General features: G+C 40.6%; 1 protein-coding gene, 1 non-coding gene and 1 pseudogene across 2 annotated transcripts; 1 reads left to right on the top strand and 2 right to left on the bottom strand.

Moving 5' to 3' along the window:
- The first annotated feature begins 27,298 nt into the window (after positions 1 to 27,298).
- On the top strand, positions 27,299 to 27,934 carry LOC131226976 (FACT complex subunit SPT16-like; annotated as a pseudogene).
- Positions 27,935 to 41,554: 13,620 nt separating this feature from the next.
- LOC131226708 (non-functional NADPH-dependent codeinone reductase 2-like) lies at positions 41,555 to 109,910 on the bottom strand. Its single transcript, XM_058222346.1, has 4 exons — positions 109,459 to 109,910; positions 82,588 to 82,831; positions 82,025 to 82,204; positions 41,555 to 42,089 (listed from the first exon to the last, which is right to left on the bottom strand). The coding sequence occupies exons 1-4, from the start codon at positions 109,761 to 109,763 to the stop codon at positions 41,865 to 41,867; spliced, it is 954 nt and encodes a 317-aa protein (XP_058078329.1). The 5' UTR covers positions 109,764 to 109,910; the 3' UTR covers positions 41,555 to 41,864.
- Positions 67,414 to 67,520, bottom strand: LOC131228316 (small nucleolar RNA R71). Its single transcript, XR_009162825.1, has one exon. It is a non-coding gene; the product is annotated as a small nucleolar RNA R71 (small nucleolar RNA).
- Positions 109,911 to 126,192: the final 16,282 nt, after the last annotated feature.

The raw sequence follows: 126,192 nt of genomic DNA, 5'->3' as shown, positions 1-126,192 counted from the left end.
ATGCACGACATCCACTAGCAGACCCGCGCCAACAGAGCAACGATTGAGGTGGGCTTCCCATCGAAACGAGATGCGTTTCTAGACTTCTAGACCTCCCACAGTAGAAATCCAGTGGCCAGATTATGGACCTGGGAAACCTTGCTGCTGACAAAATGTGCACCCCACCACTGCGATAGCTTGGCTTCCACAGACAGCGCTAGCATCACGCTGATCCCAAATAGAGCACCCAAGAAATTTCAAGCCTTACCAGCCAACTTGCTATCCAGCAGCAGAAGATGAATGGTTTCAACTGAATATCTCTCTTCTGAGTTGTTCTTGCAACATTCGCACTTCAAAGCAAGCTAAACTCCCTGGGCCTGGACCGTAGCATCTACCAGAATGACCCTATGCAAAACTCTCTAAAGAAAAAGTGAGATCCTAGGGGGAATCTTCTCATGCTAAACCTATCTCGCCCAGCCTTTATGCGTAAGATTTTCTCTGCAAACCGACAAAGCTGAGCTAACAGAAAAATTGTTTGACGGGGTGAGGGGCCAAAAAGGGGAGTCAGGGCCATCTGAGAGGCAGAAATCCTCCCGGAAAATGAAATCAATCACTTCCTGAAGAAGGAATTCAAAGACCGTTGATGGAGGATGGGGGCCATACGTGCCAAGGAATTGCTACACCTACAAGGAGCGTAAAGTGGGCAGAATTGGAGCCACCATCAGGCGCTGGAGGGGGCCCAAGCCCGTCCAGTTGGAGCTCTAGAGATTACAAATTCCACTTGCTAGCCTCCACTGAACATTGGACTCAAGAAGAGGAAACAAGGAATAAATTTTCTTCCACAGTAGGGAGGGAAAAGGGGACGGCCGAGGTGGGTCTTGAGTGAATAGATCGCTGGCGTATTTAGAGGATATAAACAAACCTCACAAGCTCCCATCTTCTCTGAATCTAATGGCCCATGCCATCTTAACTCGGAAGGCTTTCATAGTCTCCGATAGCTTCCTGATGCCGAGACCACCTTCTTCTTTAGAAAGGGCCACTGATTTCCAGCTCCTCCAATGCATCTTCTTCTTACCATCAGCCCAACCCCAGAAGAAATCAGCGAAGCATTTTTTCTAGCGATGCCAGAACCTAGGTCGGGAGGTGGGTAGTTGCCAATGTATGAACTGGGATGATACCGAAAACATGCCTGACCAACACTGCTCTACCAGCCTGCAAGAGACACCTCACTTGCCACCCGCGAATACGACCATCAACTTTTTCAATCAGAGGCTGAAAGTTGCTGGCTTTCACTCTGCTTGCTGCCATAGGGACACCTAGGTACACTAAGGAGGCCGACAACTTGGAGATGCTCAAGAACCTCTCGATGGACCGAACTCTGGACACAGGGAGTTTACTGGAACTATAGAAAGAACTCTTGCGGAGGTTTATAGATTGGCCCGAGGCCGCTGGATAGTCATCTAGATTGGCTTTCATCGCTCGAAAGTGACGCCTTGCCCCCATTCAAGAAGAGAAGGGTGTCGTCCACATATAGTAGGTGAGAGACCAGCGAACACCCATGGGTGAGCTTGAAGGGTTTGCAGAGGCCCTGCTCCACTAAGATGTTAAGGCCCCTACTCAGCACTTTACCAGAAATAATGAACAGACTGGGAGATAGGGGATCTCCTTGTCAAAGACCTTTGGAGGACTTAAAGAAGCCCGATGACACGCCATTAACTAGTACGGAGAACCAAACATTATCCCAGTAACCTTCGACCATATCTATCCAACTAGAGCTAAACCTGAAGCGAGAAAGGACTTGCTTAAGGGAACCCCACTCCACCCTATCGTAGGCTTTCTCCATGTCTAGCTTGAGCACTATGTTCCCGCCACAAATTTTTCTATTTATGTCTCTGAAAATCTCCTATGATAGAGCTATGCTTTCTGAAATCAATCTGCCTTGGATGAAAGCCCCCTATTCTAGCGAGATAATGGATGGAATGATCTGGCTCAGCCTAGCCACAATAAGTTTTGACAAGATCTTATAGAAACAGTTGCACAGACTAATCGGGCGAAAATCCGAAAACCTTGTGAGGGAGGCTGATTTGGGGAGTAAACGTATGAGGGACGTGGTGACTGCCCTGGGGAGTTTCCCGCCTTGGAATAGAAATACAGCAGCCTTGTGGAGGTCCGGCCCCACTATGTCCCACTAAGACGAGTAAAACGCCCTGGAAAATCCATCTGGCCTGGGGGCCCCGTCAGCAGGGATGGACTGAACCGCAACTTGGATCTCCAGTAGCGATTGGGGAGCCATTAACATAGCATTGACTTCTTGCGAAACTAGCGCTGGGATCGCGTTTAGGAGGTGGGAGCTATTGGCACACTCCACAACTGAGAACACCAATGCAAAGTTTGACACTGATTGTAATAAGCCTGTTGAAATATTTACTTTAGCCGAAAATGATTGAATTCCAAGTCTCGAATGGGCCACAAGCATAAAATCACATCCGAGCAAATAACCAATGATTTTTAATCATTGATCTACATGGATAGTGTTTTGATTGCACAGATCATTCTATTAAGGTAATTTGAATGATGCAGTTATTAATATGATTGTTTTGGGATATCATTAGTGGGCCACGTGCCCAATAAATTAGTAACCTAATGACACACATGTTACACATGTGACTCATGGGAGGATTTTAAATGTAATCCTAACTTTCTCCTTGGATTTCATAGCCCCTCAAAGAAGGGATTTGAAACTCCTAGTTACTTTATGGTGCCAAATAGACATTGGATTCGAAATGCCCTCAAATCCCCCCAAATCCATGGTGTTAAACAACCCCTTTTCTACATTTCTATTTATCAGATTGGATGAATAATATTTTTCAGTTCCAAAATGTCCTTGAACTTAATAAGGCTAATTGATTTTTTCCCATCATCATGTGATTTGATGAAACACTAATAACTCCCTTATTATAAATAAGATTAGGATATTTTTTAGTTCATCGAAAAGATAATTCAATGATATTTCAAGTAGAATTGGAATCATTTCATTTGGAGACCTTTCGATCTTTTGTAAAAACTATCTACTTAATTTGAAATTTGCATCGAAGTGCCTTTTCAAGATGTTAGCCATGTTAGGCCAATCTCTTAGCTATGACTAATGGATGAAGTTTGTAATTCAATTAAAATATTTAATTTATTTGATTCAATAACAATGGTTTGACTGATGATAATAAATTGATCACATTTTGATTTACTTCAAAGTCTTTGAGTTTTTTATTTCTGAATTTATTGTGTAGTACGTATACAATGAATGTTTTAATTTAACAATTGTTTATCTTGAATCAGAGTAGGATTCAATTTGTATAATGGATTGATCTATTGTCACATAAGGATGCTTTAGGCGCTTTTGATTTGCTGCAATTGAGATATGAGTGTTTCATGAGAGAATTGTTCAATTGAAATCATATTATAATGGTATTAATTAATGGTTTAATAGAATTATCTTCCGATTGTATTAGATAAGACATTAATTCCAATTGAGTTATACATTAAATCAATGAATGAGATATTGTAATTATTATAGGTGGATTCTTGAGTCATTAGTCTCTTATTTTTGTTATCGCTGAAATTTATTCAATCTTGTTCCGCCTCCTACGAGTCTCCGGGTATCTGCACTTTAATGGAGAACAAGAGGACATTGGGGGAGCCAGTTTTGGCTGGGGATCCTCCAATGCCTAAGTTAAGTAGATGAACATAGAGTAGCTATGGATAGAGTCAAGATTGTTATGCGTCTCTCCTCTTTAAGATGGGTGATGTATTCAAAGGTGTTATTAGGCAACTTGCATATCTGAGTAGATATTGTAAGATATGCTAGAGGGGCCCTTATTGAGTTGGAATCTCTTCTCAAGTATTTCTCTAATTATGCCTTGATTTACGTGATCTTCGGTTAGAATCTCGCTGGGCAGTCCTACTCATGAATGGCACGAGATTCTAACGAAATATTTCTATTCCAAGCTCGAGCTCAGCATCTATGGTTGAGGTAATTAAGGTTGGCATATATGGACAAGGTCTATTAATGATCCTTATCTCGAAGTCGAGTTAACTGTTTCAGCCTAGTTATTGATCCTCCGTGCTCAGCTCATTTTCTCCACTCCTTTGGTAGTTCAAAGAGTCTTTTTTGCTAGTTCTCTGCCACGTATCTTATATGTTAGGTCAATTCCATTTTCCCCATAACAACTTTTATTATTTAAAAACCTTAACTTCGTTAGATTAAAAACCCAAACGACCATTATCGCTAGACTAGTTCTGGGCTGTGTTCCCCATTCCTCGAGGATTTGACCTTGGTATCACTGAGTTATTACTGTATCCCACCCCTGCACTTGGGGTTGTCAATCCTTGGGTTTGATCAAACCTTATTAAGATTGTCACGGCCTACATTTTGGATATAAAGTGTGCACCTTAGACCCGAGTTACGGTCCATGACTCATACACTAGTGTACATAATTCCACTCATCAAGCAATGATTAAGAGGCATAATTTAATGTATTAAAACTTTTCACCAAGTTAACATTTATACATCCACTCAATCGCATATTTTTTTTCCAATACCAATTCCATCACATATACAACCACATAATAAAAGTCTAAAACTAAACTACGTCCACCCAGTTGGAACTTTATTTAATCATATCATTAATATTTCTCAACGAAATCACAGCTATAAACACTTTCAAACCTAACTTAAACATCAGTGACTATAAAGAATGGAAACTAATATCCTAACAATCAACGGTATAAGCAAATCATCCATCCAAAGTGGCAAGTTCATCTTTCGCCAAATATGGCCATTGGTCTCGTGTCTCATCTGTCAATCGGGCTTCATTATCCGGCACTTTATTCAGATTTCCTGTCTCGTTCACTTCATTACAATTGTCAATCCACAACGTTAGTTGGCCACGCTAGTGAATGAATCTATCATGGTTTATACACAACATAATATAAGATAGCACAAGCAGGAATGAATTTGTATGTATTCAGACATGAGTACATATTCTGAGATGTCATGAAATGCATGTTAAGTGGGATGATCATCTACTTATTTGGGTTGGATATCCATCAACCCGCATGTACACCTGATAGGCTACACATAGGCAAAGCCCACATCTACTCCATGAGTAGGATTCTACTAATGTGAGCATCTAATAATGAATCTACTAAGAGAATCATTCAGGAAGATCCCCCTGGAACCCAGGCATGAGGTGTGCATGCAGTCATTTAGAAAGTGCCTTTACGAATTAGCATAAGAACACTATGGATGCATATAATGCATGCTCAATGTCTATACATTTTCATATGTAGTCACCATATACATCTTTGGGAGATGAACAATGAATTCTTGATATAAACGTTTTGCATGTCCACATATTCAACTTACATTAATAATCATTTAGAACATGAATCATACAACAAGGATCATGCTAACACAACAACATAATAATTATATCAGGCATGGTAGTCACAGCGATCATCATAGTCATAACAATCACATAATCTATCTTAACTTACAGGTATGAGAAATGTTGGGCTTCACTCACCTATCCTTGGTAGAGTCGAACTTGTTGAATAGTCCTACGCTTTGGGATATAGAATCTAAATCCCTATCATGATGGTTTAACACATCACAAATTTAATTAAGCTATTCCATCACATGGGGTCCACCTTTGATCAAACCAAGATGACTAACTATTAATCCATTGTGAACTTATTACTCCATCAACCTAGTTTTGAAAATCAAACAAAGGATTATTGATCAATACAGTCAATTGATCGAGCTACATCGAAGGCCCTCGATTGATCTTCCAATCAATTGACTATGAATCGAATTTATTCAAAATTTAACTTCTTAAGTCTCTAGACACTTTTGGTCACTTTCAATCGATCGAACCTAACCATTGACCGATTAAAATGGTCAGATTAAATTCAATTTGCTCTCTAAAAAAATTTTGCTATACTCGATCGATACCCTTGATCTATCGAGATCGCTCAACGAAACCCTCGATTGATTGAACTGAGATTTCAATTAGTCAGACTATATTATGAATTTCAAACTCTGATCTCTAGAAAAAAATTGACCATCTCCGATCAATCGACGAAAGTCGGTTGCGTTTTGTAACATAATCTGATCTTTCGAAAACTTTAGGGTTTCCTCTCTAACCCTTGGCTTTTAGGGATTTAATCAATCCAAGGGTTTAGGTCTAATACCATCTGGTGGTTTCTACATCAACAAAACTTTATATATAGCTTGGATCCGAATTTATCCATGATCTATGGTTGAGGTCGTTATACAACATAGTCTATCATCATCAATACTTTCAATAGATCGTTGTGGATAATTTGGTAGCTAAATCACTCTAAAATTTGGGGCCATATCATGCTTTAGCCTAAGAAATCCATGATTCAAACTGATCTACACTGTCATGGCTAGATAGTCCATAACCAATCTCTGTAACAAGAGACTTCACGTAAAGCCTTCCTATTATTATCGAAACCTCCTACGGATCAATGCTACGAATGAGAGGTCGAGCTACCTCATTCATGGCATAGATTCGGGGATTATTAATCAAAACCACAAGAAAATGGTTTGAAACTTACCGGCGGAAGCTTTTTCTCTATAGGTCTCCCCCCTCTCTCTCTCTCTTTTTGCTATTTTTCCTTAGTGTTTTTGCCAAAGGATTCTCTTTATGATTCCCTTTTTATAGATAGAAAACCTTGGATCTAAAAAGTTCCTCTGGAAATTTGTAATTTTGTGCAAAAAGTTAAATATCACAGTGCTAAGAATCGATCCTCTAACCTTACCCTCCACCAAGAGTATCTCTACTAATGTGTTAGGTATTTTATTTTTGTCATTAATAAAAAAGTTAAGATTTTAATTCAATAAATATGGGATTTTATGTGGCTCAAAAATCAAGGGAATTACAAAGATAATCCTCCTAAGACAATCATGACCTGCTCCTTTAGATATCCTTATGTATATCAATGCCGAGAATCCTATTTGCAACCCCCAGATATTTCATCTGAAATTCTTAAGTAATGAGCCTTAAATAAATAAGGTGGGACTGGGGACTATTAGGCATGCATGCTTGTTCTTCTCTCACGTCTCCAACCTCTCACCCCAGATCCTCGGTCAGGTTTTCTTAGATAAGGTGGGGCTAGGGACCATTAAGAAATCCTACTAGGATTCCCTTGGTTTTTTCTTTTTTCTTTCTTTTCTTGGTGGGGATTTATGTTTTGTGATAGGCCTCCCCTTCGCCTTGATTGGGGGAGGCCTAAAATTGTCCAGGTTTTTGTAAAGCTTTTTACGTGAAATGAAAATCTGATTTACACTAATAAATTCCCTATCACTCAGTGCTCAGAAATAAACACGGTGATTGAATTCACTTCTAGTAAATCTCTAGCTCATCATGAAACAATCAAAGTTTTTGTAACACCGCCTAGGCGACTATTTCAGGTCGTATAATGACATCATCAACCTGCAAACCTTATTCTATGACTCCATGTATCTCGAACCATTCTGGTTGCTTTATGTAGATATGCTCTTTTAATTTACCATCTAGAAAAGCAGTCTTAACATCCAATAGTTTCAGCTTAAAATTGTATAGGGCAACCAGTGCTAATACAAATCTGATAGATACCTTCTGGATCACATGTGCAAAAATCTCACTTAAGTCGACTGTAAGACCCGTATCCCAACCCGTACCGTTCCGTAGACTTCCGCGATTTTCTCGGTCGAATTTCGGTAACCTTCGACCCTTAACCGGTATTTGCACGCGACCTTGAGTGTCATCCTGTAATTTCGAGTCGGCTTGGCCTAAGACCTATGTCATTGCGACCGCATCGTTGCTGCGGTTCCAACGCCGCATCTCATACGGCGTTCCGAGTTGTACATCAAAGGATATAGGTCGCGCTCTATTTGGACCATTGATTGTGTTTTGGTGGGGCCCACCTATCACATTGGCACTTTTTATTAGTTAATGTTAATTTTAACTGATTTTAAGAATAACACTTTGTTTGTCATATTTAGACCTTTACCACCATCAATCAACTACCAAATATTTTTCAATTGTTTTCCTATAGTAATAACTAGTTCCCTTGATTTTGGACCCCGATCATTAGGCATTGACCCTTAAATCAAGATCAACTTTGTTTTGGCATCCACTAAGCCAATTTTCAAGATCAACCAATCTTAGTTGTTTATCGTCAAGAAACTTATGTATCCCAACTCAACTTCTTAAGCTTAACATGATAAACATATTGGAATTGGAAAAAGATTGCTAAAACATCATGTTTTGGAGAAACCCAAGTCCAGTGGGAGTTATATATGCTCATACTCATATAAAGAAAGTGGCACGCAGTCTCTCTGCCACACCCTCTTGTGCATGCCCTCACCTACAATGTCCAACCCTAATAATGTGAGAAAAAGAGAGACTGAGAGAGAGAGAGAGTGGACATCCCCTCTAAAGATGCCCACCCTTTTTCTTCTTCCCTTCCTTCACATGTGTAGACGTTCTCCCTTGGTCGTGCCTTTCATTGTTGTTTGTGTAGAAGCCTTCTCCATCAAGAACAACCTAGGGTTTTTGTTTTAGTCCAAGGTGAGGAATCTCTTTAGGCTTACACACAATTCCAGTTAGGTTTTCTTACCATTCTACATATTAATTTTTTAAATCCTTTGATGGTTGTTTTAATTCATTAAAGCCTTATTAATTCTCTGTTTAAAATTTTTCTATTGCTATAAATTTGATGATGGATGATTGATTTCATGTTTGGATGAGGTTTGATGGAGAATTGAATCGTGTATGGACATAAACCCCAACTATATGATGTAGGTTTCATAAATTGTGTAATTGATGATGGAAACTCTACCTAGTTTTGATGTGGAACCTATTATGCCTAGATTGATGTTCCATTATGATGGATCTCATGGGAACATGTAGATCAGTGAGTTAACCCATTGAGACGAGCTAACACACCGAGTCTGCAAGGTGAGCCCACTAGGTTAGCCTATATGGACCCTATATGATGTAGATTGGTTTGGCCCATTAGTTGTGATGTTTGTGATTTGATTTAATGGTGTTTAATATGAGAAATATGTGATGTTATGTTGCTGATTTTTTTAACATGAGTATGTCACACGATTGGACATTTAAACATGGAATTATGGATGAAATCATGTATATATTGAAATTATGTAGAAACTATGCATGTTTCATGATGGAGATGCTATAATGATGGACATGGCACACCCATGTGATGTTGTAATGACGGGCATATGTGTTCTGAATGCCACATCAAAAGGAAGCCCCTCATCCCACGTGATTAGAAACATGTTTTGCAATTGTGGAAACTCATGTGATTATATTGGAGGGATATGGATATTCGTGTGCATGGAATTATGATGAATTATGCAAGATCTTATTGTTGGATTGTTTCTTATGGTGGATCCATGAGTGAATGGTGATGAATTAGAGGCATGTGTAGCATCACGATTATCTTAAGGTGTGGTGGACCATAGAATGGGGTGAGGTGGGGACTTATTGGGTGTGAGTATTATGAAACTGTTTGAATATTAAATTAGAATAATTAAAGGAAGGAACTAATCATGCATTCAGTTGGGCGTATATTGGAGAAAGTGTTGGAAGATATTGTTTCTTTAGTTGTGGATATTCTAGTAAAAGTGTTGAAAGATCATGTTTCATTAGTTAGATTATTAGTGTGTGGGAGTGTTGGAAGATCTCGTCCCACATCGGCTCAGTACCTCTAGTGACTGGTGGATAATGAGAGTGACGGAAGATCCTGCCACATTTACACAAGGGTCCCTTCACTTGAGCATGTATATCATGAATTACATTAATTAAGATTTGCTTATAGATGTTTTGCTTGTTATTTATGAATTGAATGTGCTATTATTATGATAATCTTAGGGGATGCCCTCATTTAGTTGAACCTAGGCAACACATTCCTCTTGATGGAAAAAAAAAAAAGAAGCATAAAATGTGTAGGTGACAATTCAAAGAATGAGGCAGAGATTCAAGGTAAAAATTATAAGGTTTGTGGTAATAAATGGTGAATGATGAAGCTGAAGCGACTTGAGAGAGAATTTGTTTTTTTTTTTTTTTTTTTTTTTTTTTAAAGATTTTTTTTTGTTTATTTTTAAAAATATAATAAGTCCCATGGAAGGACCGAGCATGTAATATATTAATATAGTGATAGTGAATGGGACATAAAGTAGTTATATGATGGAATGAGATTTAATTATTCCCATTATTTATGTTGTGATTGCCATGAAAATATGAATTAATATGATTGCATGGCATATGAGGAGCGTTTATACTCTGACATACTTAAATTATAACCTGGGAACTTGACTCATCATGCTATCCACAAGAGCCAAAATCTCCAGCAATTACATTTGCAAAGAATTAATCTCATCTTGTATCGCTGTCATCCAATTTTTTGCATATACATCATCAAGAACCTCTTAAAAAGTAGATGGGTCTCCCCCCATCAATAATGAGGGTGAATGGAAGATTTGTATCATGTCTATATCTTAATGGTAACCTATGATCTTGTGGTGGATTTTTCCTGACAGGTGGTGGCTCCACCTGCTCTTGTACCTCTTCTTGTGGTTCGGCTTCTTTTAGTATCTTACCCTCGTCAATTTCAACATCAAGCATCATTGATTTCTTTTTTCCCTTGTGTTCATCCTTATGGAACAAGGAACCCTAATCCAAATTGGCATCCTAGCTCATTGTGATTTTCCACGTGACCTGCTCATACAACTTGTATCCCTTCACACCATCATTATAGCCAACAAAGATACTCTTCTTCTTCTTCTTCTTTTTTTGCAAACGCGGCCAACCAACGGCCCTGGATCTATTCAATTCCAAAAGGAGGATTTACAATTCGGGGAGGCCCAGAAAAAAGGACTGGGCCCACCTATCATGAAGAACTGAACAGAAAGAAAATAAGAAAACTAACAGACTTGGCAGGCCTAACATGCAAGCCGCTAACGGCTGTGATCACGCCCCCTAATCGAACCTAACCCCACCTTATCGAGGAAAATCAACCTTCTAATCATGGGCGTGATATCAGCCTGGGAAGAGAAAAAATCGTGGATTTATAACTCACTGTCGTGTCGCGCCAGCGCATTGGCCGGAAAATTAGCTTCACGAAAAATATGTACATCACTAGTATTACCCTAGTCCATGAGGGATTTTATCCTGCAAAGCCAGAAACTCCATTTCCAGCCCGATTTCGCCTCTCCCCTGAGAACATCCACCACCAATTTCGAATCAGATTCTAAGATGACTTTAACAACACCCAGCCGACGGCACAAAGCTAGGCCATCATGGACAGCCCGAAGCTCAGCACCGGTGTTGGTACCCTGACCATATGGCAATGAAAAGGCGAACACCATGTCACCCATCTCATCTCTATAAATACTACCCCCACCTGATGGTCTCGGATTGCCGAGAGACGACCCATCCACATTTAACTTGAACCAAGAGCCGGTTGTCCTGTTTTAACGGACACAGGAAGGTGCAGGAGATGAAGATGCCGATCACGCTGACCCTGCCACAGATACCCTGATAGTCTGCTGATCAAAACGGGCATCCACAGATCGGACAAGAAGATAGAACCACCTGGAGACCTTGAAAATTTGTGCCGCACTGGAGCAGCGACGATTATCATGGACCACGCTGTTTCTGGCCTTCCAAAGTTCCCAGCAAATGATCAATGGGGCAAGCCTCATCTCAGTCGACTGAAGACCATAAGTAGTGAGGGCACTGCACCATTGGCATAGCCGAGATTCCACAGACTGGACTAACATCACGTTAATCTCAAAAGTCCTCCCTATCTGGTGTCAAGTGTCTGTCACCCACCTACTATCTAGAAATAAATGAAAAATAAATTCCATATTTTGTGGCCCGTCTATGCAGCACACGTAGGCTGATGCCATTTGGATACCCTTTGATTGAATTGCACCGACAACTGGGATCTCATTTTGTAGGAGTCTCTACATGAAGAGGAAAATTTTAGGTGGCAGCTTTGCAATCCAGATCCATTTCGTCCACGGTTGGGGTTGGTTATGGGCTCTGCAGACCTCCCAGGCCGAGCTAATCAAGAATTTACCTGAAGCAGTTTGGGGCCATATAAAGGAGTCTAGGCCCTCTGATGTGTAAAATCCTACTGAAAAATATAGTCTACCACCTATTGTGGCAGGAAACCGAATACAGAGGATGGAGGGTGAGGACCGAAAGGCCCCAAAAACTCCATAGCAGTCATACCTTCCAGTTGGATAGGAATCTGATGTAGAACGAGGTCCACGAGGGGGCCTAAACTTATCCAGTTTTCAGACCATAAGCTGCAATTTTCTACCGCAATCATTGTCTGCACTTGCGGTAACATAATTGGCATTTAGGCCACAATCCTCCTCCACAACTGAGATGCATAAGCCGCAGGCTAGTTTGCATTGGTCTCCCTATCATTACATCAGTATTTCGCTGACATAAAGGATGCCCATAAGTTGCCCTTATTGGCAAAAAACGCCGACCAGGCCATCTTGAGACGAAAAGATCTCATTACGTCCTTTAATCGACATCTGTCCAGCCCACCTTCCTCTCTAGGCGTCGCGATCAATTTCCAGTTCTTCCAATGGAATTTTCTCTGGCCCTCAGTCCACCCTTAGAAGAAGTTAGCAAAACTACCTTCTAAAGCGAAAAGAACTTTGACAGGGATGTGGGTAGCTGCAAGGGAGTGCACCGGAATGCTTCCCAGAACGTGCTTAATCAATACCATTCTCTCTGCCCGAGAAAGCACCTGAGCCTGCCAACCTATAATACAGCCTGCAATCTTAATCACTAGCGGTTGAAAAATGCTTAACACTGCTCTCCCTGCCATCATCGGAACCCCTAAATACGAAAAGGAAGAGGTGGCCTTAGAAATGTTAATAACTCTCTCAATCGCCCTCACTCTAGAAGGCTGAATCTTCAGGGAGCAAATAAATGAGCTTTTCTGGAGGTTTATGCTTTGACCAGAAGAATCCTGATAAGCTTCAAGGAATGCCTTAAGCGAACGCATCGAAGATAGCCCGCCATTGACGAATAACAGAGTGTCATCGGCATAGAGGAGGTGAGAAATCCTTGGATAGCCTCTTCATGTTTTGAACTGCTGACATCTACCCGAGTCCATTACCTGCTTGATCCCTCTGCTGAGAACCTCCGCTGACAATATAAAAAGGGTTGGTGAGAGTGGGTCTCCTTGCCTCAGCCCTCGACAAGATTTAAAGAAGTCTTATGCTTCGCCGTTGACGAGGACTGAAAACCAACTGTTACTCCAACACTTCCCTACCATGCTGATCCACAACGGGCTGAAACCGAACTGACCCAGGACCTACTTGAGGAATTCCCAGTTCACCTTGTTATTTTCGATATGGAGCGGCCTGGGGTGAATGCACCTTGTTCTGGAAAAATCAAGGAAGGAAGAAGAACACCCAACCTGGATGCAATTATTTCTGAGAGGATCTTATACAGACAGTTGCAGAGGCTAATATGATGAAAATCCATGAATTTTCCTTGACGAAGTGGATTTTCAGATCAGACAAATCAGAGAAGTAGTGATGGCTGTAAGGAGCTTACCCCCTGGAAGAAATAGACAATGGCTTGATGAATGTCACTACCAACTGTGTCCCAGCACGCCGTGTAAAACACCCCCGAGAAACCATCCGAGCCCGGAGCCCCCTCCGTTAGGATGGAAAGGACAGCCTGCTGCACTTCCCTAATCGACGGAATAGCCATCAGATTGCTGTTATCCGACTGGTATACAATCAGTGGGATAACATCCAACAAGCCATTATTAGTGGAAACATCAGCAGCCAGGAATTGGCACTGAAAAAAATCTGTTACTTCCCTCTTAATTGCCGCTGGATCGTCAATCCATGTCCTAGAATCAAGCTGCACCCTGCAAATAGTAGCTCTTCTCCGCTTCTCCGTGGCCGACGCATGAAAAAGACGTGTGTTTCCTATATCCAACAAAGATATACTTCTTCATCCTTTGGTCTAGCTTATCTCTCTCAACAGGAGTTATATGAACAAGCGACACAACTAAATACACATAACCTTGTATAGTCTACTTGCTGACCACTCTATACTTCTTTAAGAATTTTTCAATAAATAGTCATAGATGGGGACCAATTCACTTAATAGCAAGGCATCTTAATGACTTCAACCCATAGGTCTTTGCCCAATACAACATTATTCAAGATACTTTGGGTCATTTTCAAAAGAGTCTGATTCATACGTTCTGCCGAACTATTCCACTTTGATGTGTGCCTGACTATATTATGCTTCAAAATCCCCTCATCCTTACAAAACTAATTGAATTTCTTCATTGTGAATTCTCTACCATTGTCTGTCCTCAATACTTTCAACTGTCACCCTAATTATTTTTCAACCATTACCTTTTAAGACTTGAAAGTGGAAAAAACGTCGAATTTAATCTTCGTGATATAAATCAATACTTTTTTTAGAGAAATCATTAATGAAAGTTAAGAAGAATGATAACCATCCTCTATAAACCATAGGCGACGACCCCCACATATTAGAGTGAGTATTATCCAACAGTCCCTTACTACTATGTTTTCTAGTTTTAAATGATAATTTTAATTATTTACCATATATGCAATACTTACATATATGAATATATATATACAACCATAGTTTTTTTTATTTTTTATTTTTTTCTTATTTTTTTAATGCTTACATATATCCAAATCAAGAATTTTAAAAGCAGGAATTAAACCACGATCTAAGAGCACTTTCATACCACGCTCGGTGATGAGGCCTTGGTGCACATGCCTCATAGTGTTGACGTAGACTCTACTACAATTGTTATAACTCCACCTGATATATTATTCCAGATCAACTTGTAGAGATTGTCACTCCTCTGTGCTTTTATATTGGTGAGTGACCCATTTGAAACTTTTAGGCCATTATCATGGTTGACTAAGTTGCATCCTAATGCATCAAAATCATCTAGTGAAATCAGATTTTTCTTTAAATCTGGAACATGCTTTACATAGTCAGAGTACACTCCACCCAATCAAACATTTTGATGAAAATGGATCAAATTTCAATAATCTTATAGGCATGACCATTGCTCATAAAAGCAGACCACCATTATACTCATTGTATCTGGTAAACCAACTCTGATGAGGATACATGTGATACGATACTCCCGTGTCTAAAATCCACTCATTCTTACATTCATCGTATAAGTATCTGACCTTAGACACCAACAACACATCACAACCACTCAAACCTACATCGGATTCTGCTGAATTGGCCTCCCTTGTCGAATTATTTAAATACTTATCCTTTAGGGTTTTATGAGACTATCAGTCATTCTTCATATGTCCAGTCTTCCCACAATTCCAAAACTTCATCTTGCCCTTCCCCTTAGATTTGGAGCTTAATCACGAATTCTCTCTCTCTCGCTCAGAGGCTAAAGTTAAAGTTAATCCATTGAACTACCCTATTTCAGCACAGATTAAAGGCACTAATTTCAATATTAACCTCTTCATTAATTTCAATACAAACCTCTTCATAAGGTCCTAAGGTCCATCGTGAGGCCGATCAGCCTTTGGTTGTGGTTGGAGGTGCTTATATCTTTAGGGAGGTGCTTGGGTTTTTAGTTGGCTATGGGCACCATTTCAGGTATGATCGGATGTAGGCTGAGGAACATTCTTGATGTAGATGGAGTGTAGTGGTTGTCAGCATCTTGCCCGTGTGTAGGTGGAGTGCATTGGTTTAAGATGAGCCCAAGCATATTGGATTGGATTTGTAGGCTCCTAGCTTGGGTATTTTGCTCATTGCATTGGAGTTTCCTTAGTGTAGTGGCTAGTTGTGGAGGGGGATTCATTCTATAAGCATGGGCTAGATGTTGTTTTGTATCGCCCATAGCAAGCTTGCTTTGGTAGTAGAATCGGCTTAAGCTTCTTGCGGCCGGGCTCAAGAATTTATCGATGAATCAAGATAGTGGGTAGTTGCCATGGTTGGAGGTTGTTCATAGTTGGTTTGGATGGTTTGTGTGTTTCTCTTTATTTTTTGTTACTGTTTTGGGTTTATATGATATCTGAGGCCCGTTGGTTTTTTTGCGGAGCCCCCCTGAATGATCCTTTTGCACATCCTTTTATATCCATTTCAACAATGTTACAGTTGATGGTGCCCTCCCACCTTTATGGAAAAAATAAAAATAAAAAAAACAAAAAACAAAACCTCTCCATAAGGTCACACACTGACCTGGGTGTAGGGAAAACACAAATATCAGGTTGATTAGAGCCTTCTATAGCCTCAAGAAGTTTTTAGCAGTAAGCGTCCAATTCTCACTATTTCTTACAGTGTGGCCCACTTGAGCCTTGGATCTGCTTTGTTTTTTGTCTCCCGCCCTAAAATTATATGAAAAAAAAAGGATAGATGGTGTAGATTTAAAGCATACATCATGATGGACCACACGGAAGTTCCACATGTCAACACATGAATGGGTTGATTCCTTACCTCATTTTTTGGGAAATTTCGCTGGTGTTCACTCCCCAAGTATAGGGTTGTGATGTAGTAATAAACTCGGTAAGACCGAGGTCGAATCCACAGGGACTGATACCTGTACGTTTCCTGAAAACAGGTAGAAATAGAACTAGTCTAGGATGCGATCTAAACCAAATAGAATTTAAGAAATAATTGTGGAATAGTTATCTAAAACTTTAAGGAATTTAGAGGAAGGAAACTAGGGATTCAGAGGATCCACTTGTAGAGATCAGGGAGATCTTATGCCTGCATCAATGATTATGGAATTCAAACTGAACTTATTTGATCTGGTTTTCAAGAGATGAAAGGTATATGAATTAGAATGGATTCCATCATCTAACCATGCCCAGGAGACAAAGCAAACAATAGGATTAAACTAATTACCAACCAATCAACAATGTATGAGGCTCAGGAAGGGTACTGTCATCCTACCATGCCCATGAAGCAATGATGAACAACAGGGCTTCCTGACTTCATAAACATAAAAATAGAGAAAAAGAAATATTCAAAGCCATTGCAAACCCATTGTAATTTCAGTCACAACAGACCATTAAAGACTGAGAAAAGATTCCTTCAATAATCAACTTAAAACTAAGTTCAGTTCAGAAATTTAAATTAAATGCATGAAATAGTGTCGCCTATCTCGCTACAGGCTTCACCTCTTAGCCCTAGCTAAGAGGTTTAGCCACACATGACTGGGCTAAACAAAACAAGTGATAATAGAGAAAAGAAAGAAAAGAACAAGAGGGAAAGGAAAAAAACCAGCTTAAAAACTTCACGTCCTCCTTTCCCGTCTTCTCTATTTCTTCTCTGTTTCTTCTCTCAAACCCAACTCTTGCTCACATCCACCTGCCTCCTGACATGGGTCCCTGCCAAAACCGCTCCCTGTCCTTTCGTTTCTTCCTCCAAAACCGAGCCTTTTCCTTCAAATCGTGCAACCGTCCAAGCCGTAGCTGCCCTTGCTCCCTGTCTCTTTTCTTTCTTCTTTCAATCCCTCACGTGCAGCAGCAGCAACTCTATTCATGTCCTTCCTTCCCTTTTTTTCCAAAACTCCTCCCCCCTTCCTTCCTTTCCTTTTTTTCTCTTTATAGAGCTATCATCCGGGACAGATTTCCGCACTCCCTGCGGAAGTTTCACGAGAGGAAGACTCCTTACACGACAAGGCCGGTGCGTAGGCCTTTCCACAGCCAAGAAAATGGAAGAAAAACTTCCGCTTCCCTCACTTTCTTTCCAAATAAATAACGTCACTTGGGAAATATTTGGACGAGATACACGATGGACGGTTTGGATCATACCTCTGATCAACTATGGTGGGCCAGAACTGCACGAAAAACCTGGTTTTTCCGAACGCAAAAACAGAGGAGCGTCATTGACGCTGTGATGATGGTGGGGCCCCCTTCACTATTTTTCTGGGAAATCCAAGCCGTCCATTGGATTCAGGACGAAAAACTGTTCAGGAAAGGATAGTTTTGGTTAGATTTCAGTGTGGCCCACAAGCTAGTTCAGTCCACCGTTCATCTTCCGTTCGATCTTTTTTTTTACACGTGTGTGCATAATGGGACGAAAAGGACATCTAGGTAGGGATTACGCCCCACCTATTGATCGAATGGATGGTCCGGATTAACAGAATACCTGATGGGTGAGGCCCACTAGCCAAAAACGGCCAGCCCACGTCCGTCCACTGGACACTGGTGCGGAAGAAGATGGGTCAACCGTCTGCGGACTGATTTGGTCGTATGGTGCGGCCGCGTGCATGTACCCTATGTACACACGCTGTACATGCGAGATCATCTGTGATGTACATGTGGAATCCATTCCGTTCATTCCCTTCCTCATCCTATTTAACGCGTCGAGAACAAAATTGAAGCATATCCAGATATCAGGCGGGCCCCACATAATGATTAAAGGGGCTGATCTATCTGTTGGGCCACTTCTAGAGGATCCAATGGATGAAATTTTACGTGTGCGGTTAATTTTTGGTCCTCGAGCCATGAATAAAGTTTCGAGCTAAACGGATAGTGGGAACCCTGTGATCTTGCATTCTGGACCAATTTCGGGCCACTTAAGCTTCAGTTTCCCGATTTCCGCGGATCCCCGGCGTGTAGTTCCGTCGATCTTGGTCCCATGGAGTCCGTCCCTTGCCTTGGTGCATTCTGAACGTTAAATCCGTGCTTTTAGCATCCGATTCAGTCTCAGCTCACAATTTCACCTTGCAACATAAACATGATTAAAATGGGTTATTCAATGGTACCATGTTCATAAATCCAGGCAATAACTGGGTTTGATATGTAATATTTGACCCTCAACAGCTGGCAAGGAACAAGTCCAGGTTTGATGGGAGGCCGATAAATGGGAACCACACTATCTCTAGGTTGCTTTATTAGATTCACCTGATCATTAGCCCCTCGTTTCCCTATCTAAAATCTAATAGTCTTTTGCACCAAGTGGCACTTCAGGCACTGGGAATTAAATCAGGCCGCCAACATGGCAAGGGCCCATTGGGGGTTAGGTAGATTGAGCCTGGCGAGGGTTGGGTAAAGTTGAAGTCAATGGTTCAGCTCAAGGAAACCTCGGTCAGTCTATGGGTGAGAGAATTTTCAAAGGGAGTGGCAGGGAATTTCTCTTTGCCTTCTCTTTAGATTACTGGTTTGGCTCAAACTCTAGGGCCGAAGCTAGGGCAATGTTGGAGGGCCTTTCCATTGGCATGGCTAGAGGTTTCTAGACGATCATTATGCAGAATGATTCCAAGTTCTTGGTGGTGTTACTCAGCCAGGATACTGCCCCAGGGTGGGTTTTCTGGTATGTCTGGGGGTAGAGTTTCCTATTTTAGAAAAAAGTTTAGTTTGAAGATTTGTTTTTTTCCTAGAGAAGCAAATGGATCGGAAGATGGGATGGCCCAATTGGGAAGCAAGTCCCAGTAGTACCATCTTTTTCAATCTTCTTTTGAACTTCCTCTATCTATTCAGGGATCTCTCCTCTTAGATGGGGTGTGTCTGGGTATAGTCAAGATGGGTTGACTACTATTTTGTGCTTCCTACTATTGTTTGCACTTCTTTAATGCTATGGGTTGCTGTAAAAAAGGATATACATACCTTTATTAATAAATAAAATTATAGGTAGTGTGCTTGTAAAAAAAAAGTTTCACATGTCAACACTTTATGTTTTCTTTCCTTCTAAATAGGAATTTCAATGGGTCGGGCTTGGGCTTGACAAAATGAGAATTTGAATAGGCTCGACCCAACAGCTTGGCCCGAATTAGTTCAAAATCTACACCAAGACTAACCATAGGCCCAACCCATTGACAACCCCACTCCCAAATGTGTTGCACCACATATCAAGGAATGTAATTTCTTAATTTAGGTGGCCCCAACATGATGTATTTCTCATATCCATGTTGTCCTTCCATTTTTCAGATCATTCTAGTATATGAGACCCAAAATAAGGTAGATACAAAGCTCAAGTGGACCACGCCATAGGAAACAATAGGAATATGCTCCTACTATTGAAAACTTCTTGGGGCCATAGAAGGCCCTGGTTACGCTGATGTTTGTGTTTTCCCTTCATTAATGTCTATGCATGTGACATTATGAAGAGGTTAAATGGTAAATAAACCTCATGGTGGACCCTAGAAAGGTTTCAACAGTAGTCATTCAATCCCTAATGCTTTCTCTGGAGTGGTTCACTTGAGCTTTGGATGTGCCTCATGTCTTAGCTCATGTTCTAGAATGATCTGAAAAAATTGATGGATGGTATGGATCTAACACATAAATCATGGTGGGTCCACAAGAGTTACATGTGTTAAAAGTTGTATTGTGTAGTACACAATTTATTGGAGAGTAGAAATCGGCATGTTCTACAAGATGATGACATTGGCAGTGACGTGTATCAATGAGAAGCGACGGCACAAGAATTTCCTGTGCCTTCAACACAGACCACAATCCGTATTCCTAGTTTAATGATGGATAGTAAATATTGTTCCAATGGTTTAATTTTAGTGGACTTTTGGATACTATGGTTACATACGCAGCTTGATACACAGGCACTTAGAAGTCGCACATGTGGTATATGTTAAATCAAAGGAAATTTTATAAAATACTACCTTTTTTTAATAAAACTATTATTTCATTTAACCACGAAGATGTACAGAGGAATGAACATTCGGGCACCTATCATAAATGGAGCCCAGGAGGGCCAAAAAGGGAAAAAAGGAAAACAACCTAAGATCCTAGAGGGGAAGACCTGAGAGATCCAATCCCGACTTTGTCTAGAAAGAGCATCCCCCTCACCTCCATTGGGAGGTCTTTCACTTGGTTGTGATAGGAGAAGGCCTGACATTTTCTCCCCACCCGGGCCATCCCTTCGATTGGCCCATTGCCTTCTCTCTTAATAAGGTTGAAGGAGAATGATCCCTTATGCTTCAGTTTGGAGATCCTAGAGACCCAAGGTTTCCAGCGCCACGAGATAGTAGACTTCCCTAACAAGAGATCAATCGCCACCTTTGAAACTGATTCTACCTTGACTTCTTTCAACCCCATGACACATCATGAGGTCGTCATGAATCATGCGGAGTTCTATGTAGTTATTTGAGCCCACTCCATAACCAGTCGAGAAAGCAAAAATAAGGTTACCAATGTCCCTCTTGCAAACACTGCCACCACTTGACAAGCCTGAGTTACCTCTAGCTGACCCATCCAAATTGAGTTTGGCCCAGCCCCTAGGCGGTTTTGCCCACTTGATAATCTTAGCATGGTTACTCCAATGGGGAGGAAACAAGGTTCCCAGCCCAATCCAGATCTGAAGGCGTGGGGAAATGACCATAGACTTGATGGCGGACAGCATATTGATGCTCCCCTTGATTCGACCAATGGTGTTTGCTACTTGCATAGGTTTATAATCGAACCTTGTTGCATTCTTGGATCTCCACGTACGTTTTCCCTAGGATCAACATCAGAAGCAATTTGCGAATGCAAGGAGGAGCGTTGCCAGGGGGCCGCGGCACAACGCCATTGCGTCAATCTCACTTCCAGAGATTGTTGCTGAAAAAATGGGGATCCCAAACAAGGAGCTAAAGTGACGACAAATACTGGAAGCGTGCTGCCCATTCAAGAAGAGATGCGAGTGGGATTTGGGCTGAGAATGATCTGTGGGCCCTTCTTCACAACAGTTGCATTTGGGGGCTATCTGGACCCTTTTAGCTTGGATCCTGGAGTCCACTAGGATCGCACCTTGCACTAACTTCCACATGAAGATGGAGATCTTTGGATGTAGCGATTTGTGCCAAATCCATTTCGACCACATCAAGGCGGGGTGTTTATTTCTGAAAAGGTTCCAAGATGTTTTGACAGAGAACAAACTGAACCGATCGTGCAGCCAGAAGTAAGATGGATCTTCGTCCGACATGACGAACCCACCATTGAAGATGAAGTTTATAACTTACTGGGGTAAGAAGGTCAAAATAGAGGATGGGGGAAGCGAGCTAGTTGGTCCAAGGATCTCATTTACCTTGAGAGATAGAAAAATGTCCAGAATTGGGCGGACAACAAGATGTTGGAGAGGGCCGAGGCCTGTCCAGTTGGTTTGCCACAGATTCAGTTCATCGTTATCCACTTCCCATTAAGCGTGATCCGAAAGAGCCGGTATATGAATCCTAATTTTCTTCCATAGAAGAGAGGCATGATCAGATGTGTTACTCCCATTCACACCTCCCAGATTTGAATGGTGCCTCGCGCGCATCAGATTAACCCAAGGCCCAACATTCTTCCCGAATTTAACCGCCCACGCCAGCTTCATTCGGAGAGCCACCATAACATCTATCAGACTTCTAACGCCCAGCCCTCCTTCCTCAGAAGGGGAGGAGACCTTCCAAGCGATCAAGTGGAATTTGCTTTTGCCCTCGGCCATGCCCCAAAAGAATTGTGTAAATATCTTCTCTAGATTTTGTAATACTTGTCCAGAGACATGAGTTACTATGAGGATGTGGAGCAAGATGCTGCCAAGAACGTGTTTGATCAGCGTCACCTTGCTTGTCTGAGATATGAATCTGGCATTCCAGCTGCTAATCCTTCTCTCTATTTTATCAAAGAGGAACTGGAAATCAGCCTGTTTGACTTTTCCCTTGGATAACGGCACTCCCAAATATTAGACTCCTACTCAGGATTTGGCGATCCCTAGGACACGCTCAATGGATATGGTCCTCCCAACAGACAGCTTATCTGAGCAAAGGAAACAACTCTTACTATAGTTAATCTTTTGGCCCGACATATCTTGGAAGGATTTGAGGAATTTCTTGTTGGTGAGCAGTGAATTCTAGCTTCCGTTTAGAAATAACAACATATCATCCGCGAACAGGAGGTGCATGATCAATGGGCTGCCAACTTGGACTCTTGCTCTGGAACAGCGAATTCTGGTTTCCGTTCACAAAATACTACCTCATTATATGGTATTTACATCTAGCTCCTTTTTCAAAATAATTTTCAATTAACTGCATGTTAATTTGAGTATCATTCAAGTACCTTATAATTAGATTTCTGTGCTACCAACGGGTTCATAGCTTGGGTGGGCGCCACTATGATTTTTATGTGAAACCACCCCGACCACTAGGTGCATCACCTCATGCTAGGTCCATAGCTTTTTTTTTTCTTTTTTTTTTTTTAAAAAAAATTTTGTTAGGTCCACAGCTTAAAATCAGTCCTATCCATGATTCTAGTTGACCACATAACTGAGAATAATGTAGTGTATATGGCAATGCTCACCCTTTAAATTGTTTTCATTGGTGTGGCCTATTTAAATCATAGATAGGTACTATTTTTTTGCCATAAGGTTAAATTTTTACATGGCATATAATAGCTTAAGTGGATTTCAAATAATCATCACAATGTGCCCTGTAAAAATTAAGAGTGCGCATCTCTCTCCCAACAGTTTCTTTTGGCATGGCTCACATAATCCCAAGCCAGCCTGATTTTTTAGCCATTGTCCTAACATAGGACTAGACATCTAATGGATGGAGAGGATTAACACACACACACACACACACACACACACACACACACACCCTGAGATGCTTGTGAGATCCACTTCGACCATTAGATTTGTAATCCCAGGTTAGGCTAAGGGATAATAATCAGCCTGACATGTGATTTAGGTTGGCCATACCAAAGGAAATAGTTGGGAAGAGGTGTAGACCCTTGATTTTATAGAGCCCACCATGATTACTGCAAGAGATTCACTTAAACCATTACACTCCATACCCACTACGCCAAAATCGCTGATTTGCGACGGACCAAATCCGTCGTAAAACCAAATAAATGACGGACTTCGTCTATCGCTGTTTACTGGGTCGATTTTTTTTCAACAGATAAAATTCATCGTTTAATCTATGATGGATAAGGTCCATCACAACATAGCGACGGATAAAATTCATTGTAAAAAATAAAAAATCCATCGGTAAAATTCAAAAATTAGTTGGCACTAAAAACATTAGCGACGGATAAGGTCTGTCGCTAATATGAGTAAGCAACGGAGCTGAAATCCGTTACAACGTCAGAAATTAGTGACGGATAAGGTCCGTCGCTAATATGAGTAAGTGACGGATTTGAGTTAGAGACGGACCTCAAATCCGTCGATTTTCAATGTTCAGAAATTAGCAACGAATTTGGTCCGTCGCTAAAATATCTGTAAATAAAAAAAATATATCAATAATTTATTATTATTATTTTTTTAATCTTGCACCTGATAGTCATTCAAAAAATAATTCACACTATTTTTGATAAGAATCCTATTTAGAAAATTGGTAACAACTCAATTCAATAAAAGAGGAAATGACCCAAGTGGCCCACTCCAAAAATTGACTTTTAACCCTACCTAACTATACACTTCTTACCCGAACTTCAACTGTTGGCTATGCCTCGCCTTGAATTGGCTACTTAGTATCTTCTCTTGTTCAACCTTCTTTTGAGCCCTTCATATATTACAAACAACCAGATTCAATCTAAGAAAAGACTCATTTCGTCAACCCTCCATATATTACAAATAACCAGCTCAAATCCATGAAAAGTGAATAGTTTAATCAACTGAAACTAATTAACAAAATAAAAGATTAGAATTCATCCTAGCCATTAGAGGTTCAGGTAAGAGCATTTCTTAACTTCATAGCATTCACTGGGAGAGCATAATACAGTTTGAAAAGATCTTTAGATGTTGGAATCAATACACAACAGCGCAATGCAATCTGCATTTAATGCACTAGTGTCTAACAAAATGACCAAATGAAAGTGTAGGAACTACGAAATTCCTATTTCCGAACAAGATACACCTGCATAATGAGAAGATAGCAACAACTTGTCAGTGCTTGTAACTGCTTTCATTTATGAAACTGCATCTATTACCATTTGGTCCATGAAACCAGACCCAAAAAACATATCTTTGATTCCCCCATCCATCCATTCAACCATCATACAGTTATATTCATAAATACATACACATAAATGTATCATACGATTATATACATATGCAAGGATGGACTTGTTTCAGACCATTCATCCAATGCATTCTACCATTATTTGGCCACAAACCAAAAAAAAAATTGCCTTTTCTGGACAATCCTACCCATTCCCGACCGTCTTATCAATGAACTTTTCATTCAAGATTAGCCATTGCTAGCCTGTCTTTAGTGTCCATTTATACAAAACTGGTTAAACAGGATTGTCCAGCCACTGATCTTCTTTTTTTAGTGGTCCATTCCCAATTGGACCTGTTGTACATATGGTTAGGATATCATCTGCATATATGATGCATATGGTTAAGAAATAAAACTTTAGAGTGAGAATGGATCTGATGGAATAAAATATCAGAACAATAGAAAACAGATGCGTTGGAATTATGCTTCAGGAAGGGCTCCTTTCTTGGATGCCTAATTAGAATATAGTTCTAAACTCTGTGATTCAACTGAAACACCACTCAGTGAGACACAAAGTCAAGAGAAACTCGCTTACGATTGTGACTCGGTCCAGGTCGACAAGGCTCATACCCAAATGCTCATACCCAACCGGTTGGAAGATATTGAAAAGTTAACCGTCTGTATGTTTTTATGTCTGTACATATGTACATACATATTTATGTATGGTTGGATGATAGGCTACTATCTGCCGGCGGATATAACTTTCAAAATGCATTTGTGTGCAACATCCAACCTGTCTAATTGGTTAACCCCACTTTGAGGATCACCTTGTGTAAAATTCAGCCCCATCCACTCATCAAGTAGACAACACTTACTATTTTGTTATTTATCAGCAGATATACTTGAGGTTATCTGCTGGGTGGACAACAACGTATCGGCAAAGAGCAATTCTAGTGTAAATCTATATATGTATGTATGGAGTTTTGCTAAGCCCACGTGTCTGCAAGTCAGCTAATGCACCACCCACTGTATATGCTAGTATGGTAGGCCAGTGAAACATCCAAGCCATCCACTAGGTGGAGTTCACTGTGTAGAGCCCAAAGATAAAGGTGGTCCATTTAGTTGGTGTGCCATGATAGTAGAAATAAGCCAAGCAGATTAGAAAACTTTGGCTATTTTTTTTTCACAACCGTACATTCGTTCAGTTGATTGTGGCCCACCTGACTAGTGGACTGACCTGATTCTTGGGATAGGGAATCTCATCATGATGGATGGCTTGGACATTCCACTTGTTCGTCTTGCTAGAATATGTGGTGGCATGTGCATTAGCTGACTTGAACATGCATGTGGGCTTAGCGAAGCTTTGTATGCATCAGCCAGGGGCAATTTTTCCCATGCAAATAGTTTTCAGAGGATCATGAACTTTGGATTTTTCAACGAACATGGGGAGGAATTTGAAACAAACGTAACATGTATTTAGGTAATTTGGAGGCATACGCGTGTGTAGCAACCAACGTTTCAGATTGTACCTGTCAGCCCCATCAACAGTGTGGAGTTTACGTCCACTGGGAATAGGGGCATTTTTGCTGTTTTAAAATGTTGCTGCAATATGCGAGTAGCTTCTCCGACCTCCCTCGCAGCGTTAGAGGTCCCTATAACATGGATGCACTGGGTCTTGGGTCAATGAGAGAGATCTAATGTTCATCCAGATATGTCCTCTCCTGTCTGCTATGTTTTTCTTCCTTTTGTTGGGTGTCTTTTGTAAAGTTTGAGCGTATAGGATAGGTGGGTCATGTCCCTTTTTGTTGGGTCCCACCCGAAATGGCTGTACAGTTTTTGGTGATCAATGATATTTGTGGCATGAGCCCACTTTCTTTTTTATATAAAAAAAAAAATATGCAAGTAGCTTGTTGGCAGTCTTAATTGTGTAGTGTGGAATTATGTTTGGCATGTGAGTCAGTATCAATGTGAGCCTTTGCCATTTCCGGTTCCAAGACCTTGGTAAAGAGGAAGGTGAATGTCTAGTTGGCAGCCAATCATAATTTCTTTTTGCTAATCTACCATTTAAAGCCAACCCCAAATCGATGGAAGAAAGACTCAGATGATGATTGTATAACAGGAATTTGGAAACCAGGAATTGAAGTTTGGATCATGGGTTTATATATATATATATATATATATATATATATATATATATATATATATATATAATGAAAATGTTTTTTTTTTTTCTTTTCAAGCAGTAGTTTTCATTTTTTTTTTAAATAGTTCTAAATCCTTAAAAAAAACTGTAATTTGCAGATGAACTACATTCTGTTCGTGAAATAGAAGAGAAAGGAAAGAAGAGACATACCTTCTCTGAAATTTGTGGTTATCTCTGCATTTTTCTGTTTGGTTTGTTGCGGATTTCAGTTGTTCTAGATCCGACATAGCTTCAATGGCGGAACACCAAAATGGCAATGCAAAACCTTCTGACAAAAATGCCGCTAAGGCACCCAGTGCTTACACGATCAATCTTGATAACTTTCAGAAGCGGCTGAAAGTGTTCTATTCTCACTAGAAGGAACACAAAACTGAGTTCTGGGGTGCTTCTGATGTGCTTGTAATTGCTAGTCCCCCAGTGTCTGATGATCTACGTTATCTGAAATCTTCAATGTTGAATGTCTGGTTGCTCGGATATGAGTTCCCAGAAGCAATCATGGTCTTCATGGAGAAACAGATTCATTTCTTGTGTACTCAGAAGAAGGCTTCGTTGTTAGGAACCCTGAAGAAATCTGCCAGGGAGGCTATCAACCTTGAGATCGTGATACACGTCAAGGCAAAGAGTGATGATGGGAGTGCTTTAATGGATGAGATATTCCAGGCTGTCCACTCTCAGTCTGATAGTCCAATTGTCGGATACATTGCAAGAGAGGCCCCTGAGGGGAGGATTTAAGAGACCTAGGCTGAGAAGTTGAAGTCCTCCACATTCTAGCTAATTGATATAACAAATGGATTTTCCGAATGGCTAACCTATTCCGCATAAGGGAGACAGGTACAAACATTTGTGATTATCATATTCCTATTCCTCAAATGGTCACATTATCCCAAGCAACACTCGATAAAATGATTTAAATGAGAACTTTCCTGAATCTCTAACAACTAGCTGTCAAAATATAACCATTCCATAAGACTCAAGAACTTCCCATCTTCTCGTTGCTCAGTCCCCTTCCAAATGTCGGGCCCCATATCACTTGGTCACCAAGAACATTGCAGCACTAAGACACTAGAGCCTCTTTCTCCCTTGCCACTTGGAAATAACTAGTGTAGGCACCACAGAGGACTATCACCACACTAGACATATTCCCAAACCACACCATGGATACATCATCTAAACCAATGACAGTCCCTTCTTAAATTTGTTGTTCCCCACTAAACATCGCCTTCCATAGACCCAACTGTGTATTGAAACAAAGACTTGGTAAACCAAAACCTTAATGGACCCGATACTTATGTGCAATCACTTTTTGCCAAGGTTTAAAATGTAGTTTGAAGTATGCCATATCGTCGTAGTATTGCCATGTGAACTTACTGTAATGCATTTAGTATACTATGAGAGACATTCCAATATTATTGTCAACCCTACCTGCCATAGGTTACCCTCAGTCACAAATCTCAATAGCCAAACAGCAAGGCAGTGTTCATACTTTAAGGATGTCATTAACTCTGCACCTGCCTGATCTTTCGCCTTACAGATCTCTTCCCACTCTACTAAAAGATATTCTACATCTTTAGGCTCATTTTCTTAAAACAGCAAAATCCTTCACTACCAAGGTAAAGTGTTATCGTTCAGCACTCAACTACAGCATTCTATTGTTATTCAGGTGTCTCCACGTGTGACACACTATGCATGCAGGTTGAGGCATTTAGATGGTATTTGAATCAGTGATGAGGTGTAATAAGGTTTCCATTCTTGAGGGTAGGTCCTTCAAATGTCATTTTGGTGGGCGATATCTATGAAGGTTCCTCTGAGCATACAAAACTTACAGGGAAAATAAAAACCTGTTATAAAATAGAGATCACAAACACATCTAGCGAGTAGCTGAAACTTTGTAGATATGTTGGTTGTTCAAGGATTCAAGACAAATCAAAACAAATAGGGTCATATCCCGAAGGCAGCCCATAAGCCTTTGTATGGAGTTTCTTTTCATTTGTTTTGCCAATTCAACTCTCTTAAGATAATTACATAATAATGTGCATGGCATATTTGTCAAACAACCATTTACTCCAAAAGCTTAAGCTCAAGAAGGCTGCTTACAAACGTGAAGAAGGCTGGCAAGGATGGCACTGAGCTTTAAAACGCGAAGAAGGCTGCGTACTTAACTTCATCTGTGATGAAACATTTCGATGTCCCCAAGCTTGAGAAGATCATTGATGAGGAGAAGAAGGTTTCACATTCATCACTGATGGATGACACATAGAAGGCCATACTTGATCCAGCAAAAGTCAAAGTCAAACTAAAAGCGGAGAATGTTGACATCTGTTACCCCCCAATTTTTCAGAGTGGGGGTGAAGTTGATCTCAAGCCGAGTGCATCAAGCAATGATGAGGATCTCTACTATGACTTGACAAGTGTGATCATATGCACAATTGGATAGTGCTACAACGGCTACTGCTCAAACATTGCCAGAACATTTCTCATTGAAGCAAATGCAATGCAGAGTAAGGCTTATGGGGTTCTCCTCAAGGCCCATGAGGCAGCAATAGGTGCATTGAAGGCTGGGAATAAGGTTAGTGCTGTTTACCAAGCAGCAGTCTTGGTGGTAGAGAGGGATGCTCTAAATTTGCCTCTCATCAGCTGTGCCTCACCACCCCCTCGGCGCACGGTGAAGAGACCCTGGATCATCTCCTATGTTCCAGTTTGATAGCTACAAAGGTCTGTTTGTATTTCCATAGAATTTTTGACGTCCCTGTCATCGTAAATCAGACCATCCAACAGAAGATCTGCCTCTAGATGTCAAAGGCTTCTCCCTCTTCTCACCTTAAGTGATTGTTGGGTCTTGCCCTCGCTGTTATTTCCTGAGAAATTTGGTTGAGCCGTAACGCTTCGCGATTCAAGGGAATTCAAATGTCGGCTCTAAACATTATCTCCCGGATCTCCAGATGGATGCAGGAAATCGGCAATCCTCTGTCTGACAGCGCCCTCCTGTCTCTGAGGGACGGCGCCACCCTCCGGGCCCTTCATCTCTATTGCAGCAGAGTTTACGCAGGTATTAAGCTGGAGATCATGAAATGGACGAGACCTCCGCTTGGTTGGTTCAAACTGAACATCGATGGTTCTTCTCATTGGAATCCGGGTGAGAGTGGTGGAGGTGGCGTTGTTAGGGATGCCTTTGGTCGGGTGACTTTCGCTTTCCATAGGTATTATAGTATTGCCTCTAACACGGTAGTGGAGGCCCAGGCTATGCTTGATGGTATCACTCTCTGCAGCGAATTGGGTCTCTCTAACATTGTTGTGGAATCTGACTCCTCGGTGGTGGTGGAAGCGGCTAAGGACCCCAATGCCCATTGCCCTTAGAACATCTGGTATAGGTTGGGAGCCATCCATCTTTTCAACTGATCCCTCAACCTATCTTTTAGACACATTCTTTGCGAGGGAAACTCGGTGGCTGACGTGCTAGCTAGGATGGCAAGCGAAGGATGTGGCAATTCCTTTTATTGTTCTCGGTCGGACTTGCCAAGAAAGGTTAGGGGTCTTCTGGTTCTTGATATGGCGGGTCTGGGTTACTTGAGAACTCGACGCCTGCGTCTCCCTGCCCCTCCTTTTCTATCGATAGTTTAAGGGCCCATTTGTGCTTATTTGTGTAGGTCTTTTTGTTTGTTAGGCGTGATATACGATAGGCCTGACTCCTTTCCTTTTTGTTGGAGCCAGCCCGAAGGGCTGTACATTTGTTCCTGTTTTTAATAAATTGGGTGCTGTGAGTCCATCTTCCTTAAAAAAATAAAAATAAAATAAAAAAGCAGGAACGGGAATCGGTCTCGAGTTCCGTGAGTCGGGATTGAGCTTAAATGCTAGGAACGATCGGGTGTTGAAGCCTGGAATGGTTTTTAATGAATCTCTTGGGTTCTAGAACTTGCAATCAGAAACCAACAATCCAGAAAGATGTTCATATGCTGGAAAATCGTGTATTGCCCATAGTAAACTTGCCCTCATTGTGAACATATTCTTACTGTGCGAGTCATATGTCACAGATCCTTCCCACGATTCAAGCAACTCTGCAATCAACGGTTGCAAGTAAACGTCAATGTCATGTCCTGGACCTTTTTTTTTCGGGGATCAAAAGTGTTAACATGGTAAACTCCTTCTGCATGCATAAATGAGGCAGGAGATTATACGTAACAATCATAACAGGCCAGCAACTATATGAATTGCTCATATTCCCAAAAGGATTGAATCCATCCGTTGCAAGTCCCAAACGAACGTTACGTGACTCCGTAGCAAAATCAACATACTTTTCATCTACAATCTTCCACATAGACGAATCCACTGGATGACGCATGCAAATATCATCTTGAGCCGACTTTGAATGCCATATCATATTCTCTGCAATCTCTAGTATAGTGTAGAGTCTTTTTAACCTCGGCGTTAATGGGAAGTACCTTAGCACCTTACGAGGTACACGTGGGGCGGTTGACCTTACAACACTATTAAATTTTCATCTGCTTGCTCCACATTTTGGACAACACTGCTTATCAACATGGTCCTTCCAGTACAAAATACAATCATTAGGGCATGCATGTATTGTCTCATAGTTTATACCCAATGAACTGATCAACCTCTTTGCATTATAAGTACTATCTGGCAAAGAGTTCTCGTTGGGTAAAATTTTCTTGAGCAAATTTAACAACTCTGTAAAGCTATTGTCTGACCAACGAAACCTAGCCTTCATACTTAGCAACTCCATTGTCACAGACAACTTTGTATGCTCCAGTTTACAAGATGGATATAGGGGTTGTTTTGCATCCTCCATTAACTTCTTATACCGAGCCTCATCGCCTAAGTCATCATGAGGTTCAATATCATCTTCATTATTAACCTCACCCATACATGCATCTAACTCAATGGGTTGAAAACGACTGAAAGCATCATTTACCAAATCGACCATTCTGGGCAACACATCTTCATTACGATTATCGACAGACGTACTCGCACCTCTTTCAAGACGTTGTTCCCCGTGGAGAAACCACGTCATGTACATTTGATCTATGCCATTAAAAACCAAGTGTTCGGAAATGGTTTCTAATGTCATCTTCCGATGTATATTACAACACTTGGCACAAGGATAGTTGTACCAGTCTTCCCCATTTGAATTTTGTTTCGCGTACTTTAGAAATGTTGCAACACCTTCCATGTATTCAATAGTTAACCTTCCTGCCCTCATCCAGTTCTTACATGGTGTCATGGAAATCATCTCTGGTAATGCGTACATGATATGTTTAAGTTAGATTACGAATGAGTATGTCTATCTAACTGACTAAATCAGTCACCCATCCAAGGCCGAATGGATTGTAACGCTTTCATTTTCAAATTTAAATGCCTACACCGAAATTCCAACAGCATCTCCCCGTATCTCTCCAGATATATTGATCTTGTATTTGATTCCTACGTCAGGTATTAACACAAAGTAAGGATATTTGACAATGAAAATAAATGCAAGAAACATATCTAGAGAGAAAAAGAGAGATGATGCATAGAAAAGGCAAGTACATTTGAATTGCTAAAATAAAGGCATTACATTCTATCCGGTCTTGAACTGTCCAAACAGGGACAATTTAAGGATTTTTATGCACCAAGGAGCACACTGTATCTATGCCTGGCCACATAAAAACCCTTAAATGGGTAACTGATTGTCTTAATCTATATACAATCACATCAAAATTTTTAATCTAAATGAACATAATTCAAAATACAACTCATTTCTAAATGTAGAATCAAAGCAAAAGAACTGGTAACTTGAGCTGTTTTCTTGCAACCAGTCTCACCAAATAACAGCACCACCTGTTCTCCATACATAAACAGATAAACAAAACTCAGAGCATGACATTGAATAACAATGAATCCTCCTTTCACTAGTAGTAACAAAAAGAAAATGTTCAATACAAGTGTAACAGGTTTATCCTCCTTTCTTTTTATTAAGCATGGTGATGAGGATATTCTTTTCTAACAGATGGGTGTAATCTATTTAATCCCATACATTTTTTTCATGTAATTTTTTTTTCTAAAAACATAAAGTTTAGAAAGAAAATATGAAAATGGTTCCCATAGACAATTGATGTGTGGGGTCCACTACAACGCTTTGTGAATTAAGCTTAACCTACAACACGATGTGCGGATCTACTCTAATGTGTGCATGCCATCCAATCCATCCAGGATGAATGGACATGCCAAGAGATCAGGCCATTCCAAAACTCAAATGAGCTTAACCAAGTGGTTTTAGGCATGTAAATCGTTGCAATAGAATTTCAACCATTTTCTTAAATCTCTGAAAATAAGTAATCAGACTTGTGTAGTAATAGATCCAAGTAAAGCAAGAATAGTTGGTGGCCCACCTGAGTTATTGTACACATAAATATACTTATTAGATTAGAGAAGTTCATTAGATAATTTTCCAATAATATCATCATTTGGCATATTTCTTTCGATATCGTTGTGAGATTTTCAAAATCTCAACAATATCTCTCCTTGACTAAAAGTAACCAATTATAGCTTTAAACTAAAATTCAACCCTTAAAATAATTGAATTTTGGGATTGTTTGATTTTTCATTTCTTTTGTTAATACTATATAAAAGCTCATTATTAATTTTTAACCTTGTTTGAAATTTGATGAATGTTTCTGCCTTGAAAATTGGCATGAAAGGGATGACTTAAATTTGTAGGCCCCACTATGATATTTGTGACATATCCATGTCATCCATCTGTTTTACCGAAGCATTTTAGGGCATGATCCCAAAATTGAGGCAAATCCAAAGCTCAAGTGGCCCATACCATAGTAAATGGTAGCCTAAAATGTCTATTGTGGAAAGCTATTTCTTTTACCAGGCTCATGTTAACGTTTGTTTGTCATTCAACTTATTCATAAGCTCATACATACATAGATAAAGGGAAAACACAAATATCAGCTTGATCCAAAACTTTTGAAGGCCTAAGAAGGTTTTAAAGACAAGAATTGGATTTCAACTATTTCTAACTATGTAATCCACTTGAGCTTTGAATCTATCTCATGATGGACTCATGCCATAGAATCATATGGCATAATGGATGGATACCGTTTGTACATTCCGATGGGCTCTATATTTATTTTTCACCCCTCCATAGTCTTAACTTTCAAAAAGCTAGTTGTCAAAGGTATGCATGGGAATTGCCATGGTAATTACATAGGTAAATAATTATTACCTATTTTAAAAGTATTTACAAAGGAAATAAAAATCAAACATTTATTTGTAAAATCTTTCAAAATCAATAAAACATGGTTAACTACATAGATATAATAGAGCTTTTCGATAGTTTTCCAACAATATCTTACATACATGGTTTAATAAATAGCTGCAAGGTCATCATCATTGAAGTGACTTAAAGCAGGCATTAGGCAGTTTTTATCCCTAAGCCCATAATTATTTCTTTTGATCCGGGCCTTCCATAAGGTTGCCATTGCCCTATCCTACACTATCTTTGCTATAATAGCTGCTAGTGGTATGACCAGACCATGCCCAATTCTATTATTGTAATTCTTTTTCTAGTAAGTACATTAATGGTAGAAGGATAATTTTTTTTTCTAAAAATCCTTTCACTTGTAGGGACTGTTTGTTAGGTCCACTATTTCTAGGATCCCTGAAAAAATCACACCTGCCAGGTGATCCAAACCTTCCAGTCGGTTGCATACAAAATGGATGGTCAGATCACACATACAAGATAGGTTCGCTCACAGATGTTTAAGGCCATTCTTTTGCTGTAATGTTTCAACTGTTGTGAAAGAACAGTGAACTGACTTAATGGAAGGTATATATACATACAGGTGATGTAAATGACAACAAAACCCAAGCTCAGAATTCCACAAATACTAAGATCTCTGACAATACCAACAAAACCCATCACCCAAACACATGATCCAGAGGTACCCAAACATGAGTTTTTTTATTTGCACCCACTATTTTGATATACACATACACAAAGTGCATGCCTACATTGCAATGCCAATGAGTCCCCAAAGGGGGTGTATCTTCAAACCAATGGGTGTAAATATCAATTCCCAAACAAAGAACAGAAAACCCACATCTGACAAAAAGTGAATGATAACATTGCAATGACCAAGAGTCCACACAGAGGGTGTATCTATCAAAACCAAGGGGGTGTAAATATCATTTCCAAAACCAACTACATATAAACCCACATCTGACAAAACAAAGTGCATGGCAACATTACAATGACAATGAGTTCAAAAAGGGGGTTTATCTATCAAAACCAAGGGGCTGAAAATATCAATTCCCATAACAATTACACATAAACCCAAGACCCAAAAAAACAGGGGGTTTCCAATCATGGGGGTTCCGAATCTAGGGGGCTTCCAATCATGGCGCTGGGAGAGAGAGATTGAGAGATGAATGAAAAGGAAAAAAAAAAAAGAAGAAGAAGAAGATGAATGAACGTTCCAGCATTTTGATGGAAATGCATGCAAGAGATTTGGTAAGGATAGTAAGGAGAAGCAAAGGGGGAGATGGATTAGAGAAATCTGTTGTAATACAATTCGAGGGAGGGATGAAATAGGAAAGTAGAATATACCTCAGTGGAGGTGAAATGGAACGCAGGGCCTTCCGTTTAAAGGTGATGGTCAATGGACGATGACGCTCCAACGGCGTAGGGAGGATTTCTCGATGGAAGATGAGGGAAAAGTGGAAGATAGGGAAAAGAGGAGCGGGCGTAGGATGGTTGTCCTGTTGTAAATAAGATAAAAAATTTAAATCCACATATTTTGAGTTTACCATAATTTATAACACATACTCTATTAATGGTCATACATGCATGGGACTATTTTCTGCATGGTTAATATTTTTTGCATAATAAAATTCTAAATATTTACTATTTACACCTAGACTGATTATTTGGATGGTCTGGATAACTCCGTATCTCAGCCACTATTGTTATGGACAAGTCACCACTATTTTACAAAAAATAAAAGACTCACAATGCAAAATTGGATTCAAAATAGTAAGTTGACGTTTGGACCTCGCATCGCTCTATGGGCCCCACCATGATAGATTTGTTTCATCCACACTGTCCATCCATTTCACGACATCATTTTGTATAAGATCCCCAAAAACTAGATTGAAATAAACCTTGGGTTGACCACACAATCAGAAAATATTATTGGTTGGACATACATGGGTCCACTGGAGCTTTGGATTTAAATCTTGGGTGGACCACACAATCTTTGGATTTAACTCATTCTTTGGATATTGCCTTAAAATGATCTCTCCAAATGGATGGAAGGTGTGGATACAAAACGTACATCATGGTGGGGCCTACGGAGTTTGCTGACGTCACTTCAGTAGCTAGTACTCTCCAGACGCGGATTTCCCGTGAAAGCCTTTCGCAAGAACTTCCTGCGTAAGAATGCTAGGTGGGGCCATCGAGATATTTTGGAGAAATACACTCCGTTCATCCATTTTAGGAAATCATTTTAGGACATGTGACCAAAATTAGGTGGATCCAAAACTCCAGTGAGCCACAAGAGAGCAAACAATGGGGATTCGGTGAGCACCGTTGAAACATTCTTATGGACATGAAAGTTTTGTATTAGGAATTTTTTCGGTTCTTTCACTTTATCCTATTGACAGTGACCTTATAAGCAGTTTGGATGGCCCACAGACATCAGAATGGAGCCCAAGAAGGTTTCAACGGTAAAAATTTCTTTCCCTAATTTCCCCTCGTGTGTCTCAATTGAGTTGTGGATCCAACTCATTTTTTATCAGACATCGTACAATGAGCTGTAAAAACGTATAGGCGGGGTGGATTGATAAAAAACATCATGGTGGCCCCCACCCAGCATCTTTGCGCAGGAACTTGCTGCGAAAGGCTTTCGTAGGAAATCCGCATCCCTAGTCTCCCCAGCACCAGCTCCTTGGCTGGTGGTCGGTGCTCTGTGGGCCCCACCATAATGTATGTATTTCATCCATTACGTTCATCCATTTTAAATATCATTTTAGGAATTTATTCCATAAATGACAGGTATATAAATCTCAGGTGGACCACACCACATGAAAACAATAGTGATTGGATATCTATCATTAAAATCCTCCTAAGGCCCACTATACCGTTTATTTGACATCCAATCTATTTATTAGGTCATATAGGCCTAGATGAAGGGGAAAAACAAAAATCATCTAGATCTAAAACTTTTATGGCCCCCAAAATGTTTTTAATAGTTGACGTTCATTCAACACTGTTTCCTGTAATATGGTCCATTTCAGATTGGGATATACCTCATTTTTGGTCTCATGCCATAAGATGATCTTTAAAAATAGATGGACGGCATGGATGAAGCACATACATCATGGTGAGGCCCACAGAGCACCGACCACCAGCCATTGGCGGGTGCCAAGGGGAGTAGCCAATCTTTTTTTTTTTTTTTTTTTGAGTGGGAAACCTCAACTATTTCATTGATAACTAAAATTTACAGCCTTTCAGGAGGGTTCCAGCAAAAAAAGAGCTGACCAGGGGAGTAGCCAATCTGTTCCCCTTATTTGTAGCGTGGTCCATTTAGTCTTTGGATATGATTCATTTTTTGGATAATTCTCTAAAATGATCTCAAAAAATGGATGAACGATGTGGATTGATTCTAAATTTTCAGTAAATCCAAAACTCAAGTGGACCATGCCACATGGAACAGTGTGGAATAATGATTTCCACGTTGATACCTTCCTTGGGCCCACAGTAATGTTTATTTGCCATCCAACTTGTTCATAATATCAAAAATATATGAATGAAGATAAAACACAAACGTCAACTTGATCCAAAACTTCTATGGCCTCCAAGAATTTTTCAATGGTAAAGGTTCAATCACACTATTTCTTGTGGTTTGGTCCACTTGAGCTTTGAATATGCTTCCTTTTTGTTCTTTAGACCTCAAATTATCTGTTAACATGGATGAACAGAGTGGATAAAATAAATAAATAAATAACGGTACCCACAGAGTTTACTTTAGTAAGGGTAATGAGTAACTCACCTAAATATAGTAAAGAGGGGTTTCCTTGAAACATTCATAATCATATATTGGGCCTGCCTAAATGTGATTCACATATCCAACCCACTCATTATGTGTGTCCCACTTGGATGAGGGATCAGACCAAGTTTCAACCGCATCCAAAACTCATGTGGGCCCTACCAAGTGCTTTTATATTTTTTAGGATATCTTCACATGGTTTTAGATGGTATGGCCCACCTGAGTTTCATATACGGATGATTTTTGAGATATCTCATAACCTAAAGGGGACACATCAAATGCATGGTGTTGATGTTCGACACACATTATGATTGGGCCCACAAAACTTACTAACATCAATTTTTAGGTTCTCATAATGTTACTAAGTTGGGTCATAATTTTGACCAGAATATTTGGCCCATTATACATGTCGGGTCCATTCACTCTACTTTACTGATCAATACCGATAATTTGACTAGTTACTCGCCTCGATCAAGCTACATATGAGGAAGATATTGGGCATACAAGATTGATCAACAATTTAAGTGAAATTTGATTTTAACGTTTAAAAGTTCAATTAGTGGATGTACCTAATAATTTATTAACAAATATTTTTTATTTCACAGATAAATTTCAATTTCAATTTAAAAATAACATTTTTTTTTCAAAATGTATATTTTTTTATTCTTAATTTTTCTTTCAAAACTTTTAACAAAATATCATTTTTATTATAAAATATTTAAAAAAAAATTAAAATATAAATTCTGAATTTGTATTTTCAAAATCTTAAAAACTTTCCCAAATTTTATTTTTTTTCCCAAAAATTCCAAAATGCTGATTTTTTCCTTTAAAAGCATCATTTTGTTTTCAACTTTTCAATTTTCTTTTTAAATGATATATATTTTTTTCAAAATCTCATTGTTTTTATAAAATATTATGGTGGGGCCCACATTGTGAAAATTTTCACATTTTAAAAAATTTTTTATTTTATTTTTCAGGATATTATTTTTTTCTCAAAATCAAATGCTTTTTTTTTTTTTTTAAATTTATCAACTTTATTCAAAATTCTTTTTTTCCCACAAAATAGATTTTTATTAAATCACTATCGTTATTTCTTCAAATTTTATTTTTCTTCTCAAACATTGTTAAAATTTTTTAACTTCTCAATATTCTTTTTCATGTGATATTACAAATCATTTAAATATTAATTTTAAATTAAAAATAAAAATAAAAATTTCACTCATTTGATATAAAAACAAAATAAATTTTCTTTTTGCATTCAATCAATTGTTAAAAAAATAATCTTACATACAAATATGTACAATTAAATCACTGAAATTCTATTAAAAAAATAATTATTAGACTACAAAACAAAAAAAAAACAAAAAAAAAAAAAAAAAAAAAAAATTAATTTTCCACCATATTCCTATAAAAATGAAGAAAATTAATGTTAAGGCAAGTCCTTTTACGAAAGACATGATCCGTTGTAAAAGTCCTTTTACGACAGACCATGATCCATTGCAAAAGCAACTGAAAAGCATGCCATTTGGTGTTTTGGCCGGGAATATAAGACTGTCACAAAATCAAATTTTGCGACGGATTTCGTCCGTCGCCTACTAACGACAGACCAAAATTCGTTGTAAATATGTCGTAAATCAGATTTTAGCGATGGCGTTTGGTCCATCGCTAAATTCAGCGACGTTTAGACTACGAATTTTCGACAAACACGGGCTTAGTGACGGACTTTTTCCATTAGTGACGGATTAAATCCGTCGTTAAACCAAGAGATTTTAGCACGTTGCAAATTGCCGATTTTGGCGTAGTGACCAATGTCATGCTTAGGTCCTAAAAATTAGACCAGTTCTTGATTCATGTGGGCCACACTAAGGAAAATAGTTGGTGGGGAGGATCAATGCCATGCATGTATACTATTTTCAATCATGTAATCTACCTTTCTACATTTCTGTGGAGATTACTGCGGGGAGCCGTTCCTATGGAGGAGAGAATCCAAGCTAAAGGGATCTCATTGGTGTCTAGGTGCGTTTGCTATGAGGATGGCTTGAATCAGCGGCTTGCGATTGAATATCTGAAGCACCTTTTTCGCTACTGAAATCTGGTTGAGAAGATATGGACACATTTTGGAGCAATGTTTGGGATCACTCTCATGCAGGACCAGTCGATGGAAGGGAGGATGAGATAGTGGTGGCTAGCTGCATCGACTGGAGGTAGTTCTACCACTATTCACATGCTCGTTCCTAGCCTGGTTCTATGGGAAATATGGCTTGCCAGAAATGCAACCAGATTTGACTAGAAACCCATTTTAGTTGCAGCTACAGTTGCCCGAGTGAAGTGGTGATTAACGTGTTGTACGTTGGTAAGAAGAAGCTAGCCCAGTACCCGTCCCATGGCCAGCGTTTAGATTTTGAGAGGGCTGGGGTTATCGGCACCACCTCTGCGGAGGGAATGGATAGAGATAGTCAGGTGGGTTAAGTCGGCAAAGGAATGGGTGAAGTTGAACACTGATGGCTCAGCTAGAGGCAACCCGAGTCAATCAGGAGGAGGAGACATCTACAAAGGGGATAAGGTAATTTCGTGTTCGCATTTTTGACAAGGTATGGGTTGGGCTCTAATAACGAAGCTAAGCTCTATGCAGTTTATGATGGGCTTATTCTGTGCCTGAACATGGGGCTGGCAAAGATAAAGGTAGAATCAGATTCAAAATTCATGGTGTAGAACTCCCAACGGGGAAGACGCTCTCATCTTGGCAATAGAGGCCCTGGGTATCCAGGATACATAAGTTGAAGCAGAGAGGGCTGATAAACTTCAGGCATATCCAGAGGGAAGGGAATGGTCCGGCAGACGGGATGGCCCATGAGGGAAGTGAGCGCCAGATCTTCTCCTTGATCAACCAGTTGTTCGATCTCCCGCCTCTAGTTCGGGGTTTGATTTTCCTGGATAAAGTAGGGCTGGGTTCCATTAGGATATACAAGATGGGATCCTAAGGTGGGTCTTGTAGATAGTTGGTCGTTTATGTCTAGTTTTATGATAGGCACCCTCCAGGTTTTGCTAATGGGGGTAGCCCGAATTGTCCACAAGGCTGTATAGAAATATACATGAAATGGAAATTTTCTTTTGACCAAAAAAAAAAAACATGTAGTCTACCTGAATCATGGATTTGATAGAATTTTAGGCCCTATGCCCATAAGGTGAGCACCTGGTGGTCAAGGTGGATTTACATATATGTTCTTCTTCTAAAAATTGAGAGAACATCACCTATAACTTTGTTAAATAAAAAATAACTTTACAAACTTTCAGCTGCTAAAACAAAATATCATATAATATTGCCTTATTAAGCAAATGCATGATTTGGCCAATCCCATCTACACAAAAATAAAAGAATTTAACGGAGCCGAGAAATTAGTATAAACTGGGGATTAAAATCATTATATTTTGCCATCCATTTGTTTTATATATTGTCTCTTATGAGGTGTGCGATGGCAATTTTAGGCCATCAAATCTAAAAACGTTAATGAAAGCCCAGATCTTACACGTGTTCCATATCTGCACATATATGAGGATTTAGCAAACCGTTCCGTCATGACACACTGGGAGAAATAGATAGAGGTGTGTTATGCCTCCTCGTCCCACAGCTCCTCTATCGTTTTAAATGGCCCACCTGGTGAAACGAAGATTTCTCCCGAAAATCCCCTATGCTGTGGAATCTGACTGATTTCTTGCAAATCTTGCTCACTCAATGCCCAATCGAAGATCTGAAGGTTCTCTTTCATTCTCTCCTTGTTGAAGCTTTTCACCACCACACTCACTCCTTGCTCATACAACCACCTTAGAGAAACCTGTGTTACATGTGACATAGATATATGTCAAATACAACACGAGGAAGATGTTACAGTTTAGCCAAAAATGATAAGCGTCCATCTTTCATCGCCAAACGCGCTTGTTGGAAATAATGGTAATAAAAGCTCATTAGAAAGGAGATTCATTTCTTAATGGAAAGATAGCCGGCTGGCTTGAAAATGGTGTCGAGTAAATCTCTCGACGGCGCCATTTTCCTTAGAGATCTTTATATAGGTTCCTGCATGGAAAGATAACCGGCTTGCTTGTCACGTCACTGGCCATGAGTTGGGGATTATCTCGAGGCCTCTGCACAATAAAATTCTGGTGGTTTTGAAATGGGACAGGCCGGCGCTAGGTTGGCTTGAAGTTAACGTGGGCGGTTGGGCTGAGGGAACCAGGCCAATCTGGTGGTCGTGGTGTTTGTAGAGGGCTGGGTTCGAATTTTTGGACACAGTTTTGCGCCCTGGGTGATGGCCTCTTCATTTGTGTGGGCAGGGGTTTCTTTAAAGTGGTGCTTGAAAGTGATTCCAAGTTGATAGTGGAGATGATTAATAGGGGGCGTCCCACTTCATGGAATTTATGGTATTGGTGTGCACGCCTGGATTCTCTCATGAGAGAAGCAGATGTTTCCTTTGTTTATGCTCATAGGGAAGTTAATCGAGTACCGGATGGCCTCACAAGATTAGGCCGTGGGAAACATATTTACAGGATCTGCCTTTTTGTTAGCTCTTTTTCCAAAGGATAGGTGAGGCTTGAATTCTTTTGTGGTGCCCACCCGAATTGCTAGGCTGTGAAGTCTCTTTTGTCAACATATTCCAGGTGGGATCTCCACCTGTTTTTCTTTTTTTCTTTAAAAAAAAAAGTCCCGCGGTCCCATTTCGGGCTTCTATTTCTAGATAGGGTGGGTACCGGGAGTATTAGAGAAATCCCACCCTTGTATGAGTTTGTCGTTTTTCAGTTTTTGTATATGATAAGCGGGCTTAGGCGAATTTTTTGTGTGCCCTGGCCCACTCGAATGGTCTGTTTGGTTGCACTGTTCCTTTTGTGAATAAGATTTCCTCTTCTTGAAAGAAAATGTGCATTGGACTTTTTATTACATGCATATGGACAAGTTCTTTGGTGGGTCTTATGTGGATGGATCCTAGCTAGTCGAGCAATTGACCTCCCATGTCAGAATGTGATGTAGAACATGTTGCAAGTAACTTTATGGGCAATTAGGATTGAAATGAGTAGGGCTGGAAGGCTCAAATTAAGGCAAAAATAGCTTAAATGTGCACTATAGCTTGGGACAACCATGACTTTATGACCACCTATATTAAGCACACTTCACAAAATTCAAACGTTTTGGGGTAAATTTTAGGTTTCAAAGTCCAAACATACTAATTTTAGCAAGTTGCCTTCTTCTTTTTTCTTTTATTTATTTATTTATTTATTTATTTGTAGTTTTGGGGTTTTAAGTCTGATTTTAGTTGAGAGTCTTTATTTTAGCAAGTTGCCTTCTTGTTTTTTCTTAAGCACCTATATTAAGCACACTTCACAAAATTCAAACGTTTTGGGGTAAATTTTAGGTTTCAAGTCCAAACATACTAATTTTAGCAAGTTGCCTTCCTCTTTTCTCTTTTATTTATTTATTTATTTATTTTTTGTAGTTTTGGGGTTTTAAGTCTGATTTTAGTTGAGAGTCATTATTTTAGTCATTTATGAGTTGTTTTTGAGTTGGGCACAGTTAGATGTCTTTTATTATTTGACGCAATGATGGACGTGATGAGGTTGATCATCATCTTCTTCGGGGGGTAATTACTCCGAATCCACAAAGCTTCTCTGGACTCAAAGAGATTCCTCGAATCCACGAGGAAGAATAGAAAATAGAAATAAATTCTAATAAATTCAAAAATAATTTGATTGATGATAAAAACGAATTTACAATCATTTAAATAATGATATCTAACTTAGGAATATGTTTCATAATTAAACTCCTTAAAAAATGTGACTTACTATAAATTGTAAACTTACTATTTATTGACGGTGATGGATTCTACTAAACTTCATGGTTTTCGGCCAAAAATAGTAAGTGTCCAATTTGTCCTAACCATGTTATTCTTCTAATTTCTCTAAACCCTTTTCATGTTGGGCATGACTCCTAAAGTTTAAAGGATCAAGAGTTATGATCAAACTAAAACTTACTATAAATAGTAAAAATGAATTTAAAATGGACTTTTGACTGTCGATCTGATGGAATGTTACAAATCTGGTATGGTAACCTGATATTACCCAGTTGGTTGGCTAAATTAGCTTCTCCTACCCCAAAATCACATATGGTGCGTTGAATAATTCATTCCGGTTTGTGAGATACACCTTCTTTAGAGTTCTGATGGTCCTAATCACTTTCGCCTTTGATCGGGCCTTCTATGGTCCATCATGGCCATGAAAATGTCCGCAACCCACTCTACATCACTATTTTATGTAATTTTTACCATTTTAGAAAACTTTCCTAGTTTGAGCCAAAGGTGGGTTGCAACACCTCTCTATTTTATTTTTCATTTTAGATATTTTCTACTCTGCTTGTGAATTCAAGGTTTATCTTAGGGAAAAAAGTAGTTATCTCTTTATTTTAACCATGCACATGTTAAGACATAATATTAAGTGTTAAACATTTTAAATGGATGGAGTTTGCTTTTTTTTTTTTCTTTTTTTTTTTTTTTTTAACGCAAACACTCACGCACTCACACAACAACGGGATTTCACCACAATGAGTACTCAAACCCATGAGTTCGTGTTAAAACTCTTATAAGTCTACCCTGAAGGCTTGAGTAAGGACCCTTGCTTTTTTCTTTTTTCTTTTTTTTTTTTTTTAAATTTTAAACTCTAAGGATACCATTTTAAATTGTTAGATTTTGCTTCCTTGGTTAGTAGGAAATGTGTAATGAGTGCATTAATGTGCTAGCATCGTGATAAGGTTCATGTACGATCCAAGTGGACGAAGATTAGTTATTGAACTCAATGGTAGCAAGTCTCACTACTGAAGTGATGACACCACGTTCTTTGGGCCCCACCATGATTTATGTGTTGTATCCACACCATGCATCCATTTGGAGAGATCATTTTAGGGCATGAACCAAAGAATGAGGCAAATCCAAAGTTCAAGTGGACCCCACCATAGAATAATACTGGGGACAGTGACACCCACCTTTGAAACCTTCCTAGTGCCCACCATGATGTTTATTTGAGATCCAACCTCTTTATAAGTTAACAGAGACATGTAATAAGGGAAAACTCATATATTAGCTTGATCGAAAACTTTTGTGGCTCAAAGAAGTTTTTAATCGTAGGTGTTTAATCCCCACTATTTTCTGCGTATTTCCTGCGGTGCGTTCCACTTAAGCTTTGGATCTGCCTCATTATTTAGCTGAAGCCCTAAAATGATCTTTCCAAATGGATGGACAGTATGATACAAATCATGCATCATGGTGGGGCCCACATAACATAGTGACATCACTTCAGTAGCGGAACTCTTGACACAAGGAGAGACGTGATGAGGTCGATTACCATCTTCCCTAGGGAACTTCTCTATCACCCGAATTCAAAATCCACTCCTTGCTAAGATATCTGAATTTTGATGCAGTCAATACGTCGCAACCACCTACTTCCTCACTATGGAGGAACGAAAGCGAGTTAGGCATGGAGTGCTCGATCTGGAAGTCCGTGGAAGAGGGTTTCTTCCCAATATTCTCGGCCTTCAAAATCCACTTTCTCCGTCTTCGCAGCAAACCTAACTTTCGATACTATAGAGGACGATCTACTCCATATTTTCAGCCATTTTGGGAAAATATAGGATGTTTTCATTCCATGGAATCAACATCTAAACAGATCTCGTGGATTCGCGGTTATCCGTTTCTGTTATGAGCAGGATGCGCTCAATGCCATCCATTGTCTCCATGAATGGCGGATTGATGGCAGGATAGCTCATATAGCTTGGGTGAAAGGGCAATCAGTCAAAAGGGTTTCGGATACGAGGGTTTCAGACACTAGGGTTTCTATTCCCTCACACTCTATCCATCAACACCAGCAGAATTCCTCTGTTTTGGATTGAACGTTTGTGGATGTGGTTACCCGATCCAAGTCGAATTTACCTAAACTTACGGATGGTAGTTTGGGGCTTACTACCGTCACAAACTTGAGAGTTGTGGAGAATCGCCTTCACAGATTGAATCTGGCTATGCTGGGGACAGCAGTTGATCAGGAGGTACGCATTGACAGACTCTCAGGAACCATGAAAATTTTCAATCTGAAGCTCTCGAAGGTGGAGATTGTGTGGATCTCAACTGTGAAATTCCTGCTTATTTTCGAATCTAGGGCAAAGAGGGATGCCTTCAGTGGAAATGCAGCTTTGCATAAGGAAATGGGGCTCCAGTCGATTGATAAGTCGTCTATAGAGGAGGTAATTGGGGGCGATGGTATCTGGATCAGGCTGTTCAGTATTCCAATCCATGCCTGGAATGAGTCTGTTCTTCTTGATTTGGCTAGCTATTTCGGGAAGATCATTCAAATTGATTCAAATGCTAGATTCGGATTCTTCCAGGCATTTGCGCAGATTAAAATCCTTCCAAGACTGGGTGCTAGCTTCAACCAGGTTATGTGTTTAATGTTCCTCGGGAAGGAATATCCCATTATTGCCGAGATGGAACCGTTGTTCAAGTTCAGATGCTCTTCATCCATCCAACAAACTATGAAGGAGAGCACCAAGGAATGGGTTCTCAAAAGATTTCATGGTAATTCAGGGCCCACTTCAGCTGTTTGTGAAAATGCCTCAAAGAGGGTGGAAGATACTACCAAAGGAATTTCAAGAGATCCGTCTGTAGCTGGTCCAAATGGCACTGTGGGTAATAGCAATCCAATTAATTTGGTTGATGGTCAACTTGGGAATATAGAAGATGGGATTAATGCAAACTTGGGGCGTGGTGAAACTGTTATTGCTAGGGGAACAATGTCAACAGTTGTGTGTGGAGCGGTTAATGAAAAGGGTGCAACTACAACAACTATTTGTGAAGATGCCACTATCACTAATCTCGCTACTTCAGGTGTCGATGTCAGCACGGGTGGTAAGGCAGCTACGAAAGTTGGTGTTAATGTCTTAAATCGTCATGGGGGAGGAAGTGGCAATTCAGGTCAAGTCACTCAACTGGGCACACAGGTGCTTCTACCTCTTCTACCCAGTATAGAAGATCCCCATAGGCAGGAGGTAGAAACTAATGGGGATTTACGTGAGGAGTGTCATCTAAATGATACACACGGGTGTTTGTAGCCTTTTCCTAGTTATCAGAATTTGGACCAAGTTACTGTCAGTCAGGGTGAAGCAGATATGCTGGGAGGACTACAACTACGGAAGTTGGTGTTAATGTCTTAAATCGTCATGGGGGAGGAAGTGGCAATTCAGGTCAAGTCACTCAACTAGGCACACAGGTGCCTCTACCTCTTCTACCCAGTATGGAAGACCCCCATATGCAGGAAGTAGAAACTAATGGGGATTTACGTGAGGAGTGTCATCTAAATGATACACACGGGTGTTTGCAGCCTTTTCCTGGTTATCAGAATTCGGACCAAGTTACTGTCAGTCAGGGTGACGCAAATATGCTGGGAGGACTACAGCCATATGTTCAGCCTCTACAGAACATTATTCTCTCTGTAAGCCATTTGGATATGATTCACCCTGATGACTTCCAGGATAGAAAAGTTCCTACACCTCCAAGGAACACGAGGAACTCACAGCAATTACAGGTGCAAAGTCAAGAATTGAGGCATGGGTATGGAAAGGAGAATTTTCCACCTCAGCTGAGGGATGTTTCTACATGCATTTTAGTTGAGGGGATGGAGGACAGTGGAAACAGAAATTCAGTGCTAGTTCTTGGCGAGTGCAGTCCTAATTTAGGATGTGGCAGACATTCCTACCCAACTGTTCAGTCTGATCGAAGGAAAGCATTGCAGAGGAGAGTTGAACTCGAGGTGGATCTCTTGCCGTATTTTTCCTCTGTTATTAGACCATCTAGTGAATATGATGGAAACCTGGAAGAGGAGTATGACAGCCCACCTGCCAATCGAGGTGTGGGAAGGAATCAGGAGAAAGGACCTGAATTGGATCACAATTTTAACTGGGGTGTCTGGCACTAGGCTTGGGTAGAACATGGGCTGCATGAGGGTCAGCCTAAGCATCCCGTGGACAAAACTGCGACATTGTCAAGAAGGCATAAAATTCTCTACACTAAAGGAAACCGGAGTTCAAGGCTTCACAAGTTGAAGAGGAGGGCCATAATTACAAGATGTGTGACGAATGGATAAGATTTTGGTGTGGAATGTTTGTGGAATTGGCAACCAAAAAAATGTTAGGACTGCTAAAAGGCTTATTAGGATCCATGACCCCAGGATTGTAACTCTTCTTGAACCAATGCTTGGTGATGAGAAAAGGGTGGCCACAGGTCTTTCCTTGGGTTTTCACTCATCTCTCTCCAATTGTGATGAGGGAGGCAAGATTTGGTTATTTTTTAAGTCCCAAGTTGTTGCTACTTTTTTGTTTAAATCTAACCAATGTTTGTCGATTGTTGCAACAGTTCAGAACGGGCTTACTCCATTATATATAACCTTTGTTTATACTAAATGTGCTCATGTGTTGAGACGATCTCTCTGGGCGGACCTAGCTTCCCTCTCGTCTTCGATCCAAGGCCCATGGGCGGTCTGTGGGGATTTTAAGTCGCCGGGCTACAGACAGAGCTTCATCCTCTGAATTTGCTGATGCTATTAATTGCACGGGTCTTCTAGATGCGGGTTTTTCTGGCAATAGGTTCACTTAGAGTAATGATTAGGCGAGGAACTCTCATGTTTGGGCGAGGCTTGATCGGGTCCTTATTAATGCCAGGTGGTCCATGCTTTTCCCTTAATTTCAGGTATCCCACTTTCCTTACATTTATTCAGACCATGCTCCTCTCATCCTGAATTTCCCGACTCAGATGACCACCATTCTAAAACCTTTCCGCTTCCAACGAATGTGGACGAAACATAAAAATTTTATCAGTTTCGTCAAGGCAGCATGGAAAAAGGTGGAGTGAAGACATCCAATATACAATGTGATCTCTAAAATGAAGCAGGTTAAAAATGATCTAAAGATATGGAATAAAGAAGAGTTCGGGTACATCTTTGCGCAGATTAGGACGGCGGAGAAGCTTGTGGCCAACTTGGAGTTTCAGATTCAGGATTTTTCAGGCCTGTCAGATCAGCTTACCAGCATGCACCAGGAGCTAAGCACCAATAGAGCAAGGTTAGCATCTTTGGAGCTTATGTAGGAAATTTTTTGAAAATAGAAATCGTGGGTCGATTGGCTGATGGAGGGGGATAGAAAAACACAGTTTTTTCATGCTACTGTTATGGAAAAGAAGGGGCATGCTATCATCCGTCAGGTGGAGCTGAAATCCGAGCAAATTGCAGAACATCAGGCTGACTTAAAAGATGCGGCAGTGGCTCATTTTCGGCACATTTTCAGTGCTGAGCTGTTCCAGATTGATCATAACATCCTTCAAAGCATCCCCAAAACGGTAACGCATGCTCATAATGACAAGTTGATGCAGCTTCCTACAATGTTGAAAGTCCAATATGCGGTTCAATCCATCCCGACTGATAGTGTGGCAGGGCCAGATGGTTTTTTAGCAAGCTTTTTTCAGTCTTGCTGGGAGGTGGTTGGTTAGGATATTCACAGAACGGTCTCCTTCTTCTTCCAAGGTAAAAATCTTCTAAGGTCAATGACATCTTCGATTATCTATTTAATCCCGAAATCAACCTCTCCTAAACATTTCTCTGATTTTCGGCCAATCAGCTTGTGCAACTGTTTATACAAAATTTTTTCCAAGGTGGTTGCATCTAGACTTAGTCAGCTTCTTCCTTTGATTATTTCGCCGGAGCAGGGGGCTTTTGTACAGGGCTGATTGATAACTGAGAATATTGCCTTAGCGCAAGAATTGTTTAGCAAGTTGAATCGGCCAGTTCGCAGGGGAAACATTGTCTTGAGGTTAGATATGGATAAAGCATACAATAGGGTTAGTTGGAATTTTCTAATCCAGGTTCTAAGCCATTTTAGTTTCAGCAGGCATTGGATTGAGATGGTTGAAAAATGTTGGGTGAATAGTTGGTTCTCAATTCTTATAAATGGTGGAATGGCTGGTTTCTTCAAGTCTTCAAGGGGTTTAAGATAGGGAGACCTGATTTCTCCAACCTTGTTTATTATTTCAGCTGAGGTTCTTAGCAGGGGACTCAACAGCATGATAAACAGTCAGGCCAGCTGTCCTTTTGCTTCAGGTAGAGGATGCCCTCCTATTTCTCATCTTCTATTTGCCGACGATATGCTAATCTTTGCAAATGAAAGTAAAGTATCTCTACAAGCGATCAAGAATTTCCTGGATGCCTACCAAAGCTCATCGGGTCAAAGAATTAATCATAAAAAATGTTCCTTTTATTGCTCCAACAAGATGCCTCTTTCTCATCTTAGATCAATTAAGGTATTCTCGGTTTTAGCAAATCGTCTTCTGCGTTAAATTATTTGGGGGTTCTGATAGCGGAAGGGCATCTTAAAATAAGTGCCTTTAAGCCATTGGTGGATAAAGTTGTGGGGCGTATTAATGGGTGGAAGGCCCGTATCCTAACCCAGGCAGGGAGAGTGGTTCTCATAAAGCACATCCTCTCCAGTATTCTAGTTCACTATATGGCAGCAGTCCACATTCATGCTCAAGTGTTTAACTCTATGGAGAGGCATATGGCAAATTTCTTTTGGGGTTGGACTGAGGGAAAACAAAAGTTCCATTAGAAGGCTTGGAATTTGATAACTACGACTAAGGAGGAGGGGGGTATTGGTTTAAGGAAACTTGTAGACGTAATGAGAGCCTTTCACCTAAAAATGGCTTGGATTGTTAAATACGGGAAGGAGGGGAATGTTTAGAAATCATTTATGTCGGCCAAGCATCCTCTCAACGTGACGTCAGAAGGTTTAGAATCCTCATCCAGACTCGCTTCTCCCTTGTGGAAGAGAATTAGGAAACTTATTCCAATGGTGGAATCCCGTGTTCAATGGCAGATTGGTGAAGGTAAATGCAATTTCTGGAGGTCGAATTGGATTGGGCTGGGTCCTCTCCATCTTCTAGCTGAAGCACAAGTGCCGATCAGTTTGCAGGACGCCCAAGTATGTGACGTGGTGAGACCGCTTGGCCCCCTACCCCCCTCAGCTACGTATCTTCTCCTTCCTCAAGGGTCATTGATCACATTTTTCAGACAGGCTACTGTATCTCTGAGGAAGCAGATTTGCTTTCTGGCCATTCACGCCGTCAGGGATGTTTTCCGTCAAATCAGCTTGGACGATCTCCAGGGTCCCCCATCTGAGTCAGAGTTGGTCACGTTGGGTATGACATACGAAACTGCCCCCCAAAATTTCTCTGCTCGTCTGGAAAGTGCTTCAAAATGCAATCCCGGTGGATAGTGTGGTACAATCTCGAGGTGTGCAACTTGCATCTAGGTGTGTTTGTTGTAGTTCTCAGATCTCCCAACCCTTTGCCATCGAAACTCCTCTTCATATTTTTGTTAACAGTTATTTAGCACTGACAGTATGGTCGGCTATTTGATCTTAGATGGGGATCAGCGTCTTGCCTGCTTTATCCTTTGAAGCTAGGCTTCATCAATGGTGGGTGGCAGTTTCTTCCATGCAGTAAAGATCGGATAACAAAAACTTGATTCCCTGCATCATTATTTGGGAACTATGGAAAGCTCGTAGTGCTGCTATTTTTAATAGTAGACCAGTATCCGCGGTTCATCTGATATAAAAAATTAATGGGTGGAATGCCCTGCTCAATGGGTCTAACAGTGGTGGTTGTTCGTCCAGGAGGGGGGTTAGATGTAGGTGGCCGGGCAGTGGTGATAAAGTGGGAGAGACCGTTGAGCGGTTGGGTGAAAATTAACGTGGATGGATCAGCCAAAGGAAATTCAAGGAATTCAGGTAGGGGCGGCATTTGTAGAGGCGCAAGGGGTGATTTTGTTTTTACTTTTTCAGCTAGCTATGGTATTAGGTCAAACACGGCTACTAAATTGCGCGCGGTGCATGATGGCCCAGCATTCAGTCTTCAGAGAGGCTTTCATCACATTATTATTAAGTCTGATTCAAGGCTGGTTATAGACCTGATCAATGGTGATGCACAATCAGGTTGGAAATGGAAATTTTGGTTGATTAGAATCAATCATTTGAGAAGGAAAGGTACAACCAAAGTCATGCATGTCCTTAGGGAAGGAAACTATCCAGCAAATTTTATGGCTCGTTTAGGAAGTCTTCTCAGTCTACTATTTTTTTCGACAATCTTGCAGAGCTTCCTTGTTAGGTCCATGGTTTCATTTTTCTAGATAAAGTTGGTTTGGGATCTATTAAATTAGTGTGATTCTGTGGGTTTTTTTCCTCTAAGTATTTTGTTGTTTCTCTTGTTGGGTCTCCTGTTTTATGTAAAGGGGTTCCCTGTTGTACAAGAAGTTCTAGAATGAACATAGCAATTTTTTTGAAAAAAAAATCAAGGAATTTAATTCAAAAAAAAAACCACCTACTTCCTCACTGGATTTCACATCGTTGGCCTCCCTCAGTGAATCCTATGACACTTATGCTTTCTAGGTTTTGGGATTCCAACAATCATTCTTTATAAGTCATAACTTTCTATAACTTTAGTACTTCATCATCCTTTTGCCCTTAGACTTGGACATAGATCAAGGCTTTCCCTTTTCTTGCTCATACTATTTTCCTTGGATAAATAGTGCATCTGTAGGAATTGCGATAATCGCCCTCTGATCAAGTTCTTTCCACTCTTCATTATTCATAGTTACAGGATGCTTCACTATACTAAGGAGTGAATTTTGCAATCCTTGCTGAATTAAAAGGATTTTTATTTCCACCTTCCATAATTCAAAGTTATTTTTCCTATTGAACTTCTCTATCTCATACTCCACATTCGATCCCTTCGTCGTCATGTTTTATATTCAAACTTGAATCCCAACGTATAACTTGATATCACTTATTGGGAGCCATGGAAGCAAACCCTAAGTAGAATATTAAACAAGTGAAAGATAAATGCAAACAAAGCAACATCAAGAACACACAATTTTATGTGAAAAAACCCTTGCGGGAAAAACCATGGCTTAAAGCGACAAGCAATCTAATATGAAAATGAATTACAAGAGATAAAATCGACTTACATATGTGAAAACCCTTCTCAAAACCCTATCTCTCCATTAAAACAAGCCTCTCTACCACTTAAGATTACCCTAATTTTGCATTATGTTGATATATATAGTGTTACACTTGGAATAGGAAAGAAATTGCGTAATTACACAAAATGGGCCGTTAATTTAAGCTTCAATCAATTAATCGAGCCTTCGATCAATCAAGCATGTTAAAAAATGTTCAAAGAGTTAATTTACTTTTTTTAGAATTTTTCCGATCGATCGAACCTAGACGATCAATTGATCGAAACGACAAAAAATAAAAAAATAAAAAAATTCCAGCGGGTAAACTCATATATTCAGAGTATTATCTATCGATCAAATCAGACTTTTAATTAATCAAAATCTCCTATTCCAACATAGATTGGATATACCATTTTCAACACCTATTCTGTTGATCAGTGACAAGATGGCCTCGTTGGACTAGAAAAAGAACTCCAATTCCACTAGATCAGAACTTGCCAGCAACAGGCAACTTCTTTATGAAGTCTGCCTAGGATTTATATAGGCAGAGGTCCAATGGTAGGAGCTGGTTAAGATGGATCTGATAGGGGAAATTGCTGCCTAAGATTTCTATGTTCCTTTGGAGGCTGCTTTAGAGTACGGTGCCAGTGAACATCAGAATCCAAGCCAAAGGAATTCCTATAGTCTCCAAGTGCATCTAGTGTGAAGAGGGGCAAAATTCTCGGCTAGATTCTGAATCCATCAGCCATCTGTTTCTATATGGCGCCCTGGCTAGAAAAATCTAAGATCATTATGGAGGCATCTTCAGGATCCTTTTCCTGCGGGAGCAATCGGTGGAAGTCAAGATCAAGCAGTGGTGGATTGCGTCTGCTGTAGGAGGACACTCCACTCACATCTGCAAGGATCACTTCCAGCTTCATCCTTTGGGAGATCTAGTGAGCGAGAAATGTTGTAGCATGTATTACAAGAATTAACTAGTGGATCAAGTCCTTGGTCCAAAAGAATGAGCAGGCTTCCTCGCGGCTTCCGAGCAGGACTCAAGCATGAGACAATCTAGGATTTTCTTCCCCCTCTATTAGATGGGAGCGAGTGGAAATCATCAGATGGTCCAGACCAGCAAAAGATTGGGTAAAACTAAATGTTGATGGCTCTTCTAAAGGCAACCCAGGGCTGTCTGGTGGTGGTGGGATCGTCAAAGGTGAAAAAAGGGATTTTCTTTTAGCCTTTGGGGCTGGTTATGGGTCCGAGACCAATAATAGAGCGGAGCTGAGGGTGGTTCACGATGGGCTCCTACTATCTCTGAATAGAGGTTTCTTTAACATTGAGATTGAATCGAATTCGAAATTAGTGGTTGACAGTCTTTCGGGCAAGATGACTCTCCCTTGGCAGTGGCATCCTTGGGCATCCAAGATTACAAATCTCATGCGTAAAGGCAGGGTGACGATCCGACTCATCCACAGAGAGGGTAATAACCCGACTGATGGCCTAGCTTGCATGGGAAGTGACCGCAAATCGTCCTTCCTCTTCCTCCGGGAACAGGATCTCCCAGGTCAAATTTGGTGAATGGTTTTCTTAGATAAAGTGGGCCTTGGATCCATTAGAGTTTTCCCAGTGGGTCCCTAGGGAGGGTTTATTTTTTATAGGGGTGGCTAATTTGGGCTGCTATTAGATAGGAGCCCCTTTATTTTTATTGTTGTAGAGGGGTTCTCAAAGGTTTTCTATTAGGATTCAGTTACAATCTAGGCTCTTCGTCTTGAGATGACCATGGCCTGCCCGGGTAATATTCCCATTATTTTTAAATGGCATAGACCAAATTGGGGTCGTTTAAAGATAAATGTCGATGGATCTTTTCCAGGGAATCCGGGAGAGAGCGGAGGTGGGGAGGTATGCAGGGATGCCCACAGACAGCTAATATTTGCTTTTCATAGGTATTACGGGTTCGCTTCCAGCACTGTAATGGAGGCCCAAGCTATGCTTGATGGAATAATGTTATGTAAAAAGTTAGCCTTCTTGAATATTGACGTTGAATCTTACTCGAAGTTTGTGGTGGGGGCAGCTTCCGATCCTTCGGCTCATTGTCCATGGAGAGTGTGGTATAGAATTGGGGTCATCCAACGTTTCAGCCAATCCCTCAACATCTCTTTCAGCCATATATTTCATGAGGGCAATGCAGTGGCGGATGCTCTGGCAAGGATGGCCAGTGAAGGGTGTGCCAACAAGTTCTATAGATCCCGATCGGAGTTGCCGACAAGGATTAGGGGTGCCATGGTTCTTGACAAGGCAGGGTTGGGTAATTTGCAGGCTTGATTTTCTTTGGTTTTTTTTAGTGGGAGGGTGGGGGCGGCAGTAGAATTTCAAGGCTGTTCCTAGCTAGTGTCTATAGCGTTCTTGGTCTTTCTTCTGTTCTTAGTCGGGTATATGATAGGCGAGGTCCAGTCCTTTTTGTTGGGGCCCGCCCAACTGTACATCCTTGTTGAATTAATACAAGTTCAGTGGCCCTGTTCCACCTTTAAAAAATAAATAAACAAAGGTTTTCTGTTGGCTGTACAACATAGTTGCCATATATGAAATTTCTTTTGGTAAAAAATTAATTTTTAAAATTTAAATATATAAAAAAAAAGGCAAACCTACCCACCCCACTACACAAAAATCAGCTCACCTTATATGTGCAAGCGGTTGTCATCCATATACATACATTCTTTTTTCACTGTACAGTAATTCAGACTGGCCCACAAACAATTGGGATATGCCTATCATATGCATAGAGAAATAAACTCAACACCATAATTGACTACAATAACTAAACTTTAGTTAATGTCCTACAAACATCCGCCACACAACACTTGCAAGGCAATCCACAATTCCTTCTAAGACCACCGTAAGCTTCTCTAACACCCCCAAAACCAACAATATTTGAAGCTCCGACATACATCCAGAGAAGAATACTGCCAAATGTCACCTACCAAAGTACATGGTAGCTTACAACCAAGCTGCCCCACAAAGGAAGCCTTTAAGCAAAAGCAAAGATTGGGCCCCTCTTTTTGTTAAAGGACCCTCAAGCCTGAGCACCTAGGTGCAGACGCGGGTGCAGGTGTGGGTGTACTTGTGTGGGTGTGTGTGTGTGTGCATGAGTACTCGTGGGACTTTATTTGCGAGAGTGTACTCACACTTGCACCTTTTTGTTTTAAACCAGAGAGATGTGTCCGTTCGGTTGGTTGCACTTATTAGGTTTAAACCCAACGAACCTAAGCCTTTCAAAAGGGTGCTTAATGTACCACTTTGGAGTCTATATAAAGACTTCCAATTCATATTTGAATATATGAAAATCATTTTCTCTCTTATAAAACTCTCTCTGTATTCCGGTTTACAAATTTTTTATTGTTTAGTTCGTCGTTGAGTCAACTCAGCACTTTCGGGTTAAATTGCAAGTGGTTCAAGCCTGTGTACAATGAATGCATTGCTAGGACCTCGTCATAGTCATTGTATCCTACAGGTCGATTGCTCTAGAAACCTGTTGCACTTAGGATGCTGTCTAAGGGGAGCAAATTCGATTTCAAGCTGATTGACTCACATCATGCCTCGACGCAATTCAATAAGTCCTCTTTCTCAAAAAAAAATTTATTTGTTCTCGATTTTTGGTAGTCTATTTAATTCAACAAAATATTCCAACAATTTTGAAATCGAATTGTTGAATTAAATACACTGTGGCTACCATAACAGTAAATGTTTCAGCCGAGTTAGCTAGAATAGAACTGTTCGACGGACAATGCTTTAAATGGTGGAAACGAAAACTTATGTTTGCACAACCACCCTTAAAGTTTCATACATTTTGTCTGAATCATTTACTTTAGATCCGGCAAATGATGTGTATGCTTCTTACGAGTCTGTTAAAGATATATAGACTGCTTTGGAAAAGAAGTACATTTTGGAAGATGCGGGTGATAAGAAAGATGCAATTGCTAATTTCCTTTACTATGAAATGACAGATGATAAACCTGTCACAAATCAGATTCATGATTTTTAAGATCTAGTTCATGAACTATCGTCAAAAGGAATTAAGTTAGATGAAGTGTTTCTGTCAGGAACACTAATAGAAAAGTTATTACCCTCATGAAAAGAATATAAGAATAAAATGAAACATAAAAAAACAGTGTTTCATTAGAAACTACTATCGTATACATATGAATAGAGGAGGCCAATAGAAAAATTGACCAAAAAGAAAATGAAAATGAGATAGATTCAAAGGCGAATCTTGTGAAATCAAGTCAGAAAAATGATAAGAAGAAAAAAGCCAAAATGTTTTAACTGTGGCAAACATGGACATTATGCCAATGAATGCATGCTCAAAAAGAAAAATGCAAACAATCAATTCAAGAAAAAGAGAAATTGCTACAACTATGGAAAGCCTGAGCATCACATTAAAACCTGCAGGCTTAAGAAAAACAAAGATAAGTCGCAAGCTAATCTTACAGAAACATGTAATGAGTTTGACATAGTGGTAGTTGTGGTATTCGAAGTTTTTCTTATAAACAACTTGGAGTGGGTATTAGACACTGGTGCAACTCGGAATATGTGCAAGGAACGTAACATGTTTACCTCCTACCAAGTATCAGGAGATGATGAATATCTGTTCATGGGTAATGATAGAACATCTCCAGTTGTAGGAAAATGGAAAGTACTTCTGAAACTCACTTCTAGAAAGACTCTAATGTTAAACAATGTCCTACATGTGCCTGACATTAAAAGAAACTTGGTCTCTTATTCGCTTCTCAATAAGGCTGGTTTCAAGTTAGTATTTGATTCAGATAAACTTGTAATGACTAAGAATATAACTTTTGTTGGTAAGAGATACTATAGTGATGGTCTATTCATTATAAATGTATCCAATGATAATAATAAGAAGACATTAGTTTTGTTTATATCCTTGAACTCTTTTATCTATGACATAGTAGATTAGGTCATGTGAATGTAGTATCTTTGAAGAAAATAAAAATATTAGGTTTATTACCTAATATATCTAACGAAAAATTCGATAAATGTGAAACATTTGTAAAATCAAAATTTATTAGAAAACCATTCAAACGAATAGAACAGAGGATCCTTTATTCTATTAAAGTTGATACACAATGACTTAGTCACATGTCTAGACGTGGAAAAAGGTATTGCATAACTTTTATAGATGACTACTGTAGGTTCAGTAGAGTATATATCTATTAAGGAGCAAAGATGAAGCTTTAGATATTTTTTCTAAGTATAAAACTGTAGTTGAAAATTAGTTAAATATAAAGATTAAAAGACTTAGAATAGATAGATGAGATGAGTACGAATCTTCTCAATGTAGAGAATTATGTGAAAAGAGTGGAATAGTTCACGAAACTAGAATTCCTTATACACCAAAACTGAATGGAATAGAAGAACGTAAGAATAGAACTCTTAAAGAGATGATGAATGCTATGTTAAATAGTTCAGGCTTACCCTCAAATATGTGAGGAGAAGTAATTATGTCTGTTTGTTATTTCCTAAATAGGATTCCCTCTAAGTCTTCTGAACAAACATCTTACAAACTTTGAAAGAATCATATTCGTAGTTATAAACATATTAAAGTATAAGGGTGTCTTATTAAAGTAGGATTGCCTAAAACTAAGAAAAAAAAAGTTAGGCCCTAAAATGACTGACTGTGTATTTATAGGGTACACACAAAATAGTGTAGCCTATAAGTTTCTAGTTTTAAAGACTAAGGATAATATTCTAAATCCTGATATAATTACAAAAGCTAGGGATACAGAGTTCTTTGAGAACATATTCACTATGAAATCTAAATTTATAGGAATAGAGGAAGTTAATGAATTAGATATCGCATTTATAAGTAAAAGTGCTTACGGGAAAATAGTAGAAGATATACAACTAATAAAAAGTACTACATTTAGAAGAGAAACTAATCTAGGAGATGGTTTTTTTACCTTTCTAGTAAAAGATAATCTCATAACCTATATAGAAGCAATTAACTCTCAAGATATAACTTTTTAGAAGGAAGCAATAAATGATGAGTTGGAATCTATTATATCTAATAACACTTGAGAACCTATAGACCTACCACCTGGAAACAAACCAATAGGCTGTAAATGGGTATTTATAAAGAAACTAAAAGCAGATGGAACTATTGATAAGTTTAAGGCTAGGTTGGTGGCAAAAGGTTTTAAACAAAAGGAATGAATAGATTATTTTGATACATATTCTCCTGTAACTAGGATTACAACTAGCAGGGACTTTATAGCGATAGCCTTTATATATAAACTGATGGTACATCAGATGGACGTTAAAACAGCTTTCCTAAATGGAGATTTAGGAGAAGAAACATATATATAGCAATCTGAGAGTTATAAGATATCAGGTAAATAAAATAAAGTATGTATACTAATTAAATCACTATATGGTCTAAAACGGGCTCTTAAACAATTGCACAAAAAATTTGATGGCGTTTTAAAAATAAATGGTTATAATATAAATAATCTAGATAGATGTATATATCGTAAAATTTTTGAAAATAATTATGTTATTATATGCCTTTATATTGATAACATGCTTATTTTTGAAAATAATATTAAATTATTTACTGAGACTAAGAAATTCTTATCATCTAAATTTGACATGAAAGACTTGGGAGAGGCTAGTGTAATCTTGGGTATTGAAGTAACCAGGAAAGATGGTATTATTGTATTATCACAATCTCATTACATTGAGAAGTTACTGAGAAAGTTTATCCATTTGGACTATTTACCTGTCATTACACCTTATGATTAAAGTGTGACTCTCATGAAGAATATATATAGGTAGTATTATGTCTCAATTGGAGTATTCCATAATAATTGGTAGCCTTATATATCTAACAAACTACACTAGACCAGATATAGATTTCGCAATAGGAAGGCTAAGTAGATATACACATAACCCTGAAAAAGAGCATTGAAATGCCTTATCTAGGATTTTGAGATATCTAAAAGGTAGTATGGCCTATGGTTTATATATAATGGTTATCTTACTGTATTAGAAGGATACAGTAATGCTAACTGGATCATTGATTCAGATGAGACAAAATTCACTAGTGGTTATGTCTTCACCGTGGGTGGAAGACTCTTGGAAGTCTACCAAGCAGACATATATCACCCATTCAACTATGCAATTTGAGTTTATTGCCTTAAAAAAGGCTGGATCAGAAGTCGAGTGGCTTAGAAATTTCTTAACTGACGTACTATTGTGGTCAAAGCCTGTATTAATCATGTCTTTTTTTTTAAAAAAAAAAAAGAGGACTCTTGCCCCTTCAGCTTCATTGAACAAAAAAAAAAACTTTACAGTGATTCGAGTGGGCCCTGACAAAAGATTTGGACCTCACCTATCATATACCCGCAAATGTACAGAACCAAAGAAAGGAAGGCACTACCCTATTGGACAGACCGATCTAATCGCACTTAATTTGACTTGGTCTAAGAAAAGAAGACCGCGCACCTCATGGGGAAGATCATCCTGATGGTTAATGACTTAATCAACCTGGGAATTGCTACCGACTCAAGCCATCCAATTCACGGGGCTATTTGCTTCCCTTTGGATCTTTCTAAACACGACATTAACACCCTGAGTCATCCTATGGATGTGTAAGATCCAGGATTTCCACTGCCAAGAGGTGCTTGCCTTCCCTGTGAGAGTATCGATGGCTATAATGGAATCTAATTCAACCTCTATCCTGTCTTTCCCTTTCTCCAAACACAACCTGAGCCCATCATAAATAGCCTGAATTTCTACTTTATTGTTAGTTTCCTGCCCATATCTTAACATGAAGGTGAAGAAAAGATTTCCATTATCCCCTCTGTAAACACCTCCCCCACCCAACAGCCCCGAGTTCCCTTACTTACCTGTCCACATTCAATTTGACCCAACTGCAAGCAGGCCGTTTCCATTTTATGACCTCCGACCAAAATTTCCGTTTGGGCTGGGACACAGGGCTTGGGCTAACTATCTCATGAGTCGTCGACTTACCATAGCAGATGGTATTGGAACACCACTAGATATGGGCGATGGAAGACGTTGTTCTCATGGGGGTTTACTCGTATCTAGCCTCATTCCTAGAGTGCCAAACTCCGTGTCTATTCATTGTGATTGTCAAGCAGCTATTGCAAAAATAAAGAGTAAAATATATAATGGAAGAGCAGGCATATTAAACTCAGAGACAACATAGTGAAACACATGTTGTATGATGGAATCATATCTATTAACTTTTTGAGGTCAGAAAAGAATCCGACAGATCCTTTGACCAAAGGACTATCTAAAAGATTAGTCAATGATGCATCGAAGGGAATGGGGTTAAGCCTAAGATATGAGTTGTAAGACCCGTGTCCTAGTCCGTACCATTCCATAGGCTTTTATAGTTCTCCCGGTCGAATTCCGGTAACTCTCGACCCGTATCCGACATTTGCGTGTGATCTTAAGCCGGATTCGGCATACCGAAGTCGGCTAAATCCGAAACTTATACCCTAGCAACCGCACCATCGCCGCGGTTCCAATGTTGTGACTCACGCACCGATCCTATACCGGGGCTAGAAGTTGTGGGTCCGCGTTCATTCTGAAGAAACACCACGCATTACGAATTTCGAAGGAATTTATACGACATGTCCCATCAATCAATCAATCAATCAATGTCAAGTACACACCATACCCCAAGTACAACAACTATCCCTTCTTTTTTAAAAGTCAACCCTCTCTCTCCCCTCACCATTCCTCTTTTACCAAAAAATCAAACTCACCCATACCTCCCATCCCCTTGCTTACATCATCCCATCACCCCTTTTTCTCTCTCATTTCTCAAATCTCCCAAGCAACAAGCTCCACACGTCCAAGCCCTCTCTTCCCCAAAGCCAAGTGTGGCCCACTTTCCCTACCCTCTCATCTCTCATCCCTACCATCAAAACTCCATCAACCACCATTAAAAGTGAAGGTAAGGAGCATAGGAGTCTAAGGGGGCAAGAAGAAGGCCGATAGGTGGGTGATCGACCGTTAGACTTCATTTTATTTAGAGACCACTTGATGTGGGACTCATAATGATGCATGTAATGTAGTGAGGGGCCCATAGTGGCGAGGTCCCTCTATCTCACCAGTTCTCTCTCTCTCTCTCTCTTTCTTTGGTGAGATGTCTTGTGGCCACCATGTGCAAGATGATCTTGGCCGTCCGATCATGAGGCCCACCTTACAGCAGGTCTATTGGACGGTCAAGATGAAGGAAAAATACGAGTATCAAATTGGTTCCAATTAGGTGGGCCACGTTCATGTGGGACCCACCTTGATGTGTGAGCCACGTCCATGTGGGACCCACCACAATGATGTGTTTATCCATGACGTCCAGCGTCCTGGATGCTGGATAGGGTGTGGTGGCTAACATGGAGTGCGTGTACTGACATAGGTATGTACTAAAGGGCTATAAAAAAAAGAGATTTATATTCATTTGGGGTGGGCCACTCATGTAGGCCCCACCTTGATGTAAGTACTTAATCCAAGCCGTCCATCCTTTTCCTCAGATCATTTTAGTCGTTGAGCAAGAAAATGAACTTAATCTGATTTCCCTGGCGGGCCATAGCATAGAGAATAGTATTTTTGCCGTTGAAATACACCATGATGTTTCTATTTACCAAAACCCATTGAATATTAAGCTTGATGGGTTTGTATTAAGCCATAGAAATTAGTGGCTGGGTTGGATTTTCCTAAGGCGGGCCCCACCTGCGAAAAACCCTAGGAAAATGGTTTTTTTTTTAAAAATAAAACATGAGGTAGCAGCTAACACGAGGATGCCAGCGTCCAGCGCAGGACGCTGGCGTGCATGGGTGCGCAGGGACCCACGGCCCCAGCTATGGGCCCCACTGTGATGTGTGTTGAACATCAACACGGTGCGTTTGGTGGGCCCCCTCAAGGCAGCAGGCCGCCCCAAAAATCAACTGTATATCCGGCTTTCGTGGCTCACAGCACAGGAAATAGTGTGGGATTGAACGGCTGTCATTGAGACCGTTTTTTTGTATCAGAAGTTTTGGATCATTATAAAATTTGTTTTCTTCTTCATCCGATCCACGTGACCTTATCAACAGTTTGGATGGAAAATAGACATTATGGTGGGCCCCACATGGGACGCACTGATGTATGTATGGTATCCACTCTTCCAATAGTGTGAAACCCCACCATGAAGTATGTACTTAACTATGCCGTCCATCCCTATGGGACCCACCATGATGCACATGTTGCATCCAAACCGTCCAACTATTTTAAAAGATAATTTTAGGGCTTGAGACAAAAATTAAGATAGATCTAATATCAAGTGGACCACACTGCTAAAACAGTGGAATTGAATGCACACCATTGAAACCCCTTTTAGGTTATAGAAATTTTGAACCAACATGATAATTGTTTTCCTAACTGTTCAGGTCTTTATAAACTTATGAATAGTCTGGATGGGAAAAAAATGCTATGATGGCTCAATTTAATCGTGTTTGTGATGCAAGGTGTATTTAGAAACTTGGACTGAAAAAGGATACTAAAAGCATGGATTTGACAGTCTAAATTCACCAAGGCAAGGGACGGAGCCCAGGAGATCAAGATCGATAGATTTGCATGCCGGAGATTCAAGAAAATTGAGAAATTGAAGCTCAAGTGGTCCGAAATTGGCTCAAAATACAAGATCATAGGGTTCCAACCATCTGTTCAGTTCAAAACTTCATACAGAACCTGAAGACCATATATTAACCATACACGTCGATTTTCATCCAGTGAATCCCTCTGGAAGTGGCCCAACGGACAAATCAGACCATATATCAGTAAATTGGGGCCCACCTGAGATCTAGATATACTTCCAATTTGGTATCAACCCCTTAAATGAGGAGACAAAATGAATGGATGAATTGGATTTTGCAAAACCATCACGGTGGACCCCAATTGAGATAGTGTGTGTACCATGTACAGGGGTACTCGATGTGCACCGGACTAGCCCATTCGGTCCAAGTCAGTTTGACCGACCATAACCAGAAACGGAAATTTCTGTTTTCGTTGGTGTGAAACGGGGGCATCGTTTGATCATTAGTGGGCCTCCATTATGGCCCATACAAACGATCCAAGCCGTCCATAATGTAGAGGGTCTCGATATGGTCAAAACCATGCTGACCGTGGTCAGCCATACACGCGCACGTGCTGACCACAACAATCATAATAAGACTATTGTGCAATGTCCAAACCTATTGTTGCATGATTTCTTTCGTGGGTCACACCAAATCAGAGTAAAAAATGTTCCTACCTAGCCAAAATTTTGAGGATAATGCAATGGATGGTGTGGATTTCTCAACTGTCGATGATCATGGCCCCCACCAACATCACAGTGCAACAAGCCCTTTCGTAGGCCCTGTTTCAACGTCCGGACGTGCCCAAAAATTCTAGATGGCTGTGGCCCATCATCCTTGATTGGTTGAATGATCTGAACCATTCATGTGGAGCCCAGGCTAGCCAAGACCCTAGCCATGAAGAAATTCTGAAGCCAAGGGCATTCGCTGTCTCGAAAATTCGAGCCAAACGCGAGTTGCCTTGCGGTTTCGCTGCGTAACAGTAGGCTCCGCACGCTGCAGCGTAACATGGAGTCGGTTCTTCAGCAACCGACTCTCTGCTAACTCCATCGTCTTCCCTGCCTATAAGAAAGAGAGAGAGAGAGAGAGAGAGAGAGAGAGAGAGAGAGAGAGAGAGAGAATGTTGGGGGTGATCCAAAACTGGGAAGTTTCCAATGAGATAGAGAAGAAGGAGAGAGAGATTTATTTTATGTTTTTACTTGTTTGTTTTTCTGAATTTTTGGAGGATTAGCCGAATCATGTCAGGCTAAACCTCTTAGCTAGGGCTAAGAGGTGAAGCTTGTGGCGTGATGGGACTGATTCTATGACTTTAATTCAAGCCATGAACTATGTTGATTCTAGTTTTGAATGATAGGAATATTTTTAATTTTTAATGGTTTGTTGTGACTAAAATTACAATAGATCTACGATGGCTTTAAGTATTCCTGTTCTATTGTTGTGATTACGCAGTTAGGAAGTCCTATTGTTCACCATCGTCTCTTGGGCATGGTTAGATGACAGAACCCTTCCTACCGTCCATACATCTCTCAGATTGAAGTAGATCGGTTTAATTCTATTGTTTGCTTTGTCTCATGGGCATGGTTTTATGATAGAATCCATTCTAATTTACTTTGATCTTATCTCTCTAAAACTAGATCAAAAGATGTTCAGATTCGATTTTCAGGTTATATCTTCCAACTGGATGAAGATGGGACTCGAAGTCCAGTTGAGTTCGTGAATCAAGCATAGATCTCCTTAATCTCTACAAGTGGATCCTTGGCACCCTAGTTTCTTACCTTTGAATTCTACATATTTTAATTTACTATTTCACTATTATTCTTCAAATCCACCTGATTTAGATTTCATCTTTTTCTAGTTCTAGTTCTAGTTATTTTCAGATTACGTTCAAGGTTCAGTCCCTTGAGATTCGACCTCGGTCTCACTGAGTTTATTACTACATCACAACCCTATACTTAGGGAGTGAACAAGTTTTTGGCGCCGTTGCCGGGGATTGACGGTTACATTTTTCTAAGATTAACTAGTTTTAGGATTAGTTTAAGATTAGGATTTTCTAATTTTAGGTTAGAATTTTTTCTGTTTTTAGAAACTAATCTGTTTTCCTATTTTGTAGGATTTCAACCTAAACTTCTAATTTGGTAAACCCTTTCTAACTTCTCTACTTTTTCTATTTTTAGAATTAGGATTTTAGTTTTAGAAACTTTCTTATTCTAGGTTTCTTTTTTAGAAACTAACTTTCTATTTTTTTATTTTTTTTTAGAAATTTTCTATTTCTAGGCTTTCATTTATTTTAGAAAGTTTTTCCCTTTTTAGAAACTAACCCAACTTTCCCGTTTTGTAGGATTTTGAGATAGGTTTCTAAATTGGTAATTTCTTTCTTAATTTCTTCCTTGTTATTTCTAGATTAGGATTTGTTTTCTTTGTTTTTTTAGGAAGTTTCTAATTCTAATTCTTTTAGAATCTAACTTTGTTTCCTAATTTATTTTTAGAAATTTTCTACTTCTAAACTTTTTGTTTAGAAACTAACTTTCATATTTTGTAGGCTTTTAAGATAAAAATTTCTAATTCAGTAAGCTCTTTCTCTACTTTCTATTTTTCAGATCTCTTTTAGTAACTTACTTTCTACTTTAGGACTTTCCTAATTTATTTTAGAAATTTCCACTTTCTTTTAGGAATTTCTTCTTTTAGAAACTAGTTTACTTTTATCTTTCTTTTTAAGGATTTTCTAATTTTAAACCTTCTCTTTAGAAACTGACTTATTTTATTTTCTTTTGCAGGGTTTTAACTTAAGGACTCCAATTTGGTAACTTTTTTCCAACCCTCTCTTTCTTTCTAGATTTTCTTTTCCTTTCTTAGGATTAGGTTTCGAATTTGATTGGGGGCTGTGAGTGTTTCATGCCCAAGTAGGCCCATGACAACACTCGACATCTCTTGACTGAAGGAGGATTGGCTGAGGGATTAACTATCTATTGCAGGACTAGACACCACTCGTTGAAGTGATGGCTGAAAACCAACCTCCTCTACCCCAACCTAGGGTGGAGGACATTCAGGATGAGAATGAGGTGCATCAAGCACCCCCGCCTCGTACTTTACGAGATTATTTACAGCCAGCGGGGGTGAGTACGCCTTCATGCATGATTTTTCCTGAAAATACAAGACATATGGACATCAAGCCAGGGGTTATCCAACTCCTTCCTAAGTTTCATGAGCTTGAATCTGAAGAATCAATCTACATTTGAAAGAGTTTGATGAGATCATAGCCACTTTATATTTTCAAAATGTGTCCGAGGACACAGTCAGGCTGAAACTCTTTCCTTTTTCCTTGAAGGAGAAGGCTAAAACATGGTTACATTCACTGCGTCCTAGATCTATTGGCGCATGGAATGATATGCAAAGGGAATTTATAAAGAAATTTTTTCCATATTATAAAACGATTACCCTTAGAAAAGCAATCATGAACTTCACCCAAAAGGAGGATGAAACATTTTACCAATGTTGGGAAAGGTTCAAGGATTTGGTCAGTTCATGCCCACAACACGGCTTTGAAACATGGCGCATCACAAATTTTTTCTATGATGGACTGACATCTTCCATGCGCCAAATGGTCGAGACAATGTCTAATGGAGAATTGATTAATAAAAATGTCGACGAGGCATGGGATTACCTCGATAGTCTTGCTGAAAAAACACAATTATGAGACTATTACCTAAAATCGAACACCACGTCTAGGCCGACTCAATCTAAGGAGAAAGGTGGATTGTATCTCTTGAAAGAAGAGGATGATCTCAAGTATAAAGTGACTGCACTCATAAGAAAATTTGAGGCCATGAAAGGAAATAAGGATAAGGTTAATGAAAGTGTTTGCGGCATCTGTGATTGCAACATTCATACAACTAAAAATTGTCCTACAGTACCCGCCTTTCGAGAAGTGTTGAATGAACAATCCAGTGCCGTAAATACTTATCAAAGACCTTTCAATGGATCGACCTCTAATACGTACAATCCTGGTTGGAAAAATCATCCAAACTTCAGTTAGAGGAATGGACAAACCGCTACCCCTCAAGGTTTCTTCAATCAAAATCCAAATCAGGGGAAACCTCAAGAAGAACCGGTTTAAAATTTCATGCAAGAACTGACCCAGGCAATGCGAGATTTTATGCAAAAGATCGATTCACGTATGACAGTTATAGAAAAAGGGATGCTTCCTGCACAACCGCTCCCTAATCCTAAACCGCAATATGAGATAAGTAATCTCAGCTCTTCAAATCAAATGGAGCACGCTAAATCCATCACCACTCTTATAAGTGGGAAGATCATTGATAAAACCCTTTCGGTTAGGTCCGAAAAGCCTCATGAACCAGAAGAGAACAACAGTGATGGATCTAGTGATGCCCCACAAAAAATAGAACTGGAACTTCTAGAAAAGTCAGTTGCTCCATTTTCCCAACAGTTGGTCGCACCAAATCCTCTCTCTAACTCTCAGGATATTCTAGAGGTATTGAAACAAGTGAAAGTCAACATTCCTCTACTTGATGTCATAAAACAGATACATTTATATGCCAAATTCCTAAAAGACCTATGCACGACCAAGCGATGGCAGAGTATTCAAAAGAAGATCTTCTTGACTGAGAAAGTGAGTATCATCCTAAAGCAAGACGTGCCACAAAAATTCAAAGATCCTGGTAGCCCAACCATATCATGTGTAATCGGAGACTATCGAATTGATCACGGACTTCTTAACTTAGGAGCGAGCGTCAATCTGATTCCTTACTCGGTATACAAACAGTTAGGTTTTGGTGAATTAAAACCCACCCTAAACACACTACAACTTGCTGATCACTCTGTTCGTGTACCAAGAGAGATAATTGAGGATGTGTTGGTCCAAGTTGATAGATTTTATTACCCTGTAGATTTTATCATCCTGGACACCGAACCCATCAATAACATGAGCACTCAGATTTTCATCATTCTTGGACGTTCATTCCTTGCCACTTCAAACGTAATTATCAATTACAAGAATGGTGTCATGACTATGTCATTTTGGAATATGACATTGGAGTCAAACATCTTTTTTAATAACGGCAGAAACTTAAAGGATGATGACGATTTCAATGACATTAACATGATTGACTCTTTCATGGAAGATACGACACCTTTGACCTTATCCTCTGATCCTCTTGAGACGTGCCTGGCCCGCTCTCATGATTTTGATGATGACATGATTAGGGAGACATGTGCCTTGCTTAATACTGCACCAGTACTTGAAGTTAACCGGTGGAGGCCACATTTTGAAGAATTGCCACAAACCGATGTAGTGCCTCTACAATCTAACCTCAAGCCACCGAAGCTTGACCTAAAACATTTACCCTCTGATTTAAAATACGCATATTTAGGTCAAGATGAGACATACCCGGTGGTGATCTCTGCCCATTTGGAGAAAGAACAAGAGAGTATGCTCATATCTACTCTCATTGAGCATTAGGGAGCCCATGGATGGACAATAGCGGACCTCAAGGGAATCGACCCCTTGATTTGTACTCACCGCATATATCTTGAGGATAATGCGAAGACCGCTCGGCAATCACAACGTAGAATAAATCCAAATATAAGGGAAGTGGTTAAGGTCGAGGTTCTTAAACTATTGGATGTGGGTATCATATACCCCATATCCGATAGTCAATGGGTGAGTCCAACTCAGGTAGTTCCTAAGAAGTCTGGGATCACCATCGTAGCCACTGCCAATAATGAACTCGTGCCGACTAGAGTTACTACTGGTTAGAGAATGTACATTGACTACAGGAAATTGAATACCGTCACGAGGAAGGACCACTTTTCTTTGCCCTTCATTAATCAAATCTTGGAAAGGCTAGCTGGTCATTCCTATTACTGTTTCCTTGACGGGTATTCGGGCTACAATCAAATTGAAATCGCCCCTGAGGACCAGGAAAAGACCACATTTACATGTCCCTGCGGCACCTTTGCCTACAGAAGGATGCCATTCGGATTATGTAATGCCCCTGCCACCTTTCAACGATGCATGATGAGTATCTTTTCTGACATGGTGGGGAAATATCTAGAGGTCTTCATGGACGATTTCTTTGTTTTCGGTTCATCTTTCAGTGAGTGCTTAGAGAGTCTTAAAAGTGTGCTGAAAAGATGTGAAGAAAAGAACTTGGTACTTAATTAGGAGAAGCGTCATTTAATGGTTCATAAAGGAATTGTCCTTGGATATATTATCTCGTCCAAAGGAATCGAGGTGGATAAGGCAAAAATTGATCTTATCTCTAACCTACCTCCACCCAAGAACATACGAGATGTGCGATCCTTCTTAGGACACACTGGGTTTTATAAAACATTCATAAAGGACTTTAGTCTCATCTTTCATCCTTCATGTAATCTACTTCAATAGGATGCACCATACGAGTGGACTGAGCCATGTCAGGAAGCTTTCACTAAGCTTAAGGGCATGTTGACTAGTGCACCCATCATACAACCACCCGACTGGAGCCTTCCTTTTGAGCTTATATGCGACGCTTCTGATTATGCTCTTAGAGCGGTTCTAGGTTAGATAAAAGATAAGAGGCCTTACGTCATTCATTATGTAAATAAGACTCTAAATCCTACCCAAGTGAACTACTCGACTACGGAAAAGGAACTCTTAGCTGTAGTGTTCGCCTTGGACAAATTTAGGTCCTACCTGATCGGATCCAAGATCATTATCTACACAGATCATGCGGCACTCAAGTATCTTCTTTCTAAGAATGATTATAAGCCCCGCCTGATAAGATGGATCCTTCTACTCCAAGAATTTGATTTAGAAATTAAAGATAAAAAGGGAGTAGAGAATGTAGTGGCCGATCACCTTTCTCGCCTTAATACGGTGACCCATATCAATAATATGTTCCCTGATGAATAATTATGGACTGCACAAGATAAGAAGAAATTCTTTATCAAGGTACGTAACTTTTTCTGTGATGATCCATATTTGTTTAAATATTGGCCAGACCAAATCCTAAGGAGATGTGTGCCAGACGATGAGCATCAGAGTGTCATCTCCTTTTGTCACTCACAGGCCTGTGGTGGTCACTTTTCTGCTAAAAAGACCCTGTCCAAGATTTTACAATGTGACTTTCACTGGCCTACTATGTTCAGGGACACCATGAGTTTTGCAAAGGTTGTGAGCATTGTCAGAAATTGCGAGCGTTGTCCCGTCGAAATATGATGCCCTTGAATCCTATTCTTATCATCGAGGCATTTGATTGCTGAGGCATTGATTTCATGAGACCATTCCCCCAATCTTTTGAAAATCTATATATTTTGCTCGCTGTAGACTATGTCACTAAATGGGTTAAAGCGATTCCGTGTCGGAATAATGACCATCGCACAGTCATTAAATTCCTAAAAGAGAACATCCTTTCCCGATTCGAAATACCTCGAGCTATCATTAGTGATGGAGGCTCACACTTTTGTAATAGGCCATTCGAGAGTTTAATGAAGAAATACGGTATCTCTCATAAGGTGAGCACCTCATATCACCCACAAACAAGTGGACAAGTTGAGATTTTCAATAGGGAGATCAAACATATTTTGGAGAAAACGGTTAACCCTGACCGTAAGGATTGGTCAATCTGATTGACCGATGCCTTATGGGCTTACCGTACTGCATTAAAAACCTTATTGGAATGCCTCCCTTTAGACTTGTTTATGGGAAGGCCTGTCACTTACCTGTGGAGTTGGAACATAAAGCCTTCTGGGTGATCAAAAAATTGAATTTCAATCTTGACAACACTGGCTCACTACGCAAACTTTAGTTGAATGAACTCGAAGAAATCCGGAACGACGCATACGAGAACTCGAGAATTTACAAGGACAAGATGAAGGAGTTTCATGACCAACATATTCTACGGAAATCATTCATGCCTGGTCAGAAAGTCGTTTTGTATAATTCTCGATTACATCTCTTTCCAGGTAAGCTTCGATCTCGGTGGACCGACCCTTTTACCATTATCACTGCGTATCCTCATGGGGCCGTCGAGATAAGAGATCCTGACAATGGTAAGGAGTTTAAAGTAAATGGTCATCGACTAAAGCCATTTGTCAAGAAATTCGACGCCGAGGACATGTCCATGCCTCTGACTAATTCTGTTTAGTAGGATTGATCTCCTAGTCTGATGGAGGTATAGGTAGGTTTCCTGTTTTCATAGGACTAGAGTAGTTTGCTTTATGTTGTTCTAGTTTAATTTGTTTTCTACATTGTTTTAGGATAATTGCTTTTGCTGGTTTCTCTCTTATGCTGACTTGCTTTCATGTTGAGATCTTTGTGGAAAAGCTTCTTGATTCCTTCATCCGGGTATTATCTTCCCATCACTTCTCGTTTACTTTCATTATCCCATGTGCATTATTTACTCATATATCTTTTACATTGAGGACAATGTAGATTTTAGGTTGGGGGTGGGAGATTAGGTCTCCTAATCGGTGTTTTCTTGGTCTTAAGCGGGAAAATTGTGAAATTTTTTAAATTTTTCTGGAATTTTGTATGAATTCGAAGTGATTTTGATGGCCATCTTGGATTTAGAATTACAAGATAAGTGATGTTGAAAATTTATGACTCTTGGATTTAGCTATTTGTTAGATTTCACAGTTACGTTCGAACTATTAATCCATAATTAGAGGTTTTAAACATTGATTGAGTCATGATTTCACAAGACACATCTTGCTTGCACATTAAGGTTTCAGTTCAATATTGAAGTGTAACTTGGTGATCATTAAGCATGGAAGGAACCAACCTGGGAATTTGTCCATCATGTTCAATAAGAAGAATGAAAGAAAAAGAAGAAAATACCCAGCTACAAGATAGCTGCCTGCGGAAAGGGTTGGGCGAACGAACTTCACCATAGGTTTGCTCCCTATAGGTGTAGATTCGATTCCCCATGGTTGACATTTGGGAAAAGTCAGGCAACTAGTTTTCACCATAGGCTTGCTCCCTATAAGTGAGGATTTGATTCCCCTCCTTGGCATTACAGTTCATGGAAAAATCAAAGGCTGGTTGTCATGAATTCTTTTGTTAGTTACCAATGATATCATGAAATTGACGATTGGACCTCTTAACAGTGATAAGCTGAGATTACACTATACATTCATAGAACTCAATGTTTAGAATTGTTCTAATTAATGGATTAATATTTGAACTTGATTATGAAGTTTACTGTGAGCTTGATTCCAGGAGAAAGTAATGCCCAACATTCATAAATCTTAGAATTCTGGGATCTGGATAATTTTTTTTAAAAATCACTCGAGTTTATAGAAATTCTCTTAAAGTTCTTAACTTATTTTTCGCATACCTTGCTCGGGACTAGCAAGATGCTGGTTGGGGGTTGTGTTGAGGATCAAATATTGCATATTAGACCCCAGTTATTGCCTGGATTTACGAACATGGTACTGTTTAACGGCTCAATTTAATCGTGTTTGTAATGCAAGGTGTATTTAGGAACTTGGATTGAAAAAGGATACTAAAAGAATGGATTTGACAGTCTGAATTCACCAAGGCAAGGGACGGACCCCATGAGATCAAGATTGATAGATTTGCATGCCGGAGATTCAAGAAAATCGATAAACTGAAGCTCAAGTAGTCTGAAATTGGCTCAGAATACAAGATCACAGGGTTCCAACCATCCGTTCAGTTCAAAACTTCATATAGAACCTGAAGACCATATATTAACCATACACGTCGATTTTCATCTAGTGGATCCCTCTGGAAGTGGCCCAACAGACAGATCAGACCATAAATCAGTAAATTGGGGCCCACCTGAGATCTGGATATACTTCCAATTTGTTCTTAACCCCTTAAATGAGGAGACAAAATGAATGGATGAATTGGATTTCGCAAAACCATCACAGTGGACCCCAATTGGGATTGTGTGTACCATGTATAGGGGTACTCGATGTGCACCGGACCAGCCCATTCCGTGCAAGTTAGTTTGATCAACCATATCCAAAAATGAAAATTTTCGTTGGCATGAAACAGGGGCATTGTTTGATCGTTAGTGGGCCTCCATCATGGCCCATACAAACAATCCAAGCCATCCATAATGTAGAGGGTCTCGATATGGTCAAAACCATGCTAACCGTGGTCAACCATACACGCGCATGTGTTGGCCACAATAATCACAATAAGACTATTGTGCAACGTCCAAACCTATTGTCGCATGATTTCTTCCTTGGGTCACACCAAATTTGATTCAAAATCGTTCTTACCTAACCGAAATTTTGAGGATAATGCAATGGACGGTGTGGATTTCTCAACTATCGATGATCATGGCCCCCACCAACATCACGGTGCAACAAGCCCTTTCGCAAGCCCTGTTTGAGCGTCCGGACGCGCCCGAAAATTCCGGATGGTCATGGCCCATCATCCTTGATCGTTTAAATGATCTGAACCATTCATGTGGAGCCCAGGCCAGCCAAGACCCCAACCATGAAGAAATTTTGAAGCCAAGGGCATTTGTTGTCCCAAAAATCCGAGCCAAACGCAAGTTGCCTTGCTGTTTCACTGCGTAACAGTAGGCTCCGCACGCTGCAGCGTAACATGGAGTCGGTTCTTCAGCAACTGACTCTCTGCCAACTTCACCGTCTTCCCTGCCTATAAGAAAGAGAGAGAGAGAGAATGTTGGGGGGGATCCAAGCTGGGAAGTTTCCAACGAGATAGAGAAGAAGGAGAGAGAGATTTGTTTTATGTTTTTACTTATTTGTTTTTCTGAATTTTTGGAGGATTAGCCAAATCATGTCAGGTTAAACCTCTTAGCTAGGCCTAAGAGGTGAAGCTTGTGGTGTGATGGGACTGATTCTACAACTTTGATTCATGTCATGAACTATGTTGATTCTAGTTTTGAATGATAGGAATATTTCTAGTTTTTAATGGCTTGTTGTGACTAAAATTACAATAGATCTACGATGGCTTTAAGTATTCCTGTTCTATTGTTGTGATTACGTAGTTAGGAAGTCCCGTTGTTCACCATCGTCTCCTAGGCATGGTTAGATGACGGAACCCTTCCTACCGTCCATACATCTCTCAGATTGAAGTAGATCGGTTTAATTCTGTTATTTGCTTTGTCTCATGGGCATGGTTTTGTGATGGAATCCATTCTAATTTACTTCGATCTTATCTCTCTAAAACTAGATCAAAAGATGTTCAGATTTGATTTTCAGGTTATATCTTTCAACTGGATGAAGATGGGACTCGAAGTCCAGTTGAGTTCGTAAATCAAGCATAGATCTCCCTGATCTTTACAAGTGGATCCTTGGCACCCTAGTTTCCTACCTTTGAATTCTACATATTTTAGTTTACTATTTCACCATTATTCTTCAAATCCACCTGATTTAGATTTCATCTTTTTCTAGTTCTAGTTCTAGTTATTTTCAGATTACGTACAAGGTTCAGTCCCTTGAGATTCGACCGCGGTCTCATTGAGTTTATTACTACAGCACAACCCTATACTTGGAGAGTGAATATTTTCTTCACTGTTCGGGTCTTTATGACCTTATGAACAATCTAGATGGCAAATAAATGCTATGGTGGCCCCTATGAAATTTCTAACAATGAAAATCAATATCTCCGCTACTAATTATGATGTGGTCCAAATGATATGTCGATCATTATCACCAATGCTATTTGTGGCATGGTCCAGATGATTCTTAGGATATGAGTCATTTTTGGTACACTCTATAATGATCATGGATGAATGGTGTATTGGACTATTCAACTCGGCCCATTTGACTTGGTCATTTGATTCAGCCCATTTGACTAGGCTTGTTGTCGAGGCCCACCTGGATATATATGAGGCCCATGTGATATGGCCATCTGATAAATTTGAGGCCCATGGGCTGAGGCTCAATAGGATGTACATAAGGCCCATTGTAGTGTGACTCCACCATGGTATGTGTTGACATTTGTACTAGGCTATGCTTTGGGAGCAATGATGGTTTGATGTCCACATTGTAAAGATAATGTTGGTTAAATGTCCACATTATGACTTTCCCTAGGGCCCATTGATAGGCCCATACTTGTAGTGTGTAGTCCGTCGAGGCCCATCATCGTTATGAATAGAGGCCATCACCACATAACTTGTTTAGTATAGATCAATGATTCATGCTCATGCACATCATATGTATGCTTGATATGAGGAGTGACTGGTCATAGTATATGCCTTCGGGCAGATTGTTTATGGGCTCCCTGATAGGCAGAGTTGCCCTTCATGAGTGCGCGGTACGCGCAGGACTGTTGCATGACTGGTAGTGTGATTCATGCACTTCACATTTGAATGACATGATTTTATATGCCCTAGCGACATCAGGGTTATGATCTCCATGGACACATCGTGGATGGCAAGATCGAATACCGAAAATATTGTTACTAAGCATCGGGGCGCTATAGATGTCCCTGGGTGAAAATTCCTAAACCCGATGGTACCAGAGGATGACTCCAACGTCGAGACCGAGTGGATATATGAGCGCACGAGGGCCGAATACTAGGAGAGTGCATCTCTCACTATGTCGTGGTCGGTTGGAACGGGGTGTGGCCTTACTCGCCCAAGAGTAGGGGGCAATACTAGGCTGAGTTTGACCACCTCGTGAATGGGTCTGCTATTGACTTGCCGGATAGGTATTGACAGACTATTGGCTAGGCGGATAGTGAGGTTTCTTACGCTCACTTGGACCGTGTTGCTAGGAGAGCGGCAGTGCCATTTGGAGTATACTAAACCCCGATGATTATTCAAAATGAGAATCGTACTGATACATGATGAGGATTGGCATGCTTGAACTGCATCTCACATCGAATGGTCTTGACATGGTCAATAGCATTCATATCTTGCACCGCATAACCTTGGTACAACTGATTGCATTCATGTACTCATCAGTATGATTCCGCATTACTCTGACCTTACATTCTGAGCACGCTCATATTGCGCACACACTTACACCACCCTCTAAGCTTTCTATAAGCTTATGCATGATTGATGCGTGTAGGTGACGCCAGGACGCAGCCATAGTCTCGCCGCAGTTAGAGCGTATAGCCGATCTTCTGGAGTTTTTGTTACTTTCCTTATATTGTATTTCTCTTTCATACTCATTGTACTTAAAGTTTTTTATCATAGTCGATTTTGTGATGGTGTTCTTGTGGTTATTGTTCGTGGGTTATACTTGTGGTTATGCTCATTACGAATCAGATTGATGTTAAAAATCCTCCTTACAGGATCCCAGGATCCCAGGATCGGAACCTAGTGTATGGGTACCGAGGGCCGAGAATGGGGTACTGCGGAGGTTGTCGGTGCCAGATTCGGCAATCAAGAATTTTGCGAGCCCAGTTTTCGAGTTTGGGGCGTGACATGAGTTGCCAGTGTCGGTAACTCAACCCATATAAGTGAAGATCCCATGAGATACTTTCAATGGGTAAACAACAAAACACGAGTTAGACAATTGCACTGAAATATATCGATCCCCTTCTATGGTGTACAGTGTGACAGCAATGTAAAAGGATGAGTTTTTTAGAACTCTTAATGAATCTATAACCATATATTTAGTGGTGTATACAGTTATTACATACACTTGATGGAATTTACCTATATGGGTGTGGAGGTGGAGGCTGCTTCCTATGTGAATCTAGACGAATTTTCAGAGCACTCATGGAATTCAGGTAATGATGTATGGCTGAAAAACACCGAACCGTAAAATCACTTGTAGAGGAAGAGTTGTGTGAGTGGCATTGTAACACCCCGTACTTTTCAGTACTTGAGTGTCACCATTCAAATCAAATATAGCATGAACGCATGATAAAATGCACGTAACTTATGACTTACACCACACTCGATTACTCACAATCCACCCTTGGATGACCCCTACGTCTCAATGTAGGATTATGGCGACACTAACAAGTTGACCCACGATCCAAATCCTACTGTTGAGGCATGTGATGTCCACCTAAATGCCTCAAGATCAACTTATAAACTCAATTATGCATCAATCTAACCATCAAGAACATTTTCGCCCATTGATTGAACTATCTACTAGTTGATGTTAAGATGGACCATCACATCCTTAGAGAAATTTAATTCTAAGATCTCAATCACTTTGATAGACAGGTATAGCGACAATTTTCATAACAAATCATAACAAAATTTATAATCATGAAATGTGGCCCATTTATATAATAAGAATCCTAAAACTTAAGGTACCTACCAAGAAGTGTAGGTCCCACATATTAAATATACGGATAAATAATAATAATAAAGTAAAATAATTTATAACCAAGTAACGAAATTCTATACTAATTTAATAATACACTACGTTGAGGGATTCGTGGTTAAAACGTTCATAAGTTTCCCTTAGAGCTTTTTGACTGTCAATTCTCAGATTTGAACCGATCCAACCGTCGAATCGATGAAAATTGGTAGTTAATGGCCGTATTTCAGTAAATATGGTCCACCAGAGCACTAGATCCATTGCATATTTAGTAAGATGGCTCAGTTGGGCACACAAAGACTTATGAATGGAGTGGATTTCCCACAATCATCACCATGGGCCCCACGTGGGTGTGCATGTACACTAGTGTAAAAGCACCCGCGATGCACTGGAAGCACAGTCAAACGGGTTTGACCCGCGTTTTCCCGCAAGTGGGAATAACTCCCTCTTTCACTGCTTCTGCCAACGGACGGACTGACGTCCGTAATTTTCGTTCGTAGCCCACCATCAAAGATCAACTTGATGATCTGAACCGCCCATATTATGGAGAACCTAAAGTCGCCCAATCTTACCCATTTTCACTCGTTGGATCGCTCATGTACATGCACGTGTAAGATGACTGTTGGCAACCATGTTTCCAAAAACGGAAACTGCCAGGCTGGCAATCTGCGTGAGGAGAAATCCTCCAATCATAGCCCTCCATTTAGGTGGCTCTCAGCTGTCCAATGCACGTGGTGTAGGGTTTTATGAAATAAAGAGATGGAAGGTGAGAGAAGTGGTGCGATGGTGCGTTGGCACGATCCCAACCACCCATCCGTTTCAGAATAACCACCTTGAATCAATCCAGGGCATCTAAATCGGGATTAAAATCCCAGGAAAACCTAAAACGCTAGCAACATGAGGTAAATCCTTAGCCGCAATCGGTTCTTCCCCGTTTTTTCAAAAATCGAGCCGAGAGCTTCCAAGCTCTAACCCACTAGGAAATCTTCACTCAACCTTCGAAATTCTTCTTCCCAGAGCTCCTAGGAAGAAACAAAGCTCCCTTTGGAATCCACCATTAACGTCAGAGCTTCTTCCTCATTCGCTGCATAGTGTCGCACCAACTCAATCGATGAAGCTCGCATGGGCCACACCGCTAGGTGCTGCAAAAGGAAGAGACAGAGAAAGAGAGCAAGAGAGGAGAAAGAAGCAGAAAACAAGAGAGTGAGAGAGAGAGAAGGAAGGATCGAGTTAGGGCTGCCACACCAGGTGACTCAGACCGATCTGGTCGGGTTTTCCTCCGAATCGTGGTCAGTCGGATTGAGTGGATCCTCCTTAGAAGGAGAAGAGTTACAGAAAGAGAAGAAGAGAAGGAATAGAGAGAGGGGGAGTGGACGAGTTTGCCACTTAGTTGAATTCCAGCCACGAGTTCAATGACTCAGTGAGTCAATGTGTTTGCAGATTCTAATGGTGACCTGAGTCAGACAACCAGGCTTGTCTTCGAAAGAAAGAAATGAGAAATGAGGAAAGAGCAGCAGAAAAGAAAGAGAAAGAATGAAGGAAGGGGAAAGAAAAGAGAGTGAAAGAGAATCGAGTGACTCACCTGAGTCGACTCGATGAGTTAGACCCTGAAACACGTGATCTGGGCTTGATTTAGGTCAGTTCAGCCCCCATAAGGTCAAGAATCCTAGTGTGGTGGTACATTGCATTTGATTCAAGTTGGGAGCCAAGTTTCGGCACCGAGTCGAGTTAACTCGGTTTGGACAAGATAATTAATCTCATAGATTTTAAAATTTTAGCTTAAATTCAAGATAGCAATCATTGACATATGATATTCTCATATTGAATTTGAATCACCTTCTTTAAATGATTGATTCATACTATATAGTACGCTATCTAATATTTAGGTTTAATCTTAAGGAATGACGTTACGATCTAACTAAACAAATGGTTTAAAGTATGATTGAAATTGGATTCATGAACATGTGCTATCAATTCCAACTACATAGGAGGTCGATTCGACTCTTGAAAGGTGAGGATCACCCTTCAAGCTTTTCTACATCTTGATGGTTAGCTCTGTTATTTTTCCTAGTTCATTTATCTCATTAATTGCTTAATGTGGTGGATTGTTCTTACTGATTTTGATTCCTCAAGATAATTGATGAATTGGATTTGATGTGAATTAAATGTCTTTAATATGATTTGAAATGTACGCTTTAAATATGCATGTGCTATCTCGATGTTATTATACATGATTTAATTTATTATCCATAATTACCTGATGGAATGCTTGGAGGTCCTCAAACTAGTGGCCATCTGTGTTATGGATTAAATAAATTTATGTTGTGAAGTTGCCATATTGTGGATCCTTAGTGCCTTTGTGGCTTTATGGGGATAATCCCATTTTTTTAAAAAAAATTACATCCTTGGGATGAACCATTTGCCCTGGTGGTTTTGATAGATTATTTGCCTACATGGCGTTGATAGACCACTTTCTTACGACCTTGCGACGGTAAGTTTTACTTGTGGAACTATAATTGGCCACTAGTTGAGTAGGTTACCTTTAAACGTCATATTTGTTAGCGTCATGAGTCAGGGATGGTGGAATGGGACACTATGCTTGAGCTGTCGGCCTATGCTGGGTGACAAACCCCCCATAGCAACCTTTGAACTTCCCTAAAATGATGGTTTGAAATTGGAACAATAATGATTGGGCTAATCATGCATTTTCATGGCATATATTATAGTCTTTTCCGGGTGGTTAGTTCTCCTTGGGCGTACTTTTGTGTACTTTTTCAGGTGACTAATTCTCCTTGGGCGATTTATGTTATTTGGTCTTTTCTAGGTGGTTCGCTCTCCTTGAGTGTACCTTTGTGTACTTTTCTAGGTGATTAATTCTCCTTGGGCGATCCATATTATTTGGTCTTTTTCGAGTGGTTAGTTCTTCTTGGGTGTACCTTTGTGTACTTTTCTGAGTGACTAATTCTCCTTGGGCGATCTATATTATATGATCTTTTCAGGTGGCTAGTTCTCCTTGGGTGTACCTTTGAGTATTTTTTCAGGTGGCTAATTCTCCTTGGGTGACCTCATTACATAGTCTTTTCTGGGTGGTTAGTTCTCCTTCGGCATACGTTGAGTATTTTTCCGGGTGACTGGTTCTCCTTGGGCGACTTTTTACCAATTAGATGTGCATCCCCAGGACTGTGAGCATGTGCATGCATCCATGCATTTAAATAAGATTAATGGTGTAATTCATTTAATGAGGGTGTATCTGATGTACCTTTCCTGATTCCCATGATAATCATTATGTTATATTTGTCAAATATTGTCTCTGATAATTATGCTTAATTATCTCGATGATGCGATAAATCTTGGGGGTTATACCTCACTGGATAGTCATTGATGCTATCGAACCGTACTCAGTGTGCAAGAGACGCAGATGATGCGTACATTGGTATTCAAGAGGAATGGGATTACAATTCTTTGATAATAATATACTATTACATAAGTTAATTATAATCAAGCATTATCTAATAGTCTAATAATATATAGGTTGATTACAATTAACGATTTCATTATAGCCAATGAATTACAGAAGAAAACATTTCTTCATTGGGGAGGAGTGATTTTTTATTTTTTTGGCCATTTACATAAATAATTGATGTGTGAAAATGTTTAAATGAGAAATTGGCCTAGACAAACCAACATAAGCATACGAGGATAACACATGTAACGTGCATTCAAGGCGTGCTTTTTTAGTAAAATTGGCCTAGTACTATTTTGTAATAATCACAAAATCAAAACGTACAGAGAGAGAGAGAGAGAGTTCAGACCTGAGCAATAGATTTTCCTCTGGCGTGTGCAATTTGTTTAAGGATTGGACTCTCCATCACTGCAAGCGATCCCCAGTAGGCTCCATTTGCCCCAAGTGGAGACCATGCACTCACGTGAATTCCATGCTCATTGCAGAACTCTCTAAGCTTCCTTTGCTGCCATGCTGCGTTCATTTCCACCTAACATAACATCATTGTCACTTTCGTCATCATCGGAGTCATTATTATCATAGAATTACCATCACCCATGCAAACAGACATTGAATACATGTACCCTGATCGAAACTGTCCAAATCTTGGGCCCCATTGCAGATGTATCACAACATTAGACAAAGGGTGCCCATCAAATGGACCATTACGATGGAAAACATTTCAATGATCCAAATTCAACAAACAAGTGTCCCGTCATTGAAATAATTTTGATACCCTATCTAAAGTTGGGTCGAGAATTTTATTTTTAGTCCACGTAGGCCATATGGACACATACATATGGTCCACGTAGGCCACACATACACACGCACACACACACACATATGGTTATAGTCCATGTGTACACATCATACCTGATTCACTGCTGGAGGTATCTTGGCATGGGCCATCAGTTGCAATAGCTTCTTGGAAGAAAAGTTGCTGACTCCAATGGATTTTGTGAGGCCCAGCTTTTGACACTCCTCCATTGCTTCCCATACAGATTTGAAATCCATGGGGACAAGGTCCTCCTTGTTAAATGGAAATTTATATTCCGCTGGCTTCAAGCCCAATGGCCAGTGAATGAGATAGAGATCAAGGTACTCCAACCCTAGATTCCTACAACCAACCAAAAAATAGTAGGGAGGCCCATGTAATATGAGATGCATGCCAGTCTACCATGTGTTGATGGATGGACCCCACATTGGATTCAATTTTATGGATTCACAGCTAATATGGTGAATATGCCATTCAACCCATCCAAAATAGTCTACCCAACACGTTAAAACAAAAAATCAGGTCGATCCAATCATTATGTTGACCTAGCAGCCCAAATCCGTCGGGTTCCAACAAGAAATCTCTACGATATCCCTTGGGCTAACCTGACAAGCCCAAGACCAACTTGAGCTGACCTGGCCCTTTTAACTGTAATTCGGTTCGGTGGAGCGTCCAACACCCAACCCAACCCGGGATGACTGAGCTCATGTTTATATAAATGAAATATGACCCAGGTGAGGACGTGATGAGGTCGATCACCATTTTCTTTGATCGATAAATACCTTGAATCCACAAGAGAAAATCTCGAATTCACTAGAAAAAATAGGAGAACTTCTAAGGAATTTTTAATTAATAAATCGAATGAATAAAAATGAGTTTAACACCCTTTAAATAACCTTAAACAAATCCTAACATGTAATCAAATAGTTCTAATCAAATAAGGAAACAAATTCTGAAAAAAAAAAAAAAAAAAAAAAAAAAGAGTATAAATTTTCGTTGTCTATCGACTTGTCGAGTTAACGGGTTGAAACAATCAAAAAATGTCTAGATATTTAAACCAGAAATTCTGCGATTTTTGACCTGTCGACCCGATCTATTGACCTATTGAACTGGATTTCAATTTGTGAACAAGATTTATCAACCTATCTAAATTGGCAGAAAACAGCCAGCAAGCAATCTAGAATAGTAATTCAACCCGTTAAACAGTATTTCGACCTGTCTAAACTGACAGAAATCAACCAACAAGCAATCTAGAATTTCAGGCAGAATTTCGAACTGTCGACCACAAAGGTTGACCTGTCGAAACTATGCCGAATTTTGTTGATTTCTCCTTAGGCCTCTTCTAATCCATGTGTGTTAGGAATGTGCTTGCTCCTCATTTAACATCAGATCCTTCCACTTGAAAAAAAAAAAACCGTCCTCGAGTTTGGTTCATGGTACACGTTTAACTTCTTTGAGTTCTTCAATCAACTTGGTTCACAATACGTATTTGATTTCAAGTGTCGACATTTATTAGCCTCTTCCTTGTATTTTGTAGTAGGCTTCTCTGATTTGTTTTAGACATCAAGATGAATAGTTTCTACCCGAACTGCCACATTCTTCACCGCAACACTCAACATAGGTAATTTAGGCAATGGAAACAAGTTAAGTGCAAGTTTAGAAAGTTGGGCATATACAATCTCAAATTGGGCCTAGTTGGTAGATTGACTTTTTGTGTTGTTGAAGACAAACTCAACCTGAAGAAGACCAAACTCCTGCATAGGGTATAATTCTCTAGGAAGTTCTCTGAACACAACCGCCTTGAACCCTGCAACACTGGTTTTACATCTGCTGGAATATTCATGGACTCTTCTTCCAATTCCTTTTCTACTAATGACATCATTACTCTTGTCTCCTTAGAGTGTTTCATGAAATCCTGATTGTTCACAAGAGGCTCTTCGTCCACTTTTGAAGCATTAGATTGGTTCTCTGTTTCCATAGGGGCCACAAGTACGCCACTGACAAATCTGATAGCTTATCATGACTCCTTCTCAACCAGGTTACCTCTCGTCAACAAACAATAGGACTTCTCGAAATAATCTCTCATCGATCAGTTATCATGCTAACAATTTTGGAATTGTTGGAGCAATACTTGATCATATGGATGGATGCTTTCATCCACCTCATCCGCTCAACTTAAAGTTGCTCCCACCAATTCAAAGCTCCGCCCTTCAACTTGTAAGCCACAAGTTTAACTTTCTTATTTTCCACGATGTCCATGTAGTAGAAAAATGTTCGACTTCAAGCATCCAATCGAGGAAGTCATTGATGTAGAGTTGGCTATTGAAATTAGAAAGATTAAGCTTTATCCTGAATTTTCGATCTTCCTGATATATTCAATCAATGCCTCATCCAGGAAGTTGGGGAATCATGTAGTTGGATCCCACCTTCTCAGGTGTGATTATGCGATTCACTATCGGCATCACCCTACAATTAGCACGACTATTAATTTCACGCCTACCAAGGACGGATCACCATAATGAAAATGGATTTACCTTAGGGCCTTCGTCATGTGATTGATGGCAACATATAGCCCTTTCATGACTTGCCAATTCTCTCGCTAGAATGCTTTAAAATCTGTCACTGTTAAAGAAAAATTCTCTGGAACATCGTATATGGGAAAGTTGCTCGACCCGTCGTCAGAAGCTATAGATCCAAGGAAAAGACCTCACTTTGATACCACTATACGGGGAGGATGTGATGAGGTAGATCACCATCTTCCTCGATTAATAAATACGTTGAATCCACAAGCTACTCTTCAATCTACAAGAGAAAATATCTAATCCATGAGAAAAAATAAAATTTCTAAGAAGTTTTTAATTGATAGATCGAATGAATAAAAACGAGTTTAACACCCTTTAAATAACCCTAAACAAACCCCAAAACATAGTCAAAGGGTTCTAATCAAATAAAGAAATAAATTTCCAAAAACATGTAAATTTCTCCAATCTATCGAACGATTGTCGACTTGTCGAGTTTATGGGTCGAAACAACTAAAAAGTATTCAAAGATTTTAACCAGAAATTCTGTAATTCTCGACTTGTTGAATCGATCGACTTGTCGACCTTATCTGTCAACTTGCCGAACTAGATTTCAACCCGTCAACAAGATATGTTAACTTATCTAAACTGGAAGAAATCAGCAAGTCAGCAATCCAGAACAATCTTTCGACATGTCAAACAATATTTTGACTTGTCTAAATTGACAGAAATTAGCTGGCAAGCAATCTAGAATTTTAGGTGGAATTTGGACCCGTAAACCACAAAGGTTGACTTGTCTAAACTATGCTGAATTTTGTTGATTTCTCCTTGGGCTTCTTCCAGTACATGTGTGTTAGGAATGCGCTTTTTACTCCTCCTACATCAAAATATGAGGCTAAGATCATGCCCCTAGCCTAATTGGTAGATAAGTAAATACTGGGGTATCTTTAACTTGATAAGGAACCAGATTTGGATGTTGAACTCAATTTGCCTTCAGTGCCATCAAGGCATGCAGCAGGGCCCAACAGACAGAATGCCCAAGCAGAAGATGAACTAGGTTTGCCAGCTATTCCTCGAGCATCGACACATGGTTAGAGAATGGATCGAAATGTCACATGTGAAAATTATGTTTCATATATACATCACCTGATGTCTTAGAATTGTGGGTGGTGATTCTTTGTTAAAAACAAATTATGCTTTAACACCCTTTGGTTTTATCATTGTATTTATTGTAAAGTCTTGGATTTTTGCTATTTTGGATTTTCAAAAATCCTTGAATCTTTTTTTATATATAATTAACTTATATTATCACTTACTGACCATTAATACTCAATGTTAGTTTATACACGGGTAGTACCAGTAAGGAACTGCACAAATTCAATAAATTATTCGTAGAAAGCTGATGAACCCACTTGATCACTAAGTATCGAGCTTAGCCTCGTGATTTGGTCACATAGGGCCCAAATCTAACCGACCTACCACTAATTAAAAACAACCCCTGAACCGCAGTACATGTACCATAATCAACTTAGCGATGAAATGAATATATTTAGGGGGACCTAAAGGGTCCCATGGAGCGAAAACACAAACCCCAGGGGAGTAGCCATCGCCGAATGGCGGCACAGAGCCAAAGGCTCTAGAGGAGTGCGGTGGCACTGCCATGACGGCGGCGTGCCGCCACCGGCCTGACCATGTGGGTCCCTCCCACATGCGGGGGTCCCCTGTACACGACCCTACACCCCTTTAAACCCCATTTACCCCTTTTCAACTCATTTTCACTCCCCATAAACCCTCCTTTACTCTCAGATCTACCCGAAGCAGAGTTAGATAAGGCCCGTATCTTGACTAATAAACCAAATCAACCCTGTTAATCTTTTAGCATAAAACCGATGGTTTAGAGCAATTATGACCAAATCTCCACTTTCACTAATTATAAATAGGTTACACTATGAATATAGTTAATCCAAACCCTAATCATTGTCTACGAGAAATCTTGATATCTAATTCACTCTAGAAATGCCTTGATTTTTTGAACAAGCTCTAAACCGCTCGTTAGTATGCCACTAGTTCCGAAACTATAGAATAATGTTCGTCTCACTGGGCTTGATGACCATCGCAGGTGGCAAATCAAGAAAGTACCTAGAACGGCTCATCTTGGGCTGAAAGCTAAGTGATTGCAATGCGCGAATCCCCTAAGACGAAATATGAAACTTAAGTGAATTAGACCTTTCGCTCTTTCATGAAGTTGTGGCTTTCCGACCGTTAGATCACAACCAAACTCAAGGCACTAGTTAATGATATTTCTCTACTCATATCCTTATAGCCGCGGCCCTGATTGATCATCGGTGACCGTTAAACAGACTTCTAATCATATCCGTTGATTAGCGCATCCAAATGGCATGCCGATCATATCCATACGTATATCATCATTAGGGCTAACTATCATGCGGTGTATATTAACATGTACACCCCATAGTGGGCCCTAGAGGTTAGAAAAATCCTCTCATAGGACTAGTATAGTAAAAACCCAGCCCTTAGGGCCATTTACACCAAATCTAGTACTATATAAGGCTTCATTTGGGCACTCCATTTCTCCATACGAATTTACATTTTCTAAAGGTGAGAGAGAGAGAAAGAAGAAGAAGAAGAAAAGTGGGAGTATGAGTGGGAGGTTTTGGTGCTTGTTTTCATCAGTCTCCTCCAACCAAGGTCTTAGCCTCAAACATTTTCCTTCACTGAATTCACCCTACTTGCGATTGGGAGGTAAGAAATAAATCCTACTTTCTAATCTAGGTTTTTATAAAATGAATTGCATAAATCTCATGTAGTTCTTGGTGTTTATATAGGAATTTGTGATTTTTCCCAAATCCTTAACCCTAGGAGCTCAAAATCGGATATGTCTTCTTAAGGTGTGGACCATTATGCCTAGGTTTTCATTTATCGACCCTTGAGGGTCTCAGTTAATGATTTGTTGTGGTGAATGATTTTTAAATATCTAGCATATTCATATTTTGTGTCTGATTGTAATATGTGTCATTGTCTGTCTATGTATGCTCACATGTTTGATAAAATGCCTAAGTGATTAAACGTGTTATTCTAATGATGCTCATATGATTGATTGAACTCTAGATCGAATGCATTGATTTGTTGATGCTCACGTGTTTGATTATATGCTTTAATGAATGTATTACTCTATTGTTGTTCACATGTTTGATGAAATGCCTAAGTGAGTGTATCGCTCTATTGATGCTTACATGTTCGATGAAATGGGTATGTGGTTGTGTCGTTGAATCTATGTTGACGGTATGACAAATTAGTTAGTATAGTGATGCTTAGGTTGCTTACAATGTTGGGTTAGTCGGTAAATCGCATAAATCGAGGGGTGGCCCAAGTTAAGGCAGCCACTTTAGGCTTATTCGATCGATTCGGGTTGGACACGGACGACCGACAGTAGTTGGACTACACGGGATGCAAGCACCCAATGCCGCGGGTTGGGTCATAGTTCTCCCGGGTCAATCAAATTAGTCTACTAGCCGACTAATCATGTATGTTCACAATGTATGACACAACTAAATAGAATCTAGGATACCTCGTTCCCAATGGATGTGTCCATTTATAACCTTTAGTGCGATACGATCCCACTAAGACTCTTGAGCCGGGCATGGTGATATGGGACATCGTGTCTGATCTGTCAGCCTACGCTAGGGTGACGAGCCTCCCTGTAGTGACCAGTGAGCAACTAAGACTCATGAGCTGGATATGGTGGTATGGGACACCGTGTCCGAGCTATCGGCCTATGCTGAGGTGACGAGTCTCCCCATAGTGACCAGTGAGTACTAATGGAGGTGATATATCATTATTCGAATGGCCCCCGTCAAATTACCTAGCCAATGGTTGCATGCTAGAGTACCATTTGAACGACCCGGGCGTAAATGGAATTGGGTGACGAGCCATTTTCTTTATGTATTTTTTATTTTATGTGACAAGCACCCACCTCAGAACTGAGTGATCATACTCGGTTTGGGTGATGATCTATACCGGGTTGGTCCTCATATATTTAGGTATCATATCATATCTTTGAAATTACTGATTTGTAATGTAAACGAGTGATACTTAAATTTGGATCAAGGGACACTAGTAAGGAGCCACTACGTGCGGCAACGAGTCACGTAATCTGGATAAGGACTCGTGATATAATGTCTGTATCCTATCTTTGCCAATATGCTAGATGAATTGAACTTAATAATTACTTAGCTAACATGATCATTCACCGCATTGTATTAGCTTAGAATGTGGCGAATAAGCGTAGTTGTCACGTGATAAGGAAGTGTTGTCATTTGTGAAACAGGTGTTCAGAGTCGCCTGTGAGGGAGTGTTTCTTGGAGAGGGCATGCATCATGTCATATCTCATATGCACATTTAACAATAGTATTTAGGAATTGTTTGTTTCTTGTTGATCATTAACTACGCTGTGCTGATTGTGTCGATAACATGTGTAACTTAGAACTAATGAAACCACTGAGTTAGCAACTCACTCCCACCTGGGACGGTGTTTTAAAACACCAACCAGACATATCATTGATGCAGGTACTAGTGAAACCTCACTAGATAAACTTATATCAGGTTGTGCTAATGCTGTCATGTTTTGGAGAATTGGGAGTAAACTGAAAGCTTTACACTTTAATAATCTTGGGTGTATATGTTGTGGCTTGTATAATCCCATTTTGGGTGATCATCACAATTGAAATTGTATTTTTAACTCTTAACCCTATATTTCTAAATCTATTTTTTTTTGGAAAGTGGGACGGAGCCACTAGAATTCATTCATCTGAAACATGTACAGGCTTTCGGGAGGGTCCGAACAAAAAGAAAATGGACCACTCCTATCATGTAAACCTAAAAAGACAAGACACAAAGAGGGAAAGTAGGCAGCCTGCAATTAGGTAAATACAGCCCATTTAGAGCTAGGTTAGTGTCTACGCAAGGATCCTAGACCTGATTTGTACAGAACTAAGATCCCTCTGATAATCATTGGAAGGTCGGATGGGTGCGAATATGTTCTCTCGAGGCAACCTTTACCGGCTAACCCGTCTAACGCATCCGCCACCGCATTACCTTCGTGAAATATATGAGAGAAGGAGAGATCGAGGGGCTGCCTTTTGTAATGAATTTTGCCCATGGTGTACCAGATGGTCCAAGGACAAGCAACAGACGAATCTTTAGCCGCATTCACAACTATTTCAGAATCAGATTCAACAATAATCTTGACAGGCCCAGGTTTGAACAGACGGTTAAACCCTCTAGCATTGCCTCGGCTTCAGCCACCATGTTGGAGATCACCCCAAGTTGTCATCTGAAAGTAAAAATTAGTCTGCCATTGTGATCTCTGCATACACCACCTCCTCCACTAATACCTGGGTTGTTTCTGAAAGAACTATCAGTGTTTAACTTCAGCCAGTCGATTGGAGGCTTGGACCATTTGATGATAATGGGACAGGCAGCGTTTCTACTAATCCAAATTTCTCATAAAATTAAGCTAGGGAGGAGACCAATAAGAATATATTATTACCTCTACCTCACTTTAGATCCGCTAATTTGAATTACGCTAGTTTGATTATCTGTGTGTAAAATGAATTTGAATCTGAATAAGGACACATGTGTTTTCATTTGGTTAACACCTGGGAACTTGGGATCGGAGTGTATGTACTCGAGTGTCGATTTTCAGGGTGTTACATTTATTTAAGGTTGAACTTAGATGTATGCTTTATTTTCTCATTATTCACTTGAATATGCCTAGAATTCTCTCATTTACACTGCTATCATCACTTTTAGGATATATATATATATATATATATATTACTATTTTCTTGTTTCTGGTTAGGTCATTTGGCCTTGTCTACTGATAACTTGTGAGGGTGAGTTTGGGTTTTGAAATGCATGATAAGGCCATAGGATAAATGCCTAGAACCTCACTTGAATTTTTGTCTAGCCCAGTCCATTTTACACAGTAAAATGGGTCATTTCGACTTGGCATATATGGAGTCATTTACAACATTAATTACCAATATCTAAACTGAGTGGATGTCCAATCAGTTGGATTGGTGAATCCAACCGATTGGACATCCACTCAGTTTAGATATTGGTAATTAATTTTGTACCAATCCAACCAATTAGACATCCACTTAGTTTAGATATTGGTAATTAATTTTGTAAATGACCATAAATACACAGGTAGAGGAGTTATTTCAAGTAAAAGGATTAATGGCTTTGGTGTACGCCACTGTGTTGTTTTTGTGAAATATTACCAAAAGATTAGGTATATCACCCCCATGATAGAAATAGAGCCTAAAAAACACACCACATGATAGAAATCGAGCCTAAGAAAACATTCCAATTCATGATTTAGGTTTATCAGATGATAAGTAGAAATGAAATAAGGCCATGGAGCGGGAGGTTAACATGAGCCGTCAATGGGAGGAAGAGTGGGTGAGGGTTTCTGTCCGTAAATCTCATTCGTCTAAAACCTTTTTCTCACTGTTCGCGGCAAACCTCACTTTTGACACCACGGAAGAAGATCTTTTGCAGATTTTCGGTCGATTTGGGAAAATCCGAGATGTATTCATTCCCTGGAATCGCCAGCTCAATCGGTCGTGTGGTTTCGCATTCATCCACTTCTGCTACGAACAGGATGCATACAATGCCATCCAGTGTCTTCACGAGAGAAGGATTGACAGGAGGATTGCCCATATCACTTGGGCAAAGGACCATTCTGCCTCTCGGTTTGAAATGCCTCCGTTCTCCCATTCTGGAACCCAGGAGGATCTGCATCCGATATCCCATCCTGAGAGAAAACAGGACTTGGGCCAAACGTTCAGGGAGATGGTGGCTAGGGCAAAATCGGGTTCAACCAATCGGTTAGAAGTGAGTCCGGGGGTCACTACCACCACGGATCCGAGAGTAGTTGAGAACCGGCTTCGTAGGTTGCAGCACGCCTTGGTGCGGATAGTGGTGGACCTAGATGTCCGCATTGATCGAGTATTGGCTCCTCTGAAGAACCTAGATCTGAAGTTAGCTGATGTGGAGACGGTGAGGATTTCCCCTTTAAAATTCTTACTTATATTCAAATCCGGTGCAGAGATGAAAGTCTTCAGCAAGAATGTTGCGTTACATAAGGAAATGGATCTCCAATCCTTAGAATCGTGGTCTCCTGAGGAGGTTATAATTGGGAGCGATGTGGTCTAGGTCAGACTGTTCGGGATTCCAGCCCATCCGTGGTTTGAGACCGTCATTATTGATCTAGCAAGCTTCTTCGGGAAGATCATTCAAATCGACGCCAACTCGCGATTCGGCTACTTCCAGGCGTTTACGCGGATTAAAATCATCCCCAATCTGGGTGTGAGCTTCAACTAGGTATTGCGGTTAAAAGTTTTGGGAAAGGAATACCCCAAATTTGCAGAGATGGAACCTCTGTTCAAGTTCGGATCCCCTCCTTTCAGCAAACTGGCAACAAATGAGAGCACCAAGGACTGGGTCATCCGAAGATTTCATGGTTGTTTAGGGCCCCTAGCTGATGTTTGTGGAAATGCTTCTGTCAATATGGTTGAAACTACCAATGGTTTGTTGGGCCATTCGTCTGGCGTTGGAACAACTGGAAGTATGGGGATGGAAGCATTACCTATCCTTGATGCTGGGAGATGCGTGAATATAGTTGGAGCCATAGGAAGTACAGAAGCATGTACTAAGGGATATTCGGGTATAAGAGTGAATGTTGGTGCTGGGAGTGCAACTTCAGCAGGTGTTTGTGAAAATGCCTTTATTACTATACCTTCAATAGCAAGTGATAATGTTCAATCAGGTGGAATTGCTGTCAAGGAGGTTGGGGTCAAGTCTCCTTTGGGAATAAGGGGGGACGGTGTGGACTCTTAACATCTTATGATCGGTCCACCTGTCGAAAACCCCCTGCTAGACACATCGGACGCCACTCTACAAAGACAGGAGGGCCAGCGAAATCAGAAACAGGGTTGTCTGCAGTTTACGGACCAACTTGTTGCCAGCTAAGGCGAGGAAAATATGTTGATTAGCCCGCAACCATATGTACAACCCTTAGAAAGCTTATCTGCTAGGGCAAATCATTTGTATTCTCTTCTCCCAGATGGCTTTGTGGGGAGAGAGGTTGATACAGCATTGGATGGGCAACCTACAATGGTTATCAGCTCCCCCATCAACGCCAAGGAAAGTTGCAAGGAATGGTACAGGTCTATGCCAAAGCGAATATTCCACTAGACTTATCAAGTGGTGAATGTCAGCAAAAACAGGTTCAGGGTAGTTTGTAGAAACAGCCTCAAGGTAGTTTGCAGAATATAGGACATCCTCTTGTCAGCTAAGGTGAAGCAGATATGTTAGATGGGCTACAGCCATATGTCCAACCTCTTAATTGCATAATCCCTATGGTTAATCATTTGGATATGATTCTACCTGATGACTTAGTCGACGGAATGGCTCCAATAGCTGTAACAGGGCAATCCCCTAGGATTATCATGGCCCATCAGCAACACCAGGGGCAGATGCAAGGAATGGCTGAAGACGGTGGAAAGGAAAACCGTACCTCAGCGCTCAGGACTGAGGAGGTCGGCGGAGACAGTGGTTTGGAAAGGTGTAATCTCAGTGTATGTAGTGTAGTGAAAGGAAGTGGCAGACACTTAGCTCTTACCATGGTAACTGACAGCAGGAAAAACCAGTTTGGGCGGGCAGCTCTCGAGGTGGATCTTTCTCCATACTTTTCTCCGGTCATTAGACCTCTCAAGTTTTCATATGGGAATCGAGAGGAAGATCTCTTCTGTCCATCTGATAATGAGTGGGCTAGGCAGGATCAGGAATAGGATACGATAAAGGGGCATGATTTTGACTGGGTTTGCAGGAGTCAGGAGTTGGCAGAAGAAGGTTTGCAGGAGGGATAGATTCAGATTTTGGCAAAGACAAGAAGACACAGAATCTTATACGCTAAAGGAAATTGGAGTTCAAGGCTTCGCAGGTTGAAGAGAAGGGCCGTAAATTCAGGATGTATGATGGATGGATAAAATAATTGTGTGGAATGTTCATGGTATTGGCAATCAAAGGTTGGTGTAACCACCAACAGGTTGATCAGGAAGCATGATCCTTGGCTATTGGCGCCGTTCGAGCCAATGCTAGGTGATGAGAAAAAAGAGTGCGAACAAGTCTATCCTTGGGTTTTCATTCTTCAGTGTCTAACTGTGATAAGGGTGGCAAGATTTGGTTGTTTCATAAGTCCTTGCTTTCGGTCTCCATTCAGTTTAAATCGGATCAGTGTTTGTCGATTGAGGTAACCAATCAGAACTATGCATTTCCTTTACATCTCACTTTTGTCTATGCCAGGTGTGCTAGGCTGTTGAGGAGAACCCTCTGGGCAAATCTGGCCTCCCTTTCCTCTTTGATTCAAGGTCCTTGGGTGGTGAGTGGGGATTTTAATGCGATGTCACCGACCCAGAAAGACAAAGCCGCGGGGCTACAGATAGAGCCTCCTCTGCTGATTTTGCTGATGCAATCAATGCGGCGGGCCTTCTTGATGCGGGATTCTCAGGTAATAGGTTTACGTGGAGCAACAACCAGGCCGGTTCTTCCAGTGTTTGGGCGAGGCTGGACCGAGTTCTCATTGATGCCAGGTGGTCCATTCAGTTCTCGCATTTTCAGGTGACCCATTTACCTTGTCTTCAGTCCGACCATGCTCCGCTTCTTCTCTCCTTACCACAGTAGCTGAATAGTAGCGCTAAACCTTTTCGCTTCCAGAGAATGTGGACAAAACACGAAAATTTTATAAAAGTAGTCAGGGTAGTGTGGAATAAGGTGGATTCAAATCAGCTAATTTACAACGTGCTGTCCAAGCTCAAGCAGGTGAAAATAGAGCTAAAATCTTGGAACAAAGAGGAATTTGGGAACATCTCTGAGCAGCTAAAGGCGATGGAGAGTCGGGTGGTCGAGTTGGAGGCAATAATTCAGGACTTTTTAGGTTTGTTGGATCAACTATGCTGTATGCAGCAGGAGCTCATTATTTCTTCTACACGGTTATCTTCGTTAGAGCTTATGCAAGAAATTTTCTGGAAACAGAAATCCAGAGTGGATTGGCTGTAGGAGGGGGATAAAAACACAGTTTTTTCATGCGACGGTTATGGACAATCAGAGGCAAGCTCTCATCCGTCAGGTGGAGCTAGGGTCAGGGCAGATTGCAGACAACCAGACAGATATTATGGCTGCAGTAGTGGAGCATTTTCATCAGAATTTTACCACAGAGCCGTGTCCGATAGATCTAAATCTCCTCCAGTGCATTCCCCAAAAGGTCACGCAAGCTCAAAATGAAATGTTGATGGCGAGTCCTTCGATCTTAGAAGTCCAAGCTGCAGTAAAATCCATCCCGTCTGACAGTGCGGCAGGACTAGATGGGTTTTCAGCCAGTTTCTTTCAATCTTGCTAGGAGGTGGTTGGTCAGGATATTCATAGGGCTATCTGTTTCTTCTTTCAAGGTGGAAAGCTTCCTAGGTCAATCACATCTTCGATTATCTTTTTAATCCTGAAATCAACATCTCCTAAGCAGTTCTCAGATTATCGCCCGATTAGTTTGTGCAACTGTTTGTATAAAATCTTCGCCAAAGTTGTTGCAACTAGGCTCAGTCGGATTCTGCCGCTGATTATTTCGCCAGAACAGGGAGCTTTTGTGCAGGGTCGTTCAATTGCTGAGAATATTACTCTTGCTCAAGAATGGTTGAGGGAGTTGAATAAGTCAGTCTGCGGGGAAAATATTGTTTTAAAGTTAGATATGGATAAAGCTTATGACAGGGTGAGCTAGGAATTCCTTGTGTAGGTGTTATCCCGATTTGGGTTCAGCCGGCCTTGGATTAAGATGGTAGAAAAATGCGGGGCGAATAGTTGGTTTTCTGTTCTCATTAACGGCGAAATGGCTAGTTTCTTTAAGTCCTCAAGGGGTTTGAGGCAGGGGGATCTGCTCTCTCCTAGTTTGTTTATTATTGCAGTCGAAGTACTCAGTAGGGGTCTTAAAAGCATGTTATCCCTGCAGCTCACCTGGCCGTTTGCGCTTAGTAGAGGATGCAGCTTGATCTCTCATTTGCTTTATGCAGATGACACTCTAATTTTTACAAATGGAAGCAAGTCCTCTCTCCTTTAGTTCAAGATGTTCACGGATGCTTATCAAGCCTCCTCGGGCCAAAAATTAAATCAGCGGAAATGCTCCTTCTATAGCCCTAAAAAGATGTCGGTCATGCGGCAAAGACTTATCGAAGGCATTCTAGGCTTTGGAAAATCACCTTTAGCCTTTACTTATTTAGGGGTTCCGATAACAGATGGGCGCCTTAAAGTAAATGCATTTATGCCTTTAGTGGACAAAGTAGTGGGGTGGATTAATGGTTGGAAGGCCCGTATATTGTCCCAGGTAGGGCGAGTGGTTCTCATTAAGAACGTATTATCTAGTATTCCGGTTCACACTATGGTGGCGGTTCATATTCATTCCAAGGTGCTGAAGTCTATTAAGAGGCACATGGCAAATTTCTTTTGGAGCTGGTCAGAAGAAAAGTGGAAGTGTCATTGGAAAGCTTAGAATTCGATTACTACGCCTAAGGATGAGGGGTATTGGAATTAGAAAGTTAGCTGATGTTATGAGGGCTTTTCATATCAAAATGGCTTGGGCAATCAAATTCGGGAAGGAGGATAATGTCTGGAAATCTTTCATGGCGGAAAAGTATCACCTCCTTGGTTCTTCTGGTGGGTTAGAGACGTCAAGCCAGCTTTCCTCTCCCCTGTGGAAGCAAATTCGGGAGTTGATTCCGTCAGTTGATGCTCAAGTCTAATGGCAAATTGGTGCAGGAAAATGTTACTTTTGGAAGGTGAATTGGACTGGCCTAGGCCCCCTCCATCATCTTACTGAAACCGATGTGCCGGTCGGCCTGCAGGACATCCAAGTTTGTTAGGTGATTGGTCCCTGTGGACCTCTTCCCCCCTCACCTGAGTTTCTCTTCCTCCCTCAGTCAGCCATCGATCATGTCTTTCAGGGTAGTTTTTGTACATCAGAGGAAGGGGACGTTCCCTTCTGGCCGTTGACTCCTTATGGGGATTTTTTTGTCAAATCTGCCTGGTCGATGTCCAGAGCCCCTAGTCCAAGTCGGAGCTGGGCAAGATGGGTTTGACATTCAAAAATTCCTCCCAAGATTTCCCTCCTCGTCTGGAAAACAATTCATGATGCAGCTCCGGTGGATAGTGCAGTGCAAGCCTGAGGAGTTCAGCTGGCATCCAGGTGTATCTGCAGTAATAATCAGATCTCTACCATCGAATCTTCTATCCACTTGTTCATCAACAATAGTTCGGCGCAGCTAGTCTGGTTGACTATTGGAAGTTAGCTTAGGATCAGCGTCATGCATGCCATCTCTATTGAGGCCAAAATAGCACAATGGTGGGCGGCTATCTCTCCCTTGCGGCATAAATCGCTAACTCTGATGTTGATGCCTTGTTTTATTATTTGGGAGTTATGGAAGGCCTGGAATGCTGCAGTGTTTGAAGGTAGATTGGTGTGCTTTGATCGTGATCGGGTGATTGCCAAGATGAAATGGTGGGAGGTCGTGCTCAATTGTCCAACCAGCGTTTGTCAGCAATTAAGGACATCTCGTCCAAGCATTATATCTACTAGTGTCGGTCGACCAATGGTGATCAAGTGGGTGTAGCCATGGAGTGGTTGGGTCAAAATAAATGTCAATGGTTCTGTTAGAGGCAACCCGGGGAGCTTTGGGGGAGGTGAAATCTGTAGAGGGGAGAGGGGTAACTTCATTTTCAGTTTTTCTTCGAGTTATGGCTTCGGTTCCAACACCGTTGCCGAATTCCGTGAGGTGCATGATGGTCTGTGTCTTGGCCTTCAAAGGGGTTTTTGCCAAATCATCATGGAGTTAGACTCGCGGCTGGTTGTCGATATCGTCAATGGAGAGGCTCGGCCAGGGTGGAAATGGAAGGTGTGGTTGTTGAGGATAAACCAGCTAAGGAGAATGGATAACATTAGCGTTGTGCACGTTCCGAGGGAAGCAAATTCTTTAATGGCTTGCTGAGGTAGTGCTTCCCAATCTCATTCTTGTTTCAAGAGTCGTTCTGAGCTTCCTCGCCAAGTTCGAGGTATGATTTTTCTTGACAAGGTTGGTTTAGGATCGATTAGAATGGTGTGAGTTCAGGAGGGGCTTTTTGTAAGTATCTTCAGTTTTTGCTATTGGGTCTCCTGTTTTATGATTGGGAGTGCCCTTATGTATAGTTTTTTTTATATCAATACAGGAGAGTTCGGTTTTTTTTTGTTTTTTTTTATTTTTTTTATTTTTATTTTTTTTAAAGGTGGATCAGATGACTGAAAACAATGTACAGGAAAATACTTACCCTTCAAATTGTTTCCTTTGGCGTGGTCCACTGAAGTGACGGATGGGCCTAAGTTTTGTACTCCAGGCCTAAGTTTTTATGTGGCATCAGTGGATTTCATATAACATCATGGTTGGCCCTATAGAAATGAATTGCGTACATTTTTCTTCAAACTATTTCATTTGAGCACCTGAATCACAACAACTTGATGCTTTGTCCCTGAGCTTAATGTATGATTACATATAGAATGATTATAGTAGATTTCACACATCATGGTGGGTCTTAAAAAACAAGGACCAGATCTTAAGAAAAAAGATTTGTCATCAGGGATGATAATGGGCTAGGTTAAGGCCTAACAACATTAGAATTTCCAATAGGCTGGCATGAAAGCCCTGTCCAAAACAGTTCAAAATCTAGGCCAAGACCTACCTAGGCCTAGCCCGTTGACAGCCCTATTTGTCACTAGAAAAAAAAAAAAAAAGGATGCCCGCCTTTGATTTTTGAAGCGTGACTCACCATGACGTGTTTATGAGATCCACTCTAACCATTAGATGTTCAATCCCACCTTAGGCTAAAAAATAAAGTCGGCCCATGATTTACACGAGTCACACCGAGGAAAACAATTGATAGAGAGATGTCCACTGTTGACTTTTTACAGGCCCATCATGATTGTTATATGAAATCCATGTACCATAACCATTAGATGCCACAACAAATTAAACTTAAATATGATGTAGGATGTGGATCAAGCACATTTCTAATAGACATGGACTGGAAGAAGCCCAAGGAGAAATCAATAAAATTCAACATAGTTCGACCAGTCAACATGTCAAAATTCTGCCATAAATTTTAGATTGCTTGCAGGACTAATTTTGCTAGTTTAGATAGGTCGACTGATCTGTTGACAAGTTGAAATACTGTTTGACAAGTCGACAGGTTAAAATTCACAGAATTTTCAATTTTAGTCTATGGACTTTTTTCAGCCATTTCGACAGATCGACTTGACAGGTCGACGACATGACAACAGACGGTAGAAAATTATATGTTTTTCAAAATTTGTTTCCTAGTTTGACTAAAACTCTTCAACTATGTTTTTAGGGTTTGTTAAGGTTATTTAAAGGTATTAAACTCGCTTTTATGAGTATCTATGAATTAAACTTCTTAGAAATTCTATTTCTTCTCATGGATTTTTTATTCTCTCTCATAGATTCAAAAGCACCTTGTGGCTTCAAGGTATTTATAGATCTTGGAAGATGGTGATCAATCTCATCAGTCCTTCCCTGTGTCAATTCGTATAAGAGAGGGGTTTCTTCTTAGATTGGTGGCTTCTAACGACGGGTCGGGCACAATCCCATGGATGGTGCTCCAAGGAATTATCCATTAACACTAGTGGCTTTCGACAAGTCATGCAATGGCTACAGACTATCATCGATCACTTGACAAAAGTGGTTGGACAGATTCATGTTTGAGGTGATCTTTCGCCCTCGGTATGTGTTGGAAGCGATGAATCACATAATCACACCTGAGGATGTGCGATATAGCAATGAGGAGATTGATGACATGATTTTCCAAGATCCTGGATGAGGCGGCGATCGGGTAGATCGGACGGATTAAGAATTCAGGAAGAAAGTTGATCTTCCTTGCTTCAATGACCAACTCCACGTCAAGGATTTTCTTGATCGGTAGCTTGAAGTCGCTGAAGAGAAGCAAGTTAAACTTGTAACTTACAAGTTGAAGGGTAGAGCTTCAACTTTGTGGGAGAAACTTCAACTTAAACGGATAAGACAAATGAAAGCATCAATCCGCATGTGGTCATGGATGAAACAGTTGTTGTGCATGCAATTTCTCCCCTAGTGATTATGATCAGGTATTGTTAGAACAATACCAAAAATATTAATAGTGTAGGTGATTGGTGAAACATTATTTAGAGAAATTTTATTGTTTCTCGGTGAGAGTTTAGGATAACTAATCGGTGAGGAGTTATATAGAGAAAACATATTATTTGTCACCAAGGAATGACCTAGTTGAAACGGAGTCACAATAGGTCGTCGAATTCATCATTGGCATACGTGTGGCCCCTATGGAGATGGAGAACCAACCCAATAACATTTCATAGATGAACAGGGTCTCGTCAAATGCTCTTAGGAGAAGGTAGTGATAGTGGCAAAGGAAATGGATGAGGAATCCATGAAGATTTTAAAAAAATGTAAAGCTTGTGTTATAGGAGATCGAGTCAATGATTGTGCGCTTGCTGAAATTCCTGAAAAATTGTCCCCTATGCAGGCGATTGGTCTTTTTCAGGTTAAGTTTGTCTTTAACAACACGAAGATTCAATATATTGACTAGGCCCAATTTGAGATTGTGTATGCCCGACTTCCTGAAATGTTGATGTCAATGAGAGATCAGAGAAGCCTACTGAAGAGTTCAAGGAAGAGGCTAATAAATGTTGTCACCTGAAATTGAAAATGTATTATAGACCAAGTCTGTTGAAGAACTCGAGGAGGTTGAATCTAATGTTGGATGAGGATCAAGCATGTTCCTAATGCACATGGACTGGAAGAAGCCCATGAAGAAATCGAGAAAAATTCAGCATAGTTTGACCGGTCGACATATTTACTTAACAGGTCAAAATTACGTTAGATGTTCCAGATTGCTTGTTGGCTGATTTTTGCTAGTCTAGATAGGTCGACAAATCTGTTGATAGGTTGAAATATTGTTCGAAAGGTCGACAGATTGGGTCGACATGTTGAAATTCACATAATTTTCAGTTTTAGTCCCTGGATGTTTTTTTATCCATTCCGACAAGTCGACAAACGATGAAAAATTGCACGTCTTTTTAGAATTTGTTGTCTAACTTGATTAAAACTCTTTGATTACATTTTTAGGGTTTTTAAAGGTTATTTAAAGGTATTAAACTCAATTTTATAATCAACTATTAATTAAACTTCTTAAAATTCTATTTCTTCTTGTGAATTCGAGATTTTCTCTTGTGGATTCAATAACACCTTGTGGATTCAAGGTATTTATCGATCGAGGAAGACAATGATTAACCTCATCACGTCCTCCCCTACGTCTGTTGGTATCAGAGAGAGATTTTTCCTCGAATTGGTGGCTTTTAACGATGAGTCAAGCATAATCCCACAGTTGGTGCTCTAGGGAATTATCCTTTAACAGTGGTGGCTTTCGATATAGCGTAATAAGAGTATCGCCAAGTCATGCAAGGGTAGCAGGTTGTCATCGATTGCTTAACGGAAGTCGTAGGACATATTCATGTTCGAGGCAATGATTTGCCTTCAGTAAGCGTTGGAATTCATAATAATGTTGATCATAGAACAATGCCGATAGTGAATAACAGAATCACACTTGAGGTGTGGGATCCAGGGACGAGGAGATCAATGACTTGATCTTCTAACATCCCAAACAGGGCGACAATTGGGTAGATCGAGAGAATTAGGAATTCATGAAGAAAGTCGATCTTCCTAGCTTCAACGACCAACTCAACGTCAAGGACTTTTTCAATTGATTGCTTGAAGTTGAACGTTTCTTCGACTATATAGACATCATTGAAGAGAAGAAAGTTATTCTTATAGCTTAAAAGTTGAAGGTTAGAGCTTCAGCTTGGTGGAAGAAACTTCAACTCGAGTGGACAAGACAAATGAAAGCGTCAATCCGCATGTCATCGCGGATTAAGCAGTTGTTACGCACGTGGTTCCTCTCCGGTGATTACAATCAGGTATTGTTTCAACAATACCAAAATTATTGACAAGATAACCGATAGGTGAGTGATTATTTAGAGAAATGCTATTGTTTGTCGATGAGATTTGGGGATAGCCGATCAGTGAGGATTTAAATAGAGAAAGCATACTATTTTTCGACAAAGGGTGATCTAGTCGAAACGGAGTCACGAAAGGCTGACAGATTCATCATTAGCATACATGTGACCCCTGTGGAGATAGAGAACTGACCCAATACTTCTAAAGTGGGTGAGAAGCATTTCATAAATGAACAAAATCTCATCAAATACTTTGAGGAGATGGAAGTGATAGTTGCAAAGGAAGCATACAATTGTGCTTGCTGAAATTCATAGCGGATTGTCTCCTATGTAGGAGATTGGTCTTTTTCAGGTTGAGTTTGTCTTCAACAACATGAAGATTCAATTTACCGACCAGGACCAATTTGATATTATGTATGCCCGACTTCCTAAACCTGCACTCAACTTGTTTTCATTATCTAAACTACATGGAATGAAAGTTGTGGCAAACAATATAGAAGTTCGGGTAACAACTATTCATACTGATGTCTAAAGAAGATCAGAGAAGCTTACTAAGAGTTTAAGGGAGAGGCTAATAAATGTAGGCACCCGAAATTGAATAAGTATTGTGGACCAAGTCCAATGAAGAACTCGAGGAAGTTGAACAAGTATCGTGAACCATACTTGTGGGCAGGTTTTTTTTTTTTTTTTCCTTTTCATGTTGAGGGGTCTAATCTAGGACAAGGATCAAGCATGTTCCTAATGCACATGGATTGGAAGAAGCACAAAAAGAAATCGACAAAAATTCAGTATAGTTCGACTGGTCAACAAGTCGAAATTTCGTCAGATATTCCAGATTGCTTGTTGGTTGATTTTTGCTAGTTTAGATGGGTCGATAGAAATTTTGACAACTCGAAATTCACAGAATTTACACTTTTAATGTAAGACTCGTATCCCAGCCCGTACCGTTCCGTAGGCTTCCGCGATCCTCCCGGTCAAATTTCGGTGACCCGCTATCTTTTATCGGCAGTTGCGTGTGACCCCGAGTCGTATCCTATATTCCAGAGTCGGCTCGACCCGAGACTTGTACCAGTGCGACCGCACCGTCACCGCGGTTCCGACGCTGTGTCTCGCGCGCCGAGGCGATACCCAGGCCAGGAAATGTGGGCCCGCGTTCGGTTCAAGGAAACGCCCCGCGTTTGCAATCCAAAGAGAATCTCTACTACATGTCAAGTAAAACACATCAATCAACCCATCATCCAACACATCACTCACCCCATCACAACCCATACCTCTCTTACACAACAACCCCAAAAGTCAACATTTCCATCCCATCTCCTCTCTCTCTCTCTCCCATCCATCACTCTATCCCATCTTCTCTCTCTCTTACTTCTCCCTTCTATACCAAGCAACCAAAGGAGAACCCAACGTCCAAGCTCTCCATGAGGAGAGCATGGTGTGGCCCATCTTCCTACCCCCCACATCTTTCATCCTAACCTTCCAAACTTCATCATCCTCGATCAAAGTCGAAGCCGAGGAGCTAGGGACTCCATCGGGCCAAGAAGAATAAAAGGTAGGTGATTTTTATTATCAGATTTTGTGATCAAAGGGCCCACATATGTGGGACCCATTTTGATGTATGATTTGTACGAGGGGCCCATAGTGGCGGGGTCCTAGCCTCTTCCCTTTTATTATTATTATTATTATCTCTCTCTCTAGGGTAATGGTGTGTGGCCCACCTGATGTGTCCAGCCATCTAGATCGTCAGCCCATTTGGCCAGATATGAGGCCACCTTGAAGATGTATTCCATCCAGGCCGTCTATCCACTGGACGTCTGGATGGGAGTGTGGAAACACAAATATCTGCTTGGTCCAAACTCCAAGTGGGCCATACCAACGTGGGCCACCTTGATGTATTGTATCCTGCACCGTCCATCTGGACGTGCAGGATTTGGGTGGACTGTACGCTGCAGCAAGCAACACTGTTTGCGCTGCTGTGGTACCCTATGAGATGTATGTTTTGGATCCACACCGTACACATGTGGTCCACTGTGATATATGGGTTTCATCGTACCGTCCATCTGCAGGACGTGGACCCCACCATGGCAGCATGTGGGGCCGACCTTGACCGGATGTGTTCTATCCACACCGTACAACCAATAAACGGTGGACGTCAACCGGCTGAAGTACCGAATGCAGGAGCTGCTGCTGCATTGCTGTCAGCGTGTGGACCTTGGTCTGATGTCAACAGGTTCTGCAGGGCCACGTGTGAATGTGTTCCACCTACACCGTCCATCATTGACGTTGGGTCCCACTGGCGTGGACGTGTTATCCACCGTCCATCCATCTGGACGGTGGGCCCCCCTTTAATGTAAGAGTTTTATTCACCGTCCATCCCAACGTCCAGCGTCTGGACGCTGGGCATGCTGGATGGCTTTAGATATTGTATATGGTAATATAATATAATATTATATATGATATACCTTTTATATCATATCATGTGGTGGTGGTCCCACGTGGGGCCCACTTTGATATGGGCAACGGATTGGTTGGTGTACACCACACCAGCAAATTGCTAGTGGAATTGACGTCAACAGGATCTGTGGGTCCCACGGGATGTATATGTTACATCCAAGCCGTCCAGATGGTGGGACCCGCCGCTGGACTGATGTCAGCAGATTCTGTGGGTCCCACATGATGTATTTGTTTCATCCACACCGTCCAAATCATGAAGACGGTGCTGGACTTAATGGACGGTGCTATGTGGGCCACACCGTGATCTATCTGTTAGCCACGCCGTTCATCTATATTCTGGACAGGCAGGGCCCGCTTTGAAGATGTGTTGTATATTCGCACGTCCATCCGTCTTTCCTTGTCAGCGGGTGGAACCCACGCTGATGTATTTATTTCATCCACACCGTCCAGATTTGTACTGGACGGCGTTGGACACGATTTGGATGGTGCTGATACACATGGACAATGTTTAGATGGTGCTGATGCACCTGGACACAGTTTGGATGGCGCTGATTTATATGGGCAATGTTTGGACAGTGCTGGTCCTCGTTGATGGGCCATGAGCCCCATGGATTGATAGTGTACAGTAATACACATATAACTATTAAAATGAATTTCTTGGTGTAATCCAAGCCCACTTGAGGCCCATTGGGGTCTATTCGTGGCCTATGGGCAAGGCCCATTGTGATATGTATTAGGCTCATGATGTGTGGCCCACTTGATGTATTCGAGGCCCAGGTGTATGGCCCATTTGATGTATATGAGACCCATGTGTAGGGCTCACTTGCCATGTATATAAGACCCATTAATGCGGTCCACTTGATGTATATTGGGGCCCATGGGTCATAGCCCATTATGATGTATTTGAGGACCATGGGTCGTGGCCCATGGTGATGTATATTAGGCCCGTGTATTAGACCCTTGTATGAGGTCGTGGGTCCACTGTATCTTCAGCCCTATGTGGGCCACTCGTTGGGAGCAATGTTGGTTGAATGCCCATGTTAATGGGCAATGATGGTTAAATGTCCACATTGTGACCTTCCCTTATGCCTTACTCTGCCGACTGTCATGATCGATTTGCTGACTCTGATTATTGATCGATCCGATTGTCGTGACCGATTTGCCGACTCTGATTATCGATCGATCCCGATTGTCGTGACCGATTTGCCGACTCTGATTATCGATCGATCCCGATTGTCGTGACCGATTTGCCGATTCTGATTATCGATCGATCCGATTGTCGTGACCGATTTGCCGACTCTGATTATCGATCGATCCCGATTGTCATGACCGATTTGCCAATTCTGATTATCGATCGATCTGATTGTCGTGACCGATTTGCCGACTCTGATTATCGATCGATCCGATTGTCATGACCGATTTGCCGACTCTGATTATCGATCGATCGTGATCGTCGTGACCGATTTACCAATTATGATTATCGATTGATTCGATTGTCGTGACCGATTTGCTGATTCTGATTAGCGATCGAGGCTGATTATCGTGACTGATTTACCAATTCTGATTATCGATCGATCCCGATTGATGAGGCCGAGTATCAAAGCCCATTCCGATTGTCGAGGACGATTGTATAGGCCGACCCCGATTGTTGAGGCCGATTCCGAGTGTCGATTGTAATTGTCGAGACCTATATGATGTATATGTGAACCATAGTTGAGGCCTACTGTGATGTATTCATGGCCCATAGGCAAGGCCCATTGTTGTGTATTCGTGGCCTATGGGCAAGGCTATTGTGATATGTATTAGGCCCATGATGTATAACGCGTTTGATGTATTCATGACCTACGTGTAGGGCCCACATGTCATGTATTTGAAGCCCATGAGCAGGGCCCACCTGTTGTATATATGTGGCCCTTGAGTTAAGGCCCATGGTGTTGCATATTAGGTCCTTGTATAAGGCCATGAGTCTATTATATATTAGGCTTTATGTGGGTCATTCCTCGAAAGCAATGCTGGTTAAATGTCCACATTGTCGAGATCGACTGTTGATGCCGATTATGAGTATGTGATAGCATAGCATCATGATACATGCCCATACGCATCATTTGCATGTTTGTTATGAGATGAGGTTGATCATTACATATGTTATTGAACATGTTGTTATGAGACTCCCTAATAGGTGGAGGTTATCTCACATGAGCGCACGGTATGCGCAGGATTGATGCATGACTGGATTGTATGACTCATGCATCTTACATTATGATTACTGTACGCCCTAGCAACATCAGGGCCGTAGCCTCCAAAGGCATATAGTGGATGATCAGATGGGACACCGGAAATCTGTTCTACATGGGGTGCTATAGATATCCCTGGGTGAAAGTTCCTAAACCTTCTTGGTTCCAGAGGTTGCTCCAACGTCTAGACCGAGTGGATGCATGAGCGCATGAGGGCCGTATACCGTTAGGCTGCGTCTCCCACTGTGTCGTGGTCGGTTGGAAGGGGGTACGGCCTTACCTGCCCGAGAGAAGGGGGCAATGCTAGGCTGAGTCTAACCAGCTCGAGGAATGGGTCCACTATCGATGAGCCGGGCCCTATATTGGCAGGCGGATAGTGAGGTCTTTTCCACTCACCTTATTACGCGCGATGGGGCGACAATCTGGTTTGGAGTATAATAGACCCCGGTAATGATCTCAGAGAGTAACCGTACTGATATGTGGACTTATTGAGCAGGAATTGCATATTCATTCATTCATTCCTTCACTATCCACTCGGGCTGGTGGTGCATAACTATTTATTACGTACACCTTCGCATGGCGAGGATTTCGGTTGGGCGCGTGACTAACCTGAGATCAGGAGTTTACCACATTGTGTTTGACTATCCAAATTTAAGTATGGGACTGATTTGGATAGAAGTCCATTGTGATGGACCCTGTAGTCTGCGATACTACGTACTATCATCCCGACTTCACACTCCAGCATGGTCATTTCATTTGCACCGCATATCACATTGCATCCGTAGTACTTAGCATTTCAGGTTACTATATTTCTGCATTATACGGCCTAGATACGACTGACGGTATTCGTGGACTCATCAGGATTTGCATATTGCATTGCATCACCGGCATCTGATACTTGGCTTGCTGTCTACGATTGCATAACTGATATGCATTGCTTCATAAATATATGATATTGTTTTCATTATATTTCCGCATCACATAGCCTGAATAAGGTTGATGGTATTTATGGGCCTATCAGTATATTTTCGCATTACTCTGATGTTGTATGATTCATAATCTTCTTAATATTTCCGCTTACTCTGATATCGTATGATTCATGATCTTGTTAATATTTCTGTTTACTCTGATTATTTCTGATCTGGTCAGTATTTCTACTTATTCCGATATTATATGATTTATGGATTACCAGTATTTTCGGTATTGTATGATTATGACATTGTATTGAATACTTGACACTTACCTTGTGCACACACTTTCACCACCCACTAAGCTTTCTATAAGCTTATGCATGATAGATGCGTGCAGGTGGCGTTAGATCGTAGCAGCGTTGAGCTTGGAGCGTGCAGCGGTTTTCTGGAGCTTGATTTTTTATTTATTTTTTATGTTTTTTTTCCCTTTCAGTATTGTACTCAAATGATTATATTAGTGGACATGTGATGATGATGTTGCCTTTATGATTCAGGTAATCTTGTGGTTATGCTTACTGTGAGTTAAATGTACACAAAAAAAAAAATCCTCCTTGTAGAATCTCAGGATCAGAATCTGGCGTATGGACGCTAGGAGCCGAGAATGGGGTACTACGAAAGCTGTCGACACCGAATTCGGCGATTGGGATTCCTGTGAATCCGATTTTCAAGTTTGGGGTGTGACATTTAGTCTCTAGATGTTTTTAGCCATTTTGATAGGTCGACTCAACAGGTTGACAGATGGCGGAAAATTAAATGTTTTTTATAATTTATTTTCTTATTTAATTAGAACTATTTGATTATATTTTAAGAATTTTTTAAAAGTTATTTAAAGGTGTCAAACTTGATTTTATGAACTAACCAGCTAAACCCAAAAAAAAAAAAAAAAAAAAAACTCGCTTTTATGAACAACTATCAATTAAACTTCTTAGAAATTCTATTTCTTATCATGGGATTCGTTATTTTCTCTCGTATATTCAAGAGTACCTTGTGAATTCAAGGTATTTATTGGCCGAGGGAGATAGTGATCAACCTCATCGTATGCTCTCCTACGTCAAAAAAATACTACCCAAAACTCAGCCCATCCATGATTCTCATGTGCCACGGTAAGGGAAATATATAATTTGGAGGGTGAGTGTTGCCCACTACACCTAAATCACCTAAAACACATGGGATTAACTTTTGACTCTAGGCTAAGATGTGGTGATGCATCTAATAGTTGGGATTGATTTGACATCAACACCACGGCAGTGTCGGCCGGAGTCCCCAACCTTGTTACCTGAAATTACCATCCTCGCGTATTTATTACCTTCTATTACTATTAACTAATTACCAATAACTGAATTGGGTGGACGCCCAACCAGTTGGACATAAAGAGTGTATCTCTCTCTCTATATATATATGTGTTGCGATCTCTGCTTGCGGTCATGAAACCCAGTTCTTGCTTTCGTTAAGAAACGCTTAGCAAGCTAGCCACTTGTTTCGAGTTTCACGATGGATTTCCTCAAAATCTTCCTGAATCGACTCGACTTAGCCAACTCGATTCATGAGTCAACTCGACTTGGCCCGAGTTTCGAGTTGATCACTAAGACAATCAGGATAAGAAGATTACTCTAAGGTTTTCCTCAGCGCCGGAAGGACACGGTTGCTGTGCGCATCGATGCACCATAGCTTGGAGGTGATGAAGAGCTCGCTGCGGGTCTTGATGATGCCACGTCGTAGCGCTTCTGCTATGGCTTTGCCAATTTGCTGTTCCGTCCCGTACAGTGCAGCCGTGTCGAAGTGCCTGTAGCCAAGATCAATAGCCTGGATGAATGTGGACACGAGATCATCAGAGATGGCCGCGGCTGCTGTTCCCATGCCCAGCAATGGGATCTTCTCTCCCGAACTAAGGACTGCTTCTAGATTCCCGCTCATGATCTTTGACTGATGATATTCTCTTTCTTGGGTTAAGCTTTAGGAGAAATGGAGACTTTGGGTGGATTATGTATGTTGTGTGTGCATGAATTACCTTCCGTTGCCGAATGGACGGCCAAGCTGACGATAATTCCAAGAAGGTCCCTCCAACAAGCATATTGCCACATTTTCTTTGTAAGAAGTTGGTAGGGAACTGCACCATGTGTGGTGAACATGGAACAATGAATTATCAATCGGGTCCATCCATCTATTGGGCCCCACTAAGCATGGCTTATGATTCAAAAATAGGAAAAGATTGGCTACTCCCCCTGCCACCAGCCAATGGCTGGTGGTCGGTGCTCTGTGGGCCCTACCATAATGTATTTGTTTCATCCATGCCGTCCGTCTATTTTTCTAGATCATTTTAGATCATGAGACCAAAAATGAGATATATCCTAATCTCAAGTGGGCCACATTATAGGAAACAGTGTTGAATGAATGTCAACCATTTAAAACTTTTTGGGGCCCATAAAAGCTTTGGATCAATCTGATCTTTGTTTTTTTCCCTTCATTTAGGTCTGTATGACGTAATCAACAGATTGATGTCAAATAAACAGTACAGTGAGCCTTAGGAGGATTTTAATGGTGGATATCCAATCACTATTGTTTTCCTGTGGTGTGGTCCAACTGAGATTTATATCCCTATCATATTTGGAATATTGCCCTAAAATGATCTGTAAATCTGGATGAACGGCATGGATGAAGCATATACATCATGGTGGCGCCGACAGAGCACTGCCACGGGCTAGTGGCAGGGGAGTAGCCATTCGGTTTCCTCAAAAATACAGGGTATGGGATAATTCTTTCTCTTGATTTTGTTCTGAATCTCTGATCAATAATGATCATTAATTATTTTTGTTTCCTACAGATGCTTTAATAGCCAAACGTCAGGAAGAAAGGAAGTTCTGATACGTGTAACTTTTCAGAACATGCCATCCCCGCCGGGGCCCAGTAAATGAAAGGAGGAGATTGGTAGATAAATATGCCACTTGGACTAAATAATAATTGCTATGCAATATTCCGAATCATTTCGGGGTTGTATGTATTCCATTTTATTTTATTTTTTCCTAAAAAAATGATATAACTTCACAGAAAACTACCTTATTGATATAGTATGTTGGTGCCTTTTTCAGAAAGGTTTTAATAAGCTACCTCTACCCGTCAGAACCGAGGGGCCGGCGCGTGATCCCCGCCTTTGACGTTTATGTGAAATCCACCCTCACCACCTGATGCACGGGGCCTCGATCGGGTGATCCCCATCATTATGTTTACGTGGAATCCACCTGATGATCAACCCTATTAAGCCCAGGATCCAAAACTCAGCACCATCAGTGGTATTTTATTTATTCCATCCATGATTTAGGTGGACCATATGATTCGAAGCAGTGTACATAGCAATGCTCACTTCCAAACTATTTTCCATTATGTTGCTCATATAAATCACAGATGGACGTAACTTTTGGATCCTAGGCCTAAATTTTACTATGGCATCTAATGGCTGGAGTGGATGTTATAGGATCATCACATTAAGGCATGAAAAGATCAAGGGTGGATGTCATATGATCATCACAGTATGCCAGGTAAAGATCAGGGTGGATGTCTCTCTTCCAAGTGTTTCTTTGTGTATTGCTCACATGAATTACATATGTCTCTCTTGTAGGTGTTTCCTTGTGTATTGCTCACATGAATCACTGGTCAGCCTGGCTTCCCATGAAATTCCTTTTTAGTATGTCATTGAAAATAGCTGATTTTTTAATAGCTGGGAGAGGGATGATCCCCTATTATTTTTTTGGGGGGCCACCATGATGTGTACCTGATTATTTTGACCATTTGATGTGTAATCCTCCTTTATATTAAGGGCCAAATAATCAAGTTTTTTTTTTTTTTTTTTCCTTTTAATGAAAGGTGGGAGCACACCAGCTAAAGTTTTGTTAATTCAAAGAAAAGGATGTACAATAGCATCTTTCCAGTGGGCTCCACAGAAAAACAGTTGGGCCTCACCTAGCATATAGGTGACCAATTATTCATGTGGGTGAACTAAAAGGAAATGGTTGGGAGAGACAACTACCCTTCAATTTTAAAGGGTTCATCATGATAATTGTATGAAATCCACTGACAAATAGATGCCACGCTAAAATTTAGTTTTAGAGGCCAAAAAGCAGGCACATTCGTGATTTAAGCTAGCCACGCCTGGAGAAATAGTTTGGAAGATGAGAGTTATCATATACACTATTTTCAATTATCTAATCCACATGAATCACGGATGGTGCTAAGTTTTAGGTCACGAGCCTACCATGGGATGAGGCAAGTCGCCGGGGGTATTTCAAGAGAAACATTGTGGTGGGGCCCACCTGACCCACTGCTCCTTTCCTCACACGCCACAAGAAAAGAATTTTATTCACAAGCAACAGCCTCTATACAACAGGACGAACGCATTCGGGTAGGCCCATAAAATCCAAAACAACCGGGGACCGCCTATCAAAAAAAAAAAAAAAAAAAGAAAAAACAAACGACGCCCGCTAATGGCTGACAACCTTCCGGAGACTACCTAATCCCACCCTGTCGTCTTGAAAGAGCGCACCTCGGCCAGAGGGAGGCAGGCTAGGCCAATCAGAGAATGTACTCTACAAGACTGGGAAGCACTCCCCAGACACGCTAACCCATCAGCCACACAATTGGCTTCTCTCCCGATAGGAGAGATGACGTACGACGATGAAGACATCCCTCTCGACCTTCTGAACTCTGGCTAAACAGTAGCACAGACACCAATGAGACTGGCTGACTTTGTTGAACATATCTACAACAGTTTTGGAATCACATTCCACTTAATTATGTGGTAGCCTCGGGTTACACATAAGTCAAGCCCCTCGGTGATGGAGAGTGGGTTGCTAATAATTTCATGGCTAAGAGGGACCAGAAAAGGCCCGATAAGAGACGGAGATGATCTGGACCATCAAAACCTAAAAGGGACATATCTCACAGACCAGAATGAGTTGTCGAGCGTAAAATATATGATTTTAGGGTAGGAGGAGCTTCTTTCGCCACCAAACCCCACTACACCAGGTTGCACAAGTCAGATTTGTGAAATACCATAAGGTTGACCGTTGTTTCCCCATTTTAATTCTGTTTTTACCATACATAATAAGTTTTAGTTTGATTATAACTCTTCATCCGTTGAGCTTTAGCAGTTGCGCCCAACATGAACACTAGTAGACATCACGACTGTCTATAAATAGTAAGTTTACTATTTATAGTAAGTTGCGAATTCTAGGAGTTTTAGTTGTAGTTTGATTTTGAAATTTCTTCTATTGCTTAGTATCCCTATTTAAAGGGTTGTGAACTCGTTTATTTCATTCATAAATCAATTTCGACTTTTATTGAATTTATTTTCTGTTTTCTTGTTCTCTTCCTCGTGGATTCGAGAAGTCTTTGTGAGGAGTCCAGAGAAGTTTCATGGATTTAGAATAGTTATCCCGTTGAGGAAGACGGTGCTCGACCTCACGTCCTTCCCTGCATCACTCGGCCAATGCCTTGGTTTCCACTTGAAAATTGGAGCCCAGGCCAACCCAGATGAGAAAGCAAACATGAAGGCACCACGCTAGTCTTTACACACCTCCTCCAGAGGGACCTAGGCTTCTTAGCGCCTACCCGTCCATGTTCAGTTTGGCCCAATCGGCCTCCAGCATGCTCCATTTCACCATAGAGAGATCAAACTCCCTCGACTGCCTCAGATCAATTCCAAAACTTCTAAGGGCCTCCCAACGTGAATCGAGAGCTCATTAGGGGGAGGGAAGAAACGGATTTATAATATGAATCCATCTCTTGACCAGGGAAATGGCAACACCCACTTCAACCGACTTAACTTCAAATCCAAATTCTTTTCTAGTGATCGAAACTTCCCAGCAAATGAGGCAAGGAAGAAGGCCACGGAGGGTATCAAGATCATCTGCAGCAGTTGCCGCAGCCCACCATTGGGTTGCCCGACTTGTTGCCGACGCCACACCTAAGATGTTAATAACTCTTTATGGAATGTAATTTAATTATAATTACTCGTATTAATGAGGTAGCATGTTGAAAAGCTTTCTGAGAAGTGTACCTGGTTGTATATAATTACGTAAGTTGTTTCACATAAATATTCCTAAAGTGATATAATAAAAAAGAAAGCCAAGTTTTCTATTCACCGAGCCATGGTTGGGTTATCCAATTCACTAGCCTCTGTCATACATAGGCAAAAGAAAAAAATTCAAAAGAAAAAAAAAAAAAAAACATTTTAATCAGCAAATCCTTTTGTTTTCTCTCCATTGAATGTGGATTGTTGGTGCAGTTCTTCTTAACCATGTTACCAAGAATGAAAAGGTTAGTACCAGCGATTTGGATTGAAGAAATTCTTTAAGCATGATTCATACATTGTGGAGAGCATCAGTTCAATGGATTGGATAAACCAACTGAGGCTCAAATGAACAGATTAGTTACCTCAGAGAAGTTAAAACCAGGGCACAATCCCGGTGAAAAAAAAAAAAAGACTTGGTACACGTAAGGTATTTTATGTGAGAGGTGTTGCACTCAGCGCCACATGTTAGGTATGGAAGCAACCTTAGAACGGATTGAAAACACAAATAGAGAAACGAAAATCAAGCAATTATAGAGAAAAACAAATTTTATGAGGAAAAACCCTTGTGGAAAAAAATCATGGGACCAGGTAACAAACGATCCACTATAATCAGAAAGTAACAGAAGATGGATAACTTACAGTTTCAAAACCATCATCCCTCAAGACGAATTTCTCTTGGAAAACCTTAGAAAGTGTATAGGCCCTCTGTATCCCAACGATCTATTCCTCCAACCCATGACCAACTCGCCTTCAACCAAAAAGATATGTTTCCCTCCACAGCTCCCCACTCAGCTCAGATGCACAATCTTAATATCAGTCATCAGGAATGCTCCCAGCAGCTCAGGCCAACCCGATTTCAGCCTTTTGCAAGACCGCGACCTGCTCTTTCTGAAGACAACAGTCCCCTACAGATTAATGAGACATTTGAGGAAGAACCGAATGCTCCGGGAATCTTGGCTTGGAATGCCGAACATATGAAGGTCCCTCCAGACAGGGTCGGACTGCTGTCCATATACCACTCTCCATATTTTAAGCCCTCAGCCCCATGCCATCCCCAATCAGACAAGATTGTTACTATCTCTCCTTGCGGCATTCAGCCTCAAACCCTCTTTGGAAACGCAAGCACCAGCCACCCAACTCTCCCAGAGAGCCCTGGCTATGGCCGCCCCAGTTTAATACCAACTTCCCCGAGGCCCTCCTCCCCAGTAACAACAGAAGCTCCAATAAGGGGTTCTTGGAGAGGTCTGTGTCTATCCCAATCCATCCCTCCTCCCTACTGACCTGACCTACTCACCCAACATCACCCAACGTCCCCAAATCAAACCCTCCACAGCCACTAGCAAGAAAGCTCCCAAAATCAGGCCTCGCCCAGTTAAAAGAAGGAACAAGCACAATCATCTATCAACAAGATCAAATTGGCTAGGGAGACTCAGAGTGTTGAAATGTAGGAATGAGATATCTACAAGGTTGACTCAGAGTGTGGCATGACAAGCTCCCGCTGAGGATCTCCTTTTTCACCTGGAAGGTTCTTCGGAATGCCATTGCTGTTGATGAGGCAGTACAAGGCCGTGGCATTATTATGGCATCCAAATGCGTCTGTTGCGTTAGCGATCCTCAACATGGTCATGCAACTTAGTCCATTTCGTATCTATTCCTCTCTAGTCGGATTGCAATGGATACTTAGACATATTTCGGCCGAATGTTTAGAGTCCACATTTTGGATTCGCTGTCGGTGGAGGCTAGGATCACGCAGTGGTGGTCTGTGGTTGCATCAACTTCGGTGACATCTGTGGCTCGCACGGTTGCCCCATGCATAATATTATGGTGCATTTGGAAATGCAGGAATGCTGCTGTATTCGACGGCACCCCCCCGTCGATTGTCTCGGTGATCGCTAAAGTTAAATGGTGGCTTAACACCATTAATGGTGGTTGTGGAGAGACTAATGCGGCGACTTTCCATCACGTCCCGAGTCATGTCGGTCAATCTATGGCTGCTGCGGCTGATAGCTATAGGTGGGGATCGCTAGATTGCCTGGTAGTGAGATGGTTGAGACCGCAGCGTGGTTGGGTGAAAATTAATGTTGACGAATCATTGCTTAGCAACCCGGGGAACTCAGGTGGGGGTGGCGTTTACAGAGATGACAAAGGGGATTTTCGCTTCACTTTCTCTGCCGTCTATGGGCTAGGATCGAACGTGAATGCGGAGCTGAGAGCTATTCTGGATGGCATGGACATGTGCATAGGCAGAGGCTTCCAAAATGTGATTGTGGAATCAGACTCAAAACTAGTAATTAATTTCCTTACTTGTGCCATGACTCCCAGGTGGAAATGGGGGTATTGGATCCAGAGGATCAAGTACATTAGGTGGCTCGACACTTTCTGTTTCTCACACATTTATAGGGAAGGAAACATGGTGGCAGACCAGATGGCAAGAATCGGCAGTGCAGAGCAAGGTAACAAATTGTTTCTTCAGTAATCTACCCCCCCCCCCCTCGACTAAGGTTAAAGGTCTTCTATTTTTAGACAAAGTGGGCCTCGGATCTATTTGGGAAAGAACTAGAGCCGAGCGGAACCACAGCTAATTTTCTTTCTGGTTTTCTGCACTTGGTTATGGGTTTCCTTTTCCCAGTTTGTATAGTTTCTCTTTTCCAAGTGCTTTATGATAGGCGTCCCCCAGGTTCTTTTTATCCTGGGGGACCCCCGAATGTAATTGGCCTTTTTTTAAAATCTAATGAATACCTGTTTTGAAAAAAAAAAAAAACCCTCATCGTTCGGATTGAGGACCCAAAAAATAAAAAGGATTAATGGATAAAATCATCGTTTGAAATGCGCGTGGTGGGCAATCTCCCCACCATCAAGACCATTAAACGGCTCATCAGAGAGTTCCATCTGGCCATGATGGCCATCTTGGAACCCATGTTGAGAGACAAGAAACAAATCAGCACGGGCCTCAAGCTAGGATACCACTCGTCCTGCTTCAATGCCAGCCATGGGGGGAAGATTTGGGTTTTCTCAGCCTCTTTCCTATCCACACAGGTCAAATCTACGTCGGATCATAGCCTTTCTTTGGAGGTGGGCCTCCACAATACCTCGATCAAAGTACTCATCACCCTGGTGTATGCCAAATGTTCGAGAACCCTGAGAAGAAATCTGTGGTCAGATCTTGCAAACATTAGCATGGGCTACTCCATCCCATGGGTGGTTTGTGGTGACTTCAATGCAGTTCTCTCCCCAGAAGAACGTCGGGGCTCTTCTTCTTTCGACATCTGGAACACAGAAGAATTCGTTGAAGGACTGAGTAATGTAAGTCTTTTCGATGCCTCCTTTGTGGGCAGCAAATTCACGTGGTGTAATAGCCAAACAGGCTAGCCTAGGGTCTGGGCGAGGCTTGATAGGGCTTGCTGCAATGCACACTAGCTTCAAAATTTTCCTTCTTTTCTTGTGAAGAACCTGACTAAGCTAAACTCCGATCAGTCCCCATTGCTGCTCTCCTTCCCCTTGTCTCCTGCCACAGGCCCTCGAAGCTTTAGATTTCAGCATATGTGGTGTTCCCATGAGGGTTTTCATGACCTCATCAAAAATTCGTGGACTTCTCCAACCTTGGGAGACCCAATGCAAGTCCTTATCCACAAATTGAAACAGTCAAAATAGGCTTTGAAATTATGGAACAAGCACGTGTTCGGAAATATTTTCTCGAACATCCATATGGCCACGGCAGCCCTCCGCCAAGCAGAATCGATAGCGCAATCTTCTCTGGAGCCCTTAGCACACCAGATGGTCCAACAGGCCAGAGCTAAGCTTGCTAACCTTGAACTTTGTGAAGAAATTTTTTGGAAACAAAAAGCGAGAGCCCACTAGCTAGTCGAAGGGGACCGCAACATGAAGTTTTTCCACAACGTAGCGACAAGTAGAGCTAGAAGAGCTGTCATTCAGGAAATCAAAGGCCAAAATGGGGATATCATTTCTGATCGGCTGGAGATCAAAAGGGCAGCTACGGAGTTCTTTAAAAATCTACTGCAAGCCGAGCCCACGCCTCCCCCGTTGAGGGAGATGCTAGACTATATTCTGCCCTCCGTCTCTCCTGACGACAACCTTCTCCTGCTCTAGCCCCCATCTCTTGAAGAATTCCATGAGGCTATTTTTTCTATCCCCCCTGATGGCGTAGCGGGGCCGGACGGCTTCTTAGGTGATTTCTATAGAGAATGCTGGGACTTGTCTCCCCTGATTTGCTCAGCGCTGCCACTTTCTTCAATGAGGGCACTTTACCCAGAGTACTCTCGGCCATGCTCATTTGCCTTATCCCTAAGATAAATGCCCCTTCTAATTTCTCTGATTTTAGGCGGATAAGTCTTTGTAACTGCATGTATAAAATTTTCTCAAATATAATAGCTGTAAGGCTAGGGAAAATCCTCCTTAAGCTGGTGTCTTTGGAACAGGGAGCTTTTGTGCAGGGTAGATCGATCGCGGAAAATTGCATTTTTCCCTAGGAAATCTTCTGTGACATCAACAAGAAGGTATGGGGTGGGAACATTCTCATCAAATTAGATATAGAGAAAGCCTATGATCGCCTGAATTAGAATTTTCTCAAATCGGTCCTCGCCAAGTTCGGTTTCAACCATGCTTGGATCTCGATGGTAGAACGTTGCTGGTCGAGCTGTTGGTTCTCCATCCTGGTTAACGGTGAAACTTCTGGTTTCTTCCAGTCTTCGAGGGGCCTCAGGAAGGGAGACCCAATTTCCCCTGCCCTTTTTTATCCTTGCGGCTGAGGTCCTTAGTCACAGTTTTCATCAACTTGTGGCCAGAGGCTTCTATCAGCCATTCTAGACACGTGCAAATTGTCCAATGGTTTCCCACCTCCTCTTCACCGATGACACCATTCTGTTTGTTAACGGATCCAAAGCTTCCTTAAGGATAGTCAAGCAATTCCTGTCGGACCATGAAGCAATATCAGGCCAAAGAATTAACAAATCCAAAAGCTTCTTCATCCCTTCCTCCTTCATGTTTGCTTCAAGGATCAGGACCGCCGCTTCTATGCTCGGCTTCTCCAAGAAGGCTGCTCCTTTTCAATACCTTGGAGTGCCTATTTTCCTTGGAAGACCCAAACGTGCTGTCTTCCAACCCTTACTGGAGAAAATTCAAGCTAAAATTCAAAACTGGAACACTCGTATCCTCTCCCAGGTGGGGCGCCTCACTCTCATCAATCATGTCCTAGGAAGAATTCCTATCCACACCCTGGCGGCGCTGGATGTTCCATCCTACATTTTAAAGGCTTGTGAGAAATTGTTTGTTGATTCCTTGTGGGGGTGGGATGGCCCCAAAAAAACGTTGTCATTGGCACCGCTGAGTTGTTTTATCCCTTCCAAAATTGGAAGGAGGCCTGGCTATCCATAACCTCAAATCAGTCAAAAGGGCGTTTCACCTGAAGTAGGCCTGGTCGGTCCTATTCAGAGGAGCTAACAGCTGCTGGTGTAAATTCCTTCTGGCCAAATACCAATCGGATATCCGTCTTCATCAGCACATGCCTTCCACGACTCCCTCCTCACCTAGAGCTGTCTCTTATGCTTCCCCAATTTAGAAAAAAATCAGAGGTCTTTGTCAAACATTTCTCCCCAACTCTCATTGGTTGGTCGGCCGAGGTAACCTCAACTTCTGGGACAATGATTGGATGGGGCTTGGCCCGCTACAGCAGTGGAGAAACCCCTCAACCCCCTCTCCTCCTCATTCAGCGCTGGTCAGAGATTTCATTAGCCCCCTGGGATGGCGCACCGGGGCTGTTTCCTCCCTATTTCTGGTCTAGTCGGTGATCGAGCACATCAGAAGGGAAGGGGTCTACATGTCCATGGCTGCTGATAAGAGGGTCTGGCTTGCTTCTTCGTCGGGTGAACTGTCAGCGAGTGCAGCTTGGAATTGCCTCAGATCGTCAGATTCTAAGAAAGCCTGGGCGACTTGGGTCTGGCACCCTAAGCTTCCCCATAAACTCTCCCTGCTTACTTGGAAGATTCTTAACAGGACCATTCTGGTGGATTCCAAAGTCCAGTCCAAGGGTGTTTCTATGGCGTCCCGTTGCAACTACTACTCTTCGACAACCAGTCCAGATGTTGAGACTGTAAGTGTCATAGTTTATAGCCCTTTGTGGTTGTCAAATTTGTGGTGCCAAAGACACTACTATGAAGCTTGCATATATAAAGAACAAAGCTCTACTCAAGATCAGCTTTGATTAATAAGCACTGTTCACAAGTCAAGACTCGAGAAAGTGAGATTGTTCGATTAGATTCAAGAAGCTTTCAAGTTCAATCTCAAGATCTCAAAAAGCTCTCAAGTTTAAACGACAGCAAGACTTCAAGCTCCATTACTTTCAAAGGTCACTCGTCTCTAAAGTTTCAATGTCCTTACTTCACTATTGAGGTATGACTGACCTTAGGTTGACCTTTAGAGTAGGCCATTTTGGATACATAATTCATATGTTTTATATAAGTGAGTTTGGTTAGTTCTAAGACTAGTCCTGGACTTTGTTCGACTAGTCCTAACACTACTTCGACCTGTCTAAACATTTCCTAGATCAGTCGTAAGTTTGTTACAATAATCTAAAATTTTCTGTTAGGCTTCGACTAGTCCTGGGGACTGTTCGACCAGTCGTAGGAACAGTGTCGACTGCATCTTCGACTACTCGTAGACTTACGACTCAAAGAACATCATTGAAATTCGGCCACCTACGACCAGTCGAAGGAGACCTACGACCAGTCGAAGGAAACCTGCGACCAGTCGTGAAATGGCCAAATCTTATCATGCCCCAATCTTCAAATATCTGTTGGTTCTATAACCAGTCGTAGAGGTCCTTAGACCAGTCAAAGGCGTGATTTGTTCACCTATAAATAGAGCACGAATCTCAGAATAAATTAAGCAATTCAAGTTAATTTAATTTGGTCTTCTAAGAGATAAGTCGGTGCTCCATTTAAGCTAAGTGTGCATATTTAATATTCTCTTTCTTTAACTTTGTTAATTGATTTTGTTTCTTACATTCCAATCTAATCTGAAAGGAGGAATTGTTGTTTTCCTTTTTCTGGAATCAAAATCAATTAGAGCTAGCCCTTTTGTTTTAATTTAAAATCTATTAGAACCTAGAACCATTATAAAGTGAGTATTAGACATTGAACTTTGACATTCGAATGTCTACTCTGACTTGGTTCTTCTGGGCTGTTACGACGAAGGAGAAAATCAGGTATTTTACAATTTGTGTAATTTACATTGTTTAGTTTTATTTGAGGTTAAGCTAGAAAAATCTCAAAGTTGTTGGTTATCTGAGGAGAGCCAGAAAACTCATAAGTAAGGGTTTTGGAATTGTGTAAGCCCTTTGAAAAAGACACAATTGTGAAGGTTTTTAGTGAACCTGTGAAAACCTATTTAATAGTGAATGCTAATATCCCCTGTGTGAGGATATTAGGAATGGAGTAGCATTCTGTGTGGCAGTTGTTTAATAGTTGGTGAACACATAGGCGATTATAATTCTTTGTGTTGTGGATGTGTGATTTATATTTCCTATCTTTAATCATTCAGAAATGTGGAATGTATGTGTGAATGTGAATGTTATAATCATTTCATTTCAAGCACAGTGGGGAATGTTGTAATAATTTAGATTTACATTTCAGCATTATATTTTTGCTATCTCTTTATTACGTTGAGCTTCAGTTTCTCTACTTGTTCTAGAAATAAGGTTGTCCTACCATAAAATTTGGTTTTTAGTGTAAGGTTGTCATTAGGACAAATTTTATTTCAATTTCTCTATTTTAGGTTGCTTTCCATTTGTATACTGTGATTGGTGTATAGTGCTATCTATTCTTTATTTCATATTCCGTAGTATTTAAATTTAATTTGGCATAGTCGTATTCAATTCCCCCCCCCCCCCCCCCTCTAGGACATATAGCTTGGCCATTTCAAGTGGTATCAAAGCCAGCTCGCTCTTATTGCTTTTATTTGTATTTAATTCCTGAGCTAACGATCTAAGCTATATATAAGATGTCAAATTTTGATAGCCTATCAGTCACTACGCCTCGACCCTTTGATGGCTCCAATTATGCCAATTGGAAAGCCAGGATGAGGATCTTTCTCAAATCAATGGATGAGAGTGTATGACAAGCCACAGTGACTGAATGGAACCCACCTACCACTGAAGTGGCTAGTATTAATGGTTCAAAATCAATGAGAGTAACACCATATTTCTCATGGACCACCCTTCAGAAAAATGAGAGTAGTGCTAATGCAAAAGCACTAAATGCAATCACTTGTGCACTATCACCAGATGAGTTCAAAAGAATTATATCCTGTGATACTGCAAAGCAAGCCTGAGGTATATTTGAAATGACACACGAGGGTACTACAATTGTCAAAAAATCTAAAGTCCAACTCCTCACAACCAAATTTGAAGAAATTCATATGGAGGAAAATGAAATATTTATGGACTTTTACACTAGATTAAATGACATTGTGAACTCAATATAGGGTCTTGGCCATAAAATCCCAGAAAGTAAAGTGTGTGCAAAGATACTATGCTCACTTCCTAAATGGCTCAACTCTAAGGTAATCGCAAATACGGATAATATGAGGGTAGAAGAACTAGTTGGTTCTTTACAAACCTATGAGTTAAACTTTAAAGCTCCTAAAAGTAAATCTATTGCTCTTAAATCTTCTAAAGGTATTTCTCAAGAAAACTCGGATTTAGAAAATTCTGAAGATGATATGGCTCTTTTAGCAAAGAAATTTTACAAGATTTTTAAAAGCAAGAAAATGGTAGATTTTCAAAAATCAAATGATAAGAAAAGATCTAAACCTAGATCTAAAAGTTGGAAGTCTTTGAAAGATAGTCAATGTTGCAACTGCCAAGAGTATGGGCATTTAGAAAATAAATGTCTTAAAAAGGACAAAACAAAAAAGAAAGGGTATGTTGGCTACTTGGGATGAATCATTTGATTCTGAAGCTTCTTCTGAATTAGAAGATTCTGAAACCGAGTTGGGCAGTGAAGTTAAAGCCCTTTTGACTCTAGCCAAATTCACTTTTTCAGATCATGATGATTTGACTAACGAAGAAAATCTGAATAGTGATTATGAAAATGAAGATGATCTTCAAGATGCTTATAATGCCCTATACAAAGAAAGTTGTAAAATTGCTATCAAACTTAAACTTCAAAAAGAAAAGTTTTTTAAACTCAAAGAATGTTTTGAATCACTTGTTTTAGAAAAATTCTAAATTTTAGATTATTTTGAAAAATCAAAATGCGATTTAGAATTCAAAACCTCATTGATTGAAAATCTGAAATCTGAAAATGAGATACTTAAAAATGAAGTAAATTCTCTTCTGAGTTTAAAGGATACATGGAGGTATACCCAAGGAGATCCAAAGTTAGAAAAACTATTATCCAGATCAAGAAAAAGTGGCGATTGACCCGGATTGGGCTATGATAAGAATATACCTCATAATCAAAAGTATACTCCTCCCAAGTTTGTGAAAGGAGAGTCCTAAAACTTAAAAAGGAAAAGTACTTATCAAGGTTTTTCTAAAAATACAAAAACTTTTCAAAAACCTAAAAGCAGTCATGTCAACTTTAAAAATCAGAATCGAAACCCTCTTGCTGAAAAGATAGTAGATTTACTCAAGGAGCTCTTAAAATCTAACTCAGTAGGTCATTCTTACAACATCAGTCATAAGAAGACCAACTATACTCCTAAACCCAAAACAGTTCTAAAATGGGTTCCTAAAGTTGCCTGCTTGGTTGCTCACACCGCTTTCAAAGCTACAAGCCATTCAAAGTGGTACCTAGACAGTGGATGCTCAAGGCATATGACTGGTGATAAAGGTTTATTCACCGATCTCAAAGACATGACTGATGGTTCAGTCACATTTGGTGATGGCAGCAACTGCAAGATTATGGGCCAAGATACTATTCAACTCTATAACCTTCCTTTGTTTAAAAATATTTTTTATGTTGAAGGTCTAAAACATAACTTGCTTAGCATATCTCAAATATGTGACAATAACCATAGTGTACGGTTTTCTAATCAAAGCTATGAGATTCTAAGCAACAAGGGTTCAGTAATACTAACTGGACGTAGAACGCCTGAAAACTACTATATTGTTAGCGAATCTAGCTCATCTAGTCAATCGTGTTACATAGTTCATACAGACGAGACTGACTTATGGCACAAACGTCTTGGACATGTACACTACCGAAATCTATATAGATTGAGCAAATAGGAACTTATAAGAGGTTTACCCAAACTACAAAAATTAGATAAAATATGTGGTGAATGCTAGATTGGTAAACAAACAAGGAACTCACATAAAAAGGTGAATTCCAATACCACATTAAGACCACTAGAGCTTCTCCATATGAACCTAGTAGGACCTACCAGGATGAAAAGTCGAGGTGTTAAAAGATATATCTTGGTAATTGTAGATGACTTTACCAGATATACATGGGTAGTCTTCTAAAGGGACAAATCAGAAACCTTTTAAGAAGTGAAAAAGGTTCTTAAAAGGATTCAAACTGAAAAAGGTTCTCAAGTTAGTAAGATTCGTAGTGATCATGGATCTGAATTTGAGAATAGTGGTTTTGAGAAGTTCTGTAGCGACCAGGGAATATTACATGAATTCTCAGAGCCCAAAACTCTACAACAAAATGGAATAGTTGAAAGGAAAGATAAAGTGCTTCAAGAAATGGCTAATGTCATGTTGAACAGTATGAAGCTCTCTAAGAATCTTTGGGCTGAAGCAGTCAATACAGCTTGCTATATTATTAATCGGGTTTACACTAGTAAAGGTAATAATAAAATAGCTTACGAAATGTAGTTCGATAAAAAGCCTACTGTCAAATACTTTCGAGTTTTTGGCAGTAAGTGCTATATTTTACGAGATCGTGAAAATCTGAGAAAGTTTGATACGAAGAGTGATGAATGGATCTTTCTAGGATATTCTTTAAATAGTCGAGCTTATAGGATTCTGAACAAAAGGACCGGTGTGATTCAAGAGTCCATCAATGTGGTCATTAATGATCACTTAAGCACACCTGTCTCAAGTTCAGATAATGATGAAGTTCTTGTAATTGATAAACCTGATACTTCATCTAATCAGACTGATTCTGAACTAAAGATTGTTAAAGATCATCCAACCATACAGATTCTTGGAAACCCTCTCACTGGTGTTCGTACCCGTAGACAACTTAAGGATATATGTAATTATGTATGTTTTACATCCCAGATAAAACCATCTAACGTAAAAGAAGCTCTTGCTGATGAAAACTGGATTGTTGCAATGCAAGAAGAACTTAACCAATTTGTGAGAAATGATGTTTGGTATCTCGTACCTAGACTTAAAGATAAACACATCATTGGAGCCAAATGGATTTTCAAAAATAAGTCTGACGAACTTGGCAATATAATTAGAAACAAGGCTGGACTAGTGGTACAAGGTTACACTCAAATTGAAGGTATTGACTATGATGAAACCTTTGCACCAGTAGCACATTTTGAATCAATCAGACTCTTTATATCTATTGCGTGTTTTAGAAAGTTTAAGATTTACCAAATGGATGTGAAAAGTGCATTTTTAAATGGTGATCTGCATGAGGAAGTTTATGTTGAACAATCAATGGGTTTTGAAGACCCCAAAAATATTGATCATGTGTATCGTCTTAGAAAGGTACTTTACGGTTTAAAATAAGCTCCTAGGGCATGGTACGAGAAATTAACAAAGTTTCTATTAAGCCATAATTTTCAAATGAGATGTGTTATAAAACTCTGTTTATTAAAAAACATAAGGATCATATTTTATTAGTACAAATCTATGTTGATGATATCATTTATAGATCTACCTGTACTGACATGACTATTGAGTTTGCAGATTTGATGAAATCTTAGTTTGAAATGAGCTTGGTTGGGGAATTGAATTATTTTCTCGGGTTGGTAGTAAAACAAAAACTTAATGGAATGTTCATTTCTCAATCTAAATATGCTATGAACTTGATTAAGAGATTTGGATTTGAGAATGGTAAGAACTATGATACTCCTATGAGTATAACCTTGAAACTCTCAAAAGATTCTGATGGTAAAAATGTGGATCCGAAATTATATCGGAGTATGATTGGTAGTCTATTGTATTTAACTGCTAGTAGACCCGATATTGCTCTAAGTGTTGGTATTTGCACTAGATATCAGTCTGAACCTAAAGAGTCGCACTTGACTGCTGTTAAGCAGATTATAAGATATGTCGCAAGTACTGTTAATCTCGGT

This window comes from Magnolia sinica, chromosome 15 (assembly GCF_029962835.1).
Source record: "Magnolia sinica isolate HGM2019 chromosome 15, MsV1, whole genome shotgun sequence".
Taxonomy (NCBI): domain Eukaryota; kingdom Viridiplantae; phylum Streptophyta; class Magnoliopsida; order Magnoliales; family Magnoliaceae; genus Magnolia; species Magnolia sinica.
The sequence above is the reverse complement of the archived record's forward strand: the minus strand, read 5'-3'. Positions and strand labels throughout refer to the sequence as shown.

Excerpts from the sequence above, each read along its gene's own strand:
- LOC131226708 (XM_058222346.1), bottom strand. The coding sequence starts at position 109,763 with ATGAGCGGGAATCTAGAAGCAGTCCTTAGTTCGGGAGAGAAGATCCCA. Across the intron at positions 82,832-109,458 it reads GCGCTGAGGAAAACCTTAGA|GAATCTAGGGTTGGAGTACC; the intron begins GTAATCTTCTTA and ends GGTTGGTTGTAG. Across the intron at positions 42,090-82,024 it reads GAGGAAAATCTATTGCTCAG|GTTTCTCTAAGGTGGTTGTA; the intron begins GTCTGAACTCTC and ends CATGTAACACAG.